The sequence below is a fragment of the Sinohyriopsis cumingii genome, chromosome 5 (genome assembly GCF_028554795.1).
Source record: "Sinohyriopsis cumingii isolate HCF-2022 chromosome 5, ASM2855479v2, whole genome shotgun sequence".
Classification (NCBI taxonomy): domain Eukaryota; kingdom Metazoa; phylum Mollusca; class Bivalvia; order Unionida; family Unionidae; genus Sinohyriopsis; species Sinohyriopsis cumingii.
Genome location: NC_142965.1, coordinates 15,811,893 through 15,956,071, shown reverse-complemented (window position 1 = coordinate 15,956,071; position 144,179 = coordinate 15,811,893). Strand labels below are relative to the sequence as shown.

The 144,179-nt window shown below is 36.9% G+C and overlaps 1 protein-coding gene across 1 annotated transcript; it reads right to left on the bottom strand.

The window, feature by feature from the left end:
• Nucleotides 1-43,071: 43,071 nt before the first annotated feature.
• LOC149798696 (calpain-5-like) lies at nucleotides 43,072-141,085 on the bottom strand. Its single transcript, XM_089957536.1, has 12 exons — nucleotides 140,915-141,085; nucleotides 135,935-136,066; nucleotides 126,320-126,522; nucleotides 119,574-119,757; nucleotides 113,680-113,870; nucleotides 94,896-94,973; nucleotides 89,703-89,880; nucleotides 88,900-89,019; nucleotides 64,666-64,862; nucleotides 62,661-62,788; nucleotides 51,983-52,119; nucleotides 43,072-47,647 (listed from the first exon to the last, which is right to left on the bottom strand). The coding sequence occupies exons 1-12, from the start codon at nucleotides 141,083-141,085 to the stop codon at nucleotides 47,450-47,452; spliced, it is 1,917 nt and encodes a 638-aa protein (XP_089813662.1). The 3' UTR covers nucleotides 43,072-47,449.
• Nucleotides 141,086-144,179: the final 3,094 nt, after the last annotated feature.

Here is a 144,179-nt window from a genome sequence, read left to right as displayed (position 1 = left end):
GGTAATCAGTCATCTGGTTACATAGAGGAAGAAAAGACTTGTTATCACCACATCCACCCGGAAAAAACCAATATACTGTTCATGTCCACGTATTGTCTTAAATCCCTTAGGTTACATGTATGTAATTATATCCCACCCGAAGGAATATGTATATATATATAATTTTTTAATTCCAGAGAATATTAATTTGAATAAATAATTCCAGCCAAAATCAAATGCTGATCACAACAATAAGACAGATTTTCACTAAAGATGTTACAGCATGAATTAATAATTTCTCAGGTAAACAAGATTATAAAGCCCTCGACTACTTGACCTAGGTCACAATTAGCATTTTCGGGATATAACAAGACTTAATGAACTTTTCCTTTCTAGAACATTCTGGGTTCTCAACATAAAATCTGTTATAAAATTATAATACAAATTAAAGTGTAAGCAAAACGGTTATTTGTTTTCTTTAACACATGAATATTACATGATACAAATGAATATTTATCCAATATTAATAGTGTACCAATCATTAAATGACATATATATTCAAACAGTTTAGATAAATTACATCCGATATATCATGTAATCTACACACGGCGATTTTTTCTTGACATCGAAGTAAAATCAAGGGAATTACAGAATGATTTTCCTTCACTGCTAGTTAAGATCAAGGGAAATCACTCCTGTGGAGTTTGTAACAACCATTGGTCATGTATTTGTTTCTGTCAAAAATTTCAATTCACGATTTGAAATGAAAATTCGTATATAAACAGTTTATACGAAAATAAATGAGGGAAGTATGGTGCATTGCCATTTAATGAGGAAATTGTTTAACAAAAAATATAAAATTAAAGAGATTTGATGCATAAGAGTTATTTTCTGCAGTTTATTGGAAATGGAGCCATCTACCTATATCAATCATTGATTGTATCAATGTCCATGTTTGTGTTTGTCTGTCTTTTTCGCTTCTTGATGCGTTTTTGAGAGCTTTGGTGCAAATGTAAGTAATATTGGGGTGTTCTTGGAGAGTCTCAGTTTATGGCATGTTTAGTGAGACCACAATAAAATTCACAACATGTGGTCCAAATCGGGGGTGTAGAACTAAAGCTTTTGTGTGGAAAACACGTTTTTCTTAGGTTACAGAGATTCTGACCTTTGACCCTAAAGTCAGTATACTGTTTGCTATCCCAAATGCTTTCGCATGTACCAAGGTTGATGATGGTTGATCGCGGAGAGCAATTGTTATTGTGTGGAAACAATGTAGAACAGACAAAAGGACATACAGATTGACATTATCGTACACTCTGCCTTATGGTGTCTTCATATCGACCCCACATTACCACCCAGAGGTAGGGATGGTAAAGCAAGGAAGCTTGTGATTAGCATTAATGCTACGCTCCTAACACAACGTGAGCCAGAGTAGTCATTATTGAAATAGGAATAAGGAAAACAAATAAATTATGTTTATCTGAAAAAACTGATCGCATTAGAATTGGCAATAATCTTTGCTACCTCCTGAATCAGCAATCCCAAAAAGATGAAAATTCCGTTTTCCCATTTGTATAGCATATAGTTAAAGTGGAATCCCTCCACCTTCAAAAGAATTTTACCTCCACCACCACTACCACCTTGCTACCAATAGGTGGCTACCTAACAAATGTATACATGAACAAGAACATTAGGATACTCAGATTTGGATGGGTCGGAATATGGGGAATAATAATAATGTGAATAGGTAAGTATAGTTGGAGATAATAATTTACTAAACAAACATGCTTTTATCCCCGTCGAATACATTTCCCTAATACATTTGCATTGGGAGGAAGGTAATAAGAGGAGTCTGAGGAGGAAATACAAAAGAATCCTACCTTTACCACAACCAGCCATCGAGGGAAGAATTACTGGATTTTCTATCTGAAGGATAAATCGATCTCCTAAAATGAAGGCAGCACAGCCGATTACTGCATAACCTGTGACGACAGTACTTGGATATGGGAAAAAAAGCGATTTTTTTTTATCCAATAAAAGAAAAATCCTGGAGAAAGTTCTGAACTTGCACCCAAGAGGAGGCTGTGCAGACTTCAAATCAGTGTGGGGGTCATCTTGACTGCAGCCATCGAACCCATTTGAAGCTACATTACACAGATATAAATGTGAAAATGTTTACTGCTAATGGTAGAAACAAATATGTCAGATGAAAAAGTTGCATTTGAACATCAGGCTTGCAGATTTTTTCTCTAATCATGTGTTCTGAGATCTTCATGAAGAATGTGTAATCTTTTGAGATCTCAGAGTAGCCATTTTAGTCACGATATTAGGACTGAAGGGGTTATATTATATTGTATGACCTGTTCATAAGTTAACTGAATAACAAAAATATCAAGGAAGTAACCTTTGACCTTGACCCTAAGGTTAAATATGGCAGGGTATTGAAATCATTTGCTTTGAATCTCAGGCTTCCAAACACACCAAACTGGATCAGAATCTACTGCTCTGAACCATTTGTTCAAGGTTGTACAAAACTTTACAGATTAATGAGAACGCCAATATTTTATTAAAAAAAAAATCCTGCAAAAAACTACATATCAACATTGTGGCCTTTGGTAGGGTTGAGATTGGGTGCTCCCAATATAGTATTTAAATTACTATGGAAGTCCTAACCAGGCTTGATTTTGTAAAAAGTGAAATTAGTGATAGAGAGAGGTAAAGCTCCAAGCCCCCAGTCAGCAATGCCGATAGTGAAATTATTGAGAACACAAAGGTGAAATTCAAAGGAATAACAATTTAATACAATTCAATATTCAAATGATAATAATTTCCCAATCACTCTTCTTCCTCTCGACCAAGTGATAGCCTGTTGGATCCTGTGATTTATAGTGTGAGATCCCTTTTCCACCTGTCCTTGTTTTCTACTAATCTGTATCTCTCCTATTCCACCAATTCCTTCTCTCCTTCCGACTTCCCTCCTAACTCCTTCTGCTAGTTAACTGCAATTTCTCCTCCTCAACTCCTTTTCCTCCTCGTCCTTGACTCTGCTCTCCGACTAGCCTTTGATTCACAATCGACTTCTCCACTAGTATCCTTTATGTCTCTCTCCTAGAGACTCGGGACTAAACCACAGCGGAAGTCTGTTCCCTAAAAGCTTCCTGTGAAAACACAAGGACATTAGCATATATATATATTTTCTTAATCTCATTATACTGAACAATAGCACAGCAGTCGGATGCATCTCTGTACATTACACTCCCACAAGTGTACACAAATATTCAAATATCCATTTTAACTAATTTTACACACTGCAACCATTTTCCGAAGTTACAATTAGATTCAACAGTTGCAAAATCTAGAATATCACATGAAAGAATGCACTAGTGTACTACAAATTAACCAAATAACGAATTACAATATTGATTCTAACTACAAGCTAGCATTCTACATAATTCTTTACATAATCAGCTCATTTTTCAAATACACATGTAAAGTAAACGCTACAAAGGTAATTCTACGTGCTAACGATTGTAGTAATGAAGTATACATACTGCATACAATTACAATCACAATGCCATAATATTCTGCAACAAACGAGCAAATAATTCACTGACCTTTACGAAGCTTTGTCTTTCCTTAGAATTTCCTAAGTTTCCCCGCCAATTCACGAGCGGCTTCCCAGAATTATTGCTACAACTTCTCAGCACAATGTTTCACAATGACTGGGGTTTCTAGTCTAAACTACTCAGTTAAATTCGGGTTGAAATGGTGACTACACCCTCTTAGTTCTGATTGGATATCGATTCTACCCTGTTCTATTCAACTTAGCAGACAATGCTCTGGCTGTCTGTCAACGTGGTGAGATTTACGACGATAATAAGGGTCCTTTATTCTTGAGCAAAGCTTTCAACGTCCACATGTGATTTTTGACACCCAGCAAAGCGGGGCTCTCGTAACAATTACGAACAGGACCACTATAGCCGCGGGGTCTAACATATATACATGGCTTCTAACCAATTCCTTTGTTCTTGACTTACGTAATCGCGGGCAGGCAACGTGACAACTCCCCCACACTTGAGAATAAAATCGGGATTTTATTCCCCCAAAATTGCTTCAAATGCAAATGCGTGTTACTACATGTAATAAAAGAACAAAATCATAGGGACAGTACACGCTGACTATGGACACGAATATACACACAACATACGGTTATCTACAGAGCAATCTATGTCATTTCAGCACTACTACTCATGAAATCAGCGCCTACGTTCTCTATTTCTTTCATGTATCTGATCTGCATCTGGTAGTGCTGTAAGAACAGTGACCATTGCATCAAGAGTCCATTGGACAATTTCGCCTGCGCAAGATAGGCGAAGGGTTGGTGGTCAGTTTCCAATATGAACTTCCGTCCTTACAAGTACCGCTCGAACCATGATATCCCGAACATGATTCCGAGGCATTCCCCTTTCCAATACGGAGTAGGTCTTCTTGGCAGCAGACAATTTCCGACTGCCGTACGCGACAGGAAAAAGCTTCCCCTCATGTTCTTGCAGTAGTACTGCTCCCAGTCCCGTGTCACATGTGTCAGTGCAAAGCACGAGGTCTTTGGACAGATCCGGTAGACGCACAACCGCATCGTTTGGAAAGCGTACTCACATGCACCCATCCAGATATCTTTATTTGGGGCCCGTTTCTTGGTTAGGTCAGACAACAGCTCCGCAATCGCACTGAAATTGGCCACATACTTCTGGTAATACCCGGCCAATCCCAGAAATGATCTCACCTCAGTTTTCATGGTGGGCCGCGCGGCGTTTCACAGCTGCTTCTTCAACCTTTCGGGGTACAGCGCGCCTTGACTCGGGGTATGCCCCAAATAGTCCAATGTCTGGAACCCAAGGCAACATTTGGAAGGACGAACTATCAATCCCACCTAACGTAGACGTTCCGAAACGTCAACTAGCAGAGTGAGGTGTCCATCCCACGTCTGTGTGGCTATCAAGAGATTATCCATGAAGTTGTGGACACCCCTATCGCGCATGGGCTCCAACAACTTCTGTATCATTCTAGTGAAGAGGCTGGGTGCATTCTGGACTCCGAATGGCATGACCAACCATTGGTCACCCAATACATCCATTGTTACAGCCTACACGCCTGGAATTGTTGATATTGTTAAGGCCTTCAACCCTCAACAACGTATATTTTCATATGATGCAGTATACGTTATGTCGCTACCAAGCCTGAACAATGTTGTTGGAATATTTTCTCTGTTGTGCATGTGCGCAATTTTTAAAACTAAAACGTCCGGTTGCGGAAGCTGTACGTAATTAAGTAGTTGATAGCAGAGCGTTGAGAATTTGAAATGGAAAATATGTCAACTGAGGCCCATATGACAGGTCATACTATGCTGGTGTATTTATCCTAATATTTCCTTAACACACCTGTTACAATATATGAAATTGATTTTTCGCTCACATGTTTAAACCTTGAATAATTCACCACTATCTCACCTTATGTTGCATCACTATAGACTGTCACCTTCGAGAAATATTTCACTTTTGAGACAGAAGCGAAAATATGTTCTGGGTCAGGTAGCATTTCAACTTGAAATTTCGTCACCTGATTCAGCTTCCAGTAGTTGACACAAAACCGATGTGTGCCATCCTTCTTCTGCATTAGGACTACCGGAGAGCTGTACGGAGAGTCAGCAGGCTCAGTTACTCCCAGAGCAATCATCTGCTTGATCTCTTCCCTTATGACTTGTCGTTTTGCGTGGGGCAATAGGTAGGGTTCTGCTGGACTGGCCGGTCGTCCACCAGCTTTAACCGGAACTCAACAAGTGATGTTCTCCTGGGTATTTCTGTAAGCACATCTGGCAATATGGCACAATTAGCTACCACCACCTAAACAAATTGAGTATGCACATTTTGATGTTAGCGTTCCCGAAGAAGCTCATCAGGCTATTTTATTTTTACCACATGATACTATCAAAATTGGAAGACGTCGATTAATATATAAATACGCATTAACTGTTGCTGACATTGCAAATAGATACAAAGAAGCAGAGCCACTATCAACTAAGACAGCAACTGAAGTAGCTCCTGTGTTTGAACAAATTTATTGATGTGGTGGTCTACGATGGCCACAGCTGCTACAAGTTGATCCTATCAAAGAATTTCAGGGCGCAGTATCATCGTTGATGAAGCAACATAACATCAAAATCAGACGAGGACATACTGCAATTCATTGCCATCAGGCAATTGTTGAACTATTTAATCGAATACTTGCTGAGCGCTATTTGGATATCAGTATACGAAGGAAATAATTCAAGGCAAAAGATCTCGCGAGTGGGTTGCAAGATTACCAAGTGTGATAGCTGTGTTAAATAATGAAATCACTCGAACAACTTCCGTGAAACCTGTTAGCACAATCACAAAAAAACATGTGCCAAAACAACGACGTGACTTTTCAAAACAACCAGTGCTGGGTAATGTGACTGTCGGGTATTTATATGAACCCAGTAAACCTGAAGGTGGAAAAAAAAAGAGCAACTGATCTTGTCTGGAGTATTACGACAGATAACATTTTCATCATGGTAAGATCCACAGGTAGACCCACAATCTTCAGATTAGATTCAACTGCTCCTCAAGATGGATTTACATGTGAATAATTACAAGTAATTCCTGAAGACACATAATTACCACCGCGATCACTAAACTAGCACCACTACGTCAATTACACCCAAGACAGGTCAGCATCACATTTTCGCGTGTGTGACCAAAACTACTGTCTTTCCTATCCACGGTAAATTGTCTGGGATCATTATTTGAATATCACCACAACTTGCACAATGATTATTCTGCTGCTGTTTTAGCGCTATGACAAATTCAACATTTAGATCAAAGTCTCTTTTTTTTTTTGTTCCTTTGTTTATAACCAGCTAATTGTTTTCTTACTAAATCACCATCGAGGACATCATCAATGGTTTCTGTAGTGTGTATGACAATTCTTCGCAGCTGAGATTTTCTTCTGACAATGCGAGATAAACTAAGTTTGATCATTCGACACGATCATCGACAATCCAAACTCGCGTATCAGAGATGGTTAATCCATGAGATGAATGAATTGTCATTGCGTATCCCAGTGTCCATGGGGATTTATTCCCGCTCAGCGCATCTTCAACAACATTGACAGGAACCAAAACAACATCATTTAATACGAGATTCTATTTCTCAGTCTGTCCTGGTATATCAACGTCGATATTTTGTCGTCGTCAATCAGCTGGTCTATAACACAATGGTACACGTAGATCTGAAAAATTTTCTTTATGCAACTTAAATAACCGCTGTTGAAGTGTATCACGAACTATCTTTCTACTTGCCATTATTAAATCATTTGGTCTCCACACTTGCAGAAAGTCGGTCATAGAAGTTTCTGAAATCATTTTACGCATTATTTCACATTGAATTTTATTTGGTTGTAGTCTGATTAATTTTTTAAACTCCCTTAATTCTACATCAAGAGATCTATGATCATCGGTTATCTCCTCGTAATAATCCACAAAATTATTTAGCCACCCGTGCGGAGATAATCCAACAAACGGCGGTGGTTGACCATGATCGCCGCACATGACCACAGCTGTATTTTGTAATAACATCCAATCGAGAAACATTTTTAATATATCTAAAGATACTGTACATATTTCATCACACATAATAATTTTTGGAATATATTTCTCTCCCATTCTCTCATTTCTCTTGCGAGTCTGTGTGTAGGTGTTAAAACAACCATATCATCTGAATTCTGTCGAAATAATTCGATCACTCGAGATGTTTTACAAGAACCTCCTGGTCCGTTTAGATAAACGGTCCTGTGTCTGGATACTGGATCATACACGGATGCCGCAGACGATAATTCTGATATCTGATTATTTTTATAATAAATATCTTTGATTTCAACATCTGCGGATTCAGAATAATTATATAACATTTCTTGTTTATTCTCCATTTACCCCACGATGGATCATAAGCAGTAAATTGAGTCAGTAATTCTGTATATTTTTTTATATATAGAATAAATCCGTTGCAACTCTGACTGCAGTGGCAGGGAATCTATTTAGCATCGATAATAAATTTATAGAAACATAAACGCGCATTGAGGATCTTAAAAGAGTAAACTGAGGTGACTCACCATCAATATAACCAACAATTGTACCTAATCGCGTTCCGTTAGACAAGTAAGCGTTTTCTCGACTTACAAATATATCTTTCTCTGTTGCATCGGCGATTATAAGATCATATTCAATCAACATCGTGCATAATTAATCGTGCATAATGTCGTTTATGATCATATGCCCCGCCTTGAGTAAATTTACCGATTATTCTTCTACCAAGATCTTTTGCGATTTTATTTTCATCAGGTGGTGGTTACCAAACTTCTTTCTGGGGATGGTTTGATACAATTGCCTCACTTACAATCAACGATATTAATATTTTACAATCAAGCATATATCGTAATTAAACTATTGGTGCCCAAAGTTTTTCTGAAAAGTGCCTGCCAAACCAAACATAACAGATCTGATAAAGACCCTTAGCAAACTCAAATGATACAATACGAGCAAATCCGGTTAGATCAAAATCAGGTAGGGGTCCATTTATCGATACTCTAGTCATCTCGTGTGTGGGATGTCCAAATCTTTTAAAGTATCCAGAACACTCTCCGTAACCAAGAAAACTTCCCGGATAACACGCGACCATATCCACGGAAATAACATCGCTGTGGTCATACTTGGTATTCCACAATCCACCGTGTCCGTATTCACAGCAACTTAATTTCACGTCTTCGAGAAATTCAAATCGTGTTGGCTTCCACGAATTTTTCTCTCTTGCAAAGTGAGCAGCAACTGACGGAACGGTGAAACAATTATTTAGTAATTGTTCAGTATTCTCTGTTGAAAATGTCTGCGCAAGATTTTTTATTTTTTTCATGAATAGATTCTTTACGATATATTTCGCCGTTAGGTCGTACAAATTGATCATATTTTTCATTATCTGAACTCTTAAATAGCAATACTGATACAGGATCGTTTTTACTTATTTCGCGAATAAAATCAAACTTATTTCCCCCAGGTTCTTGAGGGTAAAATCTTACGGTTCGGTCTCTTGGAAATATTGTTACTGCGCTAGTCCACGCATGTGCATTATGATCAACGATATTTATCAGAGCTCCTCCTTTAATATAATGTTTCGAATCATATAAAATCTCTCCTATTATTGTTTTTACTATTATTGGGAAATTTAGTGTTTTTTCTAACTTAGCGACATCATTTATTGTAGCTCCGGTATCCTTGACAGATTCAGCCCATTTGTTTATTTTTTCACGTCGCTGATCTGTTAACCCATTTCCACGTATCGCGTTTGTAAAATGTTTGATTACTCGTTCGGCGACACAATTTAGTCTTGACAATCTCATTGGCACAAGATCATTAATGTTGGGGTTATCATTTAGTTGATAAATTCCATAAATAACCGCGGTCACAGGATACGCTCTAGCGTAATATGATTTATCGATACCAGTCAATATTCCTGGTTTGGAATTTTTACTTAGCACAGCGGTTTTTCCATTAGCAAGGACAGGGTCACGTTCGTCACGGATAATCCACTCAGCGGAATCTGTTTCTGCTAGCACAATAAAACTTATTCTGAAAAAATATATTTGATCGTTGAGATAATTAATAATCTTTTCCGCCCGCTCATCGTTCATTGTAGCAGCGATGACTTCTTCGACACCTTTGTTGTTGCGTATAAATTTGAATGTCGACCATACGAAATTCTTTTTTAGCATTACGAATATTTTTAATCAGTCGGATCAAACAAAAGCTCGCCTCCGCAAGTCAGAGGTTCTTCTCTCAAGATCGAATTTGGATTCAAGAAACGAAGTTTTCCAGGGCTCGATGTGGATAATCTCCAAAACTCCTCCATATTATATTTTAGACAAATATTTAAATAAAAAATATTATATATACAATGACTCAAATAAGAAATCAATGCAGGTGGTTGATGATAGGGTCTTCAACTCCTTGTAACAAATCTTGCGTAAATGAATTCTGCGGACAATATTTGCAAAGCGTACGAAGAGGGAGTCTTGGTCCAAAACCCTGCTTACGGTGTGGTGTTGGAGTTAGATGGAAAACGCCATTGTGTGTGCATTGTGGTGGTAAAAGATATAGAGAACTAAAGCGGTATTATGATTAAAAAAATAACACCAAAGACTCTGCTCTTGATAAAGTTATAAGAACCCCTGAAGATTATCTATCTAGATTTGGAAATACAAATTATAATTTAGACAAATTATATTATATATAAAATGGAGCATAAAGAATTTGTCAGACATCTTATCATCAAGAATTATGAAGCATCTCGTGATGGTGTAATCAGATACTGTCAGCTGAAAAAGCCAGTTGGCACTGTTGATAATACCAGTTATCTTAGATTGAACACTGGAGGAAAGAGGTATTACAATCATAGGTTTGTGTACGAGACTTTTCACTGGGGGGTCAAAAACGGTCTTGTGATTGATCATATTGACGGACAAAAACTCAATAACTCTTTACACAACCTTCAAGCTATTACACAGAGTGAGAATTCTGCACGTGATAATTCTGGTAGATGTAAAACTTTTTCAAGGAGGGAGTTAAATCCATAAATACTGAGACCGGTAAAGAAATAATATTTCAGTCAATGACCGCGGCTGGTAAGTATTGTGGCATCAATCCACTGGGGGTTCAATATGTAGCAGATAAAATAACCAATCTGGCTTTTTCACACAAGTATGAACAATGAATTTCATTTGAATACTTCCCGTTTGTATTAGATAGGACAACATCCTTGATAAAATCAACGGAGATAACTCTGCCGCGGATATATAATGTGGTTGATAGAGTTATCGTTGTTCCCTTGACACTATCCCTGATTTTATCCTTGATATTATCAAGAAAGATAGATTTCAGGATATTTGTAAAATAAATATGTTTTTGTGGTTAATTCTCTCTTCGGGAGTTTCTTGGGGGTCAAGTGTTCCTAAAGTCACAGAACCTAATGGTTGGAAAAAGAAAACACCTATTACTGTAATGTTAATTCGACAAACACGGAAGTAATTCATCACGGTCTTAGGAGAGCGGTTGGCATTGTATTTCAAGGAAGTATCTACTTGAAGCGCTGACAGTTATCTCCATTGTTTTTATCAAGGACTGTCAGTAAAGGTAGGTGTAATCTTTTATTAAGGATAAATGATGTTTTGTTTTCAGGAACAATATTCTCGTTTTACTCAATCCGTCGGATTTCCTGTTTCATCTGTATTTTTTTGCGATTATAATGAAGAAAAAAAAATACAAGCAGCAAATAAGCCCCGCCCAACGCGTGAGCTATTTCTGGAGTTCCATGTATCGGTAACCTTATGTACTATACAGCCCGTTTGATTATTGGGAGTCTTCTCCCAATTACTCGAAACTCAACAAAAACACCTTCCCATCATGTCACAGCGTGGTGGTTGCCCTTTTGCACTCTCCCGGGGTTGATTTTGGGGGAGGGTGTGCAAAACTCTGTTGAGCGTTGAGAATGGCTCCCGTGTATGTTGTGCCGTCTTTACTTTAAATGCTGTAAATACTATATGTACTGTGCCGTCTTGTGCCTATCCTTACTGTAAATACTATATGTAATGTGCCGTCCCGTGCCGTCCTTACTGTAAATACTATATGTACTGTGCCGTCCTTACTGTAAATAGTGTAAATACTATATGTACTGTAAATATATCTTCCTGATCCTACTAGAATGTCATATGGCAACCTAGATTTCACTGGGAGATTGTGCCGTCCTTACTGTAAATACTGTAAATACTATATGTACTGTGCCGTCCTTACTGTAAATATCTCTTCCTGATCCTGCTAGAATGTCATATGGCAATCAAGGGTTTCACATGGAGATTGTGCCGTCCTTAAAATTATATATACTTGAAACGTCTTTAAAATTATATATACCTTAAATATGCTATATGCTATATGTATTGTGTCGTCATCTACTCAATACCCCCTCCTCTGCCTGCTAGACTGTTGTTTGACAATCTAGGAGCTCACATGGGGGTAGTGTCTCGTGCCCCTAAGCCTGCTAGACTGTTATATGACAATCTAGGAGCTCACATGGGGTTGTGTCATCCATAATTTTAAAATAACACCCTTCTGGACTTGCTAGAATGTCATATGGCAACATAGTTCACACAAGAGTGTAAAATATTTTTCTTTTAAACGTATATTTAGTATATAATGAATTGCAAAAATATTAATGAGATTATTTCTGCTATTAAAAAATTAGAAAAAGACGGCATAAATATATCTGATGAACTAAATACTGAAAAATTTTCTGATTCTGAAACATTACAAGAACGTACGTACAAAAGTGGATACACACTACCATCAGAATACATATATGTAAAACGAATTCAAGGGGGAATGTTTCAATCGTTGGCTACAGTAAAAGAAAGTGAAGTGAGGGAATTCATCCCTCTCTCTCGCAATAGAAAAAAATAGATTAGAACTGTCTCGTGAATAGGAGACAAAAAAGACAACCAATACTCGCATAAGACAATTAAGAAAAATTATGTCAGAAACTGTCAGTGAAAATGAAAGTTAGAGTCATTCATGGAAATGAAAGTGAAAGTATATCAGATTTAGTCTCTTTTTTCACTGATTTTAGTCGATTTGTCATTTAAAAAAATATCCACCCCAATGATTTTATCAAGGACAAAATCAAAGGACGAGATTTTTTAATCCTGTTTTTAATGTGTATCACGCGTCAGTGGTATTTTTAAAGTATGTGCTGTTCGCCTGGCTCTGTCCTTGATAAGGGGAGACAACACTCTACGATTAAAAGATCATTAAGATTGAAAATATACGATTAAAAATCCTTGAAAATCGTAAATTTTTAGGATTTTACATACAAATTCAGACTGAGTCTCTCTACGAAGGTCAAGCAAGTTGCCAGACTGGTCAGTTAGTTTGAAATTTATTCTTGATAATAGCGGATAATGACATCGTAGATAGACCGGATTGATCGGTTCTTGCACAATCAGATATCCGGGTGGGACTTGTGTTGTAAAAGTATATGATATTTATCCCTGCTGCACCCGATTTGATATATCAGTATTTGTCTGATAACGTATATCAATTACATCACAAATAAGATTGACCACAATCGTTGAGGTTATATTTACAATTCCCCGAGAAATATGCCAGCCTTCATCTTCTGATTATTGTTGTATCAAAGAATACTTGGTGGCGGCGTAAGTTTTCTCCATGACTCTAGTATTTTTGGAAAGTTTTCATTGATTAGATCGTTAATTGATTGTTTTAGTTCATTGGTTGCAAGTGATTGTATCACAAATGTCGATAATTGTTGTTCAGTTATTTTATAATGATCAAGTAATATTTTTCGAAAATCAATGACGATGTAATCCTCCTTTTTAATTTTTAATACTTCATCACGAATTCGCCAATTAATAGACTTAATATCGTCCATGATGCGATTTAAATGTTGTATTGTTTCGATGATTTGTTGTTTTAATTCATCAGAATAATATTGTGTAATACTAACAAATACATTATTTAAATTACCAAATACGCGTGTAAGTTCAGGTTTATTTTTTTCTGACATTTCATTTACATATTCTTCGCTTATAATTACGTCAAAGCCATCTGAGTTCTGTATAAATATTTTAACTGCTTCTTCAGGATTTGGGAAATAATTACCAGGATAGTAGAAATCCACTATCTTCGTTTTCTAAAAATCTTTTTTTGTATTCTGGTTCTTTTATATATTTCATTTCTCTGGTGATAAAATCAGACTTTTTTGGTTCTGGCGGTCCTGGATATTCAGGAGCAACTTCGGACCATCCTAGCACAGATCTGATCGATGAGTGATAAATATCAGCGGCGTAATCTGGTGAATTTATTTCAATTGCGGACGATAGCATTGGTTCGTGTACTGCTATGGCTGTCTTGGATTCTTTCCTCATAATAGTTTTTATTCTACGTTGACATTCATTATTGATCTGTTCGATTTGATAATTGCGTGTGGTTATTCCAACAATTTGCCAATCGGGTTTTCCATCATCTTTATTTCTATTGCAAATACCAGCAAACTATTTGATTGTAGTCCACCAAATGACCTTGATCTAATATTGGGCCATCAGTAGTATACTCACAACTGCGCCAGAGCTATCTCTGCTACTGGAATCGCGGTTGGGAAATTAATACTAAATTCAGGGTTAGTGGAGTTTACTGTTATCATTGTGGTTTTCATTGGGGTTGTATTTGCGACTATCTGCTGAAGTAGTTCTGTCATTATTTAAATTTCCATTTTCCAAATCAATGACTTCATTGTATATCTTAAGCATCACATCAAATTCAGAATCTGATATCGTCGTATCATTGAGGCTTAATGATATTAACGACGACAATTTAGAATACGCTGTTGTTACCGTGTGTAATTTTACAACATAATCATACAATTTTGTGCTCATGCATGTAGATATCTTTTTCGCAATAATAAAAACCCCAGTGATGGTCGCTGATGATGAAACACATTGTCACAGCTGCAGCTGATGTCACTGGTGTTAACACTAATAATACCACACCGGTACCAGCAGTTTCTGCAGATACTGAGTACACAATAACATCAATGAGAACTGCACATCTTCGGTATTTTTCTTTACTTTCGTTGTATACTTGTTAATGATGGTTTTTAGCGCTGTTTGCCATTCATGTATTTGATCATATCTAAATTTCTGAATGCTTAACTCTGTCAGCTCCATTATACTTTACACAGTAACCAATTGAGGCATTTTAGCAACAAATTCCAGACACCACCAGCAAGATGCTGCGGTTAATTTCTTATCAGCTGCTTCCAGTATAAATGTTTCTTCATCTCTGATATTTAACACAATAGATACAACTCTGGAAAACTTATCGCTTGAGTGACGCCAGGGATACGTAGTGACTTCTGTGGCATGTTTGATAGTATTTTTTTGCTGTGATCACATTGAGAATCCAGATGATACTGTGTATACTATGCTGGTAATCTGTGAGGGATTTTAATCAGATTAATTTTGTTAACGATATCAGAAATTCCACTTATGACATCTCCTGGTGTTTTTTTTACCATCTACGTTGTCCACGTATTTTTTCGTCATGGCATCTTCGTCGGATGTTGGATCTCTTAGCACGTCTATTTTATTTCCGTTCATGCTGAATTCACCTATCATTGTGCCACTGGTATTCTTCAAACGATTAGCAACACTTCTTGCAATTTCATTTCTGATAACTGCGATTGATGACTTGAGTCTCTGATCTTACTGTCACTTGAAAATATAGGGATGTTATCCGTGGTAGCACTGAGAACTCTACGAACTATATCTTTCCATTTGATATTACTCGTTTTTAAAATGACGTATTTATCCTGAAAAACAACAACTTCATCTTGGTCAACTCCAGCCAGGTTCATAATATCAGTGAGTTTGTCTTTAGTTGTGTAATTTGACAGATCCATTTCGTCGAAATTTATTTTACTCTTAGTAGTATCGACGTGGCATCTTCCATAAATATCTACCATTATTTTCTTCGTTCTTGATCTAAATCAATGATTTCTCAAACTGTGGACTTGTATAATTAGATACGACTTTGTGAGGCGGCAAAGTTGATTTTTATATAGCATCGAGTACAGCAATTGCTTCATGGCTGCATATTGGTGGATCGGTTAATGTTTGTGTTGGTAATGTTGAATACCAAACCGGGATTTTGTGTGGTGCGACATAGCTGATAAATTCCTGCAGTGGAGCTAACCCGTATGAGTCAAAATAAACAATTCCACGAGGATTAATCGCATATGCTACCCAGCGTGTTCCAGGTCCAGTGCTGTTATCGAGGTTAATAATACCTGTTTCAGTGTTGTTTGGTCGCTGTGGTAATTGATCGTGCATAAAAGCACCTCTAAAGTTTTTTATTCTTAGTTGCTTAGCAGCATCAAGTAAATCAAAATTTGACAACGGTAAAATCAATGAATTGTTCCTGGAAGTCTTAGACCCTTTCCTTGATGAGTTCCTGGAAGTCTTAAATCCTTTCCTGTTGCTTTTTTTAATGCCATTCCAGCAGCAGTTCCAACAGCACCCAATGTGGCTGCTTTTGCAATGGCTGGCTGCAGCGGCTATCAGCGCTGGTATTGTTGCGAGAAGTGGAAATATATCGCCGGTCTTTGCAGTATCTTTGATAGCACCGGCAGAAAGTTCAAGATGTATTCCAGTTTTGGATTGTTTGGCTTTATTAAAATGTTTAAGTTGACATTCTGTCAAGGACAGCTTGTTTTCACCGCTGTAATCTGACTGTGCTTTAGTGTTATTGTGGTTCCTGTTTTTTTTTACTGATGCAGATTGTAGTTTTTTAATCTGACCAGGAGTCAGACTGACACCAGCATGATGATATGATGACATTTATGATTATTCTGTATTTTTAAATCACATATTTTCAAATGGTGCATCAATGACTCTCATTCGACCACCAACACCTTCAAGTAGCATTGCCTTGTCGCTGAGTATAACCGCGATTGCTCTGTAGTTAACACCACCTGGATTTACTCTAGCTCTGAAGTGTATGTCAACAACAGATTGCCTAAATAAATCGAAATGCTCCAGTGAAAAGTAATAGATTGGATACAGTGTTGTAAAATCCAACTGTGAAATTTGTAAACGGGTATCGACATTTTGATCACGTCCCATATATGACAATAATCAATCATCACACATGCAACACTATTGTTTTCAAAATTCATGATTACGTCCTCAGATGGTTATTGGTGTCGGTTTATTCGTAGGGATACTTCATTAACTCCAAGGTTGTCAAATATCATGTGACTGCGAGTTTGACTGTTTAACCAATCAACAGTTTGCAGTACAATAAATACGTGTCTTGGTGCGGAAACACCTTGCTGAGTTGCTACTTGCCATGTAAAAATCCCAGCAACATTACTTTGAATTCTATCTGTGGACACTGTGTGCCATGACAGCAGTGACTTACCGCCTGGGTTCATAAAAGAAAGTAATCGTTGCTCTTCAGTGATGGATGGAGTCATTACTGGCATTCACAGTAAATGTTTATGTAAATTTACCTTACTATCAGCAACTCCATCAGCACGCCAAATAACATTATTGTCGTTACCTTTTTGTACAACTACAATTGTGTGTTTCACTCCAAAAATAACTTTTCTGACGTTTCTGCAAAATCCAAAGATATGTGACATTGGAATCGCGCATGAAAATCTTCTGCTGTCACCTTTCAACATGTTCTTATGCGTAGCAAATCCAAGGTTGTAATTGTCATTGGTGCTTTGTATCATCAAAAAAGCAGTGCCAGGTCTAGCTATTCCAGCTGGTTGTGGGTCAGCCGCAGTATCTCGTGGCACTTGTATTTGAAGAAATTGCCTGTGATCAGGATGATTAGAGTTATCTTTGTAAAACATCATTGACGGACCAATTGATCTTGTATAATTGTCAGAGTATCTTGCTAACCTATTATTGTTGTGGCAACATCAACATCATTTTGAATTGTCTCAGTGTTTTTTCCATCAATCATATATGTGGTGCTGTCAAATAATGCTATAATACCATTATTAACAAAACCAACTATAACCCCGGTGCCGTATGGTGTATTGTCAACAGCATCTGCTACAAGCTCACCTTCTACTTCAATGAAAGCCTCGGAGGGTAGAAAATATCTACTTGTATCATGGACCTGAAATTCAATTCTTCCTCATGTGCTAGGTACACGTGTGTCATAGGAATAAAACTGATAATCACATATGGATTCATCTTTATGAACTGGTTCATCCATATCGAATGCTGTATCAGCTGTGCATCTGAGCATCTTATTGTGGTACCATGTTTCCACATGATTATCGCGCTGACCTACAAAGACCGCTTTGGGAAACTCCTCTTCCTGAAATAAAACTCGTGTTTATTTCTTCGTTAGGTACTTGATTTGCCAGATCTGATAGTTTTTTTATTTGCGGCCAGTTTTATTATTTTACTGACATCCGCGGGCATGGTTTCCATAGATGGTAATTTCACTGGTTGTGGTTTGACTTTTGATCTGTGTATTAATCATGTTAGTCTGTCTTTGACTGCCATGAAAGCTTTACCGGCAACATCACAGACAGCACCAGAGCCCTTTTCATGAATAACGTCAATAGCTTTCATCGATAATTGTTTTGCAATCTGCCCTGCTTTTGGGGCCATCCTTCTCAATAATCCCTGAATAACATTACCGAGTCCATCTACTTAATACGCTTTATAAACGGTTAATCGTGAATTAACTACTCTGACCATTACAGGTCTGTGGTGACCGTTGTTGTGTATGATCATCTTATTTGTTATTTATTTGTTTAATCGTTGTAGTAGCCATCCGCGATTTCATCAATGAGAGGTCGATAAACATTAATATCCATGATACTGCTGTCACGGAATGGTGTAAATGTTGTTAATTAAATACATGTACTCGGGTTTCGTTTCTTTTTCTCTGTACAACGATACCCGAGGGTGATTATAATATGGTCTATGTATTTCGAAATCGTGAGTACGATTCGTCCTGTGCCACACGTGCAAGGTGCCTTTGATAAAGAATAACGAAAATTCTATAGGTATAAATACGTTACTACATGTAAAGGACCTTTACAATACTAATGGTTTTGTCAGCAAGCGGCCTGCTAAAAGGATTCGCACAACTCCAGCTGTAGGGGTAGGTAATTTTTGGGTTTTAAGTGATAACTAGTGTAGTACCATATTTACCTTTGCATGTTTGTTACAGTTTTCTTTACATACCATAATGCGTGCATTTTTTATTCTTATTGCGACGTAGTGCAGGATTTGTATTGGTAATGTAAAGTTACGTTTTTTTTAAAAAAAGTTGTTTACTATTGTCTTATCGAGCAGGGTTAGGTTTACTATTGAACCTCTGTTTTGTAATTGCCATTATAATATAATCTTTTTAACTTACCATGTATAACGTCCTTACGTTATGTCTGTATCAAGTGTAGTACACTGTATCGGGTATATTTTCAGCTGAGAGTTTTGATGGTAGGAATATCCGGGGTGTCCGGTGTTGTCAGAGTGTAGAAACGTCCGTGTGTCCGGAGCGTTTAAGGTGCCGGAGCGTCTAATGTCTAGCGTCCGGAATGTCAAGAGTGACTAAGGTGACCCAGCTGTAGAGCCGTCAAAGGACCAGGGGGTCCGGAGGGTCTAATATTTCAAGTGTCCGGAGGGTCTAATGTTTCAAGTGATCATAGTATTCCGAGGGTCCGGAGTCTATATTGGTTGTGAAATTGATTCGGAGGAGCTGTGGAGCGGATATGGTGCACGGGTGACGGAGTGCATCTCCACACATGTATTTTTAGCTGTATGCTAATTTTGGGTTAGTAAGACCCAGTGTATTATTCAGGACTGGAAGGATAGATTGTATATCCGTTCTTGTTTAGTGACATAATTTCGCTACCTGAGCGAATACATTTTTTTACTATGTGTAAAGACTTACATCGTTTACTATTTGAGTGAACTATATTCATCTTTCCATTATTGAATCATTTGTGAAATCATTTATCCTGTGTTTTAGGGTTACTGAACTAAATTTATTTGTATATTTTTTCCATCTTTGAAACTGTGCGTTTTTTGTTAAATAGATCCAATATTTGGATTATAAATACGCACACATCTTCATAATCCACTACTCATATAAATCGCCACATTAAACCATATCTGTGTCGTCAAAACGTGTTCTGTTGTTAATCCGAAATATCCCACCCGGTTATCTTGTTACAAATGGTGTCAGAAGTGGGATCATTTCGGATATAACAGAGCACTGAAATTGTTTTATTATATTTGTATGCTTTTTGTGTGTTTCAGATGCGTTTGACAAAGCACCAAGGTTAGGTAGATACCTAATATTACTTTATTTTTTGTATTTAATATTTTTGTTGCATTTCGTGAAAGAAAATACGGTTTGTGGTAATTACGTGTTTTGTTTAAAACTGCACTTTAAGGTTGGTCACCACCAAACTTTTGAAATGACTTCTATGAAAGAACTGGTAGAACTGGGGAAACAATTTGGTTATGAGGGGGAGTCCCTTAGAAATTTCGTTCGTGAAGAACAAGCCCGGGAGAGGGACCAAAGATTAAAGGAGAGGGAATTAGAGAGGGAAAAATTTGAAAGGGAACAACAATTAGAGAGGGAATTAGAAAGGGAAAAAAGGGAAACCCAGAAGGAAATGATAGAATTAGAGAAGGGTAAGATTGAACTAGAGAAACAGGCTGAGAGGGAAAGGATAGAATGGGAAAGGGAAGCAGAGAGGGAGAAGTTAGAAGGGGAAGATAGAAATCGGGAGAAGGAATATCTAAGAAATTCTGCGCTATTGCAAGCTAAAAAAGAGGGGGAACATGATGTTAAACTGAGAGGTCCAAAATTGCCCCCGTTTGAAGACGATAAAGAAGCAGCAGAGGGGGCGAATCGGACATTTTGTCCAATCGTTATTTTGCTTAATTATTACTTTCTGCACTCAACGATCTAGTGTCGTCAGCGCCTGGTAAAAAAAAAACGACGACGTCGTTGGGGGATCGTCGCGTCGTCATTTGGTTTAATTAACACCTTCTGCGCGCCGATCCCCAGTGTCGTCAGCGTCCGGTAAGCACATCGACGACCGCGTCGATGTCATCGCCCCCTCTGCTGCTATGATTTTACAAACAGAGTGATCACTAACTCCTCCTCTTGCAGATCAATTAGGTTATTTGACTGATCGGTAAGTCTAAAATTAATTCTCGTTAAAAACCGATCATGGCATCGCATATAGACCGGATTAATCGGACTCTCAACGATTAAAAATCCCGGAGGGGCTGTTGGTGAAAATGAATAAAGGATGTACCCCTGTTGAGCCTGATTTGATTGCTTGGTATCCACCTGGTAACTCCCTTCGATAGCATCACACACTAGATTGATTGCTATCACCGATGCGATATTTACGTTGTATGGAGCAATATGCATACCATCATCCCCGTTATCGTGTCTGAGGATATAAGTTGATGGACTGAGAAAATCATTAAGAGACTTTCTTAGTTCAGGCGCGTTGTATCCTGGAAACTTGAAATCGGGTAAATCGGCTTCTGTGATATTATACCCGGTTAGGAATTTTTGTTTATTATCATCGCTGCTATCGGATATTGTCTTAACGATTCGCTCATTAATATATTCCATGTCTGATATAAGTTGATTTAACACCTCAACGTGTTTTCGTGCTTTTGTTTTCCGTAGCTGTTCTAGTTGTGATTGGTAATTACGATTAATCTCGGCAAACGCACCAGTGATATCATCTAAACGAACTGTGACCTTGGCTGACAATTCAGGAGTTTTCTTATACGGAAAAAACCATTGCATGGTATTCCTGTCTTGAAATATAAACTCGCTGGGTAATAACGTGTTTCTTATAATAGACAAATCATTCAGATAACTGGGATTAATCTCATGATACGATTGCACATTTGTGTGCAAATCCGCGGGTGGATTCTTAGGCCATCCTAGTATGGTTCTTATTGAACTGTTATAAATATCAACCATATACCCCGGTGTGCTTATTTCAATCGTCGATGATAACGTCGGTTCATGAACCGTAATAGCGATTTTTGATTCCTTTCCTGTGATCGATTTTATTCTGCGTTGAAATTCTTTATTGATTTGCTCTATTTGGTATGACCCAGTTGGTATTGTAACCTCCTCCCAGTCTGGGGTCCCATCGGGTTTATTTTTCCGTGCAAAAACCAGCGAGTTATTAGGTTGTTGTCCGTTAAATGCGTCCGCTCGAATATTAGGCCAACTGTGATATACTCGCAATTTTGCCAGCGCTATTTCCTTCACTGGAACCGGCGACGGGAAGTTCACACTGAATTCGGGTTTCGTTGACGTTATTGATATCATATTTGTTTGTACCGGAGTGGTGTTCTCCGCGATCCGCTGAAGTAATTGAAACCCTTCGGGGTTCAGCGACATTATTATTATTTGTTGTCTTTAGTGTCTAATTTCAACAACCAGGTGGTTTCGGCTTCCAGTTGAAAATCCTCGATTTTTGACATCGCGGAGCTATATAACTGGACCATCGTGGAGAATTCAACATCGGATACGAACAAATTATCAATCGATAACGAGATCAACCCGGATAATTTCGAGTATGCGTCGGATACTATTTGATGTTTTACTGTATACTCGTTGAGTTTTTTCTGAAAACACGATGATATCTTCCTAGTGATTGCGTTGGCGACTCCAGCAACTGTTGTCATCGCGGAGACAGCGATTGGAACAGCGATCGGGGCTATCGTGGTCACCGTGGATAAAATAACACCGGTACCGGCCACTATACCCGACACCGAGTACACGACCGCGTCGATGGCGGTTATTTTTCGGCGGTATTTTTTTATTTTTGCACGGTATTGTTCGGAAAGCGTTTTCAAGTTCGCGGAGAATTCTTTTGCGGTATCGAATCGATATTGATGTGACGTCGGTGATACCTCTGATTCAATTTCCTTGGTGGTCATTTTTATTTTAAAAGAGCTAGTGTTTTTAATTACTTAGATCCACTACAAATTCCGCATACCATGTGATGTTTGCCCTAAATAGACTGCTATCAACGGCTTTAATTATAAACCGTTCGATTGTATCCTTGTCGATGATTGTTGATATTGTATTGTTAAACCCGGATGAACTCGGCGATGATATACTGAACTGCATCGCCGAAATCAATGTCAATCGATAAATACCCTTAACAATTGCGGTGACATCTATTGCATTACGCGTAGGAGTCCAATCGAATGATCCGTATTGAACCGTGTATACGCCACTGCCGATGATCCCATGAGGTGTTTTCATTTTTTCGAGTTGCTCTGTCATTCTAGGTAGTTTGTCCTTAATCGCTTCAACATCAGTTTTGATTGTTTTTATTTCCCCTCCATACGCGTCTACATTTTTTTTGTTCGCTTCAATATTAGTTTCGAGTTGCTCTGTTATTCTCGGTAGTCCGTCTTTAATCGCTTCAACATCAGTTTTGATTATTTCTATTCTACGCAAATTCGCGTCTATATTATTCTTGTTCGTTGCAACATTAGTTTTGATTGTTTCTATTTCCCGTGTATTCTCGGTCATACTTTTTTTGTTCGCTGCAACATCAAGTTTGATTGTTCCTATTTCATATGTATGCACGTCTATACCTTTTTTGTTCGCTGCAACATCAGTTTTGATTAATCCTATTCCCCGCCAATACGTGTCTACATTTTTTTTGTTCGCTTCAATATCGGTTTTGATTGTTCCTATTTCCTGTGTATGCGCGTCCACACCCTTTTTGTTCGCTTCAACATCAGTTTTGATTGTTCCTATTTCCTGTGTATGCGCGTCTACACTCTTTTTGTTCGCTTCAATATCAGTTTTGATTATTCCTATTTCTTGTGTATGCGTGTCCATATTATTTATGATCGTTGTAACATCAGTTTTGATTGTTTCTATTTTCCGTCCATGCGAGTCTACATTATTTATGATCCTTGCAACATTAGCGCCGATTATTTCTATTTCCCGCTCATGTACTACTACACCATTTCTGTTCTCTGCAACATCAAGTTTGATTGTTTTTATTTCCTGTCCATACGCAGTGATATCATTTATAGTTGTTGTAATCTCATCCGGTCTGGTATTTTTTTTACCAAAGAATTTATCAAAGTTGTCATCGATCCTGTTAACATTTTTCCGTAACGAGACAAATTGGCCCGACAGCGTTGCAAAATCCAAAATAGCACCCATTATTGCTGCAAGATTTGGTTCGGTTACCGCCGGGGTCCCGAAAAAACTAGCGGTAGTGAGTTGTATATCGGTGATAGATTTTTTCACCTCGGTGACAGATTTTTTCACCTGCGCGTCAAGTTCGGTCACCGATCTATCCAACCTTATAAAACCGTCTTTGACTAATGTTACCGCCGATATATGTTCACCCGGTTTGAGTCGTCCGTCGCCGGTATATAACGCGATAGTGTCCTCGGCGGCATCACGCTGTCGTGTTAAAACATCATTCAGTGACACATTACCGGATTTCAATTTACCCTGGCGGTCTTGAAATACAACTATTTCGCCTGGGTCAACACTGATTAAATTTAACATATCAGCGATTTCATCCTCAATTAGTTTTTTTATGTCGGCGGCGGCCGTTTCCGTGGATTCTTTCAGCGCCGAAACCGGTCGTCCCCAAATATCAATCATCGTTATTGTAGAAAAAAACGATGTTTCTAATTAACCCGCCGGGCCTCTACGACCCCACTAGTGTATTCGTTTACAACCACATGAGGTGGTTTTCGCGATGATGAAATCGCCGCGAGTACGTTCAATACCTCACGGCCGCATATCGGTGGGTCACTTAACTGCTGTGTTGGCAGCGTGGAATAAAAAACCCGGGCTGAACACGCCGGGGCTGAACACGCCCGGACATACCGCATGAACTCTTTCGGCGGGGCTAACCCGTATGAATCAAAATAGACGATTGCACGCGGATCAATCGCGTACGCAACCCAATGAGTTCCCGCTCCGGAGGACCCATCGAGGTTAATTATACCGGTTTCAGTATTCCTTGGGGCCGCCGGTAATTGATCCCTCATAAAAACACCTCTGAAGTTTTTTATCGCTAACGCGTTTGCGGCGTCTATTAAATCAAAATTAGACATGGGAGTCATTGACTCAGGAGTCATTGACTCCTGCGTTAATAAACGGTTCCCGGTAGTCTTAGACCCTTTCCCGAGTACCATGAATACGGGGTTCCCGGTAGTCTTAGACCCTTTCCGGCCACGGGTCGTTTTTTTTTGTAGCCTTTCCCGGTTGCCTTCTTCAATGCCATCCCCGCCGCGGTACCAACGGCTCCTAACGCCGCCGCCTTAGCCACTGCTGGTGCGGCCGCGGCAATCAATGCCGGAATCGCAGCTAACAGCGGAAATATCCCACCGGTCTTTTCCATGTTTTTAATTGCTGCGGCCGAAAAATCTATTTGAACACCCTTTTTATTCTTCATCGCATCATTGAAATGTTTTATTTGACGCGCCGTCAACGATATCTTATGATTACCACCCGCCATCTGCGACGGCTTCAGCGTTATTGTGGTTCCGCATTGTTTAGCCGACTTTGATCGTAATTTCTTGACTTGACCATCAGTCAACTCTACACTGACGACACTATACGACATTTATTGTAAACGCGTTTTGTGCTTTCAATTACATGTTTTCCACTGGCGCATCAACGATTCTCATTCGTCCACCAACACCTTCTAGCAGCATTGATTTATCGCTGAGAATGACAGCAACCGCTCTATAATTAACACCACCCGGGGCTATACGAGCTCGGAAGTGTATATCAACGACGGATTGTCTCGTTAAATCAAGATGTTCCAGTGAAAAATAATAAATCGGATACAGGTTTTTAAAATCAAGTTGTGATATTTGCAAACCAGTGTCGACGTTTTGATCACGACCCATATACGACAGCAATCGATGGTACACACGTGCGATATGGTTGTCGCCGTAATTAAGCTGTATATCCTCGGATGGTTCCTGTTGTCCGTTTATTCTCAGCGAAACATCCCTGACTCCTAATTGATCAAATATCATATGGCTGCGTTCTTGACTGCCCAATCGTTCCCTATTCTGTAGCGCTATGAATATATGACGCGGGGCTGAAACACCCTGTTTTGATGCCAGGTGCCATGTAAACGTATCGGCGACGTTATCCTCTTTAGCATCAGTTGTTACCGCTAGCCAACTCAACAACGATTTCCCTCCCTGTTCCATAAATGCTAACAATCGTGCTTCCGTGGTAACTGATGGAGTCAGCACCGGCATCCACAATGCCATTTTAGTTAAAATGACTTTACCGGCAGTGACGCCAGCAGCACGCCATATTGCATTGTTATCATCGCCCCTTCGCGTCAGCGCGATTGTATGCTTAGCCCCATAGACAACTTTTCTGACATTTCTGCAGAATCCAAATATGTGATGGAGTGGAATCGCGCATGAAAACTGTCGGCGTGGTCCTTGCAACATTCCTACTCGTGCTGCGAATCCTAGATTGTAATCATTGTTGGTGCTTTTTATAATATTAAAATTAGCACCTGGTCTTGCTCTGCGGTCTGGATTGGCTGCTTCAGCCTGTGGGTCAGTTGCGGTATCTCTTTCCGCCAGCACGTTGATGTACTGAATATGGTCAGCGTTATTGGTGGTGTCCTTCGCAAACATCATAGATGGGCCCGCCGATCTTGTATAATCATCCGAGTATCTCGCCAACCCAATTATCGTCGTTGCAACATCAACCTCGCGTTCTATTGATTCAATTTCTCGCCCGTCAATAAGATATCTGGCGCTCTCAAATAACGCCATGATACCGTTGTTGACGAAGCCAACTCGAACACGATGGTCATCTGCGTATGGTGCATTATCGGCGGCATTTGTCACGAGTTCTCCCTCGATTTCGATAAACGCTTCACACGGCAAAAAATATTTACTGGTATCTTGGACTTGAAGTTCAATTCGCGATCGTAGGTCAGGTTGCGCTGCATAATAAGAATAATATTGATAATCACGGACAGAATCATCCCTGCGTACTGGGGCGTCCATATCAAACGCGGGATCAGCGGTACGCGCAAACATTCTATTATTTATCATGTTGATGTTTTCAATTGCGATTTTTTCGTCGTAAATTCTTTGAATTTAAACCACTCCCCGCTATCGCGTTCATGAGCGCGTTGGTTGCCGCATCGGCGGATGGCGAAGTCGTCGCCAACGACTCTAATTTTTCTTCCACGGCGTTATTTATTACTTTACTGACATTTGCAGGCATCACTGTCGTTGATGGCATTACCGGTGGTTTCTGTTTTTTTCTCCTGAATTTCACCAATGACATTAGTTTGTCCCGCGCGGCTGAAAACGCCCTTCCGGCAACATCTCCAATGGCACTAATACCCTTATCACGAATAACATCAATAGCCTTCATTCCTAATTGTTTGGCTAACGGCGCTACTTTTGGAGCCATTCTTGTAAATAACCCCGCAATGGTGCTACCGAGACCATCTCCATAGTACGCGCGGTAAATAGGCAATCGCGAGTTTACCACGTAGACGAGTACTGGTTTATCATGGTTGTAGTGTATGATCATCCTTATTAAAAACACCAGTTTTCCAATTAATCATCCACGAGTTCGTCTATGAGCGTTCGATATGCATTAATGTCCATAATACCGCCTGCAAATAACCGCTTGCAAATATCAGCGGCCTCATTGATTATTTCCGGAGAGTTATTTCCGGCTCGTTTTCCTCCGATTAGTACTTCCAGCCGTGATATATCACTGAGAACACTATTAGGGCAGGTAACGCCGTAGGATTCTTTACCAACAGGGTATCCTTTTCCTTTTTTTGGTGTTATACTCTTAACTTCCTTGTGGAATGCGTCGTAATCGGATTTACTACGATGTGGTAATGCATCTTTATGTTTACTTGCTAAATACACTATTCTTGCCCAGTCTTTTAACGACTTTATATTTTTCTCGTAACCGCTATTGATATGCTTCTTATCTCGTATGTTCTTAGCAAAATTGTTGGCAGTAAAATTAATTAATTCTTCCCTGTTGCTGAAGCCTCTAATTTGATCTATTGTGCTCTTCTTGAGTACAATACGGGGTATATTCCCCTCTTTTTCTTCCGGTATTTCTTCTTCTGGTGTTTCCTCGGGTATTTCTTCTTCTGGTTCTCTTGCGGTGGCGCCTGGTTCTTCTTCGTCGGCCATTGTAACATAAGGTTCTTGTGGTTCGGTTATAGCGAGTGGTGGTGGCCTCCGTGTTGTAGCAGCCGCTATTTTTGCAGGGAGTGTTTCTAAAGACCTTTTTGTTTGTTTTGTCTCTGCCGCTATCTTTTCAAGCGCACCAAGAACGGGTACAGTTGCCGCTGTAACATCCTTAGTCGCTTTAGTTACCGGGGCAAAGAGTTGTTCGCTTCCAACAGTAAAATCGGTTTGCATTTGTTGTCGCGTTTGAAGTTTTTCTCTCACCCTGTCTCGTAACGGTATAAACTTTTTAAGCGCTGCTAGCCGCTCTCTGGCTAGCCGAGTAGTAAGTGATTCACCTACCATTATTGTAAATTGATCCGCAATTTTCTAATTTTCCGCCGAGTGTACCATCGGGAGCTCCACGGAGTTTTCGTCTATAATCCTTCTAATGTTTTTGATCTTACTAGAAATCTCCCGGCGTCGTTCATAAACACGTCCGAGTTTTTTTCGTATTATTTCAACGGCAGTAAATAGTCCAATGAATGCATTTGCGTCATTGTGGTACAGGTTCTCATTAATCGTATGTTGTAATCGTTTTATAAAAAAATACTCGCGGGCCAGGGTAAAACGCCCCCGTTTCGACTGTTCGTTAATAATCTCATAATCGGATAATATTTTTTCACTGTCGAGACCATCAGATAATTCAATTCCTTGATTTTTTAATTTTGAAATCTCAGTTAATATATTATTGATGTCTTCGATATTCATTATTCTTATAAAACATCTTATTTCTAATATCAAAAATTTTAATAAAATTTAAGTTAAAATTTAATAAAATTATTGGGGTCATTTTTGACCCCGTTTTTTGTATGGACAGTACAATGCCGTAGATCTCCACTCGAGTGTTGTGGCAGATTGCAGGCATACATGGACAGTACAATGCCGTAGATCTCCACTCGAGTGTTGTGGCAGATTGCAGGCATACATGGACAGTACAATGCCGTAGATCTCCACTCGAGTGTTGTGGCAGATTACAGGCATATACATATACTTAATTAAGGACATTCACATCTTGGAACCCCAAAGCATACATCTCCGGGAGGGAGGCCTAGGGTGACAAACGTCATCGTAGACCGCCCAGAAGATATGCTTGGGGGACATCACTACATGTACTTAATTAAGGATGAAATGATTGATGGATGATGGGACGGCACAAGACAGCACAAACATAAAACGGCGGGGCGGAACTCTACGGCCAATTCAACCAATCAAAAGCAACCCAATTAAATTAACCCGGTTGCATGATTGTGAACAAAAGACAACCACACGCCCGGGTCAAGAGCGTGGGTTAGTTTTGATTAGTTGAATTGGCTTTCGAAAGCCCCAGGCTTATAACGAGTCATCTTGTATATAAAGTGACTAATACAGCGGCGTCAGTCACAAGGTGTGTGTTAATTTGAATTCCCTTGAATCGTTTGAATCCTTAAATACTTATTAATGGTGTTTCACGGCATTTAAATGAAACCAAATACTCAAATAAAACATTAAAAAAAAGAATACAGCTGTTAGATAATAGCGTGTATTTCATTAGTTTTCATCGTAAAATGATTAATTAATCGCAACATTAATTGGACTTCAAGGGACGCAACATTAATTAGACTTCAAGGGACGTAACTCTTGTCATGCGACGCTATCACAGAACGAGTTATCTCCCTTTGATGTTATATATGAAAATCGAATTCTATGACCCGTCTTTTTTGAGATCGCTGTTTGATATATTCGTTCTGCAACAAATTGTATTGAGGCGATACAAATGTCAAAATATTTTCCTGCCTCATTCATCGACTGAAATATTTTTTCCTCGTGAGTTGTTGTATCAAATGACTTTACGGGTTTTGCTTTCTTTGAGTATTTACCAGTTTGGCCTTTTTTACTATTTTCACTCTGAGAGATGGCTTGCAGATTACACAGTCTATTATTCTGATAATTAGAATCAATGTGATCAATAACGAGACGATCTTTGATCAATCCGTGGAAACATTCATAGATGATTCTGTGACAGAGATATTTTTTCCCTCCAGCAGTAAACATTAAATACCCGTGATTGTTTTTCCATCCAACCGGCTTCTTCAGTCTACGATTTCTAACAATACCGTCGCGAGATGCCTCGTAATTGACGAGCAGGGGATGCGGCTGAAATTCTTGGTCCATTTGTATAATAATACTACTTGTCTAATTTATTATTTGGTTTAATTATGAATCTTTCAACGTAGTCTTGGGGGGTTTTGATGACGAAGTCGGCGGTGGGGTTGATGACGGCGTTTTTAATTCGCTTGTCATAATAGCGTTTTAGTTCCCTGTATCGCTTTCCGCCACAATTGATACACAACTGTGATTTTCCTCTTACACCGACGTGGCAAACCAAGCACGGGAGGGGGCCAAGAGAACCATTACGAACGCTTTGTAAATGATACCCGCAGAATTCACCTCTACATGATTTATTGCACGGGGTTGTCGACCCAATCATCAACCATTTGCAGTGATTCATTATACTATATTCTTTCATTTAAATACTTGTTTTAATTATATGGATGAGTTCGAGAGATTGGCAGCAATTAAACCCCGGAAAAATATTAGGTTTAATCTCGATAGAGTCCTCAAGGACACACCAAAAGCGTTAATAAACGATAAAACCCTGTTGAGTAAAATACGCGATTGTATCAATGAATTCAAGCGTGATGGCGCATCTCACAGTTGGTCAACATTTCGAATTGATGGCATTGTTGATGCTACCATGAACGACAACCGCGCAGCAATGATAATATCACAACTTGACGGTAAAAGGTATTTCTTCAGAGTAAAATTCATTGTCCGGGTGGAATCAGGCGATTGGATCATGCGTGATAAATTTGAACCAGTTCTCAGCGACAAGAAAACAGTTACTGTCAGCCGCGACTCCAAGCCGGGGTTGTTAACCGGAATTGACAAACCATACTATGAACGAGCGTATCCTGAAACAGCAGTTGTTTATGGAATATACCCGTTAAATAAGAAACCTGATATCGGAAAACTGAAACCGATGAAACAGTCAACTGGGATAAATTGTGTAGCAGAACGAATAATAGAGCATTTTACAAATGCATGTCGAGGAAACAAATTGACTGATTTACGACGTAGCAAAATCAACCAGTGGGAACTAACCGTAAAAGAGCGTGGAGCAACCATCAGCGACATAGCGAGATTAGAAACATCGCTGAGATTTCCAATAACCGTTACAACGATAACCGGTGAAGTATTATACGAATCGAAGTATAAATCGAAGGGAGCCCCAATCAAAATTATTGATCATAACGAACACGCATGGACGCCCGTGATCACAATATTTCCACGGGATAGAACAGTAAAGTATATACCCGAAGAATTCCTGGGAGAACAATTCCCCAAGGACGGTTTTCTCGCGGAGAGGAAACTATTTGATGCTATTGCCTACTTGTGTAAAAACGACCCTGTATCAATGTGGTTACTTCGCAGCGCTGAAAACGATGCGGATACCTTTGATCAGTTTGTAAGACCAAACGGTGAATTATATCGCACTGAAGCATTTCACAACAGGATGAAAAAAACCGCCATAGAATTTGAGGAGCATGATGAACAACTGCTAACAAATTGTTTTACGATTCCATCGGTTGTAGCTCATGTTGCAGCAAGGAAAAATGCGTGGAGACCAACGCGCAGGGAATTTCTACCGGATGTACAATCCAGTTGTTTGGAATACTATCACGGTGGACTATGGAACACTGAATACAACCGCGACGCTATGATCTCGGTTGATATGGTTGCCTGTTATCCAGCGAGTTTTCTCGGGTATGGATCCGCCGCTGAGTACTTTAGACGATTTGGACACCCCAGTCATGAAATGACTCGTGTTGCTATTAATGGACCACTGCCTGATTTTGATTTAACCGGATTCGCTCGCATAGTATCATTTGAATTCGCGGCAGGACTCCATCGCTGTTGCTATATTTGGATCGGTAGACACATGGCTGAAAAGAGATGGCTGCCAATAGCGCTGCTACGGTATATGATTGATTGTAGCATGCTAGTTTCGTTGATTGTCAGTGACGCGATTATATCATACCGGGCACAGACTGAAGTCTGGTTACCAGAACCGGAGCGTCTAGATAGCATAATTGACGAGTCCAGAAAAAACATTGATGCCGACGAGGAATATATCATCGAATGGTCCAGGAGGATATTTAACCAACGAAACCGCGAGGCAAAAGATCTCGGTAGAAGAATAATTGGTAAGTTCACACAAGGTGGAAAAAACCACGACTACAAACGATATTGCTCACGGCTGATTATAGATGACGCAGAATATGATTTCGTAATCAAGGACACAGTGGCAAAAAATAGATACGTGAACTGCAAAACAGCTTTCTTGTCCAATGGAACGAGGTTGGGTACAGTTGTTACCTACAGCGATGGAGACAGCCCGGCGTATCCACATTTGAGGGCGTCTATGCTGGGATATGCCGCTATCAATTTATTCTCGATGATAAATAGATTCCCCGATACCGCGGTTAGAGTAGCCGTTGATTCGTTTTATGTTGACGTAGCGTATAAGGGAAACGTAGCCGAGTTTACTAGTCCGGACGAGAGTTGGGGTACATGGAGAATTAAAAATGAAATACGACGCGATTATTCCCCGTCAGCAGATGTCACCGTTGAGAACAACTACTTACGCGGTGATAAATTGTCAGAATGGTCTAATGCACCATCGTGTTCTGATCCAATTTGTAGACACAAGACGGTTTATTTAAGCGGCTGTGGCGGGTCAGGAAAGACGACTCGGGCAATTGAATTATTTCGAACGCGGGCAAGTATAATCGTGCTTACACCGACTCATAGACTAGCGCGAGAGATAAAACAACGAAATGTTGACGCCGTTACTTATCACAGCTTCTTTCGATACAGCGGCGGTGAGTGGACTCCTGATCGAATGGGTGAAAAATTTATTCCCGACATTATCATCTGGGATGAGATATGTACTGTTTCGTTAGATACTTTACAAATGTTTCTTGAGTGGTTGCTGCGCGCGAATACAGCGGTAATCATGTGTGGGGACCATGGCCAACCACCACCATTTGTCGGCGAGGGTCCACATGATTGGTTGAGCGGGTTCGTGGACTATTATGAAGAAACCGATACTGATTACCGAGCACTTGATGAACAACTGCGCGAGGTTAAAAAACTAATCAGGTTACAGCCGGATAGAGTTCAGTGTGAAATAATCCGCGAGGTGATTCCGGAAACGCCGCTGAATGAATTCTGGGAAACATGGAGACCAAACGATTTGATTGTAGCGAGTAGAAAGATAGTCAGAGACACACTTCAGCGGAAGTTGTTTACGTTGCATAAGGAAAAGTTTCCAACGCGCCCAGTGCCGTTATGCTATAGACCCGCGGACACACGGCGGCAGAACATTGAAGTTGAAATTCCAGGCCGGACAGAAAAACAAATTCTCGTGCTGAATGATATCGTGCTCGTTGATATCAGCGTCGTCGAGGACGCGCTACGTGCTGATAAATCCCCGTGGACGCTAGGATACGCAACAACAATACATTCCTCGCAGGGACTAACCATCACGGACACAATTGTTTGGATAGTTGATAATCGCATCGAATGGTCGAATCTAGTCTATCTTGCAGTGTCCAGAGTACGAAGGATAAATCAGCTTCGAAGAATTGTTATTGACGGAGCCGGTGACGAAGCCGGCGACAAAGTCACCATCGATGCAAGCGTCATTGATAGAAAACTCTCGGGTTACCGCCAACAGGATAAAAAAAAACAGCGGCGTTTTGATATTGATGCCGAATTAATAATCTCGCTACGACAACAACAGAATAATCACTGCGCGAGTTGCAATTGTATAATGAGTTGGCGTTATTCGGATAAAGACACTCGCCAATTTACCGTGGATAGGATCGATAACAGTCTCGGTCATGTCAAAAACAATGTGAGGTTGACCTGTCTTGAGTGCAATAGACGCAACGGCGCTAGTTAAGACCACGTGGGGGTAATTGAGTATCGTTAGGTATCACTTGTAGTTGCTCGCGTGTAAATCCGCGCTGAGGAGCAGTTGAATCCAGCCTATAGATCGGTGGTCTACCAGTTGATCGTGTTATCGTTGATATGTTATGTGTGGTAACACTCCAAATAGGATCAGTAGCTCTTTTTTTACCGCCTTCAAGCTCTCCTGGTTCATATAGATATCTAACAGTGACATCGCCAAGAATCGGCTTGGAAACGCTATTTATTTTTGATTTTCCGGGTATATACTCGTATTTAATCGCGTCGCTGGGCTTCATGTTGATTGCTCGGGTAATCTCGTTATTTAACGCTGCAATTACACCTGGCAACCTTTTAACCCATTCACGAGATCGTTTTTCTTGGATGAATTCCTTCGCGTATTGATATCCAAATAACCGTTCAGCGAGAGTCCGATTGAATCGTTCAACAATTGCCTGATCACGATGTAGCGCAGTATGACCTCGTCGTATCGCGACGCTATGATGTTTCAGCGTTGATAAAACAGCACCGCGAAATTCACTACCGGGATCAACTTGTAATAGATTTGGCCAGCGCAGAGGGCCTCTTCGATAAATCCGCTCAAACGCATCGGCTACTTCAGTTGCTGACTTTGTTTTCAATGGTTCCGCTTGTTTGTATCGACTCGCAACATCAACTACGGTTAGCGTGTATTTGTAACCGTTGTCATGCGGCAGAAATAGTATATCAGCCTGATGAACTTCATTAGGTACGCTGACATCAAAGCGCGAGAAGTTGATTTGTTTAGGCGGTGGTAGATAGATTTGCCATATAGCCTGTTTGGATAACCAATTAGCCGCAGTGGTCTTTGTTACCTTTGCAGCGCTTGCAAGCTTACCAATTGCGGCCTTCCCCTTCCAGTATCCTCTCGGAGAATAATAGATGGATTCCATGTTGTTATTATAAACGCTATCGTTTTCAATTACCAGCGCCAGAAGCTCCGCTTCCAATCATTAATTTACCTTTCATAGCCGATTTTACCAACCATGAGGCCAATTTTTCTTTGACGGATTTATCAGGAATAGCATTTAGCGCGTGAATTAATTTTACATCCGCGATATGACGCTGTTGCAGATCGCTACTTTTGTAAGCAACATCATGAGCATGACACGCCTTATCGATAGCGTTTATTGGATACTCACCGGGTTTGGGCTGATTTTGATCATCGAGTCTAATATCTAATCGTGTTCCGGGGCCACAGTAGTTATATCCTGGGAGGTGTTTTTCTCCTGGATACTTTGCCCACGGGGTTCCGGGGAGTTTTGCCAATTTGGCTGCAATATCACCTCCTCGCTTTTTTTTAAAACATCCCCGGGTTTAATAGAAATAAATCTAAATTTCTTTGTACCGCATTGTACGCACTTACCAGTAAGCGCCGATCTGTTATTTCTTGTTGTAACGGTTGTCATATCATTTGTGCCAGTACGCACTCTGCACTTCACACAATATAGATCCATAATTTATGTATAGAGATATGAATATAATTGATTTTTCGGCGACTAAAACAAGAGAACCAGTTAAGCATGTTGCAGCGTTACCAAACTCGATCCGGATGATTATCATCGGACCATCTGGATCCGGCAAGACGCAATTGTTACTCAATTTAATAATGAGATGGATGAAGTGGGATAAGTTGTATTTGGTTGCTCCTAGCGTAGATGATCAACGATGCTACGAGGTGTTGAAAGATTTCAACGAGAATGCATCAGCGATCGCTAAAAAAAATGTTATTGAGTTTATTACGGATATCAATGATGCACCGGGTATTGATGATATTGATGGCGACGTTAACAATCTAGTCGTGTACGATGATGTTATGTTAGACAATCAAAAAAACCCAGCTAGAATATTTTCCAGAGGCAGGCATAAAAACACTGACGTGATATATGTCACTCAACGATACACTCAGATTCCAAAAGTAATTAGAGACAACTGTAATATTCTTGCTGTGTTCAACGGCGTTGATACACACACGCTACGAAATATTTGGCAGACATGGTGCGGCGGTGACATGGACTTTAATGTTTTTCGAAACTTTTTTAGTCATGCTCAGTCGACCCCACATGGATTCATAACGATAAATTTACATGATCCTCGGACACGATATCGTATCGGACTTGACCAAATATTCGGTTAGTTGTAAATAATTTTCATTGTAAATAACCACTTAGCAGCAGAGGGGGCGATGACATCGACGCGGTCGTCGATGTGCTTACCGGACGCTGACGACACTGGGGATCGGCGCGCAGAAGGTGTTAATTAAACCAAATGACGACGCGACGATCCCCCAACGACGTCGTCGTTTTTTTTTTACCAGGCGCTGACGACACTAGATCGTTGAGTGCAGAAAGTAATAATTAAGCAAAATAACGATTGGACAAAATGTCCGATTCGCCCCCTCTGCTGCTAAAGATAATATGGATAGTTATCTAAATAGGTTTGAGAGGTATGCTACGGTACAAAAATGGAAGAAAGACGATTGGCCGCTCCATCTTAGCGCGTTATTGAAAGGTAAAGCGTTAGACGTGTATTCGCGTTTATCCACGGCCGATTCGCTCAATTACCCCGTGTTGAAAGAGGCACTTCTCAAGAAATATGAACTAACCGAGCAAGGGTTTCGCAAGAAGTTTAAGTATAGTAAACCAGAGAGAGGCGAAACATTCACCCAGTTCGTCAGTAGGACTTGCAATTATTTGCAGCGATGGGTGGAATGTGGTAAAGTCGTCAAGACATTTGAGGGCCTTGTCGATTTCTTGCTTCGTGACCAATTGTTAACAACTTGTGGCAAGGAGTTATATTTATTCTTGAAGGAAAGATCCTTCACAAATGTACATGAAATGGCCACACAGGCGGATTTGTTCGCCGAAGCTCGGGGAGGTTCGCAGAATGTCATCACGCGAGATGTCAAAGGTGGGAATCAGGTCAACGACAGAAAACCCAGGGAACCTGAAAAATCTGGTAGGAGTAACCAGGGGAAGCGGAGTGACCTGCAATGTTTCATTTGCAAGGAAGTGGGTCATATCTCCCACTATTGTCCTAAGCGGAAGGGACCAGTCCAGAAAGTAGCGGTAGCCATTAGAGGCAGAAGATCGGTAAATGGAAAACTTAATGTTTCCCAGCAAGTTAAGCGGAAAGCGGTGCGTGAACCGGTGGTGCGTTCAGAGATCAGTCGCGATGTGATCCAATCAATCGGCACGTGTATTTTTCCAGAGGCACGGGTGCCGACCGCAAACGGCACTGTTAACGGACAAGAAGTCACCGTTCTACGAGACACGGGATGCACTACTGTAGTCGTGAAACGGAGCTTAGTCCGCGATGATCAATTGCTTGGGTTTAAATCACCTTGCATGTTGCTTGACCAGACAATCGACCACGTTCCAGTTGCAAGGATAATGATAGATACACCTTTTTTGACCGGGACTGTGGAAGCTTTATGCGTAGCCAACCCGATCTATGAACTGACGATTGGCAACGTACCGGGTTCTAGACTCCCAACCATAGCAGATTTCCGATTCCCTATCATCCAGGCAGTGCAAACTAGTGCTCAGGTAAAGGAGGAAAATAAACCTTTGCGTAAGTTAAAAGTACCGGAAGCCATTACTGATATATCCCGCGAAGAATTCCAAAATGAGCAAAAACGTGACGCGTCTTTACGTGCAACCTCTGAGAAGGCATTAACGGGTACCGTGAGAAAGTGTAAGAACGGGGGTTCCTCTAAATTCCTTGTTCGAAAGGGTTTAATGTACAGGGAATACTCTACATCGGATAGGAAGTTCTTGCAATTAGTGGTTCCCCAGAAATTTAGGGCACATGTACTAAAGGTCGCGCACGAGTCGAGTATGGCAGGTCATTTAGGTGTAAAGAAAACAACGGATAGGGTATTAAGAGAATTTTATTGGCCTGGCGTCAATAGCGACATAGCGCGGTTCTGTCGCTCGTGCGACGTTTGCCAGAAGACGATCTCTAAAGGCAGGGTAACTAGAGTACCGTTAGGTCAGATGCCCTTGATAGATACTCCGTTCAAACGAGTAGCCATCGACATTGTAGGACCAATATTTCCGCATACAGATCGGAAAAACCGATACATCTTGACACTGGTAGATTACGCTACCAGATATCCAGAAGCCATAGCTTTGCCATCAACTGAAACCGAACGTGTAGCCGAAGCGCTCGTAAACATGTTCAGCAGGGTCGGAGTACCCGAAGAGGTTCTTACGGATTGTGGAGCGCAATTCACCTCAGATCTTATGGCAGAAATTAGTAGGTGGTTGTCCCTTAAACAGTTACGCACAACACCTTACCATCCTATGTGCAATGGATTGGTCGAGAAATTCAACGGCACATTGAAGCAAATGTTGCGGAGAATGTGTGCGGAAAGACCGAAGGATTGGGATAGATATATGAACGCCCTTCTGTTCGCATATCGTGAGGTTCCTCAGGAAAGCTTGGGTTTCTCCCCGTTTGAACTATTTTGTACGGTAGGACAGTTCGTGGTCCTATGCGCATACTTCGTGAACTGTGGACAGACGAGGTCGCGGACGAAGAAGTTAAGACCACATACCATTACGTAGTTGATTTGCGCGAAAGATTAGAAAGTACTTGTCAAATGGCGCAAGACGAACTCGCGAAATCTAGTCGTAGGTACGCAAAGTACTACAACCGAGGAACTCGGAGTAAAAAATTTGACGTAGGCGATCAAGTGTTGGTGCTTCTCCCAACGAATAACAACAAGCTGCTAGTCCAATGGAAAGGGCCATATGAGTCAGACAGGTGAAAGGCGAAATGGATTATATCATTGATATGGAGGGGAAGTCCAAGACATTTCATGCCAATATGCTTAAACTCTACGTAGCGAGACCTGGACAAACGATTGATAAAGGGATTTTGAATGTAGTATGCGTAGCGGTGATAGAGGATAGGTCTGGTGACGAAGCGGAATTCGTCTCCAACACAGAAATACCCCTTGAATACCCCATGGACGTTGGTAAAGAAAGTATTGACCAGATAAATGTATGCCCTGAGTTATCGGAGGGTCAACGTACACAGATTATGGAGGTTTTGTCCAAATATCCAGATGTGTTCACGGACAGACCAGGCTGTACGGGTCTCATTCGACACGAGATCAAATTGAATACCACTGAGCCTATCAGGATTAAAGGATATCCGATACCCTTTAATGCACGGGAGACAATCAGCGAAGAAGTGATGAAAATGTTAGACCAGGGAGTGATCGAACCTTCAAACTCCCCATACTCGTCCCCCGTGGTGTTAGTCAGAAAGAAAGACGGGACCAACCGGTTTTGCATCGACTTTCGGCAATTAAACAAGTTCACCGTATTTGATGCAGAACCAATGCCAGATATGGAAAGTGTATTTTCAAAATTGGCAGGTCATAAATACATTTCCAAATTAGATCTAAGCAAGGGATATTGGCAGATACCCATCGCCGATAATGCCCGCGAGTTAACGGCATTCGCGACTCCCAAAGGACTGTTTCAATTTAAAGTTATGCCTTTCGGTTTAGTCAACGCCGGTGTGTCGTGCGTTCGTCTCATGCGCAAATTATTAAACGGAACGGAAAACGTCGACAGCTTCGTAGACGACATCTTTGTTTACACGCATACATGGGATGAACATGTTAAGGTATTACGGGATCTGTTCGATAGACTTCACATTGCAAACCTTTCAGTTAGGCCTACTAAGTGTAGCAAAGGGTATTCCAGTCTGGAATGTTTGGGACATCTGGTAAGTGGACTAGGCCAGTTGCAACCTCATCCAGATAAAATAGGAGCAATCAGAGATGCCCCTAGACCAGAGACAAAAAAACAAGTAAGGTCTTTCCTAGGTCTAATCGGTTCTACAGGAAATTCGTCCCCAACTTTTCGGCTATTGCCAGCCCATTAACGGATTTGACTAGGAAGGGGCAACCGAATAAAGTTTCATGGGGTGTATGCCAGGAAAAAGCGTTTAACACTCTAAAACACAAACTGGTAAGTGCACCAATTTTAAAGTTGCCGGAAATAGATAAACCTTTTGTACTGAGGACTGATGCGTCCGATACGGGTCTTGGGGCTGTTTTGCTACAGGAGCAAGGGGGGATGAAATTGCCCATTGCTTATGCAAGTAGGAAATTGCTCCCTAGAGAGGAAAAGTACTCCGTGATTGAAAAGGAGTGCCTAGGTTTAGTATGGGGAATAGGAAAATTCCATACATATCTTTTTGGGAGGGAGTTTACCTTGCAAACGGACCATCAGCCGCTTTTATATTTGAATAAAGCAAAGGTCACCAATGCAAGATTGATGCGTTGAGCGTTGTCTTTGCAACCATACAGTTTTCGAATCGAGGCAATTCGAGGGTCAGAAAATGTGGGAGCTGATTTTTTAAGTAGGGTGTAATTAGCAAATCATTTCGTTCGGTCTGAAAATTGGAAGTTTTAATAATGTTTCATTGTTCACATTCCGTGATTGTTCTAAAAGTGATACCACTTTTTTTTAGGGGGGAGGTATTGTCACGGAATGGTGTAAATGTTGTTAATTAAATACATGTACTCGGGTTTCGTTTCTTTTTCTCTGTACAACGATACCCGAGGGTGATTATAATATGGTCTATGTATTTCGAAATCGTGAGTACGATTCGTCCTGTGCCACACGTGCAAGGTGCCTTTGATAAAAAATAACGAAAATTCTATAGGTGTAAATACGTTACTACATGTAAAGGACCTTTACAATACTAATGGTTTTGTCAGCAAGCGGCCTGCTAAAAGGATTCGCACAACTCCAGCTGTAGGGGTAGGTAATTTTTTGGTTTTAAGTGATAACTAGTGTAGTACCATATTTACCTTTGCATGTTTGTTACAGTTTTCTTTACATACCATAATGCGTGCATTTTTTATTCTTGTTGCGACGTAGTGCAGGATTTGTATTGGTAATGTCAAGTTACGTTTTTTTTTAAAAAAGTTGTTTACTATTGTCTTATCGAGCAGGGTTAGGTTTACTATTGAACCTGTTTTGTAATTGCCATTATAATATAATCTTTTTAACTTACCATGTATAACGTCCTTACGTTATGTCTGTATCAAGTGTAGTACACTGTATCGGGTATATTTTCAGCTGAGAGTTTTGATGGTAGGAATATCCGGGGTGTCCGGTGTTGTCAGAGTGTAGAAACGTCCGTGTGTCCGGAGCGTTTAAGGTGCCGGAGCGTCTAATGTCTAGCGTCCGGAATGTCAAGAGTGACTAAGGTGACCCAGCTGTAGAGCCGTCAAAGAACCAGGGGGTCCGGAGGGTCTAATATTTCAAGTGTCCGGAGGGTCTAATGTTTCAAGTGATCATAGTATTCCGAGGGTCCGGAGTCTATATTGGTTGTGAAATTGATTCGGAGGAGCTGTGGAGCGGATATGGTGCACGGGTGACGGAGTGCATCTCCACACATGTATTTTTAGCTGTATGCTAATTTTGGGTTAGTAAGACCCAGTGTATTATTCAGGACTGGAAGGATAGATTGTATATCCGTTCTTGTTTAGTGACATAATTTCGCTACCTGAGCGAATACATTTTTTTACTATGTGTAAAGACTTACATCGTTTACTATTTGAGTGAACTATATTCATCTTTCCATTATTGAATCATTTGTGAAATCATTTATCCTGTGTTTTAGGGTTACTGAACTAAATTTATTTGTATATTTTTTCCATCTTTGAAACTGTGCGTTTTTTGTTAAATAGATCCAATATTTGGATTATAAATACGCACACATCTTCATAATCCACTACTCATATAAATCGCCACATTAAACCATATATCTGTGTCGTCAAAACGTGTTCTGTTGTTAATCCGAAATATCCCACCCGGTTATCTTGTTACAACTGCCTTGAAATAACTGTTGACAGATATCAGCTGCTTCATTAATACTTTCTGGAGAATTGTTACCGGTTCGTTTCCCTCCTATGAGAACTTCTAGTCACTGTACGTCATTGAGAATATTGTTAGGGCATGGAGTAACAAGACCACTTCCTCGTGTAGTAATACCACCTCCAGTAGGTACATCGTAACGTTGTTCTGGAGATTGTGGTAGAGAAGGTGGTTTTTTCTGTTGCTGCAGTGGAGGAAGTTGTAATTATGGTTGTTGTATCCATGAAATATATGTATCTATTGTGTTAATAAATGCAATATATTTAGTATCACTGTTTCTAGCCTGATCAACTCCATAGTGTATGCGATATATCCATTTGTACAAGTTATCACGATTTATAGCATCATCGGCATACTCGGATTTTAAAACTTTTTCTTGCTCATCATAACTTTGCACAGCAAAACCCAGCTAATATATTTATGTTTCTGATTTTTTTTAATGTGGACAATGTTTCCTTTGGTAAATTTATCGTTTATATCAACTTTGGCCCTTGCTTGTTCTGTTTCTGTTTCTGGTATACCATCTTTGATATCACTTATTTCAGTAAGAATTGTTGATTTCTTCATTGACGGGTGGAGGTTGAACTGCATACAGCTATTTCAGTTGGAAGTTCTCATAAAATCTTTTTTTGTTTTCTTAGTTCTCGCTGCTGTTTCTTAAGTTTGCGCAGCAGTTTGTTTTACTGTCAGAAGATCTTCAGTAGCCGTTGCAACTCTTTCAGTAACCGTTGTGACAGGTTTAAACAATTGTTCTGTGCCTTCTGCAAATTCTTGATGTGCTTGCAGTTATTGCTTAACAGAATCTCTCAGTGGAATATATTTCTTAATTGCCTCTAGTCGTTCTCGAGCTAACCTAGCTGTGTAAGATTCCTGCACTGGTGGCATTATTTGTTATAATTTTATTTTAATTGACAGTAGCAACGAGGGTGCAGCCTCTCCTCCATTAAGTTTGCCCAGCATTGAGGTGGCCCAAGCTTTATTTTTCAAAATGGAACCTTCCTCCGTTAAGGTAAGCCATATAGACTTCTTTTCTCGGATTTATTGAGGTGGGTTCACCCTCTCTGCTGCTAAAGGCTATTTTCTTCATCACCGAAATGCAACACTGATTGGAAGTTTGTCATAATTGGGCTCAATTAAGAAGTGAAAAATGGTTACTCAACACCAGATTTTATTTAAGTTAAAAATGATTCAAAACTGTTGCAAAACAAACCCCCACACAGTTCTAGAAATAAAATTAGAATATTACTTTCACATGTGATAGACTTCATAGCTCAACTGTGCTCACACAAATTCAACTCACATCTATAAATAAAGTAATTTTGAAAGTTAAACCAGACAGTTATTGATACAACATTTTTATGAAGAATTCTATACACTCAAATACAATCAATTCATTATTTGGTCATTACATTAGGTAATGCTTACCATTTGGATTAAAATTTGAAATTTTATATTCTCTAAATGGGAATGATGAAGTTTAATGCAATTATTTATATAAACTGTCTGACCATGCTGTTTTAAATCTTACACGTCAAAAATACATAAATTCAACTCTCCGACCAGATTAGTTGAACAAACTGAAGTATTATTCAAATAGTTTGTCAAAAATCAATCAAAATATTGCTAATTACTCTGAAGTGTCACAATCTCTATATATAGTAATTTTGGTTCTCCAAAAGAAATTATAGTTTACTGTTTAGCACTGGTTTGAGTAAACATATCTATATTTTATAATTAAATTTAATACATTAAATGCTTTTGCCCAAGAAAAATACATTATTTTCTTCTAGGAAATCATGGCAGAAAATTCATTAGGTGTAAGGATTGTATCTACTTTCTCTCAAATTCATTGCATACAGCAACATTAGCATATTAAACTTCATCTCATTGCAGTTTATTCTCTATTGCCAAAGTACAGCAGTAATTACTCAGAATTATGGGTTACAAGTTTATCATTTCCACTGAATGTATTACATCAAACTTCACTGACTAATTTAGACTATGTGGTTATTTGCAACAGGCATTAGATCTATATTACTATGCAGATATGTGGTGAAATTCAAATGAAAATATTTAAAGCTGCACTCTGCAGTGTATCAGATTTATGAATTAAACATCATATTGCATGCTACAAACAGTAGGAACCTTTAAACTGAGCAATGCAGTATTTCACTTTTAATTGACAAGATCAAATTTGACATTTGCTTAGACAAACTTTTGTCGTGAATTTATTATTTTAGTAATTCAGGTCAAAGTTAAATATGAAAAAATGGCATTCTAGCATCAACCCCAAAAAACAGTTAAAACCATTTCATCATTTCTCTACATCAGATGGTGAGGAAAATGTTTATAGTATTGTTGTAGGTCATGAGCCTGTACATGTTTTTAGAATTAGTGACTGACTTGGATTCCAAAATAATTAATAAAATTGAGCCAAAATTCATTCTGGAGGTTACCAGCTTACCTAAAAGAGAGTGATTTTTAAAGGCAAAGAATACGAAGTTTTTACCTAAAAATCTTTTCTAAAAATAGTCCTACTATAGTTACAAAATAGTTTCCATCTAATATCTGATAATGATGTAAAAATTTGTCCCTCAACTCTCTCAGCTATTTCATACAACTACAGACAGCCACTAATAGTCACAAATTAAAGATGAAAAATTTTGCAAATACTGAAATGTTATTTTATGAACCATGAAAATTTTCCTACAAAATATTAAACTATGTCTATGCTTCCTTAAATGTAATAAAATAAAGTTATGTAAATTAAAGCGGAAAATGTGGCTCATTATGAAAATGTATACTGACTTTTATTTTAAAAACACCATATTCATAAATCTGGCAATTCAATCCAATTTACCAATCACATATCTGTAGGTCAATAGCATTAAAATTCTCACAAACTTTAATTACATTTACATATATATATGTAATTAACATTTGATAACGTAGTAGATGTAATTTGTCATACCCTTTAATTTTTTCCACATAATTGATGATAAAGACCCTCATATGTCTGTATGAACATTTTGTGGATAGATAAGAATTTGTATTTTTGAACAATTCTTATTCATGCAAATTAAGTACAGAATTATAAGACTGATATGTTTAAGAATTAAACAATATATATTAGAACTGTAAAACAAAGTAAAAAGAAAGAAAAAAGAACAAAATCCAGCAGAAGAAAGATCATGTTGACTGAAAATCTTTTATACTTCACTAATTACATAACATTTTTTTTCGTTTATTTCAATAATTTCTTGTGGTGAACAATGTATATCTTTCCAAACACAAGTACATTTTACTGAAATTAATACAAACTTTGATGCTGTGTACATCTCGATCATTAGCTATCGATTTTTCTAATCAACGAAAATAAAACACATGCTGAATTTGACATAAGAGCTGAGAAGTGTTTACAGTAAATCCTGTTATCCATTAATGCAAATTATAATGAAATAATCCCCATCATTATAAGCATGCCAGGGTCTGTACATATAAAATTGGTTCTGTACACAAGTTTTGTGTCATATAAATTAAAACCATTGTCAGTGCAAACAATCATGACCCAATAATGTAACTTGACTTATATGAATTAGAAATGTTCTATTTGATGGGTGGTTTTTAAATATAAATACATAAAGTTTACGTAAATTCATTCATGTCACATCTGTAACCTCAAGGTTCTCATTTTTGTATACACTATAAACAACCATAAACATGCATATACAGAGCACCCCCTTCTATTCTGTATTTTTTCTTGGGCCAACTCTTCAGGTAAAGAACATTGTTTACCCATCAATATATTTATTCAAATAAGTCTTTTAGACATGCAGTACTTGAGATCTATATTGTTTATTTTTAAATGAGGTACATTTAAATTAATATGCATGTATTTTGTAATGTGTATGCAAAGTGGCAAATGAATGGAAGGAAAGATGAACAAAATCATTACAAATATGGACCATAAAGAATGGTGTTCCATTTACACCATTTATCTATGTATCATTCTATTATAGAGACATCCTGAACAGTCAGAGATGCATTCCTGAACAAAGGAGAAAGACAGAGATCTGTTTATACTTCAGTAATACATGCCAGGAAGATAAAAGGTAAAAATGTATCTCAAACAGTTTCAGTTTCCGAAAAACCCAAAACATTTAAGGACAGATATACAGATTGACACAGCAACATCTATATAACTTTATGTTACATACCACAGCACAAAAGGTTACATCTAGTTTGGCCATGTTTACATTTGGAGTTGTGGTAGCTCACTGGTAGAGTATTAGACTCACAACCCAAGGGTCAAGGGTTCAGTACCTGCCAAGTCAGATTGTGTATCCTTGGCAAGGGCACTTAGCTTCCATTTCTTTGGCATGATGGCCAATAATGTGTTAAAAATGAAGTTAAAATCCACACATAAACAAGAGTCCACTGAAGGGAATGATGCTCTACTGGCATTAAAGACATGACCATTTCTACATTTTAACTGCTGATTGTTGAAACCATCTCTGATATCATGCAACATGATATTCAAATTCATTGCTGTATTAAATATCATATTGGCACCATTTTCAGTTAGGACTAACTAGGTAACATTAGACAGCTGTAATTTGAAAAATCCATGCTGATATAGCCATCCATTTTGGTGGAGTAGAGATATCAGTATTTTCAAAATGGCCACTGTGTTGGCCATATTCAGGATCAGACTGAACCACTTGGACAGTACAAGAAGTATTCTGGGGCAAACCCCATATCAATATCACTTTCCTTTCAGCAGGAGTAGTACTGTGGTGGATATCAGGTTAGATCCATTTTCATCTGGGATTTACTATATTAGAAGTCTTCTAGTGAAAGCCCAATGTTGATATAACCATGATTTTCTTTTCATGGGGTGTTCTGATGACAAGGCTTTCAAGAAGGCTGCCAACGGTGGCCATAGTGGAGTCAGATCAATATCATTTTCATTTAGGACCAATCATAAGTGTTTTATGGTTCATATTATTGATCCATTCATTAGATGTAGCAATAATGAGATTTTCAAGATGGCCACTGAGGCAGCCATATTAGACATTAACTTGGCTCAGTTTTCATTTAGACATCAAAAGCAATTCTCTGGTGAAAACTTCATTCAATATGATTTGTGTTCAGGAGTAGTTATAACATGGCTGTTATGGCAGCCACATTGGGCAGAACATTTGTACCATTTTCATTTAAAATCAGCTAGATATCATAAGAAGTCTTTAGGGGAAAACTCAACATAGATACACCAATCAATTCAGGAGAAATAGTGATAATATTTTCAAGATAGCCATTGTGGTAGCCATATAGTATGACCCAAGCAATGCCATTTTTCATTTAATACAAATGAGACCATTGGTTAAATTTGTATTTAAAGTTTAAAGGCGACCCTGCTAGTATATTGTAACAATAAATATTTGTGCTCATGAATGGACAACAGACAATCCCATAAGCTCTTCTGGTTAGTAAAGCTAAAAACAAAATCAGTATCGTTTCTTTTCATTTTCTCTTCATAACTATAATTATACACTGGACATGTCATCCGTATGGAAGAGTGTCAAACAGAGAACTCCTGGTTTCTGAAAAATTCCTTTCTTTCCCATGTTTTCAAACAGATTATACCCTATGCGTGTGGTCTTTGATGTGTATTCTTGTCGTTTGTTCATATAAATGGTGGCAAAGCCCATAAACTGGTCCTTTAACCTGTTCTTGTTCCAAACCTGAAAGGAGAAGGTGAACTACTACTATACAGTAAACAAAAAGGTATTGATATTGAGTCAGTCCTATCTCAGTGTACATGTACTGTAAAGCAGTCAATATTTTCATTGCCAAAATCATCTGCTTATAATCTTATGTCAAGTGTTTTAATTTTAGAGTACTGTCCACTGGACACTATTTTGATATTTTATGACTTTTAGCAATATTTTCAGATGTTTTGTTGTTGTTGTTGTTGAGTTTAACGCCATTTTTCAGCACACGATAGGCTATACATGGTGGCCAGTATTAATGGTAGAAGAAGAACCCGGGAAAACCCCAGAATGAACCAACGACCCATGAGAAGCTACTGGCAAGCTTTCTCACATACCCACATTAGCCAAATCTGAGATTCAAACTGACGCAGACAGAGATGAGATGGTAGTGATCTGTAACGGAGAGCACTTTAGACCACTCGGCCACTCGGGGGCCCCTTGAGATGTTTTACCTTTGCAGATGACTGACTGCTCTTTTAGTATAACTAGATTACCCGCAAAAACCATCTTTACATCGCAAGTGCTAAAGAGTCTTTAAGAAAAATCGGAATTAGTTAAGGAATTAAAAAACTTGTATCTAAACCTTAACACCAGTCGCTGTGATTGTGACCTGGACTTTAACTTAAAAGTGGCATGTAAGCATTACAATGGGGAGTCTTGGCTCCATGTCAACAACAATGTATGAAGTTTGGCTTCAATATACATTCTGCTTCAGTAGTTTTAACAGAGTTCATAGTGGGGATTTGCTATATGTGACAATTTGTAATAGAAAAGCTCATTTAGTCACTAGCAACTTTATTTAATAGGGATTACAAAGCACCTGGCATACCTGGTAGCTGCCACTGGTAATCAAACTATAGTCTTCTGTATAAGTAGTCAGGCACAGTTACCACTGGACATAAAGGTCTGGACCAGTCAGATTATTTAAGTATGTAACCTTGCACAGAGTGCTACATGACTGTAAAATGATTTTTATGAGTGCAACCTACATTTCTAACCAATCACAAACCTGTTATTTGCCTGCATAAATTCCATTTATTTGGGAACTGCTCATTCATGACCATTGATCATTAACTTTTATTATGTGGGTTTGTTACCAGTCAACGATTCCTGTCAGTGACATGTTGGAAAGGTGAATGTTCACATTTTTGATTGATGATGAAAATAGTGTCTGTCCCATAAACATACCCAAAACAATCATTATTGCTATTGCTCATGGGTGGAAGTCACAGGGAACTGGATGAAAATTATGCATGCCATAAGCAAGCAAGAAAGAGAGAGAGATGGTATGTTTAGTTAACTACATACCATGGGTCAAGTTTAATAAGACATAAATCCAGTTTATTCCAGGAGATTTATTGATATTTAAACATGAGCTATCAATTGCAAGTCATTCTTTTCTCAATAATTTTAATTCTGGTGCATTGTCCATTAGAACAAGGTGCAGTAAAGTAGACAATATTTATGATGGAGGGTGTTTGATCATATTCCCTCCAAAACTTTAAATTTAATCATTATTCTCCACATGCATATTAAATAACGTGTTGTTAATTGGAAAGTCTGCTCACCCAAGGAATCAAATTTCCTGTTTTTGAAATTTAGGTACTCATTCTAACATTTCTTCAATGGGGGAAGGTCTCTCTAATTCCATTAAGGATTTTTACTCACTGTTTTATTTAAATGTCCTTCTAATTCATTCATGGATTTTGAATCAGGGTTATTTTTTCAGCATTTGATTGTACACCTTGAACATAAAAAATTAACCAAGTCAAAATCTTGACATCATCCTCCATCTGATTACACCACCATTCCCTTGAATGACCAAGCAGTGGAAGGTAATATTTGCACTGTATCAGCCTATACACATGCATGTGTTTCTTCTTTAGTAATGCTTCTCCCAACAATCTTCACAGAACAGTGTCTAAGTACTCTGATTTCATAAAGTCATGGAAACAAGGGTTACATTTTAAGTGAGTTAGAGTTTATTAAGAGAAAACTTAACAAATAAGAAACATAGTCACTTACTTCACTTCTTCAGTTTCTGATTTGCTAAGATTTGATTTTAGAAAAAAAATGAAAACAAAAACAACTCTGACCATTACTTCAATAGTGTTTTGTTCATATTTGGTTCAATGAGTTCATTTTATGCAATTGTACAAAGAAGATAGTTGCAAGATGTATAATTTCTACATGCCAGACCTAAAGTGACTAGTACTGTGTAATTATGATATATCATGGCTGTCTGCATACTGTATTATTAAATTCATATCTGCTGTATGCAGTTTCGGATCAGTAGTCGGTAATAAATAGACTACTGGTAATATGTTTTTATTGACAATAATTATATATATATATATATATATATATATATATATATATATATATATATATATATATATATATATATATATATATGAGAGCTATTTGTGGTAATAAATGCAACATACTTTAATATAAACAGCTAATCATTATATTTGTATGCCAACACCTTAGTTTGGTAGGTTAACACCATGTTTTAATATAGTCTAAGAGTTTAGGAACAGACATTATGAGATGTTCTGTTATGATATAGCATATGTTTATGAACTACATTTTTAGCAGCCCTGTTATGACATAAGATCCGGTGTTCTTGAATGGATGTTGTGTCATATTCTGTTACAATATAGTAAATAATATTTATGACCTGTCATTGTTAGGTTTCTGTTACACTATAACATAAGATATTCATGAATTTACATTTCTGATGTCTGTTAAAACATCACATACAGCAGGAGACATTATTATGTGTCTGTCACAATAAAATATAATATGTTCCTCAACTGACACTACTACGTGTTCTTATAGTTTTTTTATTTAGTTGTCCTACTCCAGTATAAGATGTTTGTGAACTGATATTGATGCCAATAAAGGTCAATTATACAGTGTAAGCCAATATTTTGTGTCCTATATATTTTCCCTATATTTGTGGTATCATGACCACGTATTTGTAATTATGTTGTCAAGAATATATATTTTTAAGAAATTAGAGGAATGATGAGAGATGTGAAAAATTAAATTGTATAAAATATTGTACAGTATCTGTTGAGTAGTGACAAAGTTATATAGCAGTGAGGTATCCTGGACAAAGAAAAGCTTTTGGTTGTATAGTAATGTGGGACTGCATGCATTATGATTTCAGGGCCACACTTGTGGTGAAGACAATCTCTAGAGGCGTTTTTCTTTAAAATCATAGACAATGTATTAATGGTCAAGAATTTTACACTTGATTTATTTTACGTCATATGTTTTATAAGTTTCTGCAACATTATTAAAACCACTGACGAGTTCCATTGTTGTATTAGACATGTCTTTCAGATGGAAAAAATAAGAAGTCTTGGAGTGGACCAGAAACCTTGAATGGGTGACAAATTGACTATACCACTAATCAACCAACCTGTCCACCACAGATGTCTACAGCAATTGATGCTAACACCTAATTAACATACAATCCAATAAAACCATATTTAAGCTTTTTTTATATTGTAACTTTGAACATCAATATCTAAAACAAGAATGTTAGAGGTCCAGTTCCAGCATGTCAAACTCGTGATTGAAGTATTGATGTGAAATGTGTAACCTTGACCTCAAGGTTAAAAGGTTAAGCAACCATGTTCCAGAACTAATTTTCTTAGCTTCATAATAATTCATCCAATCTATGAAAACAATATATCATGGGGTCAATGACATATAAGGAATTGAAAAAACTTTGATCCAAACCTTAACACGAATTGCTGTGATTGTGACCTTGACTTTAACTTAAAAGAGACATGTAAGCATTACAAAGAATGAAGAATCTTAGCTCCATATCAAGTATAATGACAACGTATGAAGTGATTTAGGAAATATATGCAGATGAAAGATTTTAAAGCAAATGTTAAATGTTGACAATGACCTCTATGATTTTCTTCAGGCTTTCATGGGGTTGACAACAATTAGGAGCTGAATTTAAAAAAAAAATATAGAGGTTAAACTCAGTTATCAGCACTACTTAAAAATTTCATCAACAGATTGTAAATAATGAAAAATGGAATATTCTAATAAAGTGGGAGTTAGTGGCCCTCTGCTGTAGGAATGAATTCCAATATGCATAAAAAATCTGCATGTATAAGAACTCAGTATCAAACCCAAGATCACTAACAATATGCTACTATCACACTAACAGCACCTCTTATTTGTCATGTTATATGACACTCATCATCTGACCTGCATTGTTGTGTTTGTGCAAGATAATTGGATGTAAATTACTCATAGGATGTAGATTCTTACCTCAATTATAATATTTTTGGTTGGATCAGACTGGTAAAGTGTGACCCTCTCATTCCAGACAGGGTTTAGAGTGTTTTCTTTGTGTGGTGTCCTCACAGTCTTACCCTCCCACTTGATTACACAGTAGGGGTCAGCAGCTGAATTACAGAAACAGATAACTTGTAAACTACACACTCTCAAATGTATTATGATCTGAGCTGACAACTATATAGCAATAAATTGGAAATCTAAGAGGAGGGAGTGCTAGTAGTGTACATAAATGTGTAACATAAGTAGCTTTCATGACATCATCAAGAAAAAAAATGATTTAAATGCCTAGTTTGCAGCAATAGCCCATGCTCACAGACTTTAATTCTCATAAAGAACTGTCTCACAGAGTGATTGCTGAGATTAATCCATCTTGAGATGGTGTTTGTCATACTATCAATTACCTTTGAGGGGTGACAGTGACAGCTTAAACAATGTTTTTACTCTTTTGATTTATCCAAATAGAAATGTAAGACCCTAAATTGCTAAATCAGGCAATGAAATTTGTATTGATGCAGCACAGATGTAACTGAGATTGGGGATATCATCTGGATCAGGGGCAACTGAGATTGGGGATATCATCTGGATCAGGGGCAACTGAGAATAGGGATGTCATCTGGATCAGGGGCAACAGATATTGGGGATATCATCTGGACCAGGGGCAACGGAGAATGGGGATATCATCTGGATCAGGGGCAACTGAGAATGGGGATATCATTCGGATCAGGGGCAACAGAGATTGGGGATATCATCTGGATCAGGGGGCAACTGAGACTGGGGATATCATTTGGATTCAGGGGCAATGGAGATTGGGGATATCATCTGGATCAGGGGCAACTGAGAATGGGGATATCATCTGGATCAGGGGCAACTGAGATTGGGAATATCATCTGATCAGGGGCAACGGAGATTGGGGATATCATCTGGATCAGGGGCAACTGAGATTGGGGATATCATCTGGATCAGGGGCAACTGAGAATGGGGATATCATCTGGATCAGGGGCAATGGAGATTGGGGATATCATCTGGATCAGGGGCAACTGAGAATGGGGATATCATCTGGATCAGGGGCAACGGAGAATGGGGATATCATCTGGATCAGGGGCAACTGACATTGGGGATATCATCTGGATCAGGGGCAATGGAGAATGGGGATATCATCTGGATCAGGGGCAACTGAGAATGGGGATATCATTTGGATCAGGGGCAACAGAGATTGGGGATATCATCTGGATCAGGGGCAACTGGTTCATGGTTAGAAACCCATCTGGCAAAGAACTGTTACAACTCTAGGGTCACATACTTAAGTAACAGAAAAGAAGCAAAACCAACAGGTTTTCATAAAACATAAAAAAACAATTTAATTATCAAAGTTACAAATGAAAAATGAGAGAGGAACTTACAGCTTCATGAAGTGAATCCACATTAATCCTTATAAAGGTCTATGAAAGTCCTAAACGAATGAAAAGTCCCTTTGAAATTTCAATGCTGGAAATGTAATGGTCCTCCAAGAACCATGACATTGTCAAAATGGCATTGCCCAGAATTCCTTCAAATAATTTATAACAATTCTAGAATAATATTTTAGTCCAAATCTTGCACACTTTCTGCTTAGTATACTGAACAGTCCACACAAATGTTTTTCTCTCAAAAAATATCTAAGTACAACATAAAACACATCTGCAGACTTACATCAAGAACACAATAAGTGTGAATGACTCCAAATATTGGAATGCATCTGATTGCTTAATTTTCTTCTTATATACACTGTATATTGTGACTGCGCTTCACAGTAGACCCAATGTGACAGCATACTCTATTAATTTTATGTCGAAATAAGATATTCATGTGACCTCATGCAACCAATGGGAAGCCACAGAATTATTCTTGAAAGATCGACATCCCATCAGTGACTGAGAAAATATATCATAGGTGCCATTTTAAGTCTTATTATTAAGATTATTATTATTAATTGTCAACACATATGTAAACATCTATTTATAGATCCAATGCAATATTATACTTAAGTCATGTAGGCCAAACTTAAATAAAGATATTCTGTACAGCCATGAAAAAGAATGATAAAAATTAGACAAAATCATGTTCCACGAGTTACGGAAAATATCGATATGCATAACAGAACATATACATTACATTAGTTGCCACTGAATTTTAAACAGTCCATTCCCACTGACAGTGCATGAATTTCACTCTTTCTCTTTCTTCACTTAATAGGGAAGGAATGATGGCTGTCTTATGGATACGGTTCTTAAAGGTGGTTTGAATGCCAACCAAAGAAGACATGAAAGGTTCCAGATAGGCATTAACAAGTTAGAGACAGCTCTCTGAGTACATAATGAGATCAAAACCTCATTGCTGTTGTGTCAAAAGAAAGTAAATCTTTAACTACCGTTAAAAGGGAGCAGAAAGGATCAATATGTTTCTTGCTACCCCAATTACAATTTTTCTCAACTTAACCTGTTATGTATATTTAATTTGTATTCTTTGCTGGCATTTTTCTCCATGATTATATGTTATGTGTGACTGTATTCTGTAATTGACCTTACTGCAAAATCAGTTCACTTTATAATGTACCTGACTATGGCCATTGATTTTGCAAATAACGTATTACATAGCTAGTATTTCTCTGTAAGTATATATTAAATACTGGGATCATTATCAATGGAAGTAAACATGTTTATCTTAATTTTACTCTAGGACATCATGGTAATTCCCCATGGAAAACCTGGTGTACCTGATGTTTGCCATGTTCTTTATCATAATTTTAGTAATAGACCTTATCTTGTTGACAACTTAGAATGATCTAGAAATGAACTTTTGACCCTCATCATGGTTCTATTTTTGTGTCTTAGTTTCTATATAATGTTATTTAATTGAGAAATTAGCCAGTTTTGCCTTAACATCTTGAAGAAGTCAATCAGTCATATTGTTGTGTTCAATTTTTCATTTTGGTGGAATTTTTATTCAAATTAGTATTCACTGGAAATAGGAAGTGCTTATCAATACTATTCTTTGACAGGAACATTAACTTGGAATTATACTGAATTCAGACAAGAATAGTTTTGGATTATTTTATTTTGATACATAAAAAAAAAACGGTTAACACATCATCACTATTCAGGCCATTGGCACATTACCATGTTCTAGACTACATGTACATCAAGGCATTCAATATTTGAACTTATTTAGAATACCACTTGAATTCAGTTGGAACTTTATACATTTGGACTTGTGATAAACGTTTAGGACAATTTGAGATTAAATTCACAATACTGTAGGTTCTTTTTAAATTTCACTTTGTATTCTAGGGAAATAAAGTGCTTGTTGAATTTAACAAAACTTGATGATTTTTACTCTTTTATGTTGCCTAATTTAAGACCATAGCGTTGTGACAAACATAATTCACATTGTGGGTTGATTGTTTTCGAACCTGAGCCAAACAGCTGACAACCCTGCTCAAAACTGATCGTGGCATATAGATCATATGAAAAAAAGTGGTGAGAAGGCGGATAATCTCATCCTCTGTGCTGCAACAGTTGACACCTCCTCAGAAATAATTCAATGGGCACAATTCCCAACAGGATATGGAGAGTGATGAACCATGGCTGTTGGAATGATAGGGGACAAGTAGTATAAGCCATAACATACAAGCCCTGACTCTGTGAAAAACTTGAGGGATTGTTCTGAAAGTTAAAAAGACATAAGCATACAGTCATTCCCACTTCAGACTGAATGCATCCATTGCCCAAAAACTAGATAGACTAGTTGAATCTAGGTTGAGGTTTGGACCATGGCAAGGAAATCCCAGTCAAGGGGTTATATTATTTGTCTCCCCACAAGGATATGCCAAGTGGGGAGACAAGCAATGTAACCCCACATCTGGGATTTCCTTGTCTTGGTGCAAACACTGACATAGATTATTTTTCTCACCAAATATTTTTCCAACTAAATTAGAATAATTGATATTATTACTGTATTATCACATTTAATCGATCGATGTCATATGAAATTGACAATAAATAATGAATATCTTTAAATTTTAACTTTCATCAGTTCTAATTTTGAAAACGTACGATGGTAGACAGTAGTGAAAATTAATGTGCAGTACAATATGCCTAGAGGGTACAGTTCCAACAAAGTGTGTTGTGACATCATGAGATTTTTAATTCACGACTTGCTCAGAAATTTATATTTTCTGTCCTGGAAATATAACAAGGGAGTTGCTCTCACTAGAGCAACGATAGGCTGCATGGAAATCTTTTGTAGAATAGCATGTGGGCTGATGAATGAGCCACTCTGGTTGGTAAGTACAGGAGTTTACATTTGCAATCACGTTATTATATTTGATTCAACTGGGGTGGATTGTAGGTGTTTGACAAAGTTAGAAGAAACCAGTTTGATATAACACATTTCTGGTTTCTGCCGGCTTTGCAGTAGCACTTGAGAGAGTTTGGCTTTATGTGACCAGTGATGTGTATTGCCTGTGTGTTTGGAATATCAAATAGCTTGACTTGTGTGTATGTGTGTATGTCTCAAAATGTTTTTTTTTATGGTGTTTTCAAAGTTGGAGAGGTCTTAAGTTGCATTATGAGTGAAATTCTTTTTGCAATGTTGTTGTTGTTGTGGTTGGATTTTATAACACCTTTGTCAGGCACATCAGAACACATCAAGGGTTTCTTTTTAAAAGTAGTTAGTAGCAAGTGGACACTGTGACTAAGACGACAGGTCTGATATAACCAGATTGAGATAGAAAAAGTAAGGTTAGCAAACCAGATTTCTCTGCCGCATGGGTGAGAAAAAGCGCAACCATGTTGTAAACTACCGGTAGTCTACAACTCGCTTACCACATAGCTGAAAACTCTCTCCACTGCTGACTAATGCAGGGACAATTTTGTGAGGATCATGCCATTGATGTCTGGACAGAATATTTATCGCTTGCAATGTGGTGGACTCTTTTGACTCTCTCCATCTGAGGTTGCAGACTTTCAAGAAATGAGAAAGTATGCAACTTCCTCTTTGATGGCTGGGATATCATGATTGACATGTTGTCAATGGTGACCACACATAGCAAAGTTGTACACAGTTTTTGAACCCATGCAGTGCTACAAACACAGTCCACATTTCTATTATTATGGAGGAAAGATTTTTCCAGAGATCATAAGTCCAATGAGATTACTCCCTTGGGCCCTAGATGAACACCGCCGATTGAATCTGATGCATCGGCATACAAGGAAAGAGGTCTTGGAGACCATATCAAACTCTGATGGTGATGAAATTCAGATTCCAAGGGAATCTGAGCTTAAAGGAGTCACTGTGAGATCTCCAGTTTGCTAGAAGAAGGAATTGGAAAGGTCTTATATGAATAAATAAATCCACTGCCTCATTTGGAGTCCTCAGGGGGGAGAGAGAGAGAGAGAGACGGAGAGACAGAGAGACACAGAGAGAGAGACAGAGAGAGATAAGATGCAATGAAAGCTCTTTTTGAGCAGTACTGCTAAAAGAGAATGCATCTGTGTGATCCTTTTGGAGGAATTTACCCAAAAAGTAAGTAAAATTCTGTGAAGGAATCAGGTCTGATTTCTGGTGGTGGATTATGCTCAAGATGAGTCACTGCCCTCAAATAGAATGGCAGGTCTCTTAGTAGACACATCTGAAAATATCTTGTATCAAGCAAGTTGGTGATGATGGGAATGCTTAGTGAGCTATTAGTGAACAGTTATTACTGCCATTCCCAAGGTACAGGCTGTGGGAGTTACCTCTCTTCCCAGGCCACAGGTAAGAGAATGAAGCTGAGAGACCTCCTGGATTTCCTATGGGAGATAAGATGGCAATGTGGATATATATACTGAAGAGGTCTATGGAGACTGCCCAGCCATTCAACCTTATGGAGTTCCTCTGTGGTGGACATCATCTAAAAAGCTAGCAGTCTTTTGGAAAACTATGTTTAATAAGAACGGATTGAGTCAAAATATTCCCTATTCTTAGAAACAATATATGGCAATATAATCCATGACTTTGCTTGTTTTTCACCATCTCTACTGCCTCCATCCTTAGAACGGTGTTGATCACTCACGTTAAAAATTCAAGGTTGGTCTGGTGGAACCAAAATGGAGCTTCTTGATAAAGGTAGAGGGTCCCAGAAGCACAACTGGTAACCTTTGTTTTCACTACAATTGGTGATCATTTATTTATTTCAAATAACGTGAAGTTTTATCACATTAATTCAATAACATGCCTATGTGTTAGATATAAAAATATTATATATTTAAAACTTAGCAAATGCCTTTCCAACTTTTCTTTTAATTATTACTTACATGTATGTGTTTCCAGTCTAGAAAAGGCCGCCACTGTATTCAACTTTCTGCATGAAGTAAATATTATTACTATCTTTTGTACAATTATATGAGATTCTTGCATCATGACCTTTGGAACCAAGCATTTGGGGGTAAGGCGGGGTTGGGGGTTATCAGCTAAGCCTTGACATGTAAATCCGTGAAGAAGATGAGTAATTACTTCCAAAGGTAGGAATGCATAGGCCTACAATCAGTCCCCCTTGAGACTGAAGGTATCCACTGCCCATGCCCTCTGGCCTAGAACTGGAGAGACATAAAGAAACAGCGTGTTGTTCAACCAAGTTGCAACAAGTCTACTAATGAATTAGCCCGGCCCACACACAAAGCTGAAAAGTCTCTTCTTTATTGACTGATGCACAGACTATTCGATGACAACAATCAATCCATGTCTGGAGAGGCTGTCTCCCGGGATATTTTCTACCTGGAATGTGATGGATTCTGAGAGTAATCCCTTCTGTCTTTGTCCATCTGAGGAGGTATTTGAATGCCAAGCACTAGTTCCTGTTTGATGTCAGAGGTATGTTATGATTAACCTGGAGGTAATCTTGATAATAAAACTCCAGATATGCCGATCTTTGTCCTAAATATGTAATTGAACCAAATTATGTATACTGGTGGAGGAATTTAACTGCAGAAAACTATTATCATAACTCATTTATAGTTACAAAGATTGAACGAATGAGGTTACCAAGGGGAAATAGGCCACTGAATGAACCTCAGTCAAGAAGCACTCGTGAAACTCGCATGTCAGAGATGTTAGTTTAGTTTACTGGAAAATGGAAAACAAAGATAAAAACACCATATATATATATATATATATATATATATATATATATATATATATATATATATATATATATATATATATATAAACACAAATGTCACATAAGGTAATTCACCTCAATGAGAATAAGAATTCATGTGTATTACTGCAAAGTCTCACTATGTAACTCTCTAGTGATACATATAGCAGAAGTCTGCAATCACACACCTGCTGTATTGTATGCTAATGACAAGTGATATAACAGCTCTCAAAATTTTATTTAGTTATTTTGCCATCTGTCTCAAGCTGGAACGTTGCTTTTCTTTAATTCATTTCTTTTTTACAAGGTTGCAGGTTGCTTTCTCTAGAAATATGCTTGGTTCTGGCTTGTGCAGTGTGCCGGTTGTCTTTTTTTATGAGGACATTCCTTAGTATCTGTTTCAACTTGAATTTATTTTGTCGGCTTAAAAAGAAAACTTTCTTGGTGTGTTGAAGAATGTTGTATTGTTTAAAATTATTGCAAACTTTTAACTTCTGGTGCTCGGAAAATGTGTGAGTCTGACTGAGTTAATTAAAATAGTGTTTGAAACATAAGTTCAAGACTTTGTGAAATGTGGTTTATATCTAATTTGTGTTGTTACTTTTTCTCTCAATCATTACCCATTTATGTTTAAAGGTAATTCCAAATTGATATTATCCAAACTCTAGTCCATGTTGTACCTGACCAGTAACATCTGTTCAGTAAACAAAATAATGTACAGTTAAAATTTTCTTTATGATTTCAGATCATTATTAACAGCAAACAGATTTACATTCTTGATTCTGACATCATAATCTTCTTGAATGGAAAAATTCATTCAGTGACACTATTTTCAGAAAATGCTAATTGTGATCTACGTTAAACATAGAGTTTTATAATTTTGTTTAATTAAAACATTTGTCATTCCTGTGATAACATCTGAAACAGAAATCAAGTGTACTGTTGTGCTCAGTTGTTGATTTGGGTGGAATTTTTCATTGAAAAGTAGTATTCTCTTGAATTACAAAGTGCTCAATAATATTCTTGGCCATAAACATTAACTTGAAATAACAGTATAGTGAATTCAGACAACAACATCTTGGATTATATTACTGTGAGTTATCAAACAATTTTAGCACATAATCACACTTCAAGCCACTGGTATGTAAGGACATTCAAGATTACAGACACATCAACACTTTCAACGTTGGATCTTATTTCGAGCACCACTGGAATTTAGTTAGGACTTTATTCATATGGACTGGAGATATAACTTTTCGGACTATTTGGGATTAAGTGTGCAATACTGTAAGTTCTGTTTAAATGTTGTTCTCTTTGTAACCTAGGGAATTAAATTAGTTGCTGAATTTTACAAAACTTGTTGGTTTTTGCTTTTTCTCTGTTACTTTGTTTAAAACCATATAGTCATGAAAGGTATCATTTTTCTTTTTTTTCAAATAGCCTGTGATGTAGTTGGTAAGTTTTCTCGTTTTCTCCTTTAAGAGAAACATGTTATGTTCTCTCATTACTTAAAGGATGCCAGATAAGCACAAAAACTATGCAAAAGTCTTTTTTTTTAAAAAAAAATGGAAACATATAAATTTAAATTATACACGAAGCTTGGGAGAAACTATCAAAGATGGGACAAAATATATGTGATTGATGATAAGTATGTCACCAGACACATTAGGTAATGAAAGTAATTATGTGCCCTTAGACATGTGACAATCACATGAAAACCAAGAGAAAGAAGAACGATATTCTGAATCAGGGCAATAATAAGGCATGAAACTAGGATCATGTTTATGTTTCTTTTCAGACCTCCAGGTATTAACTTGGACTGAACACTAGCATCAGGATTGTTGATAGCTCAATCATATTGTTGGTAAATAATATACAGTTGCAAAAGAAGCAGTGAAGTTAGCATAGCAATGCAGGAGAATACTGTAAAACTGCATACAAAGAATACACTGTTATTTTTGGAATTAAAGATTGTTGTATGCACTTATTGTTTACTTTTACTTCTTTGTAGCTGAATTTATTCGGAAACAATTACTTTTAAAAATTTATATTTAAGATTAGCTGCCGCATTTAATCTGTGTCTTGGAAACTCAGGAAAAGACTTCACCTAAAATTACATGGCTGCGACTTCTTATTAAATAAGGAAAAATAAAAAATCTAAAACAAGTGTAATAAGCACAATAAAAGTCATTTGAAACAAAATTATAAAGTCAGTGGAAAATATGAGACATTTGGAAATCTTTTCCAATTATGACCTGCTGAAAATACTTGGGATAGGCTTCTTTTGTGGTAAAGAGATATGAAATCAATACAAAATTGATGCAATTTAGGTCCTCATTTAACTATTACTTTCTAGTGGATTAGTGACAGGGTACCTTTCTCACACACTCCTATATATTGACCATTTCAAGCATGAATAGTGTAAGAAAATGTAAACCAACCTATAGATTTATGGTGATAGCATTGTTCGGACCATTAGCTATGTAACTGAAGAAATATTTTTTTAACATGTTCAAGGCATCAACATTTCACAAGCAATCATCCTTAAATAAATGGAATTATGGGTAATATATGACTGTATCTAATAAACATTAACTGAATAAGTTTCCACTTAGTGCTGTATTTTAAGCATGTATTAATATCACTTAGTCTTGGATCATGTGTACTCTTCTAGTTTGGGAAAACATTTTAAAATTCCACTTATTTTTCTTTACTATCTGTCTGTGCCGATTTTGGCTCAAGCCACAGTCAAAGTCATTATATGAATTACAAACTATGGTGGCACTTAAAATCCATGTTTAAACAACATTTTTGGCAATCAAAACATAAAGCATTTGTCTGCCAAATGTGCAGTACAAAGTCAATGATGGCTTCTGGTGTAACATAATTTTGAGGCTGAATTAACGCTGAAAGGGTCTAAATTAATAGGATCAGAGGCTTTTGCCAAAATACATTTTATCAATGAAATTTAAGTTGAAAAAAGGTAATTGCTGTGATAACTGCAGCAGATAAAGAGAGAATACTAAAGCTAAATAAGAACATGATTGGAAAAAAAACTTCAATAGTGCAGTTCTTTTCCGGTGAACCAGATGTGAATACTTTCTGGATAATTTGAGCACTTGATAAATCATTTATAACAGTAACAAAAGTGTCCATGGAAAACATGATAATGCACCAAAGATAACAGATTTAAGATAGCAGCAAAACAAGTTAATGATCTCAATTTTGTTATCCCATATCTATTGCATATTGCAGGAAAATCTAGTATTTCCTTTGTTCGTCTAAACTTTTGTGGATCTGCAAATTTGAAGGATTGGGAGAGAAAATGTCCCCTGCCTTTGGAGACCTAAGTTCATCACTACACTCATATCACTACATAGATGCAATATTTGAATGAATGAAAGTCGAAAAAACCTGTGTAGACTTTATCCTTCTAAAATATTCTATTAATATTTTTAGAAGTTTTCTACTTACATCTGTCGCTGTCCTGTGCTTCGAGACCCTTAGCTTCTGCTATTGTTATCTGTGTGACAGCCACCTTTCTCCTGCCGAAGATTTGAGCACAGCAATTTCCTGGCTGGGGCTCATCATAGACTAGCGCACTAAAACACCGTGTCACGATATATAAATCATTATATCTAAGCCTAGTGTACTTCTGTGATCTTTGAAAAGGAAGCATCCCAGCTACATCATTATTCTGGCATCATAATCTTTCCAGTCATTAACCTATTCTTATGGCAGAGCTGGATGATTCAAGATGTAGCAGATATTGTTCCTATATACATTTATCTTTTCTACATACCTGAAATATGTCATCATACATTTTAAACAACCTGGAAATCTGCCCATACTTTGAATTCACATAAACGCTGGAGTGTTCTCCCTGATAACCGATATTGTTATTTGGTAGAAGAATATCTGGATTGTATGATAATCCAAATATGAAACAAAATTGTATTGTTGTCATCAGAACAATTTGAAAATTTTACAACAGGACCATTTTTCATCAATAAAAGTCATCTACAATGATGAAAAACGGCGGGATATGATATCATCACTCAATTTTTAACAGCAGGCGAGAAACCAATTATCTTCCTTCATAATTATCATCTAAGTGGACCAAAACAGAGATATATAAAGGAAAGTAAATTGTACAAATTGTACCAATCAAGAACTCACGTCCGAGTATATAATAAATGGCACTTTGACATTTTATTAAGTAATTTGTTAACCCAATTTCTTGTATTTCAATATAGTTTGTGTCTCTATTTATCATGAGCTGTTATTGCATGTGCATTGTTATTGCCGTAGGATATCAGTAGCAGAAACATACCCAACATTGTACTTATATTCAAGGTAAATTAGATAGATCATGTTGCTAAGTTATCACCTTTAAAAATTGCTTGGCAACAAAAGTTAAATATTTCATGGGAGGACATTGAAATAAGGATAAAAAATGGCATAAAATTATACACATTTGTAACAAGGTTTTGCTTACAAAAAACATTATTGTTGAATCTATACAATGTAAATTTATATCATTGCCTATGTGATCTATTATTAAAAAAATATTCAAAGGCAATTAAGGAAAAACTACAAGACAAAAGTCTGTGAATGAATTCATCATGTGTTATTCTTACTAGATCTTAATGGTGGTTCTGCAAACCAAAGATAAGACCTGATTCGTTTATGAAAAACATATATTCCCCAATAACAGACTCTATCGACTAAACGTCAACCACTTAGCCCCATAAAAATCAAAACTGCAAACAGTTTTAAGAATTGATATAATAAAATGAATATTTAACTTATAATTCAGATCATATACTTATGCATACAAACATGCAAGCCAACTTTCCGATGTCTACCTCACCTGATGTTACTTTAACTGTGCTCAGAAAGCCTTGTTAACAAAATGGTTCAAAATGTGTTTAAGAAAGATAAAAATTGTTGTAATTGCATAAAAGATGTAATCATGCCTTCTAGATATCGAAACATATATAAACAACAAATTTAATATATCTCACGTGGTCATTGCTTAACTGTGCTTAGAACGTGTCTGTCAAAGAACAGTCCAAAACGATTTAAAATGTTTGAAAACTGAAATAATTGCTGGTTGCTGCAATAACCTGAAAATTAAACCAAGTCACCAACACACAAATACACATGTACCTACCATCGTTTGTTTAACTCAAGTTGTCTATACTGAATTGCACAAACAAGTATTTTGTCCAAATTTTTCAGAGTTAAAATAAAGTTTAAGCTTAAAACTGAGAGAATTCAAGTATAATAGTTTCACCTAATCAGAACAATGATAAATTGTTTAAAATTTCATGGATTGGAATCTAAATGTTTTTTGTGTGTGTGATATCATGCTAAAATGAATTCAGCACTGATATACAGAGCTAATATACTGAAAGCAGTGGCATAATACTTTCAATTTTGTTACCAGAAAGGTCTTCGACATTCCTGTACTCACATAAGGTTGGGATTCCGGCTTGCATATATCCTGAGTACGAAATCTCCAACATCCCCAGGGTCAAACGTTGAAGGTATAATAAGATATCTCCCCTTCTTCAGTCTTACACGATTAAAGATGCTTCGGGAATTGTCAAATGGTCCAGATGATATCTCTTCTAGTGTGTCATGCATCCTGTACTTCCTGTTTATGTCGGTCTGATAACAAATCAAATACTTAGGCATAAACTGTTCCGTGTGCCACCAGCATTTTGGTTCTTGTTAGTAGAATCGATGGATTCAGAAACTGTGCTTGAACCAGTTAGTCACGCAAGACAGGGACTCTTTAATTGTCAATTTATATATTTTAGAACTTTAGTAACTGTATCCTTTTTGTCAAATGAATACAGCAACTGATGTTTAAGATATGTAACATTTTGCATTTTTATACAAAACTTTAACATTGCTCACAAATGACGAAATATTTTTCATGCTTAGGAACATGAGACAGGAAAGACAGAATTTCATAACATATCATTATATACCCTTTATTCATTGCAATATTATACAAGATTCTCAGCTGCATGAGTCAGGCACAACACTAGCTCTTCAACTGCCAGTTTAGAAACGTTCAACGTTCAGTAACATTATTCTATATTTTCAGGTGAATATAGTAGCTGATAATTTAGATAATTAACTTTCTAAACTTTTTATGCACAACTTTAACATTGTTCACAAAATGGCAAAGATGAACCAAACATTCTGTATAAGCAAGCAAAACATAATCTAATAGCTTATCATTGCATACACTTTAGACCAATAGCAATATCATCCTAAAAGTTTTAACTGAATGCAATCACTGATCTAGAACATATGAGACTTTGAAAACCTGAAAACATGTTAGGAGTAGGAGTAGCGGCAGCTACAAACTCAGTTCAAAATATGACCATCCCTGAAAAAATAGGTTAATTTTAATTAGAGAAGATGGCTTCTTGTCTGGGTCACTGCCTGTTTGAGTTGTGGATATGAACAGTGTGTGATGCCCTACCGACTATTGGCAGTTCCGAGCACATGGTCTTGAGAGTCGCTGCAACTCCATGGCGGTATATCGTAGTCAATAAATATTAGCCTGACACCCCACCCCAGACAGCTCCACTGTCCTCAGCTTCCATTGCCAACAATGCTCACTGCAGTGATGACATATGTCTGAGTTTGATGAGTTCTTCTCGACGCATGCAAGAGATGCTGTGTTTCACAATGAGATCTCTGTTGTAGACGATGTTGAGCGTGCCATTGTCGTAGAGCTCTTTTTGCTGCTGAGTCATGAGCAGCACGAGGTCTGTTCATATCCCTACCACCTTGGTGGGCATGAACAGCACAGTGATGTCAATGTTGAGATGGTATGTATTCACGTTGCCATCCTTTTCGACGATGACATAGGTCAGGTATTGGGTATTGTAAGCATCTGTCTACATTAAGACTGCGATAATTTTAAGAGCTTTTTTTAAGTATTCAGTTTCCATGCACCTTACGCAGTGCTTCCAGATGAGGTCTTTGTCATAGATGACCCTGATAACATCATTTTCAGACAGTTTTCTTCACTGCTGTTGGGTGAGCAAACTTTGCCAGCGCGCCACATCTATAGCTCTTGTCGTTGTGAGTTCTAAGGTCACAGAAATGTTGTTTCTCACCACCGTCCCGATTTCTTTGTCCAGTATGTCTGTATTGTGTAAGATGACATCCATGATGAACACAACATCATCAACGGCATACATTTTTTTATATTAGACATTGAATATTAAGATAAGCATAACGGATGAGAGAATTAACATTAATTGCCAAGACATGTGCACACTGCAAAAGCAGCTTGATGATTTTAGTGCACGTTACCGCATCAGGCAAAAATCCGCAGAGTGGTATCAGTTGATGGATACAACCATCGTTGGATCAGAGCTGGCTACTGTCATAGGATGCTGCCCATTTGGTGACAGATTCGATTGTGACTAAAAACTTATCTTCTTCCAGGTGTAAGATAGTCTCAATGATGTTAATGTGCTTGTGGGGATCAATGTTCGAGCCTGCATTACGACTATACACGGAGAAGCTGCTTGGAAGTAGAATATTGTTGAATGACATGCATACATCATGGCAGATCACCAGATTTTACTGCTCGAGTTTAAGTGTGCGTTTGTGAGACATGTGGGACTGATGCACGATTATTATTACCCACAGGTATTATCAGGTATGGCTGTGTCTCCGGTAGGGTCCCAGGATCTGTTGATTGATGCTCTTACAAGCAACTGTATTTCTTGCCTCATTACAACAAAATATTCCATCATCGCGACTTTTTCCATTACAGCAAAGCTCAACTTGCTATCAGTATCGTGCTAGTGTTCGGCTATCACAACTTCCGCGAGGACTACGGTAAGTCTGACGAGTCAAAGCTGCTAAAAGTATTTCAGCAGGGTCTAGGCATGGAAGTTATGCTGATTACGAACCGCAAAAAGAGCATTAGGTTATTACAAAATCGACATGGATCTATCCTGAGAAAAACATCATGCTGTACGTGCCGTTTAAGCTGATGGTGTTGCAGAAACAGTATGTGAATCATCAGGAAATTTATTGTGACGTGATCGACAAAGCCATCTCGCGTTTTCACAAGAAAATACAGTCCATGAAGTAGACTGACGCGAGTTCAACCTAACCACCAGTTTCTCTTTTTTCATGTTTTCTATCATAAGACTCTTAAAGCGACGCAAGGACATCAGCGCCAGAGCCATCAGGATGTCGAATATTGTTTTCAGCTCGCGAATCAACAGGGTAATGTCAAATTTACAACTATGCAGGGGCGATCTGATCTTGCTGAGCACTGTTTGATGCGCCAGAGAAGCCTGCTTGGTATCAATTGATTATGGCTTCCAGAGTGGGATCTTTCTCCGACACATTTGCATCAATGTTATTAAAATCGATCACCAATCTCATCTTATGCTCCTGATTCGACTATACTTCATAGCAGAAGCTCAAGTTGAGGCAAGTGTTCTTTTAAGAAAATGTATGTGCTTGTTTACACTGTCATCGTGTACTTTGAGATCCTGCAGTGATTCACACACAACCCACATGTGCTACCTGTTTAAACCTCTTGTGAATTTAGTCAGCTGATTTAATTTAACAAGATCCTCTAGAGTCTCAGGAATTGCTTTAATGCCAACATGGTCTAAATAACTGTGAGGTTCAATCACGTACATCAGCCTGAAATCTTTTGAGGAGTATGATGACACTGTCTTGTGAAGATAATAGTAAGCCAGTGCAATTTTTTCCACGCTGAAGTTTACTTTGTTGAATCCTTTTATGGCTAGAAATATAAAATCCCTGTCCCTGAGAGCCCAGAGGCTCTAATATCTATACTTGTTCCGATCATTAATTTCTTTCAGCAGATCTGTGGATGTACACTTAAGTTACCTTCTGTAATGATCATGCCATTTTTAAAAACACTCCTAACCTCCCGTTCAATCCTATCTGGCTTAAAACATTCCAGGTAACTATGAGACGCTGCAGCTGCATCCTGATCGATCTTTCAATGCACGCTGTACATGAGCACATAAAGCAGTGCTTCCATGGCCTTGTTGGGTTCAAAAAATGGGTACAACATCCTAGTCTGGAACATTATCGGGCTTGTCACCCCCACGATAGTATCAATGTCCTCATATTCTACTCCGGCATGATGCAAAAATTTCCTCCTGTCCACAGAGGCTCGTAATTTTCTGTTTCCACGAAATTAATTTCGTGCCAAGACTTTCTCATTGCAGTCGTGGCCTTTTTGTGGGTGTCGTCGTCTTTTCATGCAAATCGATGCCATTTGATGTATCCTGTTTCTATGATGGCGTCGATGAAATTCGGATGCAGTTCATGGATAATAGTATGAATGATACCTTCGATGTCTTACCAAACCGTGCCGATTCTCTGTCATAACGAAATTTAAACATGGTAAAATACCTGTTTATGACATCTCTCAGCTGTTTCTGTCGCATGATATGCACGGAAAGATTAGACAGCACTGGTTCATCCTTCGTAAACTCCTCAAAATCCTCTTTGATGCAGGATTTAAAAAAATTTCGCATGAGATTGATTTCTGCATAATTTCATGTGGTTTGCTTGAGCACCTGCTAAGAATTTCAGGCGTACATGGCATTCTGCCGGTTGGTATCGTCAAACTGCAACTGGTAAAGTTCGATAGCCACTCAGACGATTTCCGCCATGGTTATACAGTGGGCTTAAGGTTAAAATGTTATATTAACTCGTCCAAGGTAAACGTTTGGAAAAAACTGAAACCGGGATTAGCAGATTCTGGCGTGAGCGATGTAAACTTAAATGTAGAGTACTTGGTGTACGTGTGTAAAACTTAGTGGCGATGTGAAATTTGAGTGTGGCTGTCCCAATGGGTGGAGTACCACTGTAAAGTCTGCCATGGTGTTTGGCCTGATGCCATCTAATCTCCACGTGAGAATGCGCTCTGATCAATAAGTGATTCTGCATACCTGAAATTTCCAGATCATGACCGCCAAGGGTAGCTGTATCTGCAGCCTGAAATTATATGTGACTCTAGCTGTTGCACATTCGCTTTCCATGGAGGTGGGTGTGATGTGACGAGTAAAGACAAAATAAGCCTTAAAAAAAGAGAATACTGACAAGGCCGAGATGGTCACACCATATCAGTTTCCGGAGTCACCCTTGAGCAGTGGGATGTGCCCAGTGTTGTTTCTGACGCACCACATGTCCATGTACATTTTCATGGCTACTTCGTTGTTTGCCACAGGCGAATAATCCGTCACCACGAGTATAGCTTCCACCACAGCAATGAGAGTTCTGGTGAGGGTTCTTCCGGTGGGCAATAGTTTCGTCCTTCCAAACGTGTTCAGGTGCAAATACGAGATCGCATGAGTGTTATCCTCGACGAACCATATCGTGGGCAATCAGTATAATTTTTGTCCTTCCATCGACGTTGTTTTGTACAAGCTAATCTTTGTATTGATGATGTCAACTAGTCATTCATAACTGGAATTGTTGATTCTAATTTCCTCCACGGTCTGAATAACGATCGGTGTGTAATTTCCACCAGCCTCCTCTCAGTCGAACCAGATGGAGCGGTCCATGGTTAAAAAGTGATAAATCATGGTCGTTCTCGTGTTCATTCCGGTGTGTACTTCCACTTGCCTCGAATTCTGCAAGGTGGTTCCAGAAGAAGGAGAGACCACGATGAGATAGCTCGTGATCTGACCCGCCATGGAAAACGTTACATCTACATGTACGTTTTCTGACACGGATCCGCCCGTTTTATTGTACTTTTTGGCTCGACAACCTGAGAAGATACGAAAGCCTGTCAGGTGACAGACTCTGAAAGTCCATATAATACCCTGCTCTTTACGTTTCCCGTTATGCTCAATTCCGATCACGGGATCATTTCCACACTGAACCCACATCAGGACAAGTTCAAAACTCTGAGTTTAACAAGTCATTGGTAAAACACGTTCCGTGTATGAGTAACAAGTCATTGGTAAAACATGTTCCATGTATGAGCAGCCATGCTGACACAGGCAACACTAGCGCAGTCATCTCCGTTGACCACAACTCCAGCTTTGCCATCGTCGAACCAGACAAGATGGAGCCTGTGGATGAGCTGGATTCGGGCATATAAAAAATCGCGTGTTTGACGGCATCAAGATCGACTGCAATTACATGATTAAAATCTGTGAGCATTTCTCGCTGTCATGAAACAAGCACTTCAGCAGCATTTACTTTGATCAGTTGTACTATGGTGTGCCGAAATACATCAGACATAACACGGAACTACTGCAGGGGCATTATCACAAAAGAATTCAAAGACTACTACGTCGCCGCGATGTACGGATCCAAGCACAATTTGATGACGTCTCATCACAGAGCAAATACGGTACCTGAGGAATATAAAAATGGATGTGGAGCATTTTACATATGTGCTGCCCACAAACTTTTATCTCCTTCGTCAATATAACACCATGTCGTTTGAATAAAATCACCAGCAAATGTCAACGCGAGGACATTCTCAGAAAATGTGTCGAACAGCGGTTGCAGTTGTGTCAGCTCATCACCGAGGATACAGTGGGCAAACAGGTGTTTTAACGCGATGTAGCCCAGGAGCTATTAAAATCAGTCTGTGAGGCGATTGCATAACAACAAGGAACAGCTACTCCTGAGGCTAATCAAACTGAGATCCTGGAAAAACTGACGCACCTCAAAGAGCAGAAAGTATCAAGACAGGCTGGTTATGGAGGCACTGACCAAAATAGGTCAGACAAGTCTGGTCAAGGAGATAGAAGAGTACTTGAATGCGACCGGAGAGAGAGAGAGAGAGAGAGAGAGAGATTAAAACACATAAAAGAAAAAACTGCAGAGGATAAAGATTTATTAGTTGACGAAATCCATCGTCTGCATCGTTTTCACAACATGATCATAATCCTTGTCTTGAGCTGTATAGAAAAACACGTGAAGGCTCAGCTCGATAGCGTGAACCGCACCATGAGTGCATGAAAAAAGTAGCACTACAGGTGTTGAAGGCAAAGACAAAGGCAAGGGCAACATCAAAAAGACAGCTTTTAAACCCGATGCGACATAGGCTACATCGACGCGGGCAGTGGAGCTGCTCACAACTGCGCTACCAGCTTTATATCCATCTGGAGTGTTACTCCCTCTTCCATCTTCCCTGATACTTCCTCCACCACCTTCAACCATCAGCTTTCTCAGACAGGCGACGTCTGAGGGAGATCCTTTTACACGTGTACGATACGTTATTTTTCTCGATCGTTCACAGCCAGGGGTAGTGAGGAGTAAGAAGAAGAAAAATGTAAGGAAATAGGAGGAGAAGGAGACGAGAAAGAGGAGATGGGAAGGATTATGAGAGATGTTAATAAGGAGCTTAAAAAGAAGCTGGCGCGTGCTCCTATCTCTGTACCACCACTTGCTGGTGGCGCACGATCTCATGTAATCATCACTGAACATGATCAAATTGAGAAGCATACTGGCCTGAGGAAATTAGCCATTAATCTCTTCCACAATCTGTTTGTTCAATTAATACTGAGCCGACCTGAACAGTGTTCATCCATTGTTCTGCAGTGTGATCTGAGCACTGGCTGCATAGTTCCCTCCGGCAGCAGTCTGGGTTTTTCCTCGTACCTACAGGAAAGCTTTGTGGGAAGCAATTATACATATTTGTCGCACCTTTTCTTTGTTTCGATGGGTACTCTCATTGAGGTTGGTGAAGTTTGAATAATGGTATTCGACGTACTTATAGTCGATCGTCGAGTCGTGGATGGGTGTGTCCTGGTATTCGACGTTTTCATAGTGGATCGTCAAGTCGTGGATGGGTGTGTCATCATTCAGCCTCATGTAATCAGAAGTGAATGTCGAATACATGGGTTTTAATACTCCTGTCTTACATTTTCAAACATGTCTTAGGTTCCAGGCACAGGTCACCATAATCTTCTAAGGCCGTATCCAGACATGATGCGTCTGACCCCTGATACGTAAGCGTTGGAAGCTTTCCTATCAAGATCAGACCAAATCTACTCAGACTGAGCACTCAGCTCCAGTTTTCTTGAGAGTGTTCCGGGCCTGTGGAGACAGACGTGAGCAGTGACGCTACTGGAGTTGCCGATGTCGTCGTCGGAGCTGTGGACATCGAAGTTGTTTGCCCCTCAATTTTACTGGATATTTTTGACCCACTGCCATTCCCACCACAGAGGTCGCTCTAGCTTCTATGGCTTTGAGAGGAATCGGTAAAGCCAATTGAACTGAAGAAACAAATGTGGATAAAAATGTACCCACGATTTTACGTCGCATCTTGCATGATCGTCTTAAGTTTTATACTTTAATCCACCACCATTCTGTCACGGAGGTTTACATCTTACGATGCTGAAAGTGCTCTGCATCTCTATGCAGTTTACATCCATGGCACCTTTATGATACTCGTATCTTTCACCGCACATGCAGGTAAAAGGTGATTCTCTTGTTGTTATCCACGGCATTTCTGGACTGATCCGTTACCATCCTGGATTGCGTACGTGTTCACGATGAGATAATACATGATAGGATTTAGGCGGATTCGCATTAACTATCCCGGAGGCACATTAATCTCCGTGGAGTAAACATTGGAGGCCAAACTGACCGAAGAGAGTGACTCCAGAAAGATCAAGAAGTTAATGAGTAAACTGTTCACATCTGTGATGTTCACTGGTAAATCTCCCTCGTAGACACCAATGTCTGATAATACTGCACCTCCACTGAAACAAAAGATCGCTCCGATCAAGCTGAGGCTGTCAAATCCCACAAGGTAACCGCGAGATAATGTGATTCTGGTGTTAAGGATGGAGTAAGGTGTATCCGTTGGTTGTAATCAGCCTGAAAATTTCCGTGGCGATGTTGGATGTTGTAACCATGTGGAGATATCAAGATCGTGTTCGCTTCACATTGTGCACTGGTCCAATATGAAAGTGATTGTTGCTAGCGATGATGTTAGAAAAGCTGTTCCACATCTCAGTATGATGCCTGCTGATCTAATTCTATGGATGGGATGTACCGCTCGGTCGAACTTACCAATCGAGAATCGAATAGCAACGTGGTATCGTCGAGAGGCATCTTCTTATTTTAGGGTGCTGTCACAGTTGTTGATTTTTAGCCAAAACAATGATAGCCCATTAGATCCCTGTACAAAATATGGTACTAATCGTGCGTAAGCAGATCATGAGACAGCTGATGATTCAAAATTTCTACTATACGACATTACCTGCATGTTTAGAAGCTATCAAGAGCTTCAACTGAGCCACGATCTCGACCGGGTTCTGGTAGTAGCGGACCTCAGATCCGCCTCTGTCGTCTGTCCATGATCTTCTTCTGAGCGTCTCAACCTCTCCTCCCACCATTGTCTCAACTCCTGCCTCTCCTTTTCTCCCTCTCATCCACATTTCTCTTCATCTCCTGCCGCAGCCTCATCTGCACACACTCTAGTTGTTGCCCATCGTCTCCGGCAACTCTTTTCATGGCCATGGTGGTAGCGCTGATGAAATTTGCGTCCGTGTCTCCGACACCCTCAACCAGTCTCCCAATCCAATGTTTTTACTGATAATAAACGTCAAATTACAGACATAATATACTATATACACACTGGAGTGGAGGAGGAGAGAGCAGGCCTTTGCAGGATTTGATCAGAGTGTTTACATGAATTTGATCCTCCGGTGTCGATCAACGACATCGATGAGGTGTCAGAGCATGGCATTCGACGCGTGCTACATTCGCGAATCAGAAAGCACCACAGTGTCAAGTATAACATGATTGGCGAAGTGCTTTTCACGAAACCGTCACTGTACTGGGACTACGACTTGGAGGATAATCTCAGACCACACATCGATGATGAGAAAAAACTCATTTTACTACTCGACAACATGCTCTTTTTGACATGAACAACATAGGCATCCGATTGATTTACAGAAAGGTAGTGGACAATATAGAAAAATTTCAGCCAGATGGTTCGGGATGGATACCCGTAGGTGTAACTGTACTCATCATGAACATGTCCAGGTACAATCTGCTCAGGGCATGCTCATGGCTGTCACTGCCCGCCAATATAGCCAAAAGACTACCAATGTTTCATGTTGGCGGTGCTCTCCGTGCTTCATCCTGCAGTGAAAAACCCAGACTGAGCCAGTCATTACACGCTGTACCAGGCCACGCTTGATTTTCCTGGAATCCAGTTTCCGGTGAGGATAAACAGCATCCCCAAATTTCAAAAGCAAACTCACATCGGCATTACCGTATTTAGGTTCGACTATGAGAACAACGTGGTTTATCCACTCATGCTGTCATCAAGAGAGGCTCCTACCAGCATATATTTATTGTACGTTACAGGCCATGTTGGCTCTAGTGATCGTAACAATTCACCGTGACAGGAACTTCACTGGTTGCGATGGCCCTGTGGGTCATTACTGCTGAATCAAGAATTTGTCAAGGATCATGAGCGGACAGGTCTCTAAAAAGAAATGTGAGACGTTTTTCTGCAGAATGTGTCTGGTGTGTTTTTCATCATTTCACTGTATCAAATAACCTGTACTAATGGGCCATGTCACAGCAGATGCTGGTAAGAAGTTTTGCCAAGATGATCCGGAAAAGTTCGCCGAGAGAATGCTGACCTGGACATAGGCAGCGATGATGCACACAACGAAGTCAACACAGGATATTTTCTTGAAGTAGACCTGTATTAACCGTCAAAGATTCATGTCACGTATAACGATTAACTGTTAGCACCAGAAACTTTCACTGGCCGCACATGCTTGCACTAAAAACGAAACTCGAGTGCGGAGAGCGAACATGCCGAAACACATGCCTAATCTCATGGGAAAAAACAAGTATGTGATTCACTACAAAAATCTCAAAGACAGTGTCTCCATTTCGGGATAGAGTTTGTCCAGACTCATCGCGTGCGAAATTCAAGCATAAAAATGGCTGGAGAGAAGTCCAAACAAGCCATGGCCAAGACCGATTTCGGAAAGGAGTTTTTCAAGCTCATGAACACCTCGGTGTTTCGCAAAACCATGGAAGATGATTGAAAGCGTGTCAAGTTCGACCTCGTCAATGACATCAAGCGCTGAAACAAATTTGTGAATGATCCCACCTTTGTCAACTTGAAAATCTTTAACGAAAATCTGGTAGCCATTCACAGTAGGAAAAAAACAGTCTTGTCATGTGCAAGCCGATTTACTGCGGGTTTGTTGTGTTGAAGCTGTCTACACTGCTTATGTACGACTTCCATTATGGGCGCATCCAGTCGTGCTATGGTTCTAAGGCTAAGTTATTGTTTACAGACACGGACAGCTTATCCTATGAGATCAAGATCGAGGATGTGTTTTGGGACATGTACAAAGACAAGCATCTGTTCTGTTCGATTATTCGGACTACCCCAAGTCGTGCCCATTTTACGACGACGCCAACAAAAAGGTCATCAGAAAGTTCAAGAATGAGATGAACTCGGTGCCATCGTGGAATTTGTCAGAATACGCAGTAAAATGTACTCGATCAAGTTAGCTGGCATCGTGGTCAAAATATGTGCTTAAGGCATTAAGCAAAGTGTCATTCAAAAATCTCTCCTGCATGGCAATTACCTGACAGCGTTAGGAAGAGTCAAGATCTTTTAAAAAATGAACACCATACGAACGAATTATCAGAATCTGTTTACATATGCGCTCCAAAATGTTGGATTATCCTGCAACAACAAGAGAAACGTGCTTGAGGATGGTATCAGCACCCTTGCACATGACCATGATACCGTCTTTGAAGAAATAGAGCTGCTCTGAGGGGTGGTAGGCATAGGAACAGATATCGTGCTGATCACGGTTCAGCAGCAAAAAAAGAGCTCTACGACAATGGCACGCTCAACTGCGTCTAAGGGAGAGACCTCATTGTGTAACACAGCATCTCCTACATGCATCGAGAATTACACATGAAACTCACACGCGCATTCGCTGCAGTGGCCATCTGTGGCAACAGAAGCTGAGGTGGGGTGTTAGGCTAAATTTATTTGACTAGCATAGACCACCATGGTGTCGCTAGCGACTCTCGAGACTGTGTTTTCGGAACTGCCAGTAGTTGGTAGGGCACCAAACATCGTTCGTATTCACCCACATCCAGGCAGAGACCCAGACAAGAGACCGTCTTCTCTAGTTAAAATGAACATATTTTTCAAGTTGGTCATGAACTGAATTTGGAACTTCCACTAATCATGTTACTCGTGTTCATCATGATGCGTAAGCAGATGTGAGAGAAAGTCACAGCATTTCATGGCAGAAATATTAACCTACAGTAATATTACCAAAGAGTTTCACTTCAATGCAGTGACTGATTTAGTCATTATGAAACTTTCAAAAAACTTTAACTTGGTGATGCTGCACCAGAAACGTTACATCCGTCTCACCATGATTATGCAAGTGATACAAAAATGCTGTAAGTTCCGATCTCTATACGGCTACATTCTGAAGTTTAATATGCATATATTTGATCGTAAAGAACCCGTTTCAAAAAACTTTTTGCCTATAATCTGAACTATTTGTCTTATTTGGTGACCTGCAAACTAAATTTCCCTCGCCAGTAACTTCAAAAATAAGCATTTAATAGGCCATTTTCTGGTGTGTGTTACTGCTGTTTGTTTTTCTGCACCCTTGTGTGTGTCTTGGTGAGTACAATGCAAATCAGCTCAAAAAACTTTCTCTGAACTAGACAAAATTTCAGGGGTTGCAAAAAAGGACAATTTGACCAGGCATCATTTACAACAGTGTGGATGAAAAATTGATAGTGTTCTGAAAACACATTGAAGGATTTATGACATGTTTCTCTTTGGAGACATTCATTTAATTGAATATCTAGCATAATTTTGTACATGTGATATTTAGTAAAACTATAAATCTATCCTTATGACACTGATTCTCAGACAATATGATGTAACTGAAAACTGATCCGGTGGCTAAGTGGTAAGAGCATCCACCTCGGATGTGGGAGGTCGCGGGTTCGATCTCCGGTCGAGTCATATCAGAGACTTATAAAAATGGTACAAACAGCTGCCACGCTAGGCACTTAGCATTAAGAGGTTAGTGTTAGGACTGACTGGCCTGGTGTCAGGATAATGAACTAGTGGGACATCATGCTACATGTCTGCAGCATGATGTCCCAGTGCTAGACATCACTATAAACTGCCACACTGCATGTATCGTAGCGAAATGACTGAAAAATTGATAAAACTACTTAAAAAATCCAAATTACACACTCATGCACATGCAAGTGAAAGGTAAAGTTCTAAGCCATACATTGATCATAAATTTGTAAAATGTTGTCACAGCTGAAAATTGAACTTAACCCGTGTTTACAAACATAATACTAAATCTGGTGGCAACCCGTGCAGTACTTCAAAACTTATTAAGTGGAGCTAACTTCATTACAAGCAAGATATGATTGGATGTGACTAGGCAGGAGAAAAGAATTGGGTTAGTCTGTATGCAACACCAATGTGGGGTAAAATAATAGATTCGGCCAAAAGGTATGGTTAAACAAAAATATAGACTGATGATGTTGGACTTCCTAATGGAATGCCAGTATATTCCTGCATAACATTCATCCTAGATTTATAGTCCTAAGAAATATAAAACTTGAAGAAAGATTATTAAATTTTCAACATAGTTATCAAATGGTACTGGTACTATACAGTGTTGCGAATACCACCAATACACCAACATTTCACATTAATGTAATTTGCTCAGTGACATCACAGATATATATATATATATATATATATATATATATATATATATATATATATATATATATATATATATATATATATATATATATATATATATATATATTGTGCTTCTGTTATTCTCCATTAACTTTACATTGTCAGAATAGTGCAGAATTCATCCATAGTGCACGGATTAATATTGCACGACACGTGTGTCTAAAATAGTATCGTTTATTAGGAACTACTTCGATTGTAAGCAAACAGTGTACACTCATGTAGCAGAGGCTTAACATTTTGGGTTATTAGATTTGCTTGTGAATAAACTAAGCAAGCTGTTTTGTCTATTCGAAAGTAGAGATGATGAAGTTAACAACGTGGACGTATTCTCTGAGTCACAAATGAAACTTTAAAGCAGGCGAATGAATGAATGTGATATTCGCAATGTCCACAGCAAACATTAGAGACATGGTTTTGAAAGTACATTCTGATGATCTAAACAGTTATTTAGGAGAAATGTTCGTAACATTTTGCAAATGAATGGTTCTGACTGTGATCAGTGCTCTATAGGGTCGATAATAATAGCATAGAAAAGCATATTGAGGCCATCTCGTATCTATCAGAGAGGTACCATATTACAAGTCAGCCAAAATGCTAAATTCGAGGAAAAAATGGAACTGAAGGATTTGGTATTAAACTCAAAGCCTCACAGACAATAAGCCAAGACGACACAGTTTTATTTCACCTATATGTCACACAGTAGCAGTCTAGCAAATTTCCCTATTTAACTTTTATGATACAATGTGTTGGATCTAAGCTAGCAATATAATCCATACAGGTAATGTACTTAACTGGGGTCTCCCTAACAGAGAGCATGCAAGTGACAAGGCAGACATATGCCTTCCTTAGCTGGTAAAAAGAATGTCAATAAAACTATTTGCGATAGCGCAAGGATATGTATGATGAAGGGTGAACATTTCTGGACCTTAATAGCAAATTTGGTATTGATAGGCCTGATGTCAGGTAGAAATTTTGCTCAGATGGCATACTTTTGTTTCATAAAGGACAGTGGAGCCCTTAAAAATTCATGCTATAAAATAACCCAGAAAAATGATAACTAGGATAGGCCAGGTCTTGTACCATTTCACTGTTCGATTTCACTTGTATCTGCCCAGAAAGGGAGATACCAGGCCGGGTCCTGTACCTGTTTCTTAACTGTTTTTCTTTAAACATCCTTAGTGTCTGCCATTGTAAAGACACTGGATCAGGTCCTGTACCTGATCCTTTTGGACTTGTTCCTGGCAAGTCACTCGGACCCACATAATATGGGGTTCCTGTAATATTTTAGTCTTTCTTTTTCCCCTTACATTAGTGATCAAATATCAATGTATCCTTGTAATTGTTTATTATTCACAAGTGGCTTTGCATTAGTTGTGTCCCAGAATAGGATCCAATGTTTTTTTGTCATCTGCACACCATGGGAGATAACGGGCCAGGTCCCGTACCTGTAACCCTTTTCTTCCGTACTTTTGCAACTGCCTGTTTTGGCTGATAATTGTTCAGGTCCTATACCTGACAGAAATTTTCTACATATGCCTGTCTGCTAAGGAACCATTGGTCAAGACAAACATACCTACCTAAGCTGTCCGGTAATTATATATTTTACAATTTAGGCACTCCGGGTACTCCTAGGGTGTACACAAATCTAATTCTAAATATATTTTCATACGTATATAATTTATATAATTTAATCATACATACATTATTTTGGCATTCACTTCTGTTAGCGTTCCATTAAATGTTACCACACCTTGTTCATAGTGTCCCTGCATAACAGTCCTATTTCAAACTATTCCGTTTAATACCATATGTTTTCTAACTCTACCAGATCATGCTACCCAAGTGCATAACATCTGTTATGGTTGAGGTAGTCTGTGCATTGCTTGCCGCGATTGTCTTATGCGCTTGGTATGGTGATTGGACATTGATTTCAGGCCAGTTGATGGTGAGGTATATTGCCCTTCCTCCGGTTCCAGTGAGGATATGGCAGGTTGTTGAAAACGAGTGGTCTCATGCATCATCTTCAACATGTGGTCCAACTTACTGTCCACTTGTGTACTGATGACCGGTGTAATCTTCTGTACCACCTGCTGTGCTCTGCGGTCATTTGTAGCTTGAACAACTATTGCTGCCACAGGTGTTTCTCTAGAGTTCTGCTGCTGTTGCTGGTGGTCAACAGAGGCATACGCGAGCTGGTGGAATGGATCCTCTTCACAGCCTGCTTAATCCCTTCAGGACTCTCTTATACATATATAGGTACTGAGCGATTTCTTAACAACAATTACTACCCCTGATACACAGAGTCAATCCAACTTTATCAGCAGATCAGTCGACATAACAGCCTCGATGCCTGTCAAAATTAAGCAACAGACTTGGGCCAGGTCTTAATAGATCTTCAAGCCCTCCTTTTCACATCCACAGACAAAATATATAAATTAAAGTTTGATATCACATCAAACACACCCAAACTGAACTTAGTCTTCATGGCCAAGAAGTCCCTGCTCTCCATCACCCATTGGTTGACATCATGGACCAGATTTGATACAATAACATGAATGGATTATCTGTGTTGAGCCTCTGCTATCACACCACATGGAAGTGGTCATGAAGCTGGCCGAGAACAGAGCTCATTGGCGATACTTTGATGAGCAGTTTCGACCCATGATAGAAAGGTGAGAGGGCAAGTGGGGTTCCACCCACCTTGAACTTTATGTGCAATCTATTCTTGATAGCATGGGTGCAAAGGCGGTCACCAGCACTACTGCAGTACCATCTTCCATCTCCAAAATGCATCCCCCAAAAGGGGCCTGTTGTAATCATTACAAAGGGCTGAATTGTACTAACGGTCTAGCATGCAAATACCAATATAATTGTTTAAGTTGTTTGGGAGCTCATCCCTTCTCTAAATGCCAACTGCCCATTTATCATCCACACAAACTGTTGCCCAAATATGCTCCAAAAGCAGGAGATACCATAAAACATGCAGCCAATGTTGTGGCTACAAACTCACTGAGTCACAAGGACAAACTGCAAACTCTGCAACACAGCCAGCGAGATAAAGTGGTCCCACACAATCAGAAAGGTTCATACTTCAGTCGAAGTTGACAGGTTACAACATTTGTTGAGGGGGAACAACGCTGCTAAGATACATCTGTTGATTGAGGAATGCACATTTGGATTGCATATGGGGCATGGGGACTCTCCTATTCAAACTCATAATCTCAAGTCAGCCATACAAAATCCAGAGGTTGTTCAAGACAAAATAAACAAAGAACTTAATTCTGGAAGGCTTGCAGGTCCTTTCAAGAGCCACTCTTTCCCACAATTTCAAACAACCCCTCTTGGCTTGGTTCCAAAGACCACAACTGGTACTTTTCAAATGATTCACCATTTGTCACATTATCAGGGATCTTTTAAAAATGATGGTATATCTCTGGAAAACAGTGCTGTTCAATATCAAACTGTGGAACAGGCTATTACAAGTTTTTTTACAGTCTTGGTAGAGATTGTGTTATGGCAAAAACAGACACAGTACCTTTAGAATTGTCCCACTCTGCTCCTTTCAGCATTATATGGTTTGGCTTCACATGGAATGATATGTACTGTTATGGCAAGTGTCTTGCTATGAGCTGTAGCTTCAGTTGTCAACTCTTTTGATATTTTAGCACTGCACTACTTTGTATTGCAACACACAAATTGGGCATTGCCAACATGGTACATGTTCTAGATGACTTTCTGCTGTTGGAATCAAACTATAACATCTGTAAGGAAAAACTAGACACATTCTTAATGCTTTGTGTATATATTGGTTTTCCCATGTCTGCGGAAAAATTTCTTCCCAGTCCAAAAATGGCCTTTTTCGGCTATGAACTTGATACAATCAAGATGGAAGTAAGACTTCACATAGATAAACTCCAGAAGTGCTACAGTCTGATAACACTGCCAACAAGACCCCAAAATGGTGCTCCACAATCTCCACTCCATAATTGGCACACTTAGTTTTGTATGTTCAGTTGTCCTGCCTGGCAGAACGTTCTTGAGAAGGTTGATTGATCTGAAATTGGTGTGTCAAAACGGCATCACTTCACACACATGAAGAGGGAGGTTCGAGCTGATCTGCAACTGTGGTGCATATTTATTAAAGAATTCAATGGTAAATCTTATTCCTCCCTGACTGCTGGTTGGACTAGCATGTCATTCATTTGAACACTGATGTATCCAGCATAATTGGCTTTGGCGGTGTGCTGGGCAGCGAATAGTTTTACGGCACATGGAATAAGGAATGGCGAGACCAAGATATCACTCTCCTTGAGATATATCAGATTCAAAATTTGGGCCCATCAGCTAGCTAAAACAATTTCAATGACCAAATGGCTTTGGCTGATATTACCGTGCAACAATTTTTTTTGTTCCTGGGTAGTAATTGTTTTTTTCTAATTGCTTATACCTCAAAAGTATAGAAAATACTATTATTCCCTACAAACTTTGCTTTTGTGACTAGGACAGTGATATTTTGAAATTCACCTATTTTCCAGAATATTCCAGATAGATCCAGTGCTGAGTAAACTTGGAGTAACTTGGAGAACTTTCTAGAACATTTCATTAATATAAATAGTAATATAAATACAGGGGCCTTAAGCCCACCAGTTCAGTTTAGCTCCAGCATTTTTCTGAGATGGCATCAAGAGGCTACACCAGAAACGTTATGCAGGTGATACAAACATGCAGTAAGTTCCGATCTCTATACTCATTTTGCTATGACTGCGGCCAATTTATCAAGACAAGAGCGAAAAAGTACTCCGTGGAAGCATCTGCTAAGATACGTGAGGCCGACAAGGCATATTTCGACTAGGCTGATAAATCAGCCCTTCACTAGGTGATGATATTGATTTTCGGATGAGGGGCTAATATAATCTATTCGTTAAAAGCTGAAATTGTCTGAATCCAAATCTGGCTGCACACATCGATGTATATTTTATACACTTACTGGTATTTCTCGTGGCTGTGCAGCTACCGTCAGCTGAAAGGTTCTTTTGGTGACATATAGATTATATTTCTTGAGCAAATCACATGTTTGGTGACTTGTAAATCCACATGGAATGGCACAACCATCTGTCCTGTGGTCATTTTGAATTTCGCGCTTGATATGGCTGTTACCAATTACCGGTATGTGCCTAAAGTGTACGTGGGTTTGTTCCGGAATGATTTGCATGCAGCAAAATTGCATATTTTAATGAAAAGGTGACATCAGACTCATAACATTGTCTATCAGTATCAATACAGATTTGTGGGGTTGATTTATCGGAGTATATTTCGGCATGCCTGTCGGGGATCAAGACAAACCCTGGGCACATCATTCATTTCACCTGCGAACACTGCAAAAAAAAAAAAAAAAAAAAAAAAACCACTCTGGAATGTAAGATGGAAAATTGATGCTTGGAATTTTATGTACTAATTTTTTTTTAAATTTTTCAAATTGTCAAAAGTTTTAATTTTACAATCTTTAACAATTTTCAATGTTATCTCTTACACACTAGTCGTGGGTGAAATAAATGTATTTCTGTAGGATGGTACAGAGGGGAAAAGAGAACCGTGAAGTTCGCTATCCGAAGAGTTTGGCGGGAACCACTGACCACTCAAGCGACTGCTACTTCTGCATGGTGGACCCTTCAAAACGTCGGAGTGGCAAGAATGCACATGCTATCACTTACCCGGACCTTCCTTTATCCATCGCTCCGGTGCCACACTGCCCTGAGCTCCGCATACTCACTCCTCTGGAGAGAGCATCCATCTTTAGAAGAGAGCAGCAAGTCAGAAAGCGAAGAAGACGTTGTAGATCCAGATAACAATTTCAGCTGAGGAGAAAAACCCTTACTACCCCAACCCAAAAGACCTCAACGACTTAATCAGAGATCTTGGTCTCACCAAGTCCAATGCCGAGATTTTGACGTCTAGGCTCAAGTAGTGGAACTTATTGGATGAAAGTGTGCAAGTTGCAGATCAGAGGAAGCATCACCAAGATTTATCCAGCTTCATCACCCATCAAGGTGGGCTCTGCTTCTGCCACAATGTGAGCAGTCTATTCGAGGCAATCGGAATTGCCTGTAACCAGAATGAGTGGCGCCTCTTCATTGACAGCTGATCCAGGAGCCTCAAAGCCTCAAAGCCATGCTGCTCCATACTTGGAACATGTACCCATCTCTTCCCCATGCTCACTCGGTGCACCTCAAAGAGGATTAAAACAACATCAAGACCTTGCTGGATGCCTTGAAGTATGATGAGTACGGCTGGGAGATCTTCGGAGACTTCAAAATCGTGGCATTCCTGATGGGTCTCCAAGGTGGTTTTACCTAGTTTCCCTGCTATCTTTACCTTTGGGACAGCAGGTACACCAATGCACAATATCACAGGCGAGACTGGCCACAGCGGACAGAGTTCTCTGTGGGGAGGAACAACGTCAAGTGGGAGCCACTGGTGAACCCCCAGAAGGTGTTGAATGCCACCACTGAACATCAAATTGGGCCTTACGAAACAATTTGTCAGAGCTCTAGATAAGGAGTCAGAGCTTTAGATAAGGAGTCGGGAGCCTTCAAGTACCTTCAGTACTTCTTCCCTAAGCTGTCTGAGGCAAAGGTAAAAGCCGTTGTCTTAATCGGACCACAGATAAAGAAGATCCTCAGTGAATTCCACAAGAAGCTCACTAGTAAGGAGAAGTCGGCATGGAAATTTGTTATCGATGTGGTTCAAGGCTTCCTGGGCAATCACAAGGACAAAAACTATGTGGTGCTGGTTGAGACTCAGGTGAAGAACTATGGCACAATGGGCTGCAATATGTCCCGCAAAGTCCATATTCTTGATGCTATTCTTGATAAATTTAAGGAGAACATGGGAGCATACTTGGAGGAGCAAGGCGAGCACTCCATCAGGATATATTGTACTTTGAATGCCGCTACCAAGGACAGTAAAATGAGAATATGATGGGAGACTACATTTGGGGGCTGATTCATGAAAGCGATTTACAATATAATTGCAAATCTTGAAAAACTACTAATTTCTAGATCTTTGGTGGTCATATTTGTATTACTTTAGTATCAATACACATTAATTTTGATTCATATGTTGTTGTTTTTTACTTTATGTGAATGAAAAGACACAAATTCGCCCGTTTTCTCATTGGAAATAGGTAAATTTCAAAATATCACTGTCCTGGTAACAAAAGCAAATTTGTGGGGAATAATAGCCAATTTTTATACTTTTCAGGCATAAGCAATTATGAAATAACACTTACTACCCAGGAACAAAAACTGTGTTACATAGTGTATATTTGTAAATAAGCAAACCTCTCAATGAACCCTACCATTATACTCCTCATTAGAGATCTGGTGCTTGCATGTCTCAGATACAACATACAATTTCAAACATGTAACATACTGGGAAAGAAAAATGTTCTTGCTGATGCTCTTTCTCGATTGCAGGTGCACAGATTCCGGACCTTAGCTCCACATGCAGACCCAGAACCAATGTCAATACTGGCACTTCTAAACTTGATCCATTAGCAAACATTTGATACTCTATTGGACAGTATCTTGATACTCTGTTGGACAGTACCTTGATACTCTATTGGACAGTACCTTGATACTCTATTGGACAGTACCTTGATACTCTATTGGACAGTTCCTTGATACTCTATTGGACAGTACCTTGATACTCTATTGGACAGTACCTTGATACTCTATTGATACTCTATTAATACCTTCGACACAAATGTCTAAAGCAGCATACAGGCTCAACTGGAACCTATATCAAGCTTTCACTGCAGAATATACCTTGGAAACCTTAATACCAGTTTCTCAGGCTAATTTGACACTTTTAATTTCTAACTTGGTAAACAAGCATTGTGCCTCAGCTACAATATCCTCATATATATATATATATATATATATATATATATATATATATATATATATATATATATATATATATATATATATATATATATATATATATATATATATGCATAGTTTTGTACACCATATTAATAATTATGCAGACCCCACTAACTCTTTCCTAATACTAAAACTGCTGCAAGCATGCCACAGGAATAGAGTTTCGTGTAATGCTAGATTGTCAATTCAGACAAGTATATTTTAGAAACACATATCCACAATACAACTAGCATTATATCTTCTTGGTACAAAAAGCTCCTACTTCAAACTATGTTTTCCCTGGTACTGCATACCTTCTTGAGAATTGGGGAAATCAGAGTGCAGTCCCTTAGCTATCATAACCATACTCATCAGTTAGTTCTTAACAACAATTCCACCACTCTAACATTTAACCCCTTCAAACATGGCCAGGGCCAGCAATTCACTTTAAAAATTAATACAAACAACAATACTGTAGTCTGCTCTGTATCAAATCTGCAGCAATACATCCAAATACATGGTACTGATCAAGGCCCAGGATTTGTGTATCTTTCAAACACACCTAAAACTCATTCAAAAATCCAATGCACATCTCAGACTCTTGCTCTTCAGTTCTGCAATTTTGATCCAAAACACTTCGAGAGCTTTAGAATATGAGCAACAACAACTGCTGCTGCCCAGGGCTTGTCTGACAGTCAGATTCACCAGTTAGGGCCATGGAAATTGGATGCTTTCAAAATATATATTAGATGCTCAGAACGGATCAATTTCACCCCATCAATCATTCTTGAACTCGATTAAGTTAGCGCACAAATGGGAATCGGGGTTTTTGATTGCACTCCTATAAATCACCTCTGATTGCATTTTCCATTGTACTTCTGGTCTGAGAAAATATCAGGAATATATATATATATATATATATATATATATATATATATATATATATATATATATATAACATTATTTTCACGTACATATATTCGCACAAATGTTGCTTTACATTTCAGGTCTGTTGGGTACATAAACCTGAACACAGTGTATAATTTTATCAGAATGGCACATGGGTTCACTGCAAATGAATATGACAGGCAAGGTAGACAGGAAAATGAATATTATCCAGATAATTACTACAGCTGTGAATCACTGAAGGACTTTAATTCTACTGAATTAGGGAAATATAGAACTCTAACACTGATATCATCGTACAGAGAACAGCATTAACATTTTTCAGTTTGCATTTTTCACAGTAACGGCACTTATTTCCTTTTCACCTGGGAGCCTAAATTTCTTTTGGCAGAATTCCATGTTTTTCAGTTTGTGACATCTACCTTTCAACATCTCTAACACATGTTTGGCTATGTTTCAGAATGGTTGTTTATTTCGCTTTCTGTTTGACTTGTCAGATGCCTTTTATATCAAGATGTGTGTGCATAGTGCATGCCTGTCACTCATGTTTGTATGGTTTTCCCAGGAAAGGGTGCTGGAAGACGAATTTGATGCAGGCCTCTATCCATTTTGGGCTGCACAGGTCCCATGCAAAGTGGGTGACTTACATGGTCTCTGTGTTATGGCGGTCTCAGCTCCCAAATGGATTGTTTTGGTCTGATGATTAAAAAATTTACATTCAGGCCTGGGTAGGTTGGTAAAACCTAGTCATCTAACAATATTTCAGAGGCAGAATTTAGTATGGAATTTAAACTAAGTAGTCATCACATACTCTAGTTAAGTTGTTTTGAAAATAACTTTATGCATTCTATATCATATAAACATAATATTGTTTTCCATGCAGTTGCTGTATGTGTGACCTGCCATTTTATAGTCTTATTCGTCATGCTTAAAATCTTACTTTCCTCCATGCTATCCTCAACTTAATTTTTTTTAAAATATTAATTTTGTAATCTAATTGCTCACATACATTGGACCTAGCTTTTTTGTTATCCTCTAATACACACTTCGCCATAAACATACTTACATGTCTGCATATGACTTTCCTCAAAATGTACTTTCTTAGTTCTGTGGTGTGGTCAACTCAGTGCATGTAAAATTTAGTTGGGTCAGCACAAAAACAAATTCAATTCATTCCATTCCAACTGGAAAAGTTGTTTCAAGGTGCATTCACTCACATTATGACTATAAATTTTCATTTTAAGGGGAACAAAACAATACTTTTTAAATTAATATCATAAACTGCTTGTGATGGACTGGATTGTTTATAACTGAGTCAGTTCCATACGATGTACATGTGATTTGAGCTGTGGACTGGCAATGAATCAACACACCTCTGTTTCTGTTCATGCAAAGAAGTGTTGCTGAGCGGTGCTATGTGCGCATTAATATTATTATTACATACTGATAAATGTACGGTTGTGTATTTATTTTTGAATACAGCATGAATTCAATTGCTTTGTTTCCTATAATGTATTCTTTTATTATTACACCTTAGGTAGAAAACCAAATTGGTATATAATCAAATGGTTAATGCATTTGTATGAGAAAATATGAACTCTTTTTAAGTACTAATACTGCACTCCCAAGGCTGTTCAGCATTATTCAGAAAAACTCATTCATAATCTCCAATACAAATGGAGTGACCTATATTGCCATACGATTTGTATTCTTTATATATATATATATATGTATATATATATATATATATATATATATATATATATATATATATATATATATATATATATATATATATATATCACCTAGCTGACTTTGACATATTATAGTGATGTCACTCATTTAAAACATGCCATAAAGACTGCATATTTCCAATCTCACAATCAGCTTGAACTAAGAAAAATGTTACTGGCACACCTGAATGCCCAAAACTATTAACAATACCATAAATTGGGACACAAAACCAGTCTACAGTTACAGATGAGTGGCATCTTCTTGAAGTTCCCTACAATTACAAAAACCTGCTTCCAAATAGCAGCTGTCTCAGTGAATCAGTTACCTTGAGAATGGTTACGCCTATTTGGTAATTCTCTGCCCCTTTATCCCTGTCCACTCTTTTGTCTGATTGCTCCAAGGACACCATGACCTCATCTTCATCATTCACTATGTCAAATATGTACTGGAAGAATTCAAAATGTATGATTACTTTAAGGGAAATATTTCTAATACTGATCAAAGCCCAAATATCATGGACAAAGAAAAAGAAGATGGAACAAAGCTAGCAATTATTCTCTTTCAAAATTTGTGGAAGAATATTGCTTGGTTTTTCAAGGAAAGCTTCATAATATTTAACTGCACAGTGTCTTTCTCATTTCCATATATCTTGCAAATATACAAGGAATGGCTGTAAGCAAAATTGAAGTGAATTGGAAATCATATAGATGTAATTATTAATGTATGAGGCATGTAGTTCTATCTTTAGTAGAAAAAGGTCAACACTTGCCGACTGTTAAATTAAAGGTGACTGTTAAAGTAAAGGTGACTGTTATGACCAATTGATCTCTCAGAGAATTTCCTCTAGACAAATTAGCTGGCAAAGTGAAATTATAGTAACAAAACTGACAATATAAACTTCAAATTCTTAACTCAGTGAAGGCACACAATTTTGCAATACTCTCTAGTAGATATGCATGCTGACATTAACTAACTCCATGCAGTGACATGCTACAAAATTAAATCTGATATGAAGATGTCAGACTGAAGTACACCTTTAACAAATGCATTTCGTAAAGCCTTTATATAATTATAAACATTCAAAAAACTTAAGAAATATTTCCATTAGGTATCAGTTCGTTCCTTTACCTGGGGATTATCTAAAAATGAGCTATGATTTCCACAACCACCACATCTGTCAGGATGTTTCCATACGTCCTTCGCCTTGCCCTCATGCCATGTCTTCTCCAGAGAGAAGAATGACAAATTTACAGTATGACAAATATCCATACGGGTAAAGTTTTTACAGAAATCCTCAAAGGACATCCTGCAAATTACATCATATGGAAAATATAAATTTACTAGAATAAAAAAGAAAATAAATATTAGAAAAAAAGAAATAATGTGCATCACTGATTTAAAGTAGTAACAATATTAACTTTAGTAGCAGCAGCTGGATAATAATGTTGTGTAATATGAAAACACAATTTCTATTTTTAACTCACTAACATGATTCTGCTTATTTTTAATAAATTAAGTGTAAAAAAAAAAGGAGACATAAAGAAAGGCAGCCTGTTGGGAGGTCATTTTACGACACCATGTAAAGAAAATACTGGTAACATTTCTTCAGAAGTTTATACAGTTGTTATTTTTGTGACTTAAAGGTAAAAATAAATATTACGAAATGAATCTCCATCATTCCACAGGTTGCAAAAATGATTGGCAGGTGCTAGGATGATTTTATTTCATGGTTCTTTGAGTATTACTTTGGAAAAACCCATTAGGCAAATCTGCATAGATGATGTACACAATATAGAAAAAATCAATTTGTTGGAGTATAGATACGTGAGAGATTATATACATGCTAAATAAAAGCAAACAAAGAAACCCAAACAAACCTAAAAGAATAGATATATGACACCATGTTGCACTGTTTAGATTGGTTAAGTCATCTTCGTTTGAAACATGTTAAAAATACTTCATCAAGAGACACAAAGGACTGATACATGTAAAAATACTAAATCAAGAGACACAAAGGACTGAGAGATACCTAAAATGCTACATCAAGAGATACAGATGACTGATACATTTAAAAATACTAAATCAAGAGATACAAAGGACTGAGTCATGTACAAATACTACTTTAAGAGATACAAAGGACTGAGACATGTAAAAGAACTACATTAAGAGATACAAAGGACTGAGACATGTACACATGCTACATTAAGAGATATTAAGGACTGAGACATGTAAAAATACTAAATTAAGAGATACTAAGGACTGAGACATGTAAAATACTACATCAAGAGATACAAAGGACTTAGAGATATGTAAAATACTACAGAGAGGGCTGAGACATACAGAAAATAATACATCATGAGATACATAGGATATATATATATATATAAAGCAAAAATAGTTCAACAATGAAGTATACATGTTTGAAAATTATGAAAATACTTTCTAATTCTGTCTGCTTTGAGACGATGTCATATTTTAAGTAATGACCAAATATAATCATGAACAGATACTCAAAAGATATTATGTATTGCCACTTCTTAAGCATGGCCTACTACAAAACCACTATATTCTTGGTAAAGTAATTAATAATGTTTGGTACAATATACTATGGATCGCTAAATCACCACACTCTTGGTAAATTAATGAATAATGTCTGATACAATACAATGAATTGCTACAACACCACCATACACCTGGTAAGATAACGAATACAATGTAGCACGATAGGCCAACCAAAACAAGGGAATAGGGAATTATACATTATACGCCCACCCCATGTTTATTAATGCACAATAAAAAAAGCTGAACATTTTGTACAGATACCATTTAATTATTTCAGTCATAATGAACTTGGCCTTTTACCTTTTAGACCCAAGATTGACTTTTCCCTTACTCTAAGTGCATGATATCCACAAAGGTCAAGGTCTTTTATTTTGGAATTAACCATTTTTCATCTTTTAGTTAAAGTGAATTTGACCTTTGATCTTTAGACACCAATATAAAATGATGTCTTCTTTGCCCACATGAATGTGATGCAAAACTGATGTTATTTTATGGCAACCATTTATATTCTTTCAGTTACTATGACCTTAAACTTTGAACCTTTTACTCTACAATCAATAGGTTTTGTCTCCACTCCAAGTGCCCACCATCTGTAAAGTCTGGTATTTGTGGATGGTGGAGACATCTTTGGTCTGAAATCAGTTTTCTTCTTTCAGTCAGAGTGAACTTGACCTTTGACCTTTTGAACTAGAAATCAATAGTGTTCATTTTAAGATATTTGCATGCAATTAACAATGTTTGTATCTAGACTCGAGAACTCATGTTGTGTAAAAATTATTCTTTATCCTTCAGTCAGGTACTCTAATCTTTCACCTTTTGACACCCAAATCAATTGACAGTTTCCTTACTACAAATGTCAGCTATCCACAAAGGCTGGTAGCTATTCTCTTGAACAACTGCAGTTATTGTGCAGAAATATTTTTTCATTAGTCAAAATGACCCTGACATTTAGAGCTATCTGCATATTTTGGCAAGTGTAAATGACAAACAACTCTGGTTCTTGTTCTGAAAATACAAACTGGTAACTGACAGATGGATGGAAGAATGGAAAACATAAAATAATACTCTCTGCCTTATGGCAGGCTTATATAAACTTTACATTTGTTTCTTCATATTGCATACATTGCTATATTGTACCTATATGATTCAGCTGACCTAACTTTAGTTCTTGTTGAACAAAATGTGTTCACAACTTTGTTTCACATCATACATATGGTTTTTTTTTATTGTATTGTTGGATTGTTATAATAACATAGTTTTACCCATAAATACTATATTGTTGTGTTGTTGTGCATTATGACGCAGTCTTGTTGGAACATACGTCAGCATAATATGACTTTACTTATTACAGGGGTCATCATTATGGTTTACTTGAATAGTATACTTATAACAGAGGTCATTGTTATGAATTATGCTAATAACAAGGGTCATTGTTATGAATTACACGAATAGTATACTTATTACAAGGGTCATTGTTATGAATTACATGAATAGTATACTTATTACAGGGGTCATCATTTTGGTTTACTTGAATAGTATACTTATAACAGAGGTCATTGTTATGAATTATGCTAATAACAAGGGTCATTGTTATGAATTACATGAATAGTATACTTATTACAGGGGTCATTGTTATGAATTACATGAATAGTATACTTATTACAGGGGTCATCATTATGGTTTACTTGAATAGTATACGTATAACAAGGGTCATTGTTATGAATTATACTTATAACAAGGGTCATTGTTATGAATTACATGAATAGCATACTTATTACAGGGGTCATCATTATGGTTTACTTGAATAGTATACGTATAACAAGGGTCATTGTTATGAATTATACTTATAACAAGGGTCATTGTTATGAATTACATGAATAGCATACTTATTACAGGGGTCATCATTATGGTTTACTTGAATAGTATACTTATAACCAGGGTCATTGTTATGAATTACATGAACAGTATACTTATAACAAGGGTCATTGTTATGAATTACATGAATAGTATACTTATAACAAGGGTCATTGTTATGAATTACATGAATAGTATACTTATAACAAGGGTCATTGTTATGAATTACACGAATAGTATACTTATAACAAGGGTCATTGTTATGAATTACATGAATAGTATACTTATTACAGGGGTCATCATTTTGGTTTACTTGAATAGTATACTTATAACAAGGGTCATTGTTATGAATTACATGAATAGTATACTTATAACAAGGGTCATTGTTATGAATTACATGAATAGTATACTTATTACAGGGGTCATCATTTTGGTTTACTTGAATAGTATACTTATAACAAGGGTCATTGTTATGAATTACATGAATAGTATACTTATAACAAGGGTCATTGTTATGAATTACATGAATAGTATACTTATTACAGGGGTCATCATTTTGGTTTACTTGAATAGTATACGTATAACAAGGGTCATTGTTATGAATTATACTTATAACAAGGGTCATTGTTATGAATTACATGAATAGCATACTTATTACAGGGGTCATCATTATGGTTTACTTGAATAGTATACGTATAACAAGGGTCATTGTTATGAATTATACTTATAACAAGGGTCATTGTTATGAATTACATGAATAGCATACTTATTACAGGGGTCATCATTATGGTTTACTTGAATAGTATACTTATAACCAGGGTCATTGTTATGAATTACATGAACAGTATACTTATAACAAGGGTCATTGTTATGAATTACATGAATAGTATACTTATAACAAGGGTCATTGTTATGAATTACATGAATAGCATACTTATTACAGGGGTCATCATTATGGTTTACTTGAATAGTATACTTATAACCAGGGTCATTGTTATGAATTACATGAATAGTATACTTATAACCAGGGTCATTGTTATGAATTACATGAATAGTATACTTATAACAAGGGTCATTGTTATGAATTACATGAATAGTATACTTATAACAAGGGTCATTGTTATGAATTACATGAATAGTATACTTATAACAAGGGTCATTGTTATGAATTACATGAATAGTATACTTATAACAAGGGTCATTGTTATGAATTACATGAATAGTATACTTATAACAAGGGTCATTGTTATGAATTACATGAATAGTATACTTATTACAGGGGTCATCATTTTGGTTTACTTGAATAGTATACTTATAACAAGGGTCATTGTTATGAATTACATGAATAGTATACTTATTACAGGGGTCATCATTTTGGTTTACTTGAATAGTATACTTATAACAAGGGTCATTGTTATGAATTACATGAATAGTATACATATAACAAGGGTCATTGTTATGAATTTCATGAATAGTATGCTTATAACAAGGGTCATTGTTATGAATTACATGAATAGTATACTTATAACAGAGGTCAGTTTTATGGTTTATATGAATATTATACTTATAACAGAGGTGATTGTTATGAATTACATGAATAGTATACTTATAACAAGGGTCAGTTTTATGGTTTATATGAATATTATACTTATAACAGAGGTCATTGTTATGAATTACATGAATAGTATACTTGTAACAGGGGTCATTGTTATGGTTTGCATGAATAGTATACTTATTACAGGGGTCATTAGTTTCATGAATTGTATATTTATAACTGGGTTTATTGACAGGAATTACATGAACAGTATACTTATAACAGGAGTCAATATTGTGATCAAAATGAATAATGGGACCATGTTTATGGTTCACATAAATACTATTATAAAATAGAAGTTCTGTAAGTACCAAAACTCCCCATTGTCATCAAATATAAGACCCATCTCTTTCTTCTGACTGTCACTAACTTTCTTCCATTCTGGAGACCTGCAGTTAGAAATGCAATACAATTATAAAAAGTACATGAGGAAAATTTGAAATTGATGATAGTTATTTACTTTTTTGACTCTTGTGAGAGGTAAAATATGTTAAGTCGAAGTATGTCAATAGCTGCCCTTATTACTCTTGCATGAGTGATTATGTTTCTTTTTGTTCTTTTACTGATCTATCAATTGTCATGATTGTACAATTCCCCTGGAACAATATCTGGTGTGTGTGGAATTGTATCTGAAATATCATTGCTTTAATTGGACTAATTATACATTCACAGGTACTGATATATAATTAAACACAAAATACAAGAAACCATTGTTATGTATAACTGCATTAATTATGTTAATTGTCATGATTATGAATTTAAAGGTCATGTTTTAATTAACATATTAAATACTAACGTTATGTATGATTGTGAGTCTGTACTCAAAGATGAGGTCATTATTAAACACAGTATATAGTTCCAAGACAGTGAGCTGTACTTTTGATAGGAGTAAACCTGTTAATCCCCAAAGGAAATCCAGCTGACCTAATTCCTGATTGGCTGGCGTCTAAAGTGCTTGATCTTGCTGACAGTTATATATTTTGAAATGATTAGTTGAGCCTCATTCTGCTTTCTGTATTGCATTTCAGTTTTTAAGTGATGATTTACTGGAAATTAGTCATTCATAGCATAACATCAGTCTAAGAAGAGACTAATAGTTATCATCTGAGTGGATTTATATTTATTTCAATTATTAATTTGAACTACAAAACGTTCAAACTTTTTCGATTTTGTAGCTATATTGGATCACTGTGAACTCATTCAAAGACATTTTAGATTATATCACTCTCTTACCGCAAGACTGTTTGCACATCAAACTATTCCAGACTACTGGCACATCAGCAATACATTGAATGTCATTTGGTTTACCACAGGAGCTCATTTGGAATACTCAGTACTTTTGGATATGTGATATAACTTTTAGGACTATTTAAGATTTGATTCATCAAACTGTGAGTCATTTTTTAATTGTTTGTTTTCAATTTTAGGGAAATAAATGGTATTTTGAATTTTAAAAATCTTGTTGATTATCACGCTTGTTTGTTACTTTAAGACCAGATGAGTCATAACAACATTCATATACACTTACAGTCACACTTACACGGGGAAAGAGTTATTCAATTACATAATTATCACGTTTTTTTAAAAATAAAGGTATTGATAATTATGACAGTATGGCACAGAAAAATCTTAACAAGATTACTATATACGCCTGGTGTCAATTACCTCAGTGAAATCTGCGTCGAAAACAATGCAGTATTATCTGGAAAAGCAATCTGGGTTATTATGATGCATACTGATATTGAAAGTGTTTAGTGTTAATAACAGCATCCGTATTTAATGTCTCGTGATCATCATTTATACAAACTTGAGACGTTTCATCAACATAGGTTTCCATATAAATGTGTTCCCTCACTGTTCACGCATTTTTTTTGAAAATGTCTTTAAAGGTTTTTCGGTTATTTCGTAACGCATGCTCTTTGTGGCATATCATCATTACACGTTAATTAGTGTTTTCTGTTTTTACTAACACAAGATATATTTGATGGAAGATCGACACCATTTCTATCTATTTTAATGGACTCCTTGCCAGGAGATTTTCTGTCAGATTTGGATGAATTCTGTTTTGCAGTTTTTGAAGATAAGTATTTGTTATTTGGAAATGACAGAGAAATTTCGTGGCAGCCAAAATATGTAAAGTCTTGATACTTGGATGATTTCTGTTAAATAGGTCAAATTATGTTCCGCTGTTTTTGAGAAGTTTATAAGCTTTTTCCATATTGATAAATGACAGTCATATCTGATTATGATTCAGGATAATTTGTAGAATGTTCAGTTACCTTGATCAGAAAATGTTGTTAACAAATTAGTCCAATACCGTTCAGCAGTTTGCGAATACCAGAATGCCTACTTTGCCAACACCACAGTAATCCAGCAGCAGAGAGGGTGAACAGACCTTTTGCTGAAACGTCATTTTTAAAAACTAAAACCCCATAGGAAAAAAAAAATGAAAAATATAAGCGTAATAACGCCAAACCAAAGCCTCTAACTTTACCGCGAGTTTCTCTAATTGGGTTAGTTTATTTTGTTACTTTATCTTTGTCGTTTGTGTTTTCTAAATTTGCATGTGTGTTTTCGTTTATCGTGGGACGTTTTATTGAGGTCGCGCCCTCTCTGCTGCTATAATTAAATCATTTATATATCAATAATAAGATCGGGTACGGAATCTTATACAGCTAGATTAGCTAGAGAAAGATTATAAGCAATCAAAAAGTTATTGCCTGTTCGTGATGCTTTTAGACAGAAATTTCAAGAACGTCAGGAAGCACAAGTTGAATTTGCAGAAGGTACAAAAAGGTTATTTAAACCTATTACAAAGGTCACGGAAAGAACTGCAGTAGCTACTGAGGCTCTTATTCCAGCAGTAAAACAAACTGCCGAGGAAACTGAAAAGATAGCGAGAAGAACTAAACAAACAATAAAGATTTTAAGAGGTCTTCCAGCTGGAATAGCTGCTGCTCAACCTCCCCCCACGGAGGAAGAAATACTTGAAGGTTTTGGCAAAATTCGTACTGAAATAGCCGATGTAAAAAAAGATCTTGCACCTAAATCTAAAGTAAGGAAAGAAAATGTTGAATTAATTTAAAAATTTAAAGAAGGTGTTATTGAAGAAATTTAAAAAAAAAATTAAAGAGAAAGATTTTTCTCGTGTTGCATTTGTTAGTTATTCTCGAAGGTCTGAAATTTTAAAACCTAAGTATGCTAACATAAATACTGATAGTCATTTTAAATGGTTATATCGTGTGTATTATAAAACAAAATACCAGGCTAGAAGTAACGATGAAGCATGAATAAATTGATGACATAAATAAATTTTATTTGGAGTCACAACTTCAACAGCAAGAACCACAATCTCCCCAGCAAGATCCTTCCCATCAACTTTCTCCACCGCAGCAACAAATAGAACGACAAAAACAACCGCAATCTCCTTCACGAATTCCTCGACCACAAAAACAAAAACTACAACCTCAACAACAATTACAAGAACTAATTAATGTTAGGAACAAATATTTGTCTAACGGTATTAGCCTTATCACAAATTTGCCACGTGAAAAGATAGTATATATTGCTGCACGTGGACATCGACAAATAGGAAAATATTTAAAATCTGAATGTCTTCTTCATTGGAATAATGATAATGATTGGATTAAAGATGTATATTTCATACATAGTAATAGACCTGCAGAAGATGATGATACGTATTTTCGTGATCTTAAACTTGATGTAGAACTAAAAAAGAGACAAGAAGAAGAAGAATTTCGTGACTTATTTAGCCCAGGCGCTACTGGAAGTGGATTTTCTACTCATTGAAGTGGTCTTATTACTTGTCCTGACAGTGTTCTTACCGATGTTGACCAATTAGAAGTTTTGATCGGAGGAAAACGCGCAGGAAATAATTCTCCAGAAATTATTAATGAAATATCTGATATCTGTTGAAGATTATTTGCGGGCGGTGTTATGGATCACGACATTTATCATTCTCTCATTGATGAAATCGTTAACGATTATCACAGCAACTGAACAACGAATTAATCAGCATGTAATTAAAAAATGAATATACACAATTCTCAACTTAGACCGAGTATGGTTAGGTTAGTAAATTCACGATTACCGACTTACAGAATGATTTACGGAGATGGACTTGGTGATGTTGTTGTAGGCTTATTTAAAGGAATGGCTCCAATAGCAATGCCGATTGCAAAACAAATAGGAATGGAAGCTACGGATGTTGTTTACGATAAAAGCATCAGTGCTGTTGGTAATGTTGCTGGTAAGGCTTTTTCAGCGATTAAAGAAAGATTAGCTCGATTAGTGCGAACAAAATCACGACCACCAGTAAAATTACCCAGCACCGAAATTATGCCTGCAAATATCAGTAAAATAATAAATCAAGCTGCAAATGAGAAACTAGCAGAGTTGGCTGATAATGAAGTCGCTTCTACATAGTTGAATAACGAAATTATACCGACAAATACAAGTTTTATTTCAGGAAGCGATCTTCGTGTTAAACGAAGATAATTATAATAAAATGTTTAAACGTACATCCGATACAGCATTTGATATAGGCGCAGCAGTTCTTAAAGATTCATCTGTACGTGATTATCAATATTATTCTTATGACGCATATATATATATATATATATATATATATATATATATATATATATATATATATATATATATACCAAATCAGCGTAGCCGAATAGAATTTCAAGTTCAAGATACAAGCGATATTTCTTACCTGCTGAAGCATTTATTACGGTAGAAGGAGAAATTGTAAAAACAGATAATACTGTATATAATGCTAATGATATAATTGGTTTTGTTAATAATGGTATTATGGCGTTGTTTGACAGAGCCATATATACGATTGACGAAAAAAAAAACATTGAAACAATTCAAAAAGATGTTGATGTTTAGTAAGATATTCAGATGATTATACAAGATCAGCTGGTTCGACAATGATGTTCGTTAAAGATAATTTTGATAGTGCTGATGTTGGACCGTATCATTTAAGACGACCAAGAAACTTCGTTGATCCTGCTGACGTTGATGTCTGGCCGGTGGTTCATGGAGCTAATCCAGAATTTAATTTAAGATTTGCTACATGTAAATCAATGTTGAAAGATGATGGTAGAAGTTTTTCATGAGCAATTCCGTTATCACATATCTTTGGATTCTGTAGAGATGTTAGAAAAGTTACCTTTGGAGCCAAGCATACAGTTGTATTTGTGAGAAAAGGTTATAATAATCACGCAATCTAGCGTTGTTGCTGATGATACTAAAGTAGTACTAACAAAACTTTCACTGTGGATGCCGGTATTGACTCCATCAATTGCTGAAGAATAAAGATTACTTTCTTTTATGAATGCAGGCAGAAAATCATTGTTATCATTGTTAACGGTAACTACAGATAGCATTCAAAGTAATGTTATTTACATGGCATATTGCATCACAATAAGGGGTGTTGGCACTATATATTTATCGCTTTACAAGAATTTAAACGACTAAAGTCACAGACACATAATCATATGGATATTTGACTACCTTGAAGTTAGAGAAGTTTCCTTAAGGATACATGGACATCAAAAACCATCTGAAGGTATATTGATAAATTTTTATCTGAATCATACAGCACGTGTATATCATCATTTAATGAAATTTATGGGACGTGATCAAAATGTAGACACTGGTTTAAAAATATCACAGTTAGATTTTAGAACTTTGTATCCGATTTATTACTTTTCGTTGGAACATTTTGATTTATCTAAGCAATCTGTTGTTGATATTCATTTTCGGGCTCGTGTAAACCAAGCTGGTGTTAATTACAGAGGAATTGCAGTTATACACAGCGACAAAGCAATGTTACTTGAAGGTACTAGTGGACGAATGAGAGTTATTGATGCTCCAGTAGAAAATATGTAATTAAATCGCTCATGATATTTATAGATGTCGTATCATCATGTTAAAGTTACTCTGACTCCTGATCAAATTAAAAGACTTCAATCAAATTTAGCAAAGAAATGCGGAATAAAAATATCATTAAAAAAGATAAAATCACAGGTGGTCAAAACAAATTATCGCTGACTGAACGTCAACTTAAACATTTCAATGACGCTAAACAATCAAAAACAGGCATTAGACTCAGTCTTTCTGCTGGTGCTATTAAAAATTCATTTAAAACGGGCGAAATAATTCCAATTCTTGCAGCTTTACCAGTGTTAATAGCTGCTGCAGGTCCAGCTGTAGCAAAAGCAGCTGCACTTGGTGCTGTTGGAACTGTTGCTAGAATGGCACTAAAAAATCAACAGGAAAAGATTTAAGAAAAAGAGGAAGAGGTCTGAGACTTCCAGGAACTCATTATCAAAACGGAAGAGGCCTGAGACTTCCAGGAACACTTCGTTAATCTTTCCAATGTCAAATTATGATTTAATTGATACTGCCAATGAACTGAAAATAATTTTTTTAGAGGAGTTGTATACGAGATCAATTACCAGAACTACCAAATCCTACTGAAACAAGAATTATTAATCTTGATAACAATTCTGGGCCTGGTAGTCATTGGATTGCATATGCATGTGGTCCGCGCGGTTCTATTTATTTTGATTCATATGGCTTCCTCCACCAGTAGAATTTTTAAAATACGCCAAAAACATTCCATTTTGGTATTTATCATTACAAACACAAACACTTACTGATCCGCCAATATGTGATCGTGAAGTAATTAATAAATTAGATGCTATATCTTTATCAACATTACCGCCTCATAAAGTCGTGCACGAGTATACAGGAGCCGTTAATCTTTTTAAACAGACCTTAAAGAAAAATGGTTGATATTTACGGAAGATCTTCTATCAAAGACAAGAACATTAAAGATGATATTGATTTGTCAAATTACGCGACTAAAGATGAACTTGCCGATATTATGAACATCTCTGGAGTAGCCCGAGACGAAGTTATTATTTTTCAGGATAAATACGGTTTTTAAGACGAGTAATATCAAATGAAATGACATAGATCGTAGAGTTCTCGGTGCTACTGAGGATAACATTCCAATATTTACCAATGACGGAAAAATCAGAGACTCAAGTATATCAATCTCAACTATTAGAAATGAAATTGTGAAAAATGTTGCTAATCGTTTACGATCTACCGGTGATATAATGACAGGTGAACTCAGCATAAATGGAAATAAAATAGTTGCTTTAAGAGATCCAATATCTGATGAAGATGCTGCAATAAAAAACATGTAGACACAATAGATACTAAATTAACCACGCTGCGAGCTGAGTATGACGTTCACATACATATGTTTCAAATCTTCTTAGAAACTTTCAAAGACTCAATAAAATCGCAGATGATTTCTTTGGAAGTCCGTTGACTGCCGACGTAAAATTCGTTCATATTAACACAAAACTCGGCGATATTAAAACAGCTATGTCAGACATTGAAACGATTATTAAACGATTAGGTATTATCAGAGATCCTAAATCATTTTCAGAGTTAATCACGATAGCGCAGAGTAATATCGAACATATAGGAAAAGACTAGAAGATGTTATAAGTGGAATTCCTGATATCGTTAAAAGACATAATCTGAATAAAATTCCCCAAAAGCAGATTATCAACGTGGTATATACAGTAGCGTCTGACCAAGCATTATGGTCAACCCTCAATAAAACCATTAAACATCGCATTGAGGTTACCGGTATGTGCAGGCTTTCAGTACTCGGTGTTGTAGCATTTATAATATCTACCACGATTTCACGGCGTTATCCACTGACTCCATCAGATGGATCTCCTATATCTAAGTTAGCGATGTTAGATCAAAACGACAAGGAAGCATTTACTGTGGAACCCGAAGAAACAAAATAAGTCTTGATTTATTATTGGTGTCTGACTTAGTAGCTACATTCCCACCTAATTAAAATATAATGAGTATTCCGATCAACGGTCAAAGTTTTAGATACAATCAAGCACGTAAAAAATATCGGTGACGAGTATACAGTAAAAGTAAAAAATATCGCAGAAATGCAGTTGTTGTTGGTATAATTGTGTATTCAGCGCCTGCTGTTGTTGCTGGAGCCGGCGTATTATTATCAACAATAACACCATCGCTAGTGATGACACCTGCAGTTTTAACAATCTGTGTTTCAGCTGCGACAACAGTTGCCAGTATTCTTAATATAATTGCAAAAAAATATGTACGTGCACAAACAAAAAATTGTACGATTATATAATAAAATCAAATGCAGCGACGTTAGCATACTCCAACAATTATCCTCGTTATTATCAACAAGTCTTAGTGATGGAAAAATATCAGATTTTGAGTTTACGGTGATGATTAAAATCTACCAAAAAGCAATGACTGTGATTAATTTAGAAAATCGGGATTTAAATAATGTCAACTTTGAACGAATTATTTGAACAAATTGTAACGAACACAGCTCCAGCAAAAACAACAATGATATCGGTAAGCTCAACTAATCCTGAATTTAATATTAATTTTCCAACTGCAATTCCAGCGAAAAAAATAGCGCTAGCACAATTACGAGTATACCATAGTTGGCCAAATATCAGATCAAAATCATTCGGTGGATTGCAGGCAAATAATTCGCTTGTATTTGCAAATAAAAATAAAGATGAAGGAACTCCCAATTGGCAGGTTGCCGGAATTCCAACAGGCAGTGTTCAAATTGAACAAATCAATGATGAATTCCAGCGAAGAATAAAACCTATAATAGAAAGAGGATCCAAAATAGCTACAACAGTTCATGATCCAACTTTATCATCTGCAATTGAAATATATTCTCCAGATTACGTTGTAGATATTTATCAATCGTCAATTAGATCTGTTTTAGGTTGGCCTGACATTCCTCCAGAGTAAAAAAAGACTGCCGGAACCTCAACAAGATGAGTTCTCTATCAACGAAAAAACGTTTATAAATGAACTACAATATCGAGATGGATATCCATGACGTCATTATTCAGATGATCGTATTAAACTTTCTGATGGTAGATTATTTCCTAAAACACCATTTCCAATAATTTACATTAATAGAAAAACTTCCGATCATATTGATTATGAAAAAGATTTCAGATCATTGGCATTAAAATTAAAACTGAACATATAACTGCATTCACGAGATTAGTGCAATTATTTAAACGTTATATCCGGGAGTATCCTAATAATGATATAATAAAGAAAATTATTAAAACGATACAACATTTAAATCAAATTGTATCAGATCTTGAATTTACTAATCGAGTTATTTTTTAAACAATAAATGCTAGTACTTATGATATAGGAAGCAAAAAAGTAACAAACATCAGACAACTATATATTAATCACTATAAAATAGCTGAAGCGAATCTATTAAAATTTATATTACCGGGATTTGAAACTGACAAATTAAAAAAGTCGGTCAATAATCTTATCAATGAAAACTTTACTAAAATGCTTGAAATATGGTAACAAAATTACCACCAGCATCTCTTCTCCACCAACATAACAATGTACCGTATCGTGGCGGCAGACATATTTCACCAAGAATTGTAAATATATGTTCAACGATTGCAGTCAATCTTGTATGTGATACAACTGATGGCATTTATCAAATAGATCTTGCAAAATCAAATCAAGATCAACAAGGATTTTATTATGATTACGTGGGACAGAGATCAGATTATATCTTATGCACATTCTTGTATTGAATTAGATCAGCTTATAAGATGTTGTCTAAATCTGAATAAAAAATCTGATCTCATCAAATTGATGGTTATATTACCCAAATTAAATCAGATTATCAAACAATTTCATTAAATTGATGGGTAAATAGTACTAAAATAATGAAAATCACATCAAAAATAGGAAAAAATAAAAAATACATAATAATCTTTGACAAAGTCAAAGCAAATAACAAATAAATATATTATAACAGAATTTTTTATTTCTCCGGTAGAATAAAACTCAGAGGATGATTAACCCTGACATTGCCGTAATTTTCATTTTCATCAGTGTCAATACTTTCAAACTCCTCTTTACTGCTTTCACTTTCGTCACTACTTTCACTAATAACTTTGTCGCTGTTTTCCTTTTCACGATCTGACATAAACATTTTTAACTGACTCATGCGCGTGTTAATTATTTTCTTCGTTTCGTATTCGTGAGCTAATTCTGATCTAATTATTTCGATCACGCTTGAGAGGGATACGAATTTCTTTAGCTTCCGTATCTTTTTACAGTAGCCAATGATTGGAACATAACTTGCTGTATAATCTTCATGATTCTATATTCCTCTGGTAGTGTATATCTATCTTCAAATTGACGTGTTTGCAATGATTCAAAATCACCAAAAATTATTGTATTAAGTTGCATTTTTATACCGTCTATTTTTATTTTTATTATTTTTAAAATATAAGAAATATTGTATTAAGCTACTGACAGCGTATATACATTCATAATTCTAAGCACGGCACAACACATATAGAATCATATTCACAGCGTAAATACAATCTTAATTCTAAGGACGGCACAGCACATATAGTAGCATATTTACAGCATTGTATTAAGCTATTTACAGCACTATTTTCATTCTAATTCATTCTAATTCAGTCAGGAATACCACATAGTGCGAAGGACAATGGTTCAGTCAGGAATACCACATAGTGCCATGACAATGGTTCAGTCAGGAATACCACATAGTGCCATGACAATGGTTCAGTTAGAAATACCATATAGTGTCATGGTAATGGTTCAGTTATGATGATGGTTCAGTCATGGCAATGGTTCAGTCAGAAATACCGCATAGTGTCAAGAGAATGATTCAGTTATGTTTCAGTCATGATAATTATCTAGTCACGAATACCACATAGTGTCAATGGTTCAGTCATGAAAATAGTTCAATAAGGAATACCACATAGTGTCATGACATTTAATCTTAATCTTAATTCTAAGGACGGCAAAATACATATGAGGGAGCATTCTCTACGTTCAACAGATTTTGCACCACCACACCCCATAATCAACCCCGGAAGAGTGCAAAAGAGCACCCACCACGTGGTGATATGGTGGAGAGGATTTTTATTTTTGTTGAAGTTTGAGCTTTGGAGCGGACCCCCCATTTTATAAAGAAAAATCGTGATTATCGCCACCGTCGACAGTTGTCAGTCACGGGTTCGATCGCCAGACCTTGATTATGAGAATCCAACATTCTAGCATTGTACGACTGTACACATCTTACAGACACATGTTTCAGAAATTATTACAAACTTACCTATGATGGATTGCTACAAATCATTATTATACATACTGAGTAAAATTACAGCGTGAATTAATTTCTGTTTTTAAACACACTGTACAAAATAATTGTATATTTATATTTCTGTATAACCGAAGGATCTACAAATAACTGAACTGTATTATACATGTAACGGCGTGTATGTGACTTGTTTTCTGCCTCAAGTTAGAAAGTACAAATACCCTTCTACTAATGTGAACTGTTATAAAGTTTTGTTACTCTACTGATCTCAATTATAACACAGATGGTTAATAATTAATTAAGATGATAAAAAAGTTCAGCCCTACCGGAGAAAGATATGCTACAGAGTAATCTCCCTTCTTGAGATCAATACGTATAATCAAGCGAGGTAACTATTGAATTACTCAGGCGGAGAGAGTTTGAGCTGAACAGAGTTATCTCCCTTGAATAGTGGAAACTTCAGATTGAAAAAGTGATTGTTGTATCTTAATTGTTTATAAAGACAAAAATACCTTACACACTTTGCGACTGGGGAAACTTCCTTTATATATATATATATATATATATATATATATATATATATATATATATATATATATATATATATATATATATATATATATATATATGCAAGTTTTCCCACACGCAAAGTACATATATGAAGACCTATTTCATCAGCAACGAAGCTTCAGGCTGATCAAATAACTTTTGTATCTTTACATTTTACTCGACATAAAAGCGCCTCACACATTTCATGATTGTATAAACTTCCATAATCATGTATATATATTATATGAAAATGGTAGTTTCCACATCGTTGATAGAAGCGTTAGAATAATAAAATAACTGTTCCAACAAAGAGTATAATGACACAAGAGATTAAACAAAATGAATAGTAATATAGTATTAGTAACCGACAATACCGGTTTTGTCACTAATACTGTTTATCTAATGTTTGATATTGAATGAAAGAAAAAGTATTACTCTCATAAATTTATTTATCCAAAAAATAATAATTTGTGTAAACTGCTAGCTGTTATACAAAATCAGAATTGCAGATTTAGGAATGCTGGTTATCGTGATAAGAGCGCAAGATCTGTTGTATCTCTAATAACAAAAACTTGCGAAGAAATTATGTTTCCGTCGATATATACAGCCGGCTATATTTGGATATTTACACGAGTTCAGTACATTCTGTCGCAAATAATATAACCCGATCTACTTTCTCCAAGAAATATAAACACAAAATTATATTTCAATATTATTGAAGGGAGACTCTGTCAAGCTAAGATATGTCCGACTGGATTTTTAGTCGACAATTTCTGATTACACCATCACGAGGTGGTTCAAAAGTCTTGATGATAGGATGCTTTTCTTTGTTCCTTTGTATATAATAACATCATTTGTTTAAATGACTATTTGTCCAAATGATTATTTGATAATCTGGCCAGATAGTCTTCAGCGTTTCTTATAACTTTGTCATTATTGTCGTTGTTACTATTTTTTATCATAATATCTTTTGAGCTCTCTGTATCTTTTACCATCAAACTTCACACATAACTGCGTGTTTCCTCTAACTCCTGCATCACACTTCAGACACGACTTAGGTCCTAAACTCACTATCCATACACTTTGTAAATGATATCAGCAGAATTCGCCTACACAAGTTTTGTCACAAGGAGTTGTAGACCCTAACCTAAGTCACCTGCATTTGTTCTGTGTTTGAATTATTATTATTATTATTATTATTATTATTATTATTATAATATATATATATATATATATATATATATATATATATATATATATATATATATATATATATATATATATATATATATATATATAGTAGGAAAGAAATTAAAATTAACGATAATGGTAAGTATCAAAGTATAAATGGATAGGAGCTTCGATTGAAATTATTGATCATAATGAGCATGCGTAGACTAATACAGTAACAATATTTCCACGAAATCGAACTGTTAAATTTTATCAAGGAGGTATATTTGATTTTATTAACGATACAAGCAAGAGTGATCCTGTATCATTGAGGTAAGTTCAAAGTTCAGATATAATGGAAATTATGATCAGTTTGTACGGCATAATGGCGTTATTTATCGTACAGAATCTATCCATAAAGAAGTGAAAACTCTTGCGTCAGAATACACCCATGACGATACTGAACAATTACTGAGTAATTGTTTTACTGTTCCGTCAGTTGCTGCTCATTTTGCTAGAGATAAATTTTCGTGGAAACCAACACGGTTGGATTTTCTTGAAGAAATACAACTCGGCTGTGTCAAATACGGACACGGTGGATTATGGAATACTGAATACGATTATAGAGATGTTATTTCAATTGATATGGTTGCATGTTATTCAGGACGTTTTCTTGGTATATGAGAGTGTTCTAAGCATTTAGAGCGATTTGGACATCCCACACACAAAATGACAAGAGTATCGATAAATGGACCATTACCGGATCTTGACCTGACTGCATGCGCTTGTATAGAGTCATTTAAATTTGCTGAAAATCTTCATCCGATTTGGTATGTCTGGTTTGGCAAACATTTTTCAGACAAAATGTGGGTACCAACAGTATTATTACGGTATATGCTTGATGTAAATTACTATTATTGTTAACAGTACGTGAAGCAATTATGTCATATCGTCCGCAGAAAGAAATTTGGTTACCACAACAAAAGAAATATTCTGATGATGAAAATACTGATATAACTGATTTTGAGCATAAAATTGCAAAAGATGTTGGCAGGAAAATATTGCTAAATTTATTCAAGGAGGATCATATCATCATAAACGACATTGTACAAGATTGATTATAGATGATGCTTCACTAGATTTTATAATTACTGATACAACGAATAGAAATACGTTTATAAGTCGAAGCAATGTTAATTTATCAGACGGAACTAACTTAGGTACACTTGTGAGTTATATTGATGGTGAGTCAACGCAATTTACTCATTTAAGATCTTCAATGCTTACGTACGTTTCGATAAATCTATTGTCGATGATAAATATAGTTTCTGAGTTTGCTGTTAGAGTCGCTACGGATTCATTTTATATCAGTAAAAAAATACAGGATTGCTAGAACAACTACATATCGGCACTTATGCATCGTGGGGTAGATGGTGCATAAAACAAGAAAATATGCTTAATTATCCTGAATCTGCAGACGTTAAAATTAAGGGTGTTTATTGCCAAAAAATCAAATATCAAAGTTATCATCTGCACGATCTGCATATGATCATGTAGCTAGACATAAAACAGTTTATCTCAATCAGCCCATTGGTTGTGGTAAAACAACTCGCTTGATTGAATTGTTCTTGAACAGTTGTTCAGAAATAGTTGTATTAACACCTACACACAGACTCGCAAGAGAAGTGAGAAAAAGAAATATTAAATCATGCACATATCATAAATTATTTCAATGGAAGCGGGAGAAATGAACAATTGACGAATGGGCGAGAAATATATTCCAAGGATTATTGTTTGGGATGAAATATGCACTGTTTCATTAGAAACGTTAAAAATATTTCTTGATTGGTTATTGACAAAAATTGCTACTGTAATAATTAATGTGCGGCGATCAGGGTCAACCTCCGCCTTTTGCTGGATAGTCTCCACATAAATGGCTGTGGAATTTTGTAGATTATTATGAAGAAATAACTGATGATAATAGAGCACTTGATCTAGAATTAAGAGAGTTTAAGAAATTAATCAGACTACAACCGAATAAAATTCAATGTGAAATAATGCGTGAAATAATTTCAGAAACTCCTATGAACAATTTTTGGAATTTTTGGAGACCAGATGATTTGATAGTTGCAAGTAGAAAGATAGTTCGTGATACACTTCAGCAACAATTATTTATGTTACATAAAGAAAAATGTTCAAATTTACCCGTACCATTGTGTTATCGACCGGTTGATACGCGACGGCAGAATAGCGACGTTGATATACCAGGATCGTCAGAGAAACAAAATCTTGTATTAAACGATATTGTCTTAGTTCCTGTAAATGTTGTTGAGAGCGATTTAACCATGGAAAAAAACTAAATGGACGCTAGGATACGCAATGACAATTCATTCATCACAAGGATTAACCATCTCTGATACAAATGTTTGGATCATCGATGATCGTATCGAACGGTCAAATTTAGTTATCTCGCAGTGTCTCGAGTCAGAAGAATATCTCGGCTGTGGAGAATTGTCAACGACTTCACAGAAACTACTGGTAATAGCGATGTCATTGACAATGATATAGTAAGAAAAAAGTTAATTATAAACAGTGTGACAAAAGCAATAAGCGTGACTTTGATCTCGATGCTGAATTTTATCGTGACATTGAAACAACAGCAAAATAATCATTGTGCGAGCTGTAACACAGTAATGTTGTGGCAGTGTTCAAATAATAATCCAAGACAATTTACTGTAGACAGAATTAATAGTAATTTTGGTTATACACGCGAAAATGTGATGCTGACCTGATTTGAATGTAATCGACGTAGAGGTGCTAGTTTATAAAGGTGAATGCGGCGGCAATTGTGTGTCTTCAGGAACTACCTGTAGTTGCTCGCTTACGAATCCACGTTGAGGAACAGTTGAATCTAATCTGTATATTGCAGGTCTACCCGTGGATCTTACGACGCTAGAAATGTTATGTGTTGTAATACTCTAAATAGGACCAGTCGCTCTTTTTTTTACCGCCTTCAAGTTCACCGGGTTCATATAAATACCTGAAAGTAACATTACCTAATACTGGTTGTTTTCAAACGTCATGCCGTTGTATTGGTATATTTTTTTTTGGTATCGCAATAATAGGTTTCATAAAAGTTGTTCGAGTAATTTCATTGTTTAACGCAGCTATCACACTTGGTAATCTTGCAACCCATTCGCGAGATATCGTATCCTTCTGAATTATTTCCTTTTCATATTGATATCCAAATAACCGCTCAGCAAGTGTTCGATTACGTCGTTCAACAATTGCCTGATCACGATGAATTGCAGTATGTCCTCGTCTAATTTTGACGTTATGTTTTTTTATCAGAGACGATGCTGCACCACGACATTCTTTGCCAGGATCAACCTGTAATAGCTATGGCCATCGTAAGGGTCCTCGTTGATAAATTCGTTCAAAAGCAGAAGAAAATTCAGTTGCTGTTTTAGTTGATAATGGTTCCACTTCCTTATATCTACTTGCAATGTCAACGACAGTTAACGCGTATTTATATATACGTGATTGTCGTCTTCCAATGTTAATAGTATCATGTGATAAAAATAAAATACATGCTGTATGAACTTCGTCAGGAATGCTGACATCAAAATGTGCATGCTGAATATGTTTAGGTGGTGGTAGTTAAATTTGCCATATTGCCTGTTGTGCTAACCATTTTGCGGCAACAGAACGTGTAACATTTGCTGCATCAGCGAGTTTACTGATCGCTGCTCTACCCTCCAGTATCCCCTTGGACTATTATAAATTGATTCCATTATTTCAAAATACGGTTGATTAATTACCGGCTCCGAATAATAATTTACCTTTCATCGCAGATCTTACCAACCAATTGGCTAATGATTCTCTGAAAGTTTTTTTATTGTAGAATTTAATGCATGAATCGCCTTCACATCTGTAATATGTCGTTGTTGCAGATCTTTACTTTTATAAGCTACATCATGAATATGACATGCTTTATTATATCAGGTCTTGGTTGATCTTGTTCATCAAGTCGGATATCAAGTCAGGTACCAGGACCACAATAATTATATCCAGGAAGATGTTTTTCTCCTGGTTATTTAGCCCATGGAGTTCCTGGTATTTTTTCTAATGAAGTAGCGATATAACCATCAATTTTATTATTAGAAATAAATTTAGATTTATTTCTACCACATTTTACACATTTACCTGTAAGTGTACGCTTTTTATCTTTTGGTATTATTGTTGTTAATCCATTTGTGGGGGTGGATGCTCTACATCAAACACAATATAGATCCATATTATTTATTATATTTCTACAACATGGATGTCATTGATTTCTCAGCGACACGAAAACAAGAGCGAGTAAAACATGTTTCAGCATTAGCGAATTCTATCAGGAATGAAAAAAATAGGTCTATCTGGTGCGGTAAAATGCAATTATTACTTAACCTGACAATGAGATGGTTAAAGTGGGATAAACTGTATTTAGCAGCACCGTCAGTTGATGATCAGAGGTGTTATGATGTACTTAAATATTTTAATGAAAATGCAAAATTGTTAAATGAAGATGGCGATGACATTATTAATTTTATAACTGATATTGATGAAGCACCATCCTTAGATGAATTAGACGGATTTATGAATAATTTAGTTGTGTATGATGATGTTATGCTTCACAAACAAACAAATCTATCAAGAATATTTTCCCGTGGAAGGCATACAAATACTGATGTGATTTATGTTACCCAAGGATATGTACAAATGCCTAAATTAATCAGAGATACATGTAATATTTTAGTTGTGTTTAATGGAGTTGATACACATACTCTGCGAAATATTCATCAAACTTGGTGTTGTGGGGATATAGACATGAATAAGTTCAAAAAAATTTTCAAAAGCAGAATCCGCTCCGCACGGATTCATAACAATAAATTTACACGATCCTAGAACAAGATACCGTGTAGGTCTTCATATGATATTTGGTTGATAAAATAATGATTTAATTATAGCAGCAGAGAGGATGCGACCTCAATAAAACGTACCGAGGAAAACGAAAACACACATACAAATTTAGAAAAACACAAACGACAAAGATAAAGTAACAAAATAAACTAACCCAATTTGATAACCTCTCGGTAAAGTTAGACGCTTTGGTTTGGCGTAATTACGCTTATTTTTTCATTTTTTTTCGAATGAGGTTTTAGTTTTCAAAAATGACGTTTCAGCAAAAGATATGTTCACCCTCTCTGCTGCTACTTCCGTGGTAACCGGTGGTTGCAACTCCATCAGAAAAAATGGCGTGCAGAGGTATTCTCCACGAGAAGCTATGGAAATTCCACCAGAATGCATGGGATGATTGTGGAAGGTATATTTATTTATCCTAACCATTCTGAAACATTCAACTTTATCTTTCAAACAATAAGCTTTTTGTTTCCTGGGCATATTATTTAAGACATTAAATGTCTCAGTCCACTATTGACCCAGATGAATTAAGCGAACAGTGTCCTGTCATGATTCACTTGTATATATAAATAATACAGGATACTCTCTTAAGTCTGACTGACTTTACATTAAAGTGACATTTCATTGTGTTAATGGAATTTTCTCTAGCTTCGAATGAGCATCTGTCAGTGAATGTCACTTTCTCTGTTGTGATTGGATGATAAATTATGTGCTCACTAAAGCTAATTTTGCATCATATACAGCGAAAAACAAGAGGTTATTGTAGGTCATTATTTACTGACACACATATCACAGAAAACTGCGGCATGTACATAAATCATGCCGCGGCTAATCCTTTCTTTGATCCGTTGCCGACAATTACTCAGTGAACAATGACCTACAACAAGCTGGTCCTTTGTGTGATCGGTGAGGTGTGTTTACAAATATTAAGTTGCTGATCTGTTGGAGCGACTTTTGTGCTAAAGGAAATCTGAAAGTCATTCCTGCTGCTACCAAAACAATCGGTCAAATAGAGCGATTAAAACAGTGTCTCATTAGAGACGGGTAATTTTAGGTGAGCTATAGCCTATTAGATACAAACTATGTGAGACCTACTTGAAGCAATTGTGGATAGAAATTAGTGTTTAATTTTGGCGATTTGAAAACTCTATTACCCATCACTCCAGGATCCATTCCATTCTTTTTCTCCCCAGGGGTTTCTACAGCGCATCATACGAAGCGACTCCCTGTTGAACAGCGAAAATAATCCCGTCCCTAGCTTTATCTCCTTGACAGCTGTCACACTGTAAGCATGACCTTTGACCAAGCCACAAGGTAACTCTTTCTCTAGGTCATCCGCTGTTGCCTGTAAACAATAATTATCGATCGGAGGCTTAGTTTGTATACTTCTTTGCAGGATTAAATTAAATGATTGATAAATCATTCATATAAACTTAGATTTTGTATATACATGTACTTCTCAGGAAATTAAGAAGAAATTATAAGGTTTAAAAAGAAGAGGCCTAAATTTAGTAATCAAATTTGAAAGTGATTTATAAGGAAGCTTATTTCTCAATATTACAAGTTAAACAGACAAATGTATGGCATGGCATGTAATAGCACTGAATTCATGAAGTGTCTTAAAACAATGCACAATACATGCAATGCTATAAAAATGTTAAATATTTTACGTACTAGATTATGGAAATACTAGCAACTGTCAAATTCTATTTCACCAAATATATCAAGCTTATTAGAGAACATTAACTGTGGCAAAGTGTTAAGTAAGAAATTCTCTGCAGATATGTTTATAAACTTCGACATGGCTTTTACAAGAAAAATGTTTTTCTTAAAGCAAGCCTTATCTTACACATAATTAAATGTATAACAAATAATTATATTTGAATATATTTAATAGTGTGCATGGGAGACCCATAATAGCGTAGAGGTTACAGAGTATTCATAAAATTCGAGCACGCTTTTGTTCCTTAGTAAATTCCCATGGACAAGATTGTATTAATTCATTAGTATTTGATATGATAGTCTTATAATTATGTTGCCAAATTATTAATAACTTAGATTATTACTGGCTACATTTACGTCTAACAATTTGGTACCGTTTAAATTAAAAACCATTCATTATACTCTAAAGATGTATTAATATTATTTTTATGTTTTGATCTTTAAATTTATGCAGCTTATGTTCCAACATATTTTTAAGATCTGTTTGAACTATCTTTCTCCTAAAGGAAGAACTTTTCTTAACCCTAAAACCTGTAATTCAAACAGTTCTTAGCATTGGTTAATCTCAATCGCTTTTTAATTTATATTACCAAATACTGTAGCTTAATCTCTTGACATAAGTGCTATAAAAAAATCTATATGTTATACAGTCAGATTAGAAATGAGACTTCTAAACTGGTAGCAAGCTCAGTCATTCAGATGAAATACAAATCTTAAGTCATCCAACATATGGATTTTCGATAACTTATTGAAGGCTGTGGTTTTTAAGGCATAAAAGTAACATGATTAACCAGGTGACAAATGTTTGCATTGAATTACATGCCCCACTGTGCAGCCCAATTTTAAAGTTTGAATAAATTTTTTGCACAAGGGTGTTTTCTGTCTGGGAACTTATTTTCCTGTAAGGCAGACACATGTTAAGAGACATCCCCTCAAGCTATCTGTTAGGGGTAAGTCATGTTTGTGACATAAAACAAATAAGGTCACAATACAGTGTTCTAAGAGATGCTAGAATCTATTTTCACCACTGTGGAACGCTTTCCTTCGTTTATGACCCAGGTGATGCCGGATGAGACTTCAAGACAAAAAATTGAAAATTTGTCCCGAATACCTTATTTTTCTAGCATCGTCTGGGTAGGCACTTTATTAGATTCCTTTGACAGATCTATCATTAAAACGTCAGTGGATAATCCCAAATCATTGTAAGAAACAAAAACATCATTTATAACGTAGCGTGGTTGTGTTACAGTGAATATCAAGACCTGGGCCATTTAATTCAGCTCTGCGATTATCGTTTCTGTTTTCTTTTAAGTGATTGCATAAGTGTTTACAAGTGATATGTTCTCAGAGTATGCAAGTAGCATGTGTCAAAGACACGAGTCTAAAGTTTCCGGCCTAGTGAGCATCACCTAGTTTGTAAAATTCTTCTTTAATATGTCATGCTTTTATGGCATGGTGATTATTTTGTCATATAAAAAACTGATTTAAATTATTCAATTAAAATGTCAGTTTTGCCTTTGGTTCCATTAACCAAACTTATTTTTCTTCAATGGTGGAATGCCAATGACATCAATTTTTTGGTGGGGGCAGAGGATTCTCATATCTCCAAATGGCTTGGCGTTGTTTTGATCTAGTCCCTTCATAATATTGTGGTTGCTGTAATGCATCACAGAAATGGATTATATCAGCAAGTTTTAATAACAGCTCTTACATTAAAACTTTGCACTACTTTTGGCGAAGTCTATATTTATTCCAGTGATGAGATTTATATGTGCAATTATATAAATTTTGTTTATGCCTCATCATTTTCTTCAGTTTGGAACTGAATCATTATACAGAGCTCGTAGCTTTCTAAATTTTATAGCAAACGTAATAGCCACGATTTCCACGATTGGTGTTCTACATGTGTTCCAAAAGGAAACCACAGATTCACAATTGTCATAAAAGTTGGAAATATTTCTGGGTAGGGTATCTGCTTCCGTATTGATCTGGTCCCTAATTGCTTTCAAACGTGTGTAGCATTTTCGTGACCTTTTTAATATAATGTGTCTTACTGTCTAAGCCTGTCACAACCATTGCATTGTCTCTGAAACCAAGAATACCAACATATGACTTCACCAGAGACGGATTGTTGGTGAAAACTAGGTCAAGGATGTGACTCAGTCTTGTTGGGTCATTATGTGTTTGTGACCACTAAGGCCAACTATGAGGTAAGTTGTCTTTCGGCAGAAATTCAGTGCTCTCGGTTTTACTGCTAAGATTTGTCACTCAGTATCAGGGTGTGAATATCAAGATAGGCATACCAGCAAGTCGATATCAGGGTGTCAATGTCAAGATATCCATACCAGCAAGTAGTTATCAGGGTGTCAGTGTCAATATATCCATACCAGCAAGTCGATATCAAGGTTTCAATGTCAGTATATCCATACCAGCAAGTCAATATTAGGGTAATTAAATTCCAGGAAAGGTGTTTTTATTTCCGTTACAGTTCAGTAACATTTTTAATGACTTGGTCAGTACGTGGGTAATTACAATATACTGCAAGAGGTTCATGATCACTTCTGTTACAGCTCACAAATATTTAAAATAACTCATTCAGTAGCAGGGTAATCAACATTAACTGCAAGATTGGTATGTTTACTTCCGTTATAATTCAATATCATTTTTAATGACGTGCCAGTTTATTCAAGTCATGCTTCATTCTGTGGGACATTTAAAAGTGTCCTAAGTGCATGTACTTATTATTTCAATAGGACATGTAAAATCACGCAAAGAATCCTAAGTACATGTACATATTGTTTCTATTGGACATTTTACAGAATCCTTGGAACATATCCTTATTATTTATATAAGACATGTAAAAGCATGCAAAAGAATGCAAAGTACATGTCCTTATTATTTCTGTATTTTTTTTTAAAGAATCCCAAGTATTAGTCCTTATTTTTTCTAAAGGAAATATAAAAAAATCCTAAATACATGTCCATATTATTTCTAAAGGACATGTAAAAGAATCCTAAGTACATGTCCTTATTTTTTCTATAGGACTAGTAAAATAATCATAACAAGATGTCCTTATTGTTTCCAAGGGACGGGCAAAAGAATTCTAAGTAGATGTCCTTATTATTTCAATAGGACATGTACAAGAATCGAATGTACATGTCGTTGTTATTTATATTCTTGACCCTAGTCCATGAGATGACTTTGGAATCCATACAAGCTGAGTTTGTTTATTAGTCACATACCCTTGCTATAAATACACTGACTACCCTAAAATGTCCTTCATTCCTATTTATGATGAGGTTATCTGGCAACACCAGGCATGATTATATGCATTCTTAACAGGTTCTTTGTGAATTAACCCCTTCCAGTCGTAATTTTGGTCCCAAAGATCAGACCAAGTCTATGTAATTCATTGAAGACTCAAGTTCTAATTTATGTTCTTTACAACTACAGCAACTTACTTTTATAAATTTTGTTGTACAATATAAGGAAAAAGGGTATTACAGTGAACAGAACCGTCGCAAGCCATGGGAGATAATCCATTTTGCTTTTTTGTCAGGCTGACACCTATTCAGACATTTCCTCGTTTTCCATAAGTACGCATTCATGCGCAAAATTACGTCATCAACAACACAATGTGACAGTCTCCAACACATAAATGAAAGTAGCATTTTATCGATTGATACGATACTATGCTTGCAAAAGAAAACTTGATTGGTTTATTGAAATGTCATGTTGGGTTATAATGGCTTGACAATTTACTTGCACTTGGAATACCGGGATATGCAGGTTCATGTATATTCATGGGAAAAAGGAAATCTCTGCACAGGCACCAATGACTTATAGAGTAGTTTATGCAATTATTGCCCGCAGCTTGCCACGATAAGTTAGCAGGATCAGTTCTTGTAAAATAAGGGCCATTACTTCTATACTTGTGAAAAAATGACAATTGATCTTGACTTAGTGTCATGCTATATTGGATTTCGATCAAAGAAGTCGGCAAAATTCGAAGTCAAAGAGAGGTCATATAATCTTTGCAGAAAATGGTGAAAGTGCCCAAAACCAACATCTTGATAATGTTAAGCCTCATACCAAATTTGATTTCAATCCGCAAGTTCTCTCAGAAGTTATCGTGTAGAAACAAACTTGAAGAGCAGAGTTCTAAGTCAAGCAGGGGTTATAACTCTGTAACATTGTTAGACAAAACGATGAAAATCAATCACTGCTAGGAAAGCAACAGAGGAATAATTGTGACAGAGCACATCCCAACAATCATTTCAACCCATGAATAAAAAGTTACCCAACCGTTCGCAAGAAGTCAAAAAAGGCTTTCTGCCAGGTGACTAAAAGCCATACCAGCCCTAGGAAGACACTAAAGAAACTTCTATAGAAAGTCTCAGCCATGCTTTATCGAAATTGACTCTGTTATTCTAGATGTGTAAAACATAGATTTCCAGTGCGGTTGCTATAGAAAGCACTATGTTGCTTGGGAAACCGTTTGAGGCAAATTTTGACAGAGTGTGTGCTACGAAACATTAGTAGCAAATAATATGCCATGTTGGAGAAGCTGAGTAAAACGTTTTTCTTGTGTTTGTTATGATAGCCACTTTCTGATTGTGAAATCATCCAATACATAATTTTATAGAGCATATCATATGAAACACGATTTACAGGTTCTTCAAAATTAGGAAGGCCATTCTAGAGATGAAAACGACATAGGTTACCTGCTTTGTCGCTAAGGAAGCCAAGCCATTGCTAGGAGAATCATTTCGCAGAGTATGTCCCGACAAAAATTCCTACCAGGTTTGATAAAAACTAACTTGGTCATTCAATATGATAGATTGAAAATAGATTTTCCGTCTGGTTGATATGATATGGAAGACATACTATGGCTTCCGTAATTACCCTTGAACACTTTTAATAGAGCATGTTATAAAAACATTCTTAATCAAGCTTAAATTGTTTCAGCCATTCTGGTGGCTAAAGAAATCATACCTTTTGATACAGTCTGATAGAATATTTCGTACCAATTATTTATACCAGAAGGATGTTGAAAATAGGTTTTCCCATTTTTGTGTTGACATAGATCGTACACCAACACTAGGATACCAGCTTGGAAAGAGTATGCCCAGACGGACATTCCTACTACGATTGATTGAAATTAGTCGTGTGGACATTTAGAAGGAGTCGAAAATAGCAATGTCGATGTATGACAGCTGATGGATGCCTGATTCTGGGCCAAGTCATCTACCCACTTTGCCTTATAGCCAGGTGAATTAAAAATAGTGAAAATATAAAGGTGTAAATCCATGAAATTGCAACTCACTGCTATTGAGGCACTGATGAAAGACCTATTTTTTGAAGAATGTTTTAGTATTTTGAACAGGTCTGTGCGCCGCTCTTCTGTCTTCCACTCATCTATTGACATTCTCTCCCCCACCCCTCCTGTCATGTCCACCAGGGCATCCTTGGTATTTCCACCATCAAGGGACTCATAGGTTCCAAATAATCTGAAACGTGAATGACCCATTGTACAAATGATTGATCTTTAATTTGATTTACTCTAAACCTACTTGTCTTAGTAAGCTACTTGTTCATGTGGAATAAGAAAAGGAAATGCACACAATTAATTGTAGTTTCTAATGCACTCATAAATGAATACACCAAAACTACGGCTGAAACATTACTAGTTTCTGGGTGTAGCTACAGTAGCGCTCGGTTGTTGAATGCATTTTCGGGCTCATAATCTAAGGTCACAGGTTTTATACCCTACCAGCAAGCCAAGATTTGCTGCCTTGGTGTATTGTATGTAAAGGGACTTTTTTGTCTCATTTCCTCAGCAATTATATGTTGAATTTGCCATCCACAACCAACCAGCCTAGTTCATGACATTATAAAACGGGTATATTTAGGTGTATTTTCCTTTGAGAGTTCCTGCATTAAGTTGAACAATGACTTGAAAACAGTGTGCATCTTTGGTTCTTTCTTTTACACTGGAACATATTTCTACTGGAGAGCTCTTTAAAGTTAAAGTATTTCTTCCGTAAACTAATATCTAATGTGACATGAGCATCATTCAATTTTCATGACATCAAGCAATCCCACATAAAAGCCTACTCATGATATTGAGTTATATACATATACTGCACATATAACAAATCTTAGTCAAAATCACAAAATATAGAATATTGATTGGTCACAATTTTTCTGAGTTAAATTCGGACTCGACTAAAGTTCGATTAGAGAAAGGCCATGATTGTATGAGTTATTGTGAATTCAAGTTCACATGATTGTATGAGTTATTGTGAATTCAAGTTCACACACACAGACACACACAACTTGTGCCCATTTCATTACTTGCATAAATGTAGTAATTGCAGTTATAATTGTCATGCCAAAAAAGAAAACCTTATTTTAGCTTGGGTCGTCGTCATTTTGAACTTTACTTAAGAAATACATTTAGATAATTTTCTTACTCTGTTGTACAGACGTTGATTTCTACCTCAGGGTAAGTTGCTAGTATTTACCCCAATTTTTCCTTGCAATCGCCTGGATGGGTGACCTTTCTTTGTTACTTACTTTTACTTTTTAATTTTGTCTCCCTCTCTGTGAACGTAAACAATGCCTGTTAGAGCTTTAATGCTTGGATAATCCTTTATTTGACGTATTTACCATTTTATGCAGACGGCGGACAAACCGTAAATGCGAATTTTAATTTATCTCCGAGGGAAATATCCATTGGCTTCGCGGGTGTGCGGGTGTCAAAGTAGCTGACATGTAAATATGTATGCCTCGATAGTTCGGGACTTCTCTCGGTACATAGTTCTCATAGAGATTGTTATAAACGACCTGCGATATACTTCCATGAAACCGCGGAATGAGCAGCGAAATATTTTGCAGTTAGTCTTACAACTTCGTTATAATTGCAATGTTTGCAGGGATCCAGTGCTGCAAATTTTGCACAGACGACCCGCTTCTTGAAGAATGCGTTATGCTGTTTACGCGGGTTATCTCTACCAGCTCTTAATAATAGTGGAAAATATGTTTTCTTACAGGCATATGAGATTTTAATCCATCGCAAGTCAGGTGTCGGTGTTCTTAGCAGACTGGGTCTTCTTGTGAATCTTAACAGAAGTCTTGCCACTGAAAATTCGTACCGACAACAGTGATGACTCTAGTTTCGGGGTCTATACTTGCCCGTCACACATATACATATATGCCCGTCACACATATACATATATGCTACGAGTTTTTAGTTGGTCCTTCATATTTCTTTTTGACGATGGCGCAAAGTTGCTTTTACGCATAAACATGACATAAAAAATTACTTGATCCTTTTCTAACCTGAAAGAGTCCAGGTCCATTGTCCTAGCGAGTGGTCGTTACACATGTCATTAATTTTCTTTGCCCCCACAGAGTCCGTAATGCCTTATTACTTTCAAGAATTTCAGTTACAAGAGTTATACTTTTGTATTGCCCCGACAGAGTCAGAACATCTTTCGTACATTTTTTAGTAGTAATAACTGCTTCATTCCTGAACAAGAGTTTTCAGATTTCCATGTTTCTCATGTTTCTCAACCGCACTGTTGTCCTCATATTTCACTCCATAATGTACTAAGAGAATTAACACGACAGTGAATGTAAATAAACATAATAAACGAAAATTTAATCATCTTCCAATAGTTTCTAAGACCTTTCTTCACATCGACAGGGTTATGCTTATGTTGCGCCCTTAGCTTTTGTTTTCAAACGCGTTTTACGCACATAACATCTTAAACATTTAATTGAGCTAAAAACAATTGCATGGCATTGTATAGCTTTAATGTTTCTAATTTTCTCCATTTTCCTGTAAATTATTCCGCATCATTGGAGGAGCTTGCATGCTATTCTTTTCTTTAAAAGCTTACAATTCAAGTTCGGTAAAAAAATCTCATCACAGGCTATTACCTAGTTAAAAAACAAAATATGGCAGGACAGTTATATCGATTTTGCAACTTTGCTGTCTAATATGATCCAGTCGACTGACAATCAGTGGTTTACACTCAGCATTAATCGCACTGTCAAACTATCTGTGGATTCGGGGTACTGTGAATTCGGGGTACTGAGAACCCCAAAATTTCAACATTGAAAAATGGAGAACAGACTTTATGTGTTTTGTGGCAATTTACGCGAAAGGTTCCACCGTTTGATGTCATGGGTTCTCAAACACACACACACACACACACACACACACATATATATATATATATATATATATATATATATATATATATATATATATATATACGACCAACAAGTGAGACTTGACAAGAAAGCAAGGGGCATTAATTGATAACAGCTGTACAATGCAATATAAATATTCAGTTCTGATCACCACATCAGCCACCCCCAGTCACTTTTCGAGGTTTTGAGTATCGGGGAAGCTCTAGCTGAAGATGTAGGATGAGGGGAGGACATAAGTTCCAGAGGGGTTAATATATGTCGTCAAAATATCTTATTCCCAAGAAACGCCAAATCAGTACAGCCTAATGCTACACCTGTCCACACAATGATCCAAACAATGCCTATCATTCCAGAGTTACACTCCTGTTTCATATCGCAAGCTTGATGATGCCAGACAACTGATACAGAAATTTGGTAGAGGTTCCTTCATGGCAAAAATGAATATTGATAGTGCTGTTTGCTTAATCCCCGTTATTCTTGTGGACTGATAGTTGCTTGGTTTCAAATGGAAGGGATGAGTCTTTCTTTGGTAAATGTTTCCCCGTGGGCTGTTCGAGCTCGTGTGGTATTTTTTTAGGCCTTTAATATCGCTTTACATTGGATAACATCCTCAAAGTTTGTCATTTCTCATATGATCGACATATTAGATGATTTCCTTACTTTAATCCCTACCAGTTCCAGTTCCTCCGTTCGCAATCGAGCTTTGAACCTGTTTCTTGATTTGTGCTGCCTATAGGGGGCCTAAATAAACGAGAAAATAAAACTGTACCTCACATGACAACAATGTTTTTCTTGGCATTGAAATGGATTCGATAACATTCAAAGCACGTCTACTACAGGAAAACTCTGCTTGAATTACAGTCACTTATTGGTCTCCTTAATTTTGCCTGTCTCGTGGTGGTCCTAAGACGAGCTTTTCTACGCAGTCTGATCAATATTACGCGTAACATGATACAATCCCACCATTGCCTTCGCATCACAAGAGATTAATGCTCTGATCTCCAGGCTTGGCAATTATTGTTTACTCTTTTCAATGGCCGTGTCTTCTTTTTAAACAATTGATAGTCAACATCTTTACATCTCTTTTCTGATGGATCTTGGCTATGGGGCTGTGATCGGTGTCGGGTGGGTTTTGTAGCACGGAACACGAATGTCTACAATCGTAATATCTCCATAAAGAGACTTTTTGCAATAGTTCTTTGGGTGATGCGTTGTGCAACACGTATGACACTAAATTCCGAGAACGAGGCCTAAAACAATGTCACAGTAGACCACATTCGGGGGAAATTAAATAACCTACCAAATCTCCTCTGCCGTTTCCAGATCTCGAAGTTCAGGCAGTTGACACCACATATGGAACCCGAACCCACAACAAACCCTCCACAGCTTCTTTACATTTGATTTTAACAGCTGCAAAGCTGATCGTCGCTGATCTTGTCCAGAGCACCAAGGACATTTAGAGCAACAAGTTAAAGCATGGGCGTAGCTACCGTGTAGCAAGAGGATGCAAACCATAGGGGCCCACAAATTATTTTTTGACAATATAGATTAAGCAGGGGCTCGTCCATAGATAAGCTTTGCATAGTAGCCCGCATAGAGGCCCAAATATCCTAGCTACGCCACTGTGTTAAAGCGTTCAAGTTCTCTCAAAATAAATCCGGCCGCAGTTTACGTGCTCTTATTTCAATGCAAAATTTGATTGCTTTTATTGTATTCCAATTTCAGTCCGGCAAGGGTGACAACATTATTCCGGACACCCTGCTGATATTTCATATCTTCACCAGCTGTTGAACTGATCTAACAAAATAATTTCTCATCATTATACTGCTCCTTGATGCCCGGCAGCTAACAAACTCCTCGAAGTCCGCCTGCCCATTACACCTTCCATTTTGAACTACTCGTGGCGGCTGATCATATTGCGGATAGCAGGTACGATCCCTTATGAGGATCCATATTTTTCCTTGCCATTTTGGCATTTCTTAGAGTAGGTGAGATGACGTCTATGAACAATGCAAATCAATTGAATGTAATTTAGAGGAAGCATTTGCGCGTTAGTCGCAATAAAGTCATTTTGACCATATACAATTGCAAACACATCATTTTGGTTCGCCCAGCACATCTGAAAATTCTAAAACAACCATCCAAAATTGTGTTCACAGTAAGGTATTCTCAGTGTTACATGCAATTAAGAGGCTGTGCCCATGGGCTTTTAATTAAGTTTTATGGAATTCAACCTATCACGGGAAATTATTTCTCTAGGTCGCTTCAAAATGCTGTAAATTTTATTGGATTAAATCCGCATACTTTCTCTTCGCATACCTTCAGGACTGAGGCAGCCACAAACGCTCACTCCTCTGGTATATCCGAACCGCAGACTAAGGCTATGGGCAAGTGGAGGTCTCATGCGTATACCCGTTACATTCGTGCTTCAATGTTTCAAACCTTGCAGGACTGGACTGTCTTAGGCAATCAGTCTAGTTTTATGTTCGCAGAGGTCTTTCTGGCCTCTGCCATACTTACCCAACCATCAGGACACTTGAACTGCCTTAGACAGTCAACCATTTCGTCTACAAGTCCACTTTATGTATGTTCTTCTTTACAAACCGTCAGTATAATTGTACTGTTTTAGGCAGTCGGACTAAACACCTCATATAAGTTGACTTTATTTATATACATTGGTGTTCATTTATATATTGTGTTTTAGTACGAATTACCCAAACTGGTATACTTTTGGCGTTTACAGCTCATTCCTACCTGAATGTCTTAGGCAACTGTTAGGAGTTGTATAGAATCCTAGGCTGATTGGTTCTTGATAGAGGATACCACGTTTTTAGGATAACCCTTCCTCGGTGTTGTTCTTTCAGCTCTTATGCGACTTAGGGTTTAGCAGGCCTTCTTTGATCCAGTTTTTTTAAACAAGTTCATTGCAGACACATATTCTGTATGCATAACTCCTCCTCTAAATGGACTTCAACCTTTACACTGTTTGGACGATGCCAGTACAGGAGTGCATGAAACATTTCTTAGTTCAATTTACTTTACTCACCAGTTATATTTCTTTTCACTAAATGATTATTTCCAATGCGTGCGTGAATCTCTAGCTAAGTGGTTGCCCAATTTTTATTATTTATTATTCCCTTTATAACTTGTTTAATTTTTCTCATACCTGTTTTCAAGATTGTATATTAGGAATGTCTTGCGTTTTTCAATGTATTACACATGGTCCTTGAGTTACTATAGCACTTTATGGGCTTCTTCTCCGTGATTCTGATAGAGGAAACTTGCCAGTCGTACTCTTGCAAGTAAGCCTGTCACATTTATGGCTTTGTGTTCTGCCTCATATGTGTGTCATGATAAAAATAGAGGCTCAGGATATTTACATGTGCTGCAGATTGATTTATTCAGAGAATAACTATTGCAGTTTAGCTTCAAAATTTTTTCAAAATGTCATTCATGGTTCCCTAGATATTATAATAAATGCATTACACGACCATTATTTGCTCATTATCATTTCCATAAAACAAGCACTACCATGGAATTCAGCCCTATTTCATGGGAAAGAGTTGTCTGTCCATATCTGCATCTCAAAAAATTTTGTAAAGGTTACACAAATCCATCTTGATGTCTTCTAAATGCATAAGATGGGCCAGGTAATACTATCTATGGGCAGCAGTGATCTTTCAAAAGTTTCATTTAGCTGTGAGAAGGTCATAATTGCATTCTTCATGCTAAAGAAGAAAACAAAAACGCCCTAGCAGACCTTCAACACACAGCTACCTTATCTCGAGTTGACTAATGACAGACAGCCTTTTACGTTTCTACTAAATAAATCTCTGCTGGGATACTTACTTGGCATAGGCTTTTTCCAGAAGCGCTGACCAGAATTCGTTGTTGTTTTTGGAATGCATGTATATCAGTCTGTCATTTTTGGTTGGTAGATTGTCATCAATGACAACGTCTATCCAAGTTCCACAGCGCCAGAATTTAAAGTGAAAGATCCCAGCATACTTGTTTTTCTCATTCCATTCCTGCTCCTGATAATCTGGTATAATCTGACCAATAATTAAATGATAAATAAAGTGATGAAATGTAATTAAAGTATTAAAAAAACAGAGATAATACAACTTGTGTAGTTCAATGTTTTCCTCCATCATCATCGATCACATGTCGATATCTGATGGTTTTCCCCTTGATTTTAGGAAAGAATTTAGGACCAAAAACAAATTCGGGGCTCAAAGGATGAAAAGGATTTTATCTGCCTTCAAGTTCAAGTTTTTTTCCAACCATTCCAGGAAATGTATGAACTTCGCAAACCAGATAAAAGGGCGTTCCTTCACTGTAAGGTAAGCAATGTTACAGATCCCATATAATTAACAATTATAAAAACATAGGTATCATCTGTACTTCATAAAATGACAGTCTCAAAATTGCTGTCTTGGATAGTGATATAATGAGGAAATATTGTACTTGTTGTTCTTACAAATTGAGTCATCCAATTATCTACTTTCCAAACAATATCATCAACCAGAACTCTGTCTTTTGCAGTAGAGATGCCCAGAAGAGGACAAGAGTTGAACAAATACTTTTAGATTTTCCTGCCCGCTTATTGTTTGTACACCATCAATGCATAAAAGTTGTATTCTTTCCTCTTAAATTTCAGATATCATATATATTCTTTTTCCAATCACGGAAGCCAAACTAATATCAAATCATTAAAAGTACACACATTAAAGTATGTTATTAGCTGCAATGTGGATTAGTGTATGAATACAAGAAGACCATGAGTATTAGTGCAAATGAACAACAAGACAACGTATATTACTGTATATGTGCAACTAAACGATGCGTATTAGTACATATGTACAACTAGACCATGTGAATTGGGTTATATATCCAAATAGGTAATCTGTATTATTGCATATGTACAACTGAATTTTGTGTACTAGTACAGATGTACAAATAGACAACATATGTAAGTGCATATGTTCAATCAGATCATATGTATTAATGTAGAGATAGAACTACACAAAATATATTGCTGTATATGTACAACCAGACAATCTCGTTTTTTTTGTGTACATGTACAACTGGACAATGTATTAGCTTTTTATGCACAACTAAACAATGTAGATATGCAACTAGATAATGTCTTTAAATGGATATGTACACCTAAAACAACGTGAAGTAGTGCATATGTACAACCAGACAATGCATATTAGTGTTAATGTACCCCTAAGCAATATGTAGCAGTGCATATATACAACCAGACAATGCATATTAGTGTTAATGTACCCCTAAGCAATATGTAGCAGTGCATATATGCAACCAGACAATGCATATTAGTGTTAATGTACCCCTAAGCAATATGTAGCAGTACATATATACAACCAGACAATGCATATTAGTGTTAATGTACCCCTAAGCAATATGTAGCAGTGCATATATACAACCAGACAATGCATATTAGTGTTAATGTACCCCTAAGCAATATGTAGCAGTGCATATATACAACTAGACCGTACATGTTAGTATTTATGTTCAACCAGACCGTGTTTGTTAATGTGTATCTGCAATTAGACAATGTGTATTAGTGTATATGTACAACTAGACAGTGTATTAGTGTATATGTACAACTAGACAATGTGTATTAGTGTACATGTACAACTAGAGAGTGTGTATTAGTGTATATGTACAACTAGACAATGTGTATTAGTGTACATGTACAACTAGACAATGTGTATTAGTGTATATGTACAACTAGACAGTGTATTAGTGTATATGTACAACTAGACAATGTGTATTAGTGTACATGCACAACTAGAGAGTGTGTATTAGTGTACATGTACAACTAGACAATGTTTATTAGTGTATATGTACAACTAGACAATTTGTATTAGCGTATATGTACAACTAGACAATGTGTATTACTGTATATGCACAACTAGACAACGTGAATTAGTGTACATGTACAACTAGACAATGTGTATTGGCATACAAGTACAATTAGACAATGTGTATTAGTGTACATGTAAAACTATACTACGTGAATTAGTGTACATGTACAACTAGACGATGTGTATTAGTGTACATGTACAACTAGACAATGGGGGCTCCGAGTAGCCGAGTGGTCTAAAGCGCTTTCCGTCACGGATCACTGCCATCTCACTTCTGTCTGCGTGGGTTCGAGTCTCGGGCTCAGCAAATGTGGATATGTGAGAAAGCTTGCCGGTAGCTTCTCGGGGTCGGTGGTTCTTTCAGGGGTTTTCCCGGGTTCATCCTCCACCATTAATACTGGCCGCCATGTATAGCCTATCTTGTGCTGAAAATAGCGTTAAACCCTATAACAACAACAACAACTAGACAATGTGGTTCAGTGTATACACACAACTAGACAATGTGTATTAGTGTTCATGTACAATTAGACAATGTGTATTAGTGTATATGTACAACTAGACAATGTGTGTTAGTGTATATGTACTACTAGACAACGTGAATTAGTGTACATGTACAACTAGACAATGTGTATTAGTGTACAAGTACAATTAGACAATGTTTATTAGTGTATATGCTCAACTAGACAATGTGTTTTAGTGTATATGCGCAACTAGACAATGTGTATTAGTGTACATGTACAATTAGACAATGTTTATTAGTGTATATGCTCAACTAGACAATGTGGTTTAGTGTATATGCTCAACTAGACAATGTGTATTAGTTTACATGCACAACTACACAATGTTTATTAGTATATATGCACAACTACACAATGTGTGCTAGTGTATGTGTACAATTAGACAATGTGGGTTAGTGTATATGTACTACTAGACAACGTGAATTAGTGTACATGTACAATTAGACAATGTGTATTAGTGTATATTTACAATTACACTGTGTATCAGTATATATGTGCAACTAGACAGTGTGTATTATCGTACATGTAAAACAAATGTACAGTTGCAGCTAGATAAATGTCCTGATCTATTAAAATTGAGATTTCTCTATCAATCATAGAGTATGACCTTAAACAAGCGTGTATAAAAGAGCAACAGTGTTTATGTGCAACTTTATGATATGCATTACAGGATTAAATTATCATGGTTTCGGCTCTTATTGCTGTGTAAATGTTACCTAATTACTCACAAAGTAATAAAGTCCAAATGATTTGATGTTAACATTGTGAGTGATTAGGTAATAATTTAAACTATATAAATAAAAAAAAATGTTCAGTGATCTTGACCTTTGATCTGTCAGTGTCAAACGCAATAAGGTGTTGTCCTTGCTGAGACGTAACGCAACAATGAAGCTGATTAAACTGGTTTATTTCACTATATAGCCAATATTATGATTATTTTTGGACTTGTGATACAACTTTAAGGACAATTTGGGATTGATTTCAATCCAATACTAAAGGTTCTTTTCTACGTTTTACTATGTATTCTAGGAAAATAAATAATTTGCTGAAGGTCAGAAAACGTGTTGGATTTCACTTTTGTTTCTGTTACTAAGTTTAATTCCATAGAGTCGTAACAATAGGTTAACATACGAGATGTACTGGTAACTTTGTGGTCAGGTTGATTGATGTGTATCTATTATTTGTGTTGTGAGCCAGAGTGATGCTGAAACGATCAAGCTCCAATTTACATAACAAATCCAAATCCATTTTTCTTATATTGGACTGCTAATGTGTTCTTGTCTAGTGCTGCCTACTCATTGAAAGCAGTTGCGCACATGCAGACACAGGTGAGTAATGCATTAAATAATCATTTATTTAAGCATAAAAAAGCAATCACAGGTTTGTAAAAGACTTCAAATACGTTGATGCCTTACATTTGTAACCTTGAACAGAGTGACCGAAAGAGACTTAAATTCACAAGAAAGGAAATAAGATATAGAAACACTTGCAGGCAAATATTCCCGTGCAAATTAAAATAAAATAATATTGCAATATTGATAAACTGGGGCGGGAAGGCATTTATATTAGATATGGTGATAAATCTTTGTATAAACGGCAAAAATGTTTGGGGAAAATGGTTACCGCCTCTTTCAAACAAAGTAGAGACTTGACCATTAGAAAATTACACAAGATTTTGATGTTTTCATAAAAAATGTTTTATCAACTGTAATATTAAAATAAAAATAAAAATCATAACTCAGTAAAAAAGATGGCAGTCCAGAAACATTGTCCTTTTGCTGTAAAGCATTAAATTATATGCAACTTTGTCTCCTATGCATCATCCTTGTATAAACCATGTTCGATCCTTGTGTGTAATTGTAGGAAGCTCAGTTGTGTTCCAACTTGTCATACATAGAAGTGTAATGGGTCTCCAGTTTCAAATATGCAGCTTACGTTTATCACATTTGGGCGTACATTTATGAACTGCTTTCTTTGTGGATGATACTTGACCAAGGTGTTAAACAAATTTAATAACCCTTACTGGAAACTGTAGTTAGCTTTCCAGACTTTTATAAACTTTCCAGTGAATCCTTCAGATCCTTTGCTTCTTTAATTGGTATTTGTTTAGAACACCAGTAGCTGAATGTGAAGTTGGAACATTCATTGAATATTTCTCTAAATCATTCAGCTTAGATTAAGTAGGATTTCAAGGTCGACAAGATCAGCTTTATGATTTTCTTATCAACAATTTATATCTAATAATATTCCTTCACCCAAAATGTTGTTCTTACTGTAGGTTAAAAATAATTGCTTTTGAACTTAGTTGGTATAATTTTACCTGTCTAATTTCTATTTTCTAACGGATAGAACTATTTGGTACTTTAATTCATTCAATCTATACAACTCTAGGTGTAATACACACTCCATCCGTCTTTGTTCCTTATACCTTCTCTCTTTTTAAATCCAGTTTTTAGTAACTCATTTACACATTTCATCTCTGTTTTCATAACTGTTTCATCTCTGCAACTGGTTGATCTTTCCGTCTATCTCAGCCTTTACTTACAAGATGCAAATAAAATTGTTCAACCTCTTATTTCCAACTGAAACATTTGAAAGAAGAGTTGGTCGCTTTTTAAAAACAATTTGTAATTCAGATAAGTGTATATTCTCAAAGCATTATTTAAACTATACATACTGATAGGTAACGTTTAAGAAAGCAGGCGTTGCTCTTCTAACATATTCAGGGTTTTTCAAAAATGAAGTAATACAATTCCATAATGATTTACATTTGATTTTCTTGTGGAAAAATCGTAATTTTCTAAAATAATAATCAGTTTTATATATTTGTTCAACATTTATATTTTGAAAATGTATGAATAAATTTTCCAATTAGGCAATTTAAAAAAAAACAAAAAAACAACTAATAGTAGAGCACAAGTTCACATGGATGCCCATGCAAACGTTATATGGAAATAATTATTCTTGTGACTAATATGAGTTTGCAAGCTTGGCACTGTTAGTTGAATTTCCCCATTCTCTAATACTATTGCAATTAATGATGTTAAAACAGTGCCAGCACTTGTAACATGACTTGCAGAAATAATAGCTTGGATTATCTGGAAAAGGCTTGACGGGCACTAACAGACCCAAATCTAAGTAATGGGTAGTATTGAAAAACCTCTAGAACAGTCCTTGTTTGTTGCATGTATTAATTTGGTAAGCAGTGATAAAATTAATATGTAATGTAGATTTTTTTATCATTGAGAAACAAAATATATTGATAATTTATGAAAAAGGTAACTATCATGCTCTGGAGACCGGCCTTTCAGTATATCATGGCTAATGTAGTATTTGATGGCTAATTTGTAGTACATCAAGAACTGTTTAGTGTCTCTGGACTATTTTCAGTATATCATGGCTAATTGTTTAATATATTGAGGCTACGTTTTAGCATATCATGACCATTATTTAGCTTAACATGGCTTTGCTTAGTATATCATGGCTAACGTTTAGTATATCATGGTTAAGTTTATGTATAGAAACTGCAATATTATCATGGCTAGAACCATCTAGGATGCGCAGTGTCCTATAGCTACATATAAAACTAGAGCAACAGACAGTGTTCAAGACGAGTATAACTTTATTGAGAAAGACATTGTTACTTCTGCATTCAGTAGCCCAGTGTTTCCGTTTGTTTGTGTTTTTAAACTAGTATTAGGTATATATTAGCTGGGTTGGAAACCAACCTTAAAAATTCAGGTATTTTGAAAATCTTAATTCGTCTTTACATATGTACATAACTTAGGAATTGATGTTGTGTTGCTAGTTTCAGTTCTAGTCAGAATGAGCCATTTAGCTTTGTGTTATACATAAGAAAGATCTGTGAGTCAGCTGTTATAAACACTATCTAAATTACATGAAAGAGCAGAGAATTATATAAAAAGTCAGAAAATGAACACAACCAAAAAGATATTATTAATGCCTATGTAAAATTCTGTATTTCGTATATGTTGATATTTAATTTTTAGTTTGGATTTATTTCAAAGTTATCGATCCATGACTGAAGTTGAGGAATGTTTTATTCAGTATTAACAAAGGATATAAATTAGTGGAAAACTTTAAATTAACATTCTTCCATTTTAGCATATAGTTACATTAATCATGATAAATATAAATGTCTTGAACTCGTGCAAAGTTTCATAAAATATAAAATCTTAAATTTTGTGTATGTGTCTTATGTTTGATTTACAGACAAATGTGTTTTACACAGTTATCACAACAGACAAATGTGTTTTAAACAGTTATCACCCAAGACTGAAAAAAAAATGTAAAATGGGTTCAATGATAATATATGTTTTCTTATATGGTCAATAGAATTAAAACTTTGCACTTGAAAAACGTATATCAATTGAACTTGCATTATCTATATTTAATTTATAGTGTGTGATTGGTTTCTGCCTACCTGACTTTTGAAACGATTGCGGTTTATTGTTGTGCATGGTGTTTATGCCTATCTAACCTTTGTCCTGCTCTTATGTAGTAAACAAGGTGTTGTTTTTAAGGGTTAGTGGACTTCTCCATCAAATAATAGCTAGGGTGATGTTTGGTGTCAAAGTCTGCTGTGGGAGAGTCCATGAAGCTAATTTGCATAGGTGAATTTGCATAATTTGCAAAATGGGACAACCCGATTCGTCGGAAGTTATTTTCAGGCATCAGAGACGTAGTGAAAAACACTTACGTTATTACACATCATTGCTTGAATGAGAATGTTGAAGCCAATCTGAATTTATTTGATGTCAGTATGGTTGTGATTAAGTGAATGTTTGCACATGAATATGGCGCTGGTATTTGACAATGCTAAGTCTCTAAGCGTATGTCCATAAGTGTATTAAAGACTCGGAAGAAAACAGACAAGTAAATTTCGTTTATTCAGATTTCAATTTATAATACGTTTCTATAAGATTGATGAAAAGATAGCTTATTCTGAATTTGATGACATCGGGCTTTTTTTTGGGGGGGGGGAAGGGGTCACGAGCACTGATTCCCTTTGGGACCTCAAACCACACTTTTTCAGTATCAGAAAGCCCCCGAATACTGACCGGGAATATGGGAGGTATACTACATCTAGTGATGATGAAAAAGTGTGTCAAGTTTCATCTGACTTTCAAGAGTGGAAGGGAAAGTGTGCTGGAAAATATAACGTTATAAGTCATGACCTTGATCTTGAAGATAGTATCCCCAATGTGACACATGACACACCTTCTAGCGATTATATATATGCAGGTTTACCCCTTAATCCCAAATGGCTCCAAGGTTATTATAGAGCAGAAGAGAGAGTGCTTCCGACAGACATTAGAATTGCTCTTAATATGTCCACCGCTTTTCTTTGAAAAGGTGTGGGGCACAAAAAATCAAAAATTTATTCAAAAGCGTGAAACCTAAACAGGTCATATAGAGATGGATAGAAAATATGCATGAACATTATTGGACAAGATTAAGAGGCTACATTAAGTATGTGGCAAACACATTCCATGTTACGATAGGTATGTTTGTAACACGTTTCATAATCTCTATGTTACACCATGCATGTTACGAAGGACGCTTGTGTACAACAGAGGTGGGTCCATAAATTACACTTGTATACAATAGACACGTGTCCATAGAGGATACCTCGATATAACAGGCGTATATCTTTAAAGCTTATATCTATATAACAAAACACATCCTTAATGGTCAATTTCATATAAAACACACGGGTCCAAAAGGACGCATCTAAATGAATGACACCAGGTCAGTAAAGGACATTTGTATCTAACAGATACATATTCATAAAAGACAAGTCTCTAAATTACACCACTAGGCAAATTACACTAGTCCGTAAATGAAATCACTTTATAATATACACATGTCTATAAAGACATCTCTATACGACAGACACATGTTTGTAATGATGTTTGTATATAGCAGACACATGTCACTAATACAAAAAGGTCAAATATACATCTAGAACTGGCATTTGCTCATAAACAAAACCACATTATAAAAATCACATGTTTATAAAGGGACAATTATATATAGTGACAACTGCTTATCTGACATCACTATGTAAAGGAACCCGCTCATAAAGGACACCAATAAAAAGTCTAAACCCCTGCAAAAAGTCTTTATAGAGGTGACCTGTATATTAAGTGCATTTGTCTAATGTGCACAGAGAACACTCATGATTTTATTTTATTCTAATATGTACAGAGAATATATTTTTAATTTGCATATTTTCTCTGCACACATAGAAGCTAACATAAAAATCTTTGATCTATAGAAATGAAATGATGTTTATAGCATTGACTCAGTTCTGAGACCTGGTCGATCTTATTAAATATGTATTTGTTCCATTAAATCTTGATATATTTGGTGAACAGGAGTTTGTCACAACTTGTCTATTAAAAGAAAGAGTTTTCTTATGCCTTCTCTATCCTTTATTGACGGGTTTCTATGTAGTGCCAAAATGTTTACGGTCATTGGTGATTTGCGAAACTTTTATGTAGCTAATAGTATAGATTGTCTAAAGACTGATTTACATGAGATTTTGATTAGTTAAAGACTCCCGAAGATCTCATACAATTTATGTTTACGTTATTATTTTCTTCACAGGACTATCAATGCGACAATTGAAACCTTTTATGAACTTTGCTTTTTTTTTATATAAAACATTACTGATATATTAATGGTATCATACTGTAATGATCACATCATTTCAAGCTCTGTCGCAAGTGTTGATTAATAAAAGCTTACTACCTTAGTGAGCTAAAATATTGTGGTTTTATGCAGTGTACACATGTGTGTGTGTGTACTGTGGGAATCGATAGGAACAAATCATAATTTCTCCAATGCAGATTGTGTGGGCATAGAACAATGAGGGCATATGAAGCACCGAAACGACAATTCTTCGAAACGCACTGTATGACAACAGGAGATGCGTGCAGACAGTTAAAAGCGGTGAAATTTCATTAATAAATTTCTTTAAACACAATGGAATAATTCAGTAAGTAAAAATTAACCTGAAAATGTACCTTTTTCCAGAACTTGCTGTCTTGGCCTAGACAGGCACAGGCCGCTACAAACCAGCAGTTACCCAGTTCTCCTTGGGAAAAATCATCTGAACTGGCCTGGTCAATGAAAAATTTGGGATCACGAACAATCTCCTGCAACAGAAGAATCCAGTTTTCATTTCAAAGGGATAAGGATTATCCTGCTTAAGGTATAATATGTACTCCATTGACAAAAATCTTTACTCCATTTATTAGATATGTAAAATCTGAGTACACCTCTCATGTCCAGTTTAAAGAGAAACTAGACTTTTGGGTATTTCAATACAGGAAGTTCGTTACATTCTAGCAGTTAGCACTGCATTGTGATATGCGACTTATTGTTAATGTCGTGTTCGCCCTGCCAGGTTTATGTGCAATACAAAGGGGGAAAGAAAGCGTTTATGTATAATCTCAATTACAAGTTAGCACGTTTGGTGCATTTTCAACTTATACGTGGTTTTATAAACTAACAAACGTGACTTTAGAAATGATCAGCTGTTCTTTGTAAAATGCGTCTACTTCATGATGCATACAATAATTAATTAAGGGTCCCTCAAAGGGCAAAACGAATTTATTGGAAATCAAGACAAGGTAATTTCTTCCTTTTAACTGTTGAGTGTTCAAACAATCGTCGACAGTATTCAGTGACAAGATTTTCAAACTAGCAGCAGAGGTGGACATATTGGATATCAGATTCGCACTTTTTCATTTAGGACAAAGTAGACATCATTAGAACTCTTCTGGAGAAAGCCCCATATCATACATTCAGGGGAAGTAATGACAAAAACAGTTTTAAGACTGACATTGTGACAGCCATATAGGATGTAACACGGGAAATATTTTCATTTAGGGCTAGCTAGGTATCATGAGAATTCTATCAGTAAAATCCCCATCTTCATATAGCCATCCATATGGGAAGAGTAGAGATAACACTATTTTCAAGATAGGCACCATAACAGTCACCATGAGGTTTTGTCATTTTCCTTAGAGACCGACTAGACATCATAAGAACTCTTTTGATGAAATCCCGATGTCAAACTTACTTTCCATTTAGACCGCTCCGGTGGCCTAGTGGTTAGAGCGTCCGCCTCGGAAGCGGGAGGTCGTGGGTTTGAACCCGGCCGAGTCATACCAAAGACTTACATAAATGATACTAACAGCTGCCTCGCTTGGCGCTCAGCATAAAGAGGTTAGTGTTAGGACTGGTCGGCCTTCTGTCAGGATAATGTGACTGGGTGGGACATCATGCTACATGTCTGCGGCATGATGCTTCACTGCTAGACAGAACTATAAACGGTCACATTGCAGACATCATAGCGATATGACTGAAAAATTGTTAAAACTACGTTAAAGATCCAGATCACACACACACACACACACACACACACACACAGAGGAGGCGCCAAAATAAGATTTTCAGTAGGGTCATCTATTTGACGTCAGATCAGGACGAACAAAACAGTATAGATAGTCCTCTTCTGAAAATATCATGTTGATATGAGTATTTATTCAGCAGAAGTAGTGATAAAACGATTTTACAGTTGATCATTATGGCCGCCATTTTTTTTTTCATCAGATCGGCACTATTTTCGTTTAGGACTGACTAGTCTAATAATAATACAACATGTCAATATCGCTTTCCATTTTGGAGACGTAGCAGTAACTAAATCTTCAATAAGACTGATGTGTCGGTCATATTGAACATCAGATCATGGTCATTTTTATTTAAGACCATGTGAATCATCCGAATTCTCTTGGTGAAATCCCCAAGCAAATATTTATTTCTTTTCAAGTGGAATTATGTGAGGAATCCTGTGGTGGCCATATTGGAAAGTTTTTTTTTAATATCATCAAGCCATCATAAGAAGTCTTTAAAGTGAAAATCTCCTGTTTATATGACCAACCATGTAGGAGGAGAAGCGATATCAAGATTTTTAAGTTGACTGCAGTGGAGGCCAATATTTGACCTCAGATCAGCACATTTAATTTTGCGACCGACTAGATTAAAATCTTTCAGTGAATCCATCATTTTGATATGTGCATCTCCTCATTAGGAGTGGTTTTAACACGATTTGCAAGATGTACGCTGTGGCAACCATATTTGATGTATGTGCAGCACCATTTTCACTTAGGACCAATTAAATCAGTGGTTCCAAACCCCAGATCGAACCCAAATCAGGGTCAATAAACGTTCTGGAGGGTTGCCAAGAATTTGTTTTGAGGATTTCAAAATTCATCAAAATGTTGAACTGGGCTCAAACAGAAAAAAAAATTGTTTTTTCGGGTCGCAGCCCAAACAAGGTTGGAAACCACTGAACTGAACGATGGGATATATATGTGTGTAAAGTTTATAGAACTTCGTATAGTAGAATAGGAAAAGTAAAGTGGCAATAACAAACTTGTGTCTAAGGATGGACAGATGACAGAAAATATACAGGCGATGGACGAAAGGCCACCGCAAGAGCTCGTCTGGTCTGTGCCCAGTAGAGCCAAACCTACAGCGAACAGATGTTACGAGAAAACGTAACCATTCGAAATTGCACGTTCTATCTTTGAGCAGTGGTTTAATGAAATGCAATTTCAACACCTCAGATCATAGACCTACTCACGCAAACTTATACAACAAAAGAAAAGAAAGTTTATATTAATAGTATTTGTATATTTGTCATGTATAAAAAAAACTTCTAAATTTCTATTTTTAATGAGAAAAGTGGATGTTGTACTTATTTATTTCTTTTTGTTAAATATGTGCAAAGAAGATTTTATTTTTGTTTCTGAAAGTGGAGTATTGTATGTATACGGCATCGTTTAATTAGTATCCATTTTAATAAACAGCATGTGCAGATATTTAGTAAATACAAAGATACAGCATTTATCTGAGGAATGCAGATTATAAAGATAACTTTGTTTACATTCCAACCATTACCACCAGTGGCAAGTAGTGGTTCCATGTCTTCAGACGATAATGACACTTAAACTAGTTTTTCTTGGTGTATCTAGATAAAGACAACATTTTGAGACCGTGTGACAATTAAATTTAGGCTTATATTTTCATATTATCTGAAAAACCGCAGCTTTGAAAATTGGCACAACAGCTTACTACATAATTGGAATTAACACAGTAATAGCAAATCTGAAAGCTGGATTTCCCGTTTAAATTGCAGAAAAAAATACAATTGACAAATTGCCAGTCCTAATCAGAAGCAAAGTACTCTCTGTAAAACAAGATTTTCTTTAAAAATGAAATATTTATATATATTTTTCCAATTGAATTATATGTTATATAGTGCAAACTTCCCAGCTGTCTAACCATTTTGCCATTAGAAGTCTCTTTAGTAAAAAAAGCCTAGCATACCAGGGGTCATTATGTAACAGAAAAGGTCACATGGTACAAGGTGGGCTACAAGTTTATTGGAATTTGAAGTTTTAAAAAAAAAAAACTTGACTGACTGCTGGTGGCAGACAGGTGCAGTTTGGTTATTTGCATATTGCCGGCATTTGATTTCACGCTTAAATTCAGCATTGTGTGTTTGGAGTATTATTTTTCATATTTATATGTTTGCATCTGAAGATAAAATTTTCATTGAAAAACAAATTTTATTAGCAAGCGTGCATCATTATCTTAAATTTATTCATATGCAATTCATCTTTCAATTCATTATAATTATTAAGTAATACAAAAAAAGACCGCTGCGGTGCCCTAAATGGTTAGAGAGTCCGCTTCTGATGCGGGAGGTTGCGGGTTTGAACTCTGGCCGAATCATACCAAAGCTTTTCAGACAATGGTACCAGCAGTTGCCTCGCTTTGCGCTCAGTATTAAGAGGTTAGTGATAGGACTGGTCGGCCTGGTATCAGGATAGTGTGACTGGATGGGACATGACGATACACGTCGCGGCATGATGCCCCAGTGCTAGACATAAATATAAACTGTCACAACGCAGACATGGTAAGGATATGACTAAAATATTGTTAAAACTACGTAAAAAATACAAATCACACACACACACAGACACACACACACAAAATATAGTTTTGGGCAATAGTAAATAATACCTGCTCACTGATCATAGTCCAAAGCAACTATACAGCCACTACAGCAGAAAGATTGGTCAATGTGTCCAATGATTCATTTGTGTGAAAAAGAATTATTAAAATGAATGATCAAGTTTAATAAATGTGCACAAACGGAGCAACAGTCTGCAGTTTACTTTAGCGTGAATACCATATTGGTATTTCCTGTGTTTAGCTGGGCACCAAGACATATTCTTTAAATAATCAAGCCAATTCTTAATGTTTGTTATCTTTAAGAACAAATCTCTACAAATTGCTGAAAAATGCTGTTATGGAGACATATTCTGAAGAACAACAGACTTATTAAAATGACTGTACTGCTTTAGAGAAATAAACAGAATGTATTGGATTCACGCTGTCCACGTCCCCATTTATGCTTCTGTGCATCCATCTTTCATTCCTGTATAGGATATGCCCTACAAGATCAAACGTACAGTGTAAGTGCACTTTAAAGTGAATGTGAAGGTGTGTCAAACTCCATACAATGTGAAGGTGTGTCAAACTCCATACAATCAGACTTACTTTCCAGACTTTATTCAACAGTTTTTAAAAATACTTTCTGGAATTTGCTTCTAATATTCTTTCGCTTAATGTGATTCAGATGCATCTAAGAGATAATCATGTCGCACATAAAAATAAGCCATTGTATCCTACTTTCTATGATTTAATCAAAATTACCAATAAAGTTAAGAAACTCACCAAGTTTCATTCGCATACCTCTCTAGCTTTTATGAATTATATTTTGGTAGCAAGCATCATTGTTCAGTGTTACTTTAAAAAAGGAAGGGGGCTCCATGATGAATACATACAATGCTAATTCTACGACTAGTCTATCTACGGTGAAGGTGTTATTTTCCAGATAAAGATTTAAAGCGAAACAATCTACAAACCCCAGGTCTTTTCCACTTAATATCTGAATCTGCCTCCTTACTGAAGAACAATGAGGACCCGACTGGGGGAAACTCTGGGTCGTTGAAGAGTTTCCCTGTCTTAATGCAGTTCTTCTTCAGCTCATGGTATTTCTGTCCCTTAAAAGGCACAGTGTTGTCAAAGATCCCCATCCTGCAACCGACATGAAAACATTACAGTATTAATGAAAACAAGATATACTTTTGCTCCACCCTCTGCCGTTATTTTGTTTCACATTACGATATTCATGCATATATATATATATATATATATATATATATATATATATATATATATATATATATATATATATATATATATATATATATATATATATATATATTCTTGAAAGAAGGAGCCTATAGCAGAAAAATATCAAAATGCATGTGTTTAAAATATATTAAGGACACAAAAAGATCTCTAAAATGATGTTTGTTAATGTGCGTATATTAGTGAAAATAAAGTCAAAATAAGAATTGCGAATGTATGATAACGCAACTGTCTATTGAAGGGATTTTCCTTTGTCCCACTGTGCTGGTAAAAATGAATTTCGGGGAATCCAAGATAACACTTTTTCTTCTTTTAAATGTTGAGTGCTGAACACAGTAGGGAATAGGGACGTACTTGATGTAAAATCAAAATCATTTTCAGTTAGAACTGGATCCTAAGGTGATATGACCATTCATCCAAAAAAGTAGCAATTGCAAAGTTTCCAAATAACCATACTGGTGGTAAAACCGACATTTTTCCAGTTAAGAGCAACTAGTTTTTAAAATTCAAGTAAGTCTTTTTTCTGAATCCCTATGTCAATATAGCATCGATTAAGAAGGAATAGCAATAACAAGTTTTTCAAGATGGTTACCATGGTGGTCGTACTAGATTTCTGATCAGCTCAGTTTTCATTTAGGACCAGGTTGACATAATAGTTAATATTTTGGTGGAAAAATGTTCTCGATATCCAGGAGGAGTAGCGATAAACAAGAATTTTAAGATTGCTGCCATGACGGCCATATCGAATATAAGATCTGAAATATCTTCATTTAACACATCATTAGAAGTCATTTAGTGAAAGCACCTTGTCAATACTACAGTAGGAAAAAGTTCCAAGATGACTACCAAAATAACCATATTGGATGTCAGTTTGGCAAAATTTTTGTTTAATATCATCAAGACATTATAAGACATCTTTCAAGGAAAACTCGATGCCGACACGATCATGTACTCAGGACATATTATAAGAAGATTTTCAACATGACCATCATGGTGGCAATATAGCTGTTGGATTACTGCCATCTCTATCTACCTCAAGCTACACGTAATAAGAAGACCTTTAGAGAAGCCCCATTCAATACGACCATCTATTCAGAAATAGATATTCGAAGTCTGTTAGTGACAACCCCTGTTTATATGACAATCCGTTTAGGAGAGGTAGTGATAACAACATTTTTATAATGGCTGCCTTGGCAACCATATTAGATGTCTGAGTGGCACCAGTTTTATTTGGAACTAAGTAGACATGGGAGGAACGCGTCTGTGGTATTTAGTGGTTATTCTCCAAGTATATTAGAAGGAGAAGCGATAAACATGTTGTGTTAATGGACGCCAGATGAGAGGCCATCACATATGCTGTTCACCTCCGTGATCAGTATAACTGAAACTTAAAGACATTAGAGCAATTACAACAAGGTCACCGTAACATGCATTTTGCTAGTTGCAATATATGTCCTCAAAATAATGACGACATTAATTCATTAAGTGTCTCATACCATTCATACACCAGCTCTCCAGATAAATCGTAAATAAATTGTATCATACTTTTGTCGTACACAAAACATTGTAATTTTTATTAAATCGTTTCAATTGTCTTACAAAACAGTTTGAATGAGGAGATTTATGCGCCCCCAAAAGGTCGAAATATAACTGAACTTTTCTACAAATAATGACATTAAAATCATGTACATAAAGGTGTTGTTTTGTCTGAGATTTTACTTTTTAAATTCCTATTCAATGTTGGATATATAAATCAAGAAGAATAATTCACTCATCCACCGGATTCAAAACAATACCTATGTACGATTTGGAAAACGCTAAAACGCGAAAAAGCCAATGTATTATTTTTACTAAATATACTTTTAATCAAATCTCATATGAATAGCAAATATTTCTTAACGTTTGGTATGTAGATAATTGAGGCATCGAAGAGAGGAGGCAACAATATATTTTCTTGACTCTAATACTGCAGACAATTCTGTTTTCATATTACCATGTAATACGTCTTGCATCAATGTTGTTGGCGTCGTCCTTGCCATTATCAATGTCATGTTGACAAATCCTCTCTGCTTAAAGTTATAATATGGTTATATTTTTTTATTTATTTAAAGTCAGCTTGAAGATATCAAGCATCCAGTGAAATGTATTGCATCATGTATTCAGTAATATCTAGTGGTTATAATCCTTCAAAAGTAAAAGATCATTGCATTAAGAAATTTTTAAAAATAATAATAATCATTTAAAATCTTGCAAAAATGCATTTCTTCATATCATTTTGCGATAGGTAATTGTTTTTTTAATCCAGAATTTACCTTATTTTTCAATCCATCCTGCCACTGTTATCTTTATCGGCGAGAACGAAGAACGAGTGATCTGTGTGCTTGCTTGCCATTACACTATGTACCGCGTTTCATTACCAGTACGGGAATAGTTTTTGCAACTCACAGACGTAATCCAAAATAATATCATAATTAATAAGCATCCTTTATTAAGCCAGTCACCATCACAAAGTACCACAATATGCCATCAACGTTTTCCAACAAAAGTTTGGAAGCCATTTAAAGTTTTGTTACCACATGAAACCTATCCATCATTACATGCCAATGGGAGGGCCAGTGACCATGGTAAAGTAGTATGGTTTCACTATAATAAAAGCATTAAAATACTAAAACCCTGCCAGGAGTAGACACGTGCAATACTGTACTCTTATATAATATACTCTAGCTTAAATCAAATTTGTTATAATATGAACAGAAATTTATCTCTAGACATGTATCCTCGTTGTTTTTGGTTCGTCTTATATAAAGAGGCATTGGTTGTTAAATGCATTTACCATTCACACTTCGCATTTTTCAACCAACATACTCTTGTTTCCTTGTTTTTATTCCTCTCTGGTGACGTAATGTTCCTAATTACCTTCACTAATTTTGTAATCACAAATAGTCAGAACTTTTCAAACAGTTCTTGCGCTGTAGG

What these genes read in the sequence shown, in the direction of transcription:
- LOC149798696 (XM_089957536.1), bottom strand. Translation starts at nt 141,085, where the DNA reads ATGGGGATCTTTGACAACACTGTGCCTTTTAAGGGACAGAAATACCAT. An exon ending in AGCCGGAATCCCAACCTTAT is followed by an intron (nt 62,789 to 64,665) that starts GTGAGTACAGGA and finishes ACGGTGTTTTAG; the next exon opens with TGCGCTAGTCTATGATGAGC. An exon ending in CCAAAAATATTATAATTGAG is followed by an intron (nt 47,648 to 51,982) that starts GTAAGAATCTAC and finishes TTCTCCTTTCAG; the next exon opens with GTTTGGAACAAGAACAGGTT.